At 36.0% G+C, this 107,191-nt stretch overlaps 10 protein-coding genes across 21 annotated transcripts; 3 read left to right on the top strand and 7 right to left on the bottom strand.

Moving 5' to 3' along the window:
* The first annotated feature begins 284 nt into the window (after positions 1–284).
* On the top strand, positions 285–14,680 carry LOC127795621 (protein STRUBBELIG-RECEPTOR FAMILY 7). Of its 4 annotated transcripts, none has more exons than XM_052327413.1 (18): positions 289–404; positions 476–570; positions 662–940; positions 1,592–1,724; positions 1,826–1,897; positions 1,972–2,037; positions 2,129–2,200; positions 2,303–2,374; positions 2,817–2,888; positions 2,970–3,035; positions 3,172–3,234; positions 3,334–3,647; positions 10,919–11,193; positions 11,411–11,682; positions 12,726–12,858; positions 13,853–13,989; positions 14,093–14,249; positions 14,343–14,680. In XM_052327413.1, exons 3-18 carry the CDS (start codon positions 844–846, stop codon positions 14,499–14,501), a joined length of 2,160 nt encoding a protein of 719 aa, XP_052183373.1. In that variant the 5' UTR covers positions 289–404; positions 476–570; positions 662–843; the 3' UTR covers positions 14,502–14,680. The 4 variants fall into 4 exon arrangements, with proteins under 4 accessions (XP_052183370.1, XP_052183372.1, XP_052183373.1 ...); XM_052327409.1 differs by having other exon boundaries at positions 659–940; XM_052327410.1 differs by having other exon boundaries at positions 285–511.
* Positions 14,681–15,041: 361 nt separating this feature from the next.
* On the bottom strand, positions 15,042–24,948 carry LOC127795622 (26S proteasome regulatory subunit 7). Its single transcript, XM_052327414.1, has 10 exons — positions 24,782–24,948; positions 24,161–24,242; positions 23,816–23,907; positions 23,655–23,732; positions 22,380–22,441; positions 17,692–17,836; positions 17,289–17,507; positions 17,026–17,207; positions 16,404–16,579; positions 15,042–15,564 (listed from the first exon to the last, which is right to left on the bottom strand). The coding sequence occupies exons 1-10, from the start codon at positions 24,866–24,868 to the stop codon at positions 15,407–15,409; spliced, it is 1,281 nt and encodes a 426-aa protein (XP_052183374.1). The 5' UTR covers positions 24,869–24,948; the 3' UTR covers positions 15,042–15,406.
* Positions 24,949–26,605: 1,657 nt separating this feature from the next.
* Positions 26,606–36,654, bottom strand: LOC127795620 (uncharacterized). Of its 2 annotated transcripts, none has more exons than XM_052327408.1 (9): positions 36,525–36,654; positions 36,078–36,376; positions 35,930–35,994; positions 35,728–35,826; positions 33,969–34,016; positions 31,487–31,556; positions 31,133–31,204; positions 27,387–27,521; positions 26,606–27,255 (listed from the first exon to the last, which is right to left on the bottom strand). In XM_052327408.1, the coding sequence occupies exons 2-9, from the start codon at positions 36,285–36,287 to the stop codon at positions 27,112–27,114; spliced, it is 843 nt and encodes a 280-aa protein (XP_052183368.1). In that variant the 5' UTR covers positions 36,288–36,376; positions 36,525–36,654; the 3' UTR covers positions 26,606–27,111. The 2 variants fall into 2 exon arrangements, with proteins under 2 accessions (XP_052183368.1, XP_052183367.1); XM_052327407.1 differs by having other exon boundaries at positions 36,078–36,314; positions 36,421–36,651.
* A 3,899-nt stretch (positions 36,655–40,553) lies between these two features.
* Positions 40,554–48,817, bottom strand: LOC127795109 (O-fucosyltransferase 36-like). 2 transcript variants are annotated; one of them, XR_008021745.1, is made up of 4 exons: positions 47,182–48,817; positions 43,108–43,357; positions 40,931–41,193; positions 40,554–40,840 (listed from the first exon to the last, which is right to left on the bottom strand). XR_008021745.1 is itself a non-coding variant. In XM_052326564.1 (3 exons), the coding sequence occupies exons 1-3, from the start codon at positions 48,459–48,461 to the stop codon at positions 41,017–41,019; spliced, it is 1,707 nt and encodes a 568-aa protein (XP_052182524.1). In that variant the 5' UTR covers positions 48,462–48,816; the 3' UTR covers positions 40,554–41,016. The 2 variants fall into 2 exon arrangements, 1 of the variants encoding a protein (XP_052182524.1); XM_052326564.1 differs by having other exon boundaries at positions 40,554–41,193; positions 47,182–48,816.
* Positions 48,818–49,652: 835 nt separating this feature from the next.
* On the bottom strand, positions 49,653–64,991 carry LOC127795227 (uncharacterized). Its single transcript, XM_052326769.1, has 7 exons — positions 64,654–64,991; positions 63,933–64,364; positions 63,759–63,811; positions 62,824–62,861; positions 51,848–52,166; positions 50,971–51,287; positions 49,653–50,745 (listed from the first exon to the last, which is right to left on the bottom strand). Exons 1-7 carry the CDS (start codon positions 64,664–64,666, stop codon positions 50,031–50,033), a joined length of 1,887 nt encoding a protein of 628 aa, XP_052182729.1. The 5' UTR covers positions 64,667–64,991; the 3' UTR covers positions 49,653–50,030.
* Positions 64,992–71,600: 6,609 nt separating this feature from the next.
* LOC127795838 (RING-H2 finger protein ATL3-like) lies at positions 71,601–73,117 on the top strand. Its single transcript, XM_052327759.1, has one exon. It carries the CDS (start codon positions 72,024–72,026, stop codon positions 72,843–72,845), a length of 822 nt encoding a protein of 273 aa, XP_052183719.1. The 5' UTR covers positions 71,601–72,023; the 3' UTR covers positions 72,846–73,117.
* Positions 73,118–73,483: 366 nt separating this feature from the next.
* On the bottom strand, positions 73,484–76,303 carry LOC127795839 (uncharacterized). Of its 3 annotated transcripts, none has more exons than XM_052327760.1 (5): positions 76,175–76,303; positions 74,912–75,000; positions 74,655–74,783; positions 74,457–74,537; positions 73,484–74,031 (listed from the first exon to the last, which is right to left on the bottom strand). In XM_052327760.1, the coding sequence occupies exons 1-5, from the start codon at positions 76,224–76,226 to the stop codon at positions 73,636–73,638; spliced, it is 747 nt and encodes a 248-aa protein (XP_052183720.1). In that variant the 5' UTR covers positions 76,227–76,303; the 3' UTR covers positions 73,484–73,635. The 3 variants fall into 3 exon arrangements, with proteins under 3 accessions (XP_052183720.1, XP_052183721.1, XP_052183722.1); XM_052327761.1 differs by having other exon boundaries at positions 74,655–74,754; XM_052327762.1 differs by lacking the exon at positions 74,655–74,783.
* Positions 76,304–76,438: 135 nt separating this feature from the next.
* Positions 76,439–83,978, bottom strand: LOC127795840 (ubiquitin-conjugating enzyme E2 34-like). 4 transcript variants are annotated; one of them, XM_052327764.1, is made up of 11 exons: positions 83,824–83,978; positions 83,504–83,695; positions 82,601–82,731; positions 80,685–80,739; positions 79,720–79,758; positions 79,534–79,597; positions 79,341–79,402; positions 79,220–79,259; positions 79,104–79,131; positions 78,064–78,155; positions 76,439–77,037 (listed from the first exon to the last, which is right to left on the bottom strand). In XM_052327764.1, exons 3-11 carry the CDS (start codon positions 82,655–82,657, stop codon positions 76,791–76,793), a joined length of 684 nt encoding a protein of 227 aa, XP_052183724.1. In that variant the 5' UTR covers positions 82,658–82,731; positions 83,504–83,695; positions 83,824–83,978; the 3' UTR covers positions 76,439–76,790. The 4 variants fall into 4 exon arrangements, with proteins under 4 accessions (XP_052183724.1, XP_052183725.1, XP_052183726.1 ...); XM_052327765.1 differs by having other exon boundaries at positions 83,549–83,695; XM_052327766.1 differs by having other exon boundaries at positions 83,563–83,695.
* Positions 83,979–85,701: 1,723 nt separating this feature from the next.
* Positions 85,702–103,071, bottom strand: LOC127795837 (pumilio homolog 23). 2 transcript variants are annotated; one of them, XM_052327758.1, is made up of 11 exons: positions 102,975–103,071; positions 101,246–101,525; positions 100,461–100,824; positions 99,867–100,166; positions 98,238–98,405; positions 95,592–95,735; positions 91,372–91,491; positions 90,968–91,153; positions 90,090–90,238; positions 88,608–88,790; positions 85,702–87,048 (listed from the first exon to the last, which is right to left on the bottom strand). In XM_052327758.1, exons 2-11 carry the CDS (start codon positions 101,500–101,502, stop codon positions 86,523–86,525), a joined length of 2,397 nt encoding a protein of 798 aa, XP_052183718.1. In that variant the 5' UTR covers positions 101,503–101,525; positions 102,975–103,071; the 3' UTR covers positions 85,702–86,522. The 2 variants fall into 2 exon arrangements, with proteins under 2 accessions (XP_052183718.1, XP_052183716.1); XM_052327756.1 differs by having other exon boundaries at positions 101,246–101,554; positions 102,975–103,066.
* Positions 85,704–86,328, top strand: LOC127795842 (uncharacterized). The gene is made up of 2 exons (XM_052327767.1): positions 85,704–85,939; positions 86,017–86,328. The coding sequence occupies exons 1-2, from the start codon at positions 85,704–85,706 to the stop codon at positions 86,084–86,086; spliced, it is 306 nt and encodes a 101-aa protein (XP_052183727.1). The 3' UTR covers positions 86,087–86,328.
* Positions 103,072–107,191: the final 4,120 nt, after the last annotated feature.

The following is a 107,191-nucleotide window of genomic DNA, read 5'->3' as shown; positions in this document are numbered from 1 at the left end:
GCCACATCACCGGCCATCCTTGTCAATTCCCATCTCCCTTTTGTCGGTAGCCATTGCCCATTTTGCCGATCTTGCTAAAGCCCACGTTCAAATTAATCCAAATTTCTTACTTTAATGATTCCATTTGAGAAGCTCAATTGATGGCAGTAAAAGATAAAAACACAGGAATTTGGTACATTAACCTTCTCACACCTCCCTTTAATCCCATGTAATTAACATTATTATTATTATTTGTAAATAATGTATGAAAGTTGAGACCATGGCTTACTGACTCCCGTGAGTCCTCAGTTCTCGCTTCATCTTTCCTCTCTCTCTCTCTCTCTCTCCCTCTCTGTTGGCACACTACCTTTTTTATTTATAATTTACTTACAAGATAATATTTTTGGCATTGAATCCATTGATGGGTGAGTCTAGAATTATTATCTGATAATTACAGCAACCATTCACATTCTGATCCTGCGGATTGAACGCACAGGTCCATTCTTGCTCCGCCGCTAGTTACTCCGCACAGGTATAGAGAGAGAGAGAGAGAGAGATGGCGATGGATGCAGAGAGTCGTAGACATTATTAGTATGTAAAGAAGAATAGATTGTTTAATTAATATTATTAGTATTATTTATGGGTTTTTGATTTTTTCTGTGGCTTTGGATTCTTCTAGCAGATCGTGCCTGCCAGCTTTACTCGGTAATGGGTAGACAAAAGTGTAAACTCAGTTCACGAAAAGAGTAGAATATACATTTTTATGCTTATATTCATATAGAATTTGGAAGCTGTACAAGGAGGAAGAAAGGAAGGGGCTTGATTTCATAGAGGAGCTACTTGTCTGGGATTTTTGGGAGAGAGATGTGGTGGAAGATGAGGGACTTGACGGTGGCGGCCGTGGTGGCGCTGCTGGCCGCCGGCATTCTGGTGGTCAATGGCGACACAGATCCGAATGATGGTCGGCGCTTTCTGCCCCTTATTTCTTTGATATTTAAGTCTTTGGATGAATTCTCATCTCTTTTCATGTATGATGTTGCATTTGCTTAATTTCAGTAGAGTGTTTAAGTCTTCACTGAAAGTTGTGCCCTTTGAGAGATGGATTTCTGTCTGCCACTTCTTCTTTCAATTTGTTTTCTTAAAGAAAAGGGTATTTTGGGGCTCCGAGGATGATGTTTGGTTGAACATTCTCTTAATGCTTTGAAACTGTTCTTCCCTAATCTGGGAAGGGGTTAATGACTAGTCAAGCTTTACTTTTCTGTGTTTTGTGCGTGTTTGTGGCTGTTCATGATATTAAGAAATTCCTTCCACTGCTTTACAATCTAATGATTACAACTTCAGAGAACAAATTTTAGTATTTGTACTATAACGTTGTCTCATCTTTCTTCACACCGAATGCTGAATATCTAAGTAACAACAAATTAAGCTGATAATGTCCATCTAAACATGCTGATACATGTTCTTGCTGGAGATTGTGATGTTCTCTTCTTCCTTGAAAGACAGTTGCACGGTTTATTTTCGCGACTAGTATGTAGAATTACTATGAACTTCTTTCCGAAAAGATGAATCAAATTTTATACTGATTATACCCATTTGAACATTTGATTTCCAGCTGCTGCTCTCAGGGTCATGTTTCAGAGTTTAAATTCTCCGGGGCAGCTAAGCAAATGGACCGCAAATGGTGGCGATCCATGTGGGGAGTCTTGGAAAGGCATTACCTGCTCGGGCTCAAGAGTCACTGAAATGTAGTTGCCTCTGTTCAATTTTGCATCTGTGCTTGATTTCATTGTATGACTATTTGTATTTCTGACATCTGATACATATTCTGCTGTTTATTTCCCATTAGAAAAATTTCTGGTCTTCAACTTACTGGGTCATTGGGATATCAGCTCACAAGTTTGACGGCTGTAACCATCTTGTAAGACAATACGCCAACATTTTCTTCATTCAATTTAGTAAACTTGATGTGGTCGATTGATGCAATTTCTGCAGTGACATAAGCAATAACAATCTCGGAAACCAGATACCTTACCAGCTTCCTCCAAATGTGCAACAGCTGTACGCTTCCTAATTTGCTCCTTTTTCCAGCTTTTCTATTTGCGCCCTTTAATTCTCTTGTGGTGGTTCTATCAATTCTTTCTTGATGCAGGAACCTTGCTGGAAATGGCTTCAGTGGTGGCATCCCGTATTCCATTTCTCAGATGGCTTCCCTAAAATACCTGTCAGTCAAACACTACAATTTTGTTCTATTTTTTTCCTGTATAAAAACTTGTTTAAAGGTTCTTATCTAACTGTGAGTTGTTACTTTTTACTTGGAATGCAGAAATCTAGGTCACAATCAACTTCAGGGACAACTGGGTGACATGTTTGGACAACTTTCATCCCTCTCCACATTGTAAGTTCATATATACATTTGGAATTATCTCAGTTCTGCATGCCTTGACATATTTGAGGCATTCTTTTCATATAACCAACATATTTGAGGCATTGAGATTTGAGAATTGGTTTTTTCTGTCGTTATGATGTACAAGACAAAATGATTGGGTTTCTGCATACTTTGGGCATTCGTAACTTTCCATGCCACATTTGAGATGCTTCCTTCTTATTTTTCCTATTTCTGGCAGCAAATTAATGTTGGTTGTTGTAGCTTTCTTTACTCTGTAGATTAGAAGTTTCTTTTTGAAGCTTATTGTGTCCTCAATAGGTGGGATGGGTAAATTCTTTCTCAAAAGTATCCCACCTCCTCTACTTGGGGTGGATGTGTCTTATATCGATGAAAATGTAATTATGGTGTCTTCTTTCTCGGTGAAATACATTAACTTATCTTAGTACTTCAGGGATCTCTCTTTTAATGCTCTGACTGGTGACCTCCCAGAAAGTTTAAGCTCCCTTTCAAGTATGAACAATATGTAAGTGAATTAAAAACTGGGTGGTTCAGTACTTGAAAATTGTTTTGATCTTTCCTTAACCATCATGTCATCCTTATGCAGGTATCTGCAGAGCAACCAGTTTACAGGAACTATTGATGTCCTTGCTACTCTTCCCCTTGAAAATTTGTAAGTGGTTATATACTTATAATTTACTACTCAGAAAACTTTTTTTGTTTTTGCTTCTTAGTTAGATTAACTTGTTTTTTGGTTTTGCTTGTTGAGATATACTATTTCGCCTTTAAAGTGATTCATGCCTTTTCAGGAACATTGCAAGTAATCACTTTAGTGGTTGGATTCCTGACCAGTTGAAGAATATTAATCTCCAGTAAGTATTTCATATTTGCATAATTGCGTAACTGTTTTCATAATTTTCAAGAAAGAAATTCTTTTCATGTAACTATGAGATCCATGATGCTAATGACAGGAAGGATGGTAACTCATTCAACTCGGGCCCTGCCCCTCCACCTCCACCTGGTACACCTCCATCCAGCAAGGCTAACCGAAACCACAAATCTGGTGGCAGTGGTAACCAATCTGACAAGGGTGATAGTGGTGGTGGCAGCAAAAAATCAGGTATAGGGGCTGGAGGTGTAGCTGGAATAGTAATATCCATTTTAGTTGTCGGGGCAGTGGTTACATTCTTTATTGTGAAGAAAAGGTCTAGAAGGTCATCCACAGATATAGAGAAGCTTGATGATAATCAACCTTTTGCTCCTCTTGCTTCTCACGAGGTTCAAGGTACGTTTTCATCTGTCAAATGCTATTGAAAATTATTTCATGTCTCTTTGTTTCTTTCAGCTCTGACATGGGAAATAAATTGCTTCTGGGGATATGGGAACTAGATTGGTTTGTGAAACCTCCATAGAAAAAGAGGGGAGGAAGGTTTTTTCCATGTGCCGCTAAGAACTGTTAAGTTTAGATGGACCCAACTAGCAAGTGCAATAAGGTGATTCCTTACCGGAATATGAGTCTTGCCTGTGGCCTTTACTTACTCCAACTAGATCTTCCTCCATGCTTGCTTTCATGCATCTATAAATAATTTATCTACTGTTACTTGATCATTAAGAAATTGTAGTTTTGTTGTTAGCTGAATCTCTTCGAATTCTGTTCCATGGTATTCAACCCTTTCACTTTAGATGGATCACTTTTGCTCAGATGTCATGTTTAGTTGCAAGGAACTTGATTGAACTTTGAAGACACAAGAAATTCTTAGCTGCTTTAAGAGGAGTTGTTTAGATAAAGAAAGATTAATTTCATCCTCTTCAATAGACAATTGTGTCCATTAATTTTGTTTATTGCAGTTGTTTCTATGCAGACAAGAATCCTGTTACTTATTTATTAATGATAAGAGTGTAATATTAATGAAAAGCTGCCATCAAGGGGGCGAACCTTTCACAAAGAGTTGTGAGGCTAAGAACCTATAATTCCAGTTCCAAACTCATCTAAGAATAAGTTAAATGAGGACAAATAAAAGAAGAATCCTCTTTCAGCCACAATAGAAGGGAAATGAGTGCTACCCCTAAAGGGAATGTAAAAGCTAGGTATTCTTTCTCTAAATAGTGATGCTGCCAGTACATTTAACAAGTCTTCTGGGGCTATCATATAACCAAGAAAGGAGGTATATCATTGTCGCTTGGCATGGCCCAAGTGACTCTGAACAACTAAGAAACAAGGCTCCACTACTGCAAGCCAAGGATTAATGCAAGAGAGTGTAGATCCATTGATTCCCCATCTTTCTTGCACAAGAAACTCCAGTCGAATAAAAATTGTTTTCTCCTCAAGTTATTGGTAGTATGGAGCCAAGTCACCCAGTCAAATCAAAGAAGGCTACCTTGTCAGGCACTCCTGATGTTCACACCCTTGACAAGGAAAGCCTACCTCACACCATGCAATGTACCATAGAAATACTGAAAGGTAAAATCTCTCCCTTTGATGTGCCATGTCAAACTGCCCTCACCCTTCCCAGTAATGTGGTGATCTTGCTGAAGCAACCCAAAACAAAATATTTCCTAGTTTTACACCTAAACCATTGTTGAATGATCAGTGCTTGTGCCAGATATGGCCAAAACTTTACCTCGCTCCCTCCTGACTTTTGTATGAGATGTTACAGTACAGATCAACCAAACTTCCATATTGTCTTTCTGAACTCCAGACCTTTAGGTGTAGTATAGTAACATGCCTAGTAGATCACCCCCATCCCCAAATTACAATCATATTTCTCAGCTACAGCTCTTCTCCACTCCTATTGGGTTCACCCATAAATCTCGAAAGCTAATTACCTAGTAAGGCTCTATTGAACAAGCTACACTTTCTAAAACCAAGGCCTCACATTGTCAAAGGCTTTCATGTCTTTCTCCAATTAACCAAAAATCTCTGTAGCTTCTCTAACCCAATAGCATCACTGATATTAGGGCCCTAAATAGAGACATGCTATGCGTTGAAGTACTGTATAGAGTGCTTTTGATAAGGGTGTGTGTTCACTGTTTGAGACGTATAGTCTCTTCCACGAAGTTAGCTGGTTCTTGAATCTCTTGATAATGCCTTCCCCCACCACTTTAGGTTAAAATATAGATCCCATGGGAGCCTAAGCTTAAGTGGAGGCAAGAGTCCCAAGTCTGCACTCCAGATTGATGTGCAATCCTGAGACTGTCTCAGAACAAAGTACAGCACATCTCATCAATCAAAGCTCTCATATTTTAGCTCCAAAAATAATAATGGCATCATCTGCAAAGAGTAAATGAGAAAATAAAATGATGGTGTTTTCTGTTGTTTATTTATTCAATTATTGTATAACGAAAATTGAGCTCTTTCTGAAGACATTCTTCAAAAATTACAAACAAAATGGTAGAAGATAAGGAAATATACAAGCTTTGCATCAATAACATCTGAAAGTTTGTCCAGCAAGAATGGCACTTAAAATTCATGACTTTCCCTCTACAGTTTAGAACTCCCTACTGTGTTGTACTTGGCCCTAGTTGGTTGAGACTTTCTGTTGGAAAGTAAACTTAACTAAGAATGAGAGGAAAAGGAAGATTAAGATTTTATTGATTAATGATCTGCTTAAATACAAAAGTTTGCAACAGGAAAAATAGAAATAAAAGCAACAAACTTCCTAAACTTTAGCCACTAGCAGTAACAGCTAGTAAATATCAGAAAATCAAAATAAAAACTCCTAAAAACTTGGTCAAAAACTAATCTGCAAATTTTTAGGAATTCAACAGCTGCTGATGCATACATTCAACACTCCTCCTTGCATCAGTGGGTGCAAACTCCAAGTTTCTCTCTTAGAAATTCAAACCTAGTTCTTGGAAGAGCCTTAGTAAAGATATCTGCAAGCTGATTTTCAGTCTTGCAATACTTCAAACATACTGCACCATCCTTTAGAACATCTCTGATATAGAACAATTTTATACTGAAATGCTTAGTTTTTCCATGAAAAACTGGATTGTTGGAGATGGCTATAGCTGCCTGGTTGTCTACCATCACCTCTATACTCTTTTGATCTGTGTGCAAATCAATTAGAACTTTTCTTACCCACAAGGCATGATTAACAGCTGCTGTTGCTGCTATAAATTCTGCTTCAGCCGTTGATTGTGCAACAATTTCCTTTTTTTTTTATAACACCAAGTGAATGTTCCTGATCCAAAGCTGAAACAATAGCCTGAGGTGCTTTTCATGTCATCAAAAGACCCTGCCCAATCACTGTCAGAATAACCTTGCGACTGGAAACTTTGTGATGAACAGAACTTAATACCATAGCTTAAGGTCCCCTTAACATACTGTCGGACTCTTTTTGCTGCTTTAAAATGAGATTCTTTTGCACAATTCATGAATCTTGAAAGTACACTTACAGCATACAAGATATCTGGTCTTGTTGCTGTGAGATACATTAAGCAGCCAATTAAACTTCTGTAGAGTGTTTCATCTGCTTGTTCTGTTCCATCATCCTTGCATAGCTTCTCCTTTTGACACATAGGAGTGCTTATGCTTTTGCAGTTCTCCATGTTGAATTTCTTTAGGATCTCCTTTGCATACTTCCTCTGACAGATGAAAATGTCATCCTTTTTCTGCTTATTTTTCCATACCAAGGAAATAAGACATTTCTCCCAGGTCTGTCATCTCAAAGACTTGCATCATATCTTCCTTGAACTGCTGAATAAGTTCAACGTTGCTGCCAGTGACCAAGAGATCATCAACATATAAGGAGATCACAATAAAGTTAGCTTGATCACCTTTGATATATAAAGTGGATTCACTATGACTTTTAACAAAGCCTAGTTTTGATAAGTACTCATCAATCCTGCTGTACCAATCTCTTGGGCCTGTTTTAAACCATACAAGGCCTTCTTTAGTAGATAGATCTTGTCCTCATGCCCTTTCGCAACAAAGCCTTCAGGTTGCTTGGCATAGATTTCTTCCTCCAGAAATCCATTTAAGAATGCTGACTTGACATCAAGTTGACAGATTTTCCAGCCCTTCTGTGCTGCAATAGCTAGCAGCATCCTGATAGGATCTAGCCTTGCAACAGGAGCAAATGTATCAAAGAAATCTACTACAAAAATTTGAGCATACCCTTTTACTACTAACCTTGCTTTATGCTTGTTGATTGAGCCATCTGGATTCAGCTTTCTTCTAAACACCCACTTGACTCCAATCACTTTTCTATGTTTAGGTCTTTCAACTAGTTCCCAAGTCTGATTTTTTTTAATCATGGAGAGCTCCTCCTGCATTGCAGTCCTCCACTTAGGATCTTTTTCAGCTTCCCAATACCCTGCTGGTTCAAGAACAGCAACATTGCATTTCTGATAAATATCAGAGAGCAATCTAGTTCATCTTGCAGGAGGATCATCAACTAACTCATCTTGATTTTGCAGAGGATCAGCAATTAGCTTCTTTTCTGCACTATTCACTCTCCATTGCTCATTCTCCATGAAGTACACATCCCTGCTTATCAGAATTTTCCTTGTGTGAGGTTGGAAAACTCTATATGCCTTAGATATAGAGCTATTTCCCACAAAGAAACCAGGTTCAGCTTTCTTGTCTAGCTTGTCTCTTTTAATCTGTGGCACATAAGTAAAACACAAGCATCCAAATACTTTAAAATTTTTCAACAAGGGCTTATAACCATACCAGGCCTCAAAAGGAGTCTTCCCGTCTACTTCTTTGGTGGGAAGTCTATTTAGCAAAAATACTTCAGTGTTTGCAGCCTCAGCCCAATATTCCTTGGGTAACCCTTTCTCATAAAGCATACATCTGACCATTTCCATTATCGTCCTATTCTTTCTTTCACCGACTCCATTTTGTTGAGGAGTGTATGCAGCTGTAAGTTGATGCTCAATGCCTGCCTTCTCGCAAAACTTAGTGAATTGTTCTGAGGTATACTCCTTGCCATTATCAGACCTCAGAACTTGAATCCTGCAGCCACTTTACTTCTCAATCCACTGCTTAAATCTCCAAAACATACCTGCAACCTCTGACTTGGACCTGAGAAAATAAATCCAGCACATTCTGGTGAAATCACCTATAAAGATAATGTAATATTTACTCTCTTTGAGTGAAGGAGTGCTTTGATGTCCAGCCAAATCTGTGTGAATCAATTGCAGCTTCTCAGTTGCTCTCCAGGCTGCTTGTTTGAAGGGTAGTCTTGCTTGCTTGCCATATTGACATGCCTTACAGTTTCGTAATTCAGACTCCAAGTGAGGTAAGCCTTGAACCAGCTCCTTTCTTTGCACATTCAGCACTGCCGCATGATGAAAATGGCCTAACCTCTTGTGCCAGATCTCTGTATTGTTTACAGTAACTGGATAAGCGGCTTGCTCCTCCTCCATTGGATCACATGAGAAACTTTTTTCTCTCATTTTGATTCTTCCTTGTCATTGGCATCCTTGATCAAACATTGCTTTTTTTCAAAGATGACTTTAAATCCCTTCTCAACTAATTGTCCCACACTTAGCAAGTTTTGATCGATATCAGGTACATACAAAACATCAGAAATTAATTTTGTACCTGTGCAACTTTCAATGGCTACATTCCCTTCCTTTGACAGTAATAAGTTCACCATTGCCGATTCTGACTTTTGATACCTGTGATCTGTTCAGCTCTCTGAAAAGCTCTTGATCATAGGTCATGTGACTGGTACAACCACTATCCACTAGCCAACATTCACTTGAGCTACTGCTTGTAAAACAGGTTGCTACAAACAGCTGCTCTTCCTCCTGCTGATCTGCAACTTGAGCCTCATTCTTTTGCTGAAAGTTACTCCTGCAGATTCTCTCATGATGTCCCAGCTTGTTGCACTTATCACACTTGACATCAGGTCTTTTCCAACATTTGAAAGGTGGATGACCCTTTTTGCCGCAATGCTTGCAAGGAGGAAATTCTTTGTTTTTTTCTCCATTACTGTTGCTGGTGTTAGCGGCTGCTTGTGTGCTGAAATTCTTCTTCTTGTTTTTCTTTTTCTTGATTTTTTCTCCTTGGTTGATTTGCAATTTAGCTTGCAATGCTCCTTCCACAGAATCTTCAGCCCTCATTATTCTTCTTTGTTCTTGGGCCTGCAAAGCATTTAAAAGTTCTGCCAAGGTAATTTTTGACAGATCCTTAGTATTCTCCAAGGAAGTAATAATCTTTCAGGGACTGTCACACACGTATTTTCTGAACTATTCTAGAATCAGAAAATTCAGAACCAAGCAATCTTACTTTGTTAACAATGCTAAGAAGTTTATTAGCATACTCTTTGATTGTTTCTGACTCCTCCATCTTCTGCATCTCAAATTCTCTAACCAGATTCAACACTTGCATTCCCTTGATCCTTTCGTATATTCATGGTTGAGGAAATTCCAGATTTCAAACGCTGATTTCATGGTCATGATTCTGGTGAAAATTCCTGGTGAGACAGCAGCGAACAAAGAAGCTCTTGCCTTTGACTTTCTTGCTTTCTTTTCCTTATGATTTTTTATCTGAGCCAATGTTGGATTCTTTGGCAAAGGAGGAACTTCGTAGTCCTCCTCAACAGCTTCCCAGAGATCATTTGCCTCCAGGTGTGCCTCCATTCTGACTGCCCAGACATGATAATTGTCACCATCAAAAACCAGGTGGTGCCAGTGCTGTGAAGGATATTTCAGTATCCATCTACTTTTTGAATTGAAGCAAGGTGTTTAGGCTTTTATGGTGGGTTTCACTTGGTTCACTCACTAGTCCCTTTAAGAAGAGAGCTCTGATACCAATCTGTTGGAAAGTAAACTTAACTAAGAATGAGAGGAAAAGGAAGATTAAGATTTTATTGATTAAAGATCTGCTTAAATACAAAAGTTTGCAACAGAAAAAATAGAAATAAAAGCAACAAACTTCCTAAACTTTAGCCACTAGCAGTAATAGCTAGTAAATATCAGAAAATTCAAAATAAAAACTCCTAAAACTTGGTCAAAAACTAATCTGCGAATTTTTAGGAATTCAACAGCTGCTGATACGTACATTCAACACTTTCAGCTGTTCAATTGCTTCTTGCAATCTGCCACTTTGAGGTCCATTCCTTCTATTCTAACCATGACATGGGGCATATATAAATAACATCTTTTAGTGATGGCTCTTGATATCCATGTTTGCCTTATCTGAAGATCATCACAGTCTTGTTGCGGCTTCTTGGTTCTTACAAGTTCAGTTTTTATTTCCTGTAAAACAGAGTTCAAACAGCTGACCTGGAAACACATATAAGGCTTTACATAGTATAGCTAGATTGTGTATCTTTTTCTGCTACATTGTGGATTATGAAAATAACTTTTAGTCAAAATATACACTACACTGGGGAACCAAGTCTTCCAAATAAAGTATTCAAATTACGCCTGTGATGTGTAGAGTGAAGAATGGGACTATTCAAAATACTTATAAATTGATATTCACCCTTCTGTAAATGTGGTACACTAAAAGGCTAATGCACTAGTCTTGTTAATATAGAACAGTATCTGTATGTTATCTATATGAAACTATGTAACACTTGCAGCATGTAATTGCAGAAATGAAGTCCACCCAACCTTCGTCCACAGTCAACACAATCATGCATGAACCACCTGCATCAATAAACCTAAGACCTCCACCCCAGAAATCATTTGATGAAGATGATTTCTCAAGGAAACCCATTGTTACCAAGAAAGTTCCTAAAGCTCCGATAAATGCTATATCATATTCAATAGCAGACCTGCAGATGGCTACAGATAGCTTTAGCATTGAAACTCTAATTGGGGAGGGCTCAATTGGACGTGTTTTCCGGGCTCAGTTTGATGACGGAAAGGTACTCTGGAATTAAGTGTCTATATTTTTCTTGACTATTGGTAAACAATATTTCTGTTATATGAGAGATGCTATGCCCCTGCAACATGACACATTTGAACAAGGAAAGTGGTGTGCTGTGTACAACTGGGTTTATTTGAGCTCTCCCCACTTGCCTTCCTCTTGTCAGATTAATGTTTTAATGAGTTTACTTTTTCTTCTTTTGGTGTACTGTGTAGGTTCTTGCTGTGAAGAAAATAAATTCCTCATCTCTTTCTAGCCACTTGTCTGAAGATTTTATGGATATTGTCTCCGACATATCCCAGTTGCGTCACCCTAATGTAACAGAGCTGGTTGGTTATTGTTCAGAGCATGGACAGAACCTCCTGGTTTATGAGTTCCATAAAAATGGCTCTCTGCATGACCTCCTGCATCTATCAGATGAATATAGTAAGCCGTTAACATGGAACACCCGTGTCAAGATTGCTTTGGGGACTGCACGTGCATTAGAGTAAGTTAATTTTCACCATGCCATGGATTGCCATTTCGAAAGTGCTTTTCTTTTTTGTTTGTTACTGACATCCTATTGAACCAAGTTATTACCTGTGATGAGAGAGAACTTAGATGTCAGCTATCCACAATAGTAACCACCCGCTCTTGTAACAAACCTACTGCCTCATGGAGTTGACGGCCTTGAAACCGATCATTTATAATTGGATGCACAATTTTGGCATTTGGTGTAGAAGTCTACTTTGAAGTTATTAACATGCATTTGCTTTGATTATACTTCCTGCTTAGTCTAGATGACCAAGAAATAGTTGGAAGTGAGTAAGAATATGTTCCTAGGTTCTGACTTATCAATGTATGTAGAGATAGAAGTAGAGAATACTGTCAATCACTGAGGACCCGTTTAGATAAGCTTTCAATTTCAGTTTCCGTATTACTAGTTTGAGAACTTCTCTAAATCTTGAAAATGAGAGGGTGTTTCTGCGATTTCCATTTTGCTTTCATTTTCTTCCCCCTCCTTTGTACCTCACCACCGGTGACCCTATGCTGCAGAGGATCACCAGCAACCCTAATGTCAGCAACTCCCAAAAGGCCACACGGCAACTCCTAGAGGATATGGGAGTTGCTGCCAGCCAATGATTCACCAGAGGAGACGCTGGTGACCTCCGGTGGCAAATAAGTGGTGAAAAATTATATATAAAGAAAAACAAACACAACATTGAAAGCAACACAAAATTATCAAATAATATGTTGAGTTTTCATTTTTTAAAATGAAAAAAAAAAAAAACAGAACATAAAAAATTGAAAATGAATATTTAAAATTGAAAGCTTTGTCAATTGGTCGTTTAAGTTATTCTCCTATGCAGACTGGACTAAAAAGTAAAGGCTGAAGAAAATGAAATCAATATTGTGACAGTATTTGTTGAAATGATAATGTACATAATGCCAATTAGCTTTATAGGTTTATATATGCAGGTATATATCTGATACATATAGATTTTCCCCTTTTGTGGAAAAATCAGTTGCCTAACTCTAGACCTTTTCCAGGTATTTGCATGAAGTTTGCTCACCATCTGTTGTTCATAAAAATTTCAAATCAGCCAACATACTATTAGATACAGAACTGAATCCTCATCTTTCAGATTGTGGGTTAGCAAGCTTTGTCTCGGATGCAGATCAGGTATATCTTGACTCTCCTGATAGGTTCTAATGTGAAGCAGTAGTGACCGTCTTCTAGACTGTGGGTTAGCAAGCTTTGTCTCAGAGTTTCCGCAACTAAACAGTCCTAGAGTTTCTGCAACTAAACAGTCTAGTGTCAGCAAGCTGTCTCAGAGTTTATTAGTGTGAAGCAATAGTGAATACACCCTCACATCATTCGTTGTGCATCAATTCTTAACAATCTTTGACACACAATGGTCAAGTGTCTGTTTGCTTAGTCCATGTTTTTGTCACTTCCTTATGGTTTGCAGTGACACTAGTACTTGTGATTTTCATGGACTCTTTAGCTGTGGAAAACAGCCCCAGTTTTCCAAAAAATTACTCCACTGAAAATGGAAAATTAGAAAATTTGTTCAGACACAATTTTCTAAACAAAAAACAGATTTAGAAAATACGATGCTAAAAAATTGAACTGAATTTGGAGAACTCCTAAAAATGAGTTTTCCTAAATTTCCTTACTAATTGGGGCGTTTTCACTCTCTTCCTCCCTCCATATCTCTCAAGTTATGGCTAGAGGGCGGGTTTATGCGTCTGGCCTTCCTAAGGTGTGTCACTATTATGCCTTCCTAGATTATCACTATCATTATCATTATCAACACAAGCCTTGATCTAAATCAGCTACATGAATTCTGAATTCTGGGTCTCCAATCATCGCTATCTATGACCACCACATCTACTGTAAGGTCATTATATTCCATGTTACGGATAAAAGTTTTCTACTAAATTTTCTCTCACCTTTATTTTTCACTACAAACTTCTTTCTTTCCATCCGCTTGCTTCACAGGTGCATCTTTTGGCCTTCATCTCACATGTTTAGCCATTCTAATTATATCTCGCATATCTTATATGAATTTTACAGTGTTCTTGGTGGTACATATGTTCATGAAGTTCAGAAGCTGACACTTTTCTTGCCCTGAACTTGTATCATTTTGCTCTGTGTCTCGTGACTTCTGTAGGCATTGAACCATAATGCTGGGTCTGGATATAGTGCTCCCGAGGTTGCCATGTCTGGTCAGTACACCATTAAGAGTGACGTCTACAGCTTTGGAGTGGTCATGTTGGAACTTCTTTCAGGACGAACGCCATTTGACAGGTAAAAGTCAGTGGCTATTTTCTTTTCACCGGCCCCATTTTTGTTTCTTTCTGGATCAAAAGTTGGTTGCTCCTCTGATCGCGCCAAGTGATTGGTGACACAGTTCAAGACCCAGAACTGAGCAGTCTTTGGTTCGATGGGCAACACCTCAGCTCCATGACATTGACGCACTGTCTAAGATGGTTGATCCGGCACTGAAGGGGCTCTACCCAGTAAAATCTCTTTCGCGCTTCGCCGATGTCATTGCTTTGTGCGTCCAGGTAATTAATTAGTTATCCTCAAACAGTGTGATACCCAGATACCCATCTAGTCTGCAATATTCTCAATGCCCGTCTTTTGAATTTTTGGGGCAGCCGGAGCCGGAGTTCCGACCACCGATGTCGGAGGTGGTCCAAGCATTGGTTAGGCTTGTACAGAGGGCGAACATGAGCAAGAGAACATTTGGGAACGAGCAAGGTGCAGCATCTAAGCAGACCGACAACCCCGAGATGACAGACGACCACCTGGCTTAAATGGCTGGCCCCATGGATTTCTTCTCGGCTACGATCAGAACCCATTATATAATGTTTCTGTTTTCCTGTCTTCTTACATTCACCTCCTCCTCCCACTGAGATATATACTTATTTCTGTTGTTTGATGTGATACTGAGATTTGAAGACTTCGAGATCAGTAGAAATTTGTTTATAATTAAGCAATAAGCTCTCGTTCTTTCATTGCTAAAGTGGATGCCTACATCAACCGTGTGAAGTGGAAGTATTATTGATAATTTAAGCCAATCACAATAATATATAATCATGTTTGGTTTGAAGCACAGCTACGCTTGCACTGCAGCCCGTACTGTGATTGTTAGTTTATTCTTGTTTTGGGGCTCAGGCAACAAAACAGAGGACCCAAACACTGCCAAATTATTTCCAACTCTGATGGGTTCAGTTCATCCATCCGAGAAGAGGTACACCTTATGATGGTTGCCAAGGCCATACTTGTACAATAAGGTCTTGAGCCCTTGTCTTGCAAAGAGACAGGCCTCCTTAATCTTTGAGCTTAAACGGGAATCAAACTTAAACCACCAATCTGTCTGAGATTGGGGGTAACTGGCCAATTCCAGAACCAAGTAAAACAAATTCAGTCAGCGTGATGAACATAAGGATTGCCACAAAAACAATAAATAGACAGCCAAAAAACCACAGCTTGCAGATATCTAGCTGGTTATCATAATGTATATAAAAGAAGCAACACAACAAAACAGTTTCAGCTGGCAACTTGATGACGAGTTTGGGGTTTTCCCATCATTTATGACCCTTGAAAAGGTCAAAACCATTCATTTCAATCTGCAGATCATCTGCATAGTCCCTGTGTTGCATCGGCAATCCCAACCAGGTTTCTCTTTCAGGAATAAAAGATCAGCAGAAGAGCTCAATCAATTGTAGACCATGTACTTGGGCGTGGCACTGAACTTTTGGTATCCCTTGATGACTTTATTCACAGCATCAAGGAAGTCCTTCTCTGTCACTGTCTTTCTGCGTGCTCGAATGGCATACATTCCAGCCTCCGTACACACACTCCTTATGTCAGCTCCTGAACGGAGAAGATCAAACAGTAAGCACAACAGGCTAAAATTCCACTTCTAGAGTTCAACATAGTATACCTCAACAGTGGGAAAAGAAAGGAAGGACGGGTTCAACAATATGCTTAATTGCAATAAACTAGTGAGGGATGCAAAACAGGTAAGATAATTAACAATGCAAAAAGTTTGGAACCAATCGCAAGTCAAGTACGCCATGCCAGCTTCCATGTCTGGTTTTGTATATTTGGGGGCACAGCAGTGTCCTTCCCTGCTTGTGTTACGTTAAGTATTTGGCGTTGGAGGAACAGGAGAGCGTTTGATAGTATGGAGAGTTTTGTTCTTGTTTTTTTTTTATTTTTATTTTTTTGGTTCTAAAGGGTCATGAAGACTCCACATTATTTATTTATTTTCTGGCTCAGAGAGAGCATGCCATTTTGTTTATCCTCGTGTACAAATTTCGGATAATTTATCTCGTACCTAAATAGTGGGAAACTCATATTGCCCATGGTTTGCCCTTCAAAGGGTTCCCTTCTATATTAGTTTAGTTACAAACAGACTCACTTGAAATGGTCTGCCTCTTGGCAAAAGTGTGATATGGCCACAGATGACATTCAAATTATTCATTATCTGAATAATACAAACAAATTACATAACAATGAGAATACGAGTAACCAACAAAGACTCCAAATTATCTACATTGGAGACCACAATAGCAGCTATTGTAAATAGAACACACTGGCAGTATTTATTTTTTTAACCATAATGAATGAATTTTTTTTAATAGCATTAATAGCAAACAGTGATAAGCAAGTAAAACAAAGATCAAGTGGCTTTGAATGAAATGCCATACCAGTAGAATTTGGGCAGAGGCGAGCCAAAAGTTCAAATCGAATATCCCTTTCACAGTTCATTGTTCGTGTATGGATCTTAAATATCTGTGTCCTACTCTCCAAGTCTGGTAGGCCAAACTCAACTTTGCGATCTAACCTTCCGGGACGTAAAAGTGCTGGGTCCAGTGTGTCAGGCCTGAAAAATGGTATGGCATAGGCCACATCATTAGCAGGTAAATCAATTTTCACTGTATTAACTCTTCTTCAAAAGAAACATAGAAAAATTAAAGAAGCAGAAAGAAAGTAATAGAAAACTTAAAAGACACAGCCACAAAGGTTTCAAATATATGCTCTCTGTAAAACAACAACCAGCAAAGGGGCAGATAAGTATCAGCTTGAAACACTTGATCGGCAAATTCACATTGCTTCCAGCTATTCCAGAGTCAGAAATTTCCGGCCTCATGGAGGAAGAAAGGACAAATTGTAAAAGAAGGAAAGTAGATGCTATATTTTCAAGGTAATACATGAAAACACTATTATACCATAAAGCAAGTATATTCACAAACTTCCACTGCACAGATAATGCAGCAGCAGAAAAATGGTACTACAGAAAAGCAGTTACATGTGAAGTAGCCAACTAACCTATTTGTTGCCATCAGAACTTTGATGTTTCCTCGTGCATCAAATCCATCAAGCTGATTCACAATTTCAAGCATCGTGCGCTGAACCTCATTGTCTCCACCCACGCCATCGTCAAAACGTGCACCTCCTATGGCATCTACTTCATCAAAAAATACGATACAAGCCTTTTTGGAGCGTGCCATCTGATACAATAAAATGAGAATCATTTATTAAGATGGCAGCAAGACAGGTTTCAACAAACTATCCAAACAGAGAGGTAGTACCTGAAATAGTTCCCGAACCATGCGAGCTCCCTCACCAACATATTTCTGAACAAGCTCACTTCCAATAACACGGATGAAACATGCATCAGTTCTGTTTGCCACAGCTCTTGCTAGAAGTGTCTTACCAGTGCCAGGTGGACCATAGCACAGAACACCCTTAGGAGGGTCAATTCCAAGCTTCACAAACTTCTCAGGGTGAAGCATGGGCAACTCAACAACCTATTGGCAAAATCTAAGATGTAAGTATGACAAGAGAGAGCCTATATTAGGAAAGGCATTCCACCAAATTAGTTCCAACCATAGCTTGAAGATAATATCTTTTATACAAATGTACATATCTCAAGAAACGAAAAGGAAATTAATGTCAGAAATGTAATGCAAAACAAAAGTACCGTGTACAAACCTCTCGCATCTTCTCAATCTGTTCTTTACATCCACCAACATCATTGTATGTAACATCTGGTTTTTCCTCCACAGTCATCATGGTTACACTTGGATCAATCTTTGGAGGCAATGGAATCTGAATCTGGTACTTGTTTCGATCAACTCTGCATTTACAACAAATTAGAAAACTAACAGATAATAACAAAAGAGTAATTTTTTTTTTTTCAATTCATAAACCTGAAAAGAAAAGTATATAACTAAAGAATCAAGGATGATGAGAAAAAATAAAAGATTAATGAAATGGATAAAAGTCAAAATACAAAGTCCAAAACAAGAAAGTTTATTTTTCAAAAACTTGGCAATGAACTCCAGTAACAGCTCCAAGCACTTGACTAGCAATAAAAAAAAATGCAGTAATGGAAATACATATCATTATATCCAATTATTTCCATTAGAGATATTAGAGTCAATAACAACCTTCTATTACTCATCCAAAAAGCTCCAAGAGTTCAGGTCAAATATCTAAGTTTTTTGACATATATTCAAGCAGACATACAGCTTAACATTTGGATAACTTCCTTATTTTTAGTTTATTTTTTCATCTTTTGGCCCAAAGAATGATCGTTGTTGTGTTCATGCCCCTGGTTTTTGGTCGGTCCGGGGTATGCCTTGGCCTTGGTTTGTAGCTGTTTCGGTGCTGGTTTTTGTTCTATGAATCTCTCACTTGCAGGAAAAAAAAACATTTGGATAACTTCAGCCAAAAAGTTGAGCAGCGTTTGAAAATACATCTGAATATAGGTTAGAATCAGAAAATGTGAGTCCATATCAATTAGGAAACTAGGAATGGACCACCTAGGAATCTTATCTCATCCCATCAACACTAGCATCCAAGTAAAGTCTTCCAAGGAAAAATGTAAAAGTACAAGGCAACTTACAAGCCAATTTTGCTTCATAAGAAGTAAGCATTGTGTATAAGGGAAAAAAAATCATGTGTTGTCTTTTTCAACATTAGTAAGGAGAACTAAGCAAGATTTAGAAGTATCATTGCAAGATACGTTTGTTCACCATAGATGACACAATCAATTAGCGCCAGTAAACTTCTGTGAATACCATTACACAGAAACGTGTTCCTTCAACTGAACTACATGGAACTTACAGTTATATTTCCTTTGACCAAGAAAGATCATAAGGCAAAAATAAATTGAAAACACAGGACTAAAAACTGCAAAACAAAATAATAGGTATCCTACATATAGAAATTTGATTCAGAAATTATTCAGACCACACGAGAAGCATCACAGAGTAGAAACTTGCATGGTCACAAGTGGCATCGCAGAGTAGAAACTTGCATTTTCTTTCATGCACACATTTTATATAAATGTTTTATTTTTGGCAGTTCCTCACTTGGAAGGTTCATCTTTAAAATTGGGTTTATCCTATAGAATATTCAAACATTCCAGGTGGGTTTATCCTATAGAAGGTTCATTATTTTTGTGGCATGTCATGTTTTATGGATGCTGTGTGTTCTTATGTGATTCACTAAAAACATGTATAGATTTTATTTTGGTGATATAAAATGTATCAAACATGCCAAATTTGTTGTGCAAACTAAGTGTCATGAACCTAGGGTTCATAACAGGGTTGGAATTGGCAATCGGAAGGATCCGGTTGAATAGAACTAAAACAGAATGATTCAAAAAGGAAATTGGGGGAGAAATTAGAGAGAAATGAGGGAGAGCAGTAGAGAGAAACGAGAAAGAGAGAGGTTTGAGAGAATTGTAGAGAGGGAGAATTAGAGTTTCATTTAATCAATTCAAGCATAATCTCTTCCTACAGCTAAGGCAATATATATATAGCCTCACTTAGCTACCAGATAAAACTCTCTGTTGAGTCTTAGATCTGATTCCTCACACAATTAAACACTCTCTCACACCCAAATACTTACCCGATAGAAATAGAAACAAAAGAAAAGAAGAAACATATCAGAATGAAAACAATAACAGAGAAGAACAAGAAGACTCATCCTGGTTCGGGCAAGAAGTTGCCCTACATCCAGACTGTTAGATGATGATGACAGAATCCACTATCAAAGAAACAAGAATACAACTCTTCCTCTTAGTCTCTTCCTTGCACACGCTCAGGCTAATAATCTATAGCCTCTCTCAAGAAAACAAAGGACCGAGCACAAGCTCTCTCTCAATTCTCCAACTCCTATGTGCGAATACAATAGACAGATTCTATCTCTTTGTAAAACAGAACCTATCCGCCTCTATTTATAAAGGACAGTGTTCGAAAATTCGACCTACACTGGCCGCGACGATTTAGGGCTGGTTGGCACCCCTAGGCATCGGCCTGACTCTCGAGCCACAGCGGCCGCCTGGGTCGCACGCGGCCTGGGTCGCCTAGGTTGTGCGCGTCCCTGGGTCGACCTTATTTCCCCCTTCCCTTTCTCTCTGGTCGTTCATCGGGGGTCCTCTCTCTCTCTCTCGCCTTCGATCTCCTCTTAGTCGTTCGCCGCCGCCATCGATCTCTTCTCTTGGTCCTGCTCTCTCGTCGCCGCCAACCTCACTTGTTGGTCATTCTCTATCGTCGCTGCCAATCTCATCTGTTGGCTGTCATCTCTCGTCGCCAATCTCGTCTTCCTCTGGTTTGTATCCATCTTCCTCCACCACCGGTTATTTAGTTAAAAACATTGAAGAAGCTGCAGCAGCAAGCTTGCGTTGCTGCTTGCTGCAGCAAGTAGCACCAACTTGTTGCTTGCTGCTTGTTGCAGCAGGGAGAATATTAAGAAGAAAATAAAAAATATTAATTTTTTAGGGGCCACCTAGTCCCCGCCTAGGCGGCGCCTGGGCAGCCTAGGCGCTAGTTTGCCGCCCGACTAGCGCCTAGCGCCTTTTGGAACACTGATAAAGGATAGAGGCGGTTACAACTTAAAGGATTGAAATGCAAATATAAGGAAATACATGACTTAATCAGAAATAACCTAAGAGATATTTCCGTTATATTCTAAACACATAAAACATAAGAATATAAAACATTTCCTAACACACAAAACTGCCCTTTACAGAAACTAACAGCTATACTAATACAAATTCTAACACTCTCTAACCACCTAAGCTGCAAGACAAAAAGGGAAAAGATAAAACGAGAAGAATATCCTAACAAATCATTGCAACCCTATTACAATGATGCCCTTCTATTGTTCCATGGGTCATGACACTAAGTTTTCTTTTAAGGCATGTCATTTTATTTTGGTAGAAATGGATGACTTTTACGTTCATATTTTGAGTTGTAATGATTTAGAAATTTATTCTAGGGGTTTCTAAAGATTTCAAATTGGGATGCTTGAAATGTCTCTTTTTCTTTTTCTATTCGATATTTCATAATGAATCAAAATTTTGGACTCCTTAATAAGAGCTATGAATTAAACTAGGTTTAATATGTGAAAATTGGAGCACACACAAAGACCTTGTCTTGATAAACTAAATTGAACATAAATGTTTAGGTGGAAAGGCTGAGGCCACTAGAGGTAAACCTTCTTAAACGTCACTTAGGAGAATAGTCTCTAGTGAATTTAGGGAAAATAAATAATGAAAAAGGGAGGTCAAGCAAATGCACGTTTTGAAAACAAGATGTAAATTGTAAGGGTGGGCGAAGGGCCCTTGCGAGAAATGTTTAAAAAAAAAATCCCCAAAGTTGGACGCAAAAACACATGTTACGACCCTAGGATTTGCCTAGGGTCTAGGAAGGAATTTGGTAAGAATTAGAGGTAGATAGGGCAGAAAGGGAGGGAAGAACAAAACGGATAGAATTGAGGAAAAAGAGAGAAAGATGGGAGAGAGAAATAGGAGAATTGAGAGAGGGAAAATGAGAGAATTCAAATCATTCATTAAGCTCCTTTCTCTAACTACTCAAGCCTATTTATAGGCTTACAATTGAAGGTATTAACAACAATAACAGAAAATACAGCTAATAGGAAAAACATATAACATGTATTACTATTATATCCTTGGGGTTCCTTGGGGTCATGACAACACACTCTAAAGAGAAGGGTGTTTCACATATAATAGACATGTGGAGGGATTAATTGATTGCGGTTGAGCCACAAGCTTAACATAGCCACTAAGAAGCCACCTCACCTTACATGTATATACAGTCTTGTGAGGAAAATTTAGTATGTAGGCTCATCAAATATTTTATATGATTTGATCTTGATAGGATACGATATTGCTTGCAGGTGGACTCTTCTTGCAGTTTCTTCATAATATTTTTTCTTTATGCATATTTGTGTTACTATATACATACACATTTTATTTTATATTTATTAGGGCGATTTCTTATCCCCCAATTTGCATTATTTACAAAATATTTGGGGCATTACATGTGTGCCAAGCACCAGAGCATGAGGCATGGGACTCTTGCACCTGGGCAAGTGCTCTAGATGACACCTCGCCTCCTCACTGCTGGAGCGACTCTATGGGCCCCACACCTCTAAGCACACATTTGATGACTATGATTGCAGCAAGAATTACACATTAATTAATGGAAACATTTAAAATGGAGATAAAATGGATTAGCAATGAGAATAAACCATTCATTTATGTATGGGAAAAGTGAAACATGAGGTATTGGCATAAGATTCTGCAAAAGATGGCACTAAAATGGTCCTTAGGAAACACGTCAAAAGGATGCAAGGACTAAACATACCCGACACGCATTCCTTCTTCAATATCAGTTGGGGAAACTTTGTCACCCAGCCCCACGACAAACTGCAATTGCAGATACAGAATAAAGTTAAACAAAATGTTGTATTTCTGTCTCTAGAAGTTTCTCCTCTGTTTCAGTATAAGAAAAGTTGGAGAAAACAGAATTTTCTGTTTAGAACAATATAGAAGGATACGGGTGTTAAATTACTGTACTTCCTCTGTCACAAAAAATCAATTGCAGATTCGCATAGGTATTCAGACATATGAACTTAATTAGTGCTGAGAGATGGAAGCCTCATTAATGCAATAAGAGAACTCTTCCAACAATTTATCACCAACTAATGTACCTCCTCTGTCACAATGGATCAATTGTTGTAATTCTTTGTTAATACTGCATTGTAAAACATTGCTCATACAATAAGACAATTTTGTCCCTGAACTAATCAGCCAGACTGCCATAATTACTGCATATTTATGACCCCTGTACAATTTGCATTGCTAACCTAATTCCATATATATATTCTTTCTTTTCAGAAATAAATTGGCAATAAGAGAGCCCAAATGAATTTATTAGCTCTGCAAATTGTCACGGAAGGCTCACTTGGACAGTGAATTAGAGTAGCAAAATTTTAATTTTTTCGTTTACTGCTGTAATTCCTTTATTGCTGTAATTTTGTTCTTTTACTGCTATAATTCCTCTATTAGTATTAGTTAGTAAGGCAGTAAGATTCCCCATGTGGAGGGGGTAGAATAGGACAAAAGGTTGGTTATAACCGAATGGGGAAGGGATCTGCTGTGGCAGCACCTACACCTACCGGTTGTATATATATTCTCCTAAGCTATGCTGGGGAATTATCATTGAATTGAATACCAGGAACAACTTCCTCCTTCTCTCGCTCTTCTCATTCTCTCTCTCTCTCACTTTCTTCCTTCTCACTCTCTTTCTCCCTCGCTCTGTTCTGTTCTGTTTTTATCGGAATCATCTCCTAATCCATTCCGGACTAGGAGCATACCAAATTCACGGAAGAGCCGTGACACAAATTTTATACAAAAACAAAAGAAAGAATACAGAATTCAAATGAGATAGTTAATACAAAGACTTAGGATTAGAACCTTCATCGAAATTTTAAGCTCTTCAACATTTAATCAAAATGTACATGAAAAACTCAAGCCCATAAATTGGTTGGTGCAAGAAGTTAGAATGCACTCACATGTTTGTCAACATTTACATATATTTCCATGAATAGATTGACAGCAATTATTGTGAGAAATATACCTTAGCAATCTGCTTCACATTTATAACATATTTTGCATCTTCAGTATTTGGATTGATGATCTTTGTGCACCTTGCCACCTGATTGCAACCATCAATGATTAAAAATGGAATGTTCCAACAACAGAAAAACTCAGTACAAAACTGCTGCTAGACAACCAAACCTGCAGAGGTTGCTCCTCCTGCATCATTTGCTTATCAGATACAAGATCCCATTGGCTAGGTGCAGCTAAGCCAGTGTCAGACTCCTTAATCCCTACAATAAGATAGACCAACCCTTTACTTTGACAGGAAGTAATTCCTTGCATAAAAAGGAAATAAAATAAAGAGTGAAAAAAAAAATAAGAACTGCATATGCCGAGTCTTTAACAAAGAATAACAGCAACAAGCCAAATTTATCTTCTGGTTCAGCATATATAATTGGAATTTATTTGGGAAATAACACAACTCCTCTCTTACAAATAGTTAATCTACATTAGGCAAATTGGCAGTTGCAGAAGTAAACATACCGCATAGATCATTGACCTTCTTAGCCATTTCCTTTATCTCCTTCTCCGCTTTCTTTATACTGGTCGAATAAGGTCCAAGCCCCTACATATATCATTCATGGAGTCAGTTAAAGTACAAATACACACAATAAAGGCAGCTGCTGCATTTCACGGTCAAGCAAAGAATATCCTACAAACAATTACTGCATTCCACAGTCGAGCATACATTTCACACATTTGCTTACTTTATGCTACCTAACCCCGCACCTACAAATAACAACTCCAACAATATCAACACGCTACAAGAAGCAACCAGTTGACGGCATTTGGGTTACAGGAAAACCCCACTATACAGATTCGAAGGCCTATGGTCGAATGACAAACAGGAACTGTACAAATCCAAAAAAAACGTACAGAAAACGAACCAACCTCAATATCTGGTCAGGAATAATTAAAAATTTCACTACTCGAAAAACAAAGCTAAAGAGAACATGATATTAAGAAGTAAATTTTCGTTCTCGCACTTCGGATTTTCCAAATCGAGTCCAAAACGATAAGAAATCCAGAAACAGAGAGCGAATCAATCAACAGCAACAACAACAATTAGGGTTTTAGAAGTAGAAAAGAGACAGAGAAGCGTACGTAAGTTTTGAGAAGAGCTATGTCGTCCTCGTCGAGAGGCCGAGGGTTCTTCTCATCCTTGATCTCTTCCTCGGGCTCCGGCGCCATCTATTACGGTTTATCCCCTCTCGGAGAAGCGATCGTCGAAGTCGGAGGAGCTTGCTTCAGAATTGGGGGAAGAAGAGGTCCAGTTTCAGAATTTATAGGCGCCCCGCGCCCGCATTCCTGCGGATCCGGTTTTCTTCGGGCACAAGCCACTCAGCCTTGCCATCGGCCCATTCTAAACGTGGGCTTGTGTAATTTTTTTTTTTTTTAATTTCATTCTGATTTTGGATATTTTTTATTTTTTATAACACTAATCTAATTTATTTTTAATAATTAGTCCCTGTATTTTTAATTCAAAAAAACCCATTTTATTAAATTAAAATGATTAATAATTTAATTTACTATTTTTTTATTAATAATAATTGTAACTTAATTTAAATAATTGATACCAATAAATTTATATAATGTACGCCATAATTCATTATTTTATGATCGTTAGATAAAACATAAAAATTTATGGGATCTTGGTCTTGAAAATAAATCTTATCTTCTTTTATTACGTCTTAAAATTAAAATATTTTGAAAGAATATTAAACCCTAATTTACCAAATGCAATATATTAATTTTATATAAAAACTATTATTATCAATTTTAACTATTATTATTAAAAACCCACTTATTATTTTTTTATTTTATGACATGTGAACAATTAATTCAATAAAAGAAATATTTTCGTTAATACTTAAAAACTATAAGTAATACATCTCTAAATTATATATTAATTAAATATAAATATATGAATAAAAATACACCTAAAGTCAAACGATGTGAAAAAAAATCACTTATATACAAGTCAATTATTGCGTAAGCCATCCAACAAAACCTATGTAGTAATGAGAGAAGAGAAAATGGTCCCGTTTATTGCAGTTTAATTAAAGAAATTATAACTTATAATTTCTAAAACTTAGAATAAGTTGTGAACCTGTTTGCTGCACCTTCTTAGAAGTTGTGGTTTTGATACCATAAGTTGTAAAATAACTTATTTTTGTATAATTGTCCATAATACCCTTAGTAGTTATAGAATGATAATTTAAAAATTAATTAGTGTATATGTATAAGTTTCAAATATTATAAAAAAATTAATTAAAGTATAAAGAGAGAAGAAGATGACGAGAGAGAGGAAGAGATTTGAAAATGGAAATGGCGGTGGAGAAGAAAAACCCAAGATTGCGTAGACAAGAGGGTAATTCTTTGCTAAAAATAAGGGCAAAATTATCATAAAAATGTAATTATTTAAGCAGAAGTTGTAAAAGCTGGGATACCCCAGTTTTAAAAAAACTAGCTTTTACCCCTTCTAAAAGCTAGTAGAAACTATAAGTTAGAATTCTATAAGCTAAAACAAACACTACATCCCAACTTTTTTGAAACTAGAAGCTAAAAGTTACAGCTTTTAAGCTGCAACAAACAGGGCCAATATCATTAACAATCGCAGAAGGCTAATTATTTTACAAATAAATATCTGACTAATTTAAAATTATAATAACTATTCCAAAGCACTATCTCGACTTGATAATCCCAACTCTCCAGTATTTAGCCCCAAATTCTATAAGCTTCGTATCACAACAAACCCATAAATTTTATAAGTTCATTTTGCATACTCAACTTTTGCAACTTATTTTTTACCCTCTAATCTAACTTAAACATCCAGGAGTCTTTCCAATCCAAAAGCCATCTTCCTTTATTGTTGTTGGTTAACAACTAACCACAAAAAGTGCGAGAATATAACTGCCAATCATCCAACAACAATTATCTTTGGTAATTTCTTGTATCATCAAAGAGTTAGAAGAAACAGCTACGGGCGTATAAATTGGAAAGACATTAAGTCTGACTAATGTGGAAATACAAAATGTTCTGAACTTAGGCAAACGTAAGCTCGTCCTGTAAAGAGGAAAACAGAGAAAAATGCGTGCTGATTGGTGACATGAACAAAGACGGGGACTGAAACTTCCTATGGTGTGGCAACAGACATGCAGCTTGGCAAGAAGACTTAAGAGACTTTCCACCATAAATCAGCTTCAAGGTTCTTGAAAGCCTTCTCAGTAACCATGAAAGGATGGATCATCAGCTCATTGTTCTAAGATGCATAAAAACCAACCATTTCAAACACCTAAAACCTTTTTCACTTCCTGTTTTTCCCCCTCCAAAGTTTCAAGCCCCGTGAACGCTACACTGCTGCTTTGCCAAAGATTTTCTTTTGCTACTATTGGAAAAACCTTCAGATGTCATATTCTGAATGCTAATAGTACTTACATTGAATCTCGGTACTTTAGAACATCAATTGTGATCAGATCAAAAGTCTTGCAGATATCTGATATGATACACTTGCTGAGACCACCTTCTGCATCTCCTTGTCGTATAAGTTGGTCAAGTTCCTCTGATGGCTGCAAGACCTGCTCAACAAAATCAAATAGCATCTTAGGAAGTGATCAAGTATGGACGAATTTTGCATACTTCTTATATGCTAATTAACTTCATCCCCCAGTCATCTATGCGTAACTCAATACAGCATGAAATTCCTTACCCATGAAGGACCAAGTGAATTGTGGATTCCACTTTCAGGGTTAGCATGTGCACTTACACTCCTGCCTGGTGCTGCAACAGAAGAGTTTTCGTTCTTCGAGGAGTCTGACACCAGAAAAAGAAGCCTCTCGCTTCCCTGAAAAATTAATATTAACAGAGAAACAAAATAAAAACTTGAAGTTCCATGAGTGCCAGAGAGGGAACATGCTGAAAGACCAAATGAAGGCTAAAGAGTAAGGCTACTTGAGAGGAATATTTGGAAACTTGGGGCAAGCCATATCAGGAATTTGGCAGCTGAGGTTCCATATAAAGCATGTGGGAATGAACGCAATAGGATGTTTCTAAAAGACGTGGCCAAAAATTTAGCGCCCCCCCCCCCCCCCCCCCCCCCAAAAAAAAAAAAGACATGCCATTAAAGGAATGCACAGAAACATGATACAAGCCAAATAAGGTATTTTGTATACTGATATCCAAGTAAAACTAACTGCAGAAAAGGGAAGTAATTCTATAACATTAAAGGTGGGAGCAAAAGACTAATTAGAGTGATAAACCTCATAGAAAGGAAGCAACATTACAGGATATGCGACTTACAGTAAGATTTCATGTCCTCATCAAGGGACATATCTAAGAAAGTAGGATAGGATTAAAAAAACGGGTGTTCATTAAGAATGCTACAGGCAAAGTACACTTATCCTTAGAAGAGAGAACAATTGGCAGAGAAGTAATCTCTATATAAAATGGTAGAGAAGACGTCCAACCTATTTTAGAAGTTAAAGCTCTAATTCTTCTAGAATTTTGTTGTTATAGTCAAGTTAGGGTTTGAACAATCTCATGTGAATTGAGTAATTTACTCTTAACACTTTTAATGTTGAAGATATTACTCCTTATCATAGCTGATCCCAAGCTTAGATGGACAATGGTTTCATTAGGTAGCCAATAGTCAGTGTACAAACTGTCAAATGTTTTCAATATGAGTTAAGAGTAATACTTGCATGAATAATATAACTATACTAGTTGGAAACCAAATATGAGGAATGCAAATTTAGTAAAAATAAAAGTGGGGTGAAGTTGTGGTGAGACTTGAAAATGAAGTTATTCCAAGAAAAAATTACTTGAAATATCTTGGATCCACTGTTTATAAAGAATGAGAGTATTGAGGAAGTTATTCACAAAATCAAAAGAGAAGAGTTCAAGTGAAGAAATGTTTCTAGCATTTTACGTGATTGTAAATCCTTTAAAGTTAAATGGAAAGTTTTATTGAACAACTATAAGACCAACATTGAGGGCGAGCCATGGTAGAGATGGTAAGGTTGTTCTTTTGTGATTGAAAGGAAGGTCATGGGTTTAAGTCGTGAAAACAATCTCTTGCAAACTAAGGCCAAGTACCAAAACAACCATTCTCAAAGCCTAATTTGGAAGAGCTTTGAACTCTCTCTCTCCCTGCCCCTCCTCTTCTTTCCTCATTTCCTCTTCTGTGCTATTCTTTTCTGTTTCAGCATACCATTTGCTGCAGCTGCTGCTGCTCCCTCCTTCCTTCCCTCTATTCAATTTCTATCTCCATTCACAGGTTTATTCTATGGGTGCAATTTTTCAAGCTGCATTAGTTTGGTATAAAGCAACAAATCCCATATAAAAAAAAATATATTCTCAATGTAGAAATTGATAACATTCAGGATTAACTTTTTCTCAATAAGAGGCAATTGAAACAGTCAAGAAGACCTCCCTCCCTCCTCCACTGGTTTTCTCTATTCTCATGTTCTATCTCCATTCTCAGGTTTATTCTACAGGTACAATTTTGCAAGCCACATTAGTTCGGTATTAGAGCAACAAATCTGAAATAAAAAATCTTCTCAATGTGAAAATTGATAGAATTCAATGTCAAGTTTTTCTCAATAAGAGGAGATTGAAGTAATCAAGAAGATCGGGACAAGATAACTAATAACATAATTAGTTTTATGTTATTGGGAATCTATAATTTTATTTAATACATTTAGTTCCATTAGGACTTTTCGTAGATAATATCATAGCATTTAAGCAGAACTAGGTTATTATATCAGGTATGAAGCCTATAAACGTGGCTTACTCATGTAATACAAATTAGGGTTGTGAGAAGTTAGAGGTAGAACTCTGACCTGAAAAGCTAGCTTAACAGGTGAAGGGATCCTCCTCCTTATATATAGCTCAGGTCTCCCTTGTGGAGGCGATGTGGGATTCTCAACACTCCCCCCCACGCTGAACCTTCTCCAGTAACTGATACATGCCCAGGTGATCGGACAAGGTACTGGTCCATGACCACGACAACCAAGGGTTAGCTCTTATACCATGTGAGAAGTTAGAGGTAGAACTCCAACCTGAGAAACTAGCTTAACAGGTGGAGGGATCCTCCTCCTTATATATAGCCCAGGTCTCCCTTGTGGAGACGATGTGGGATTCTCAACACTCCCCCCCACACCGAAGCTTCTCCAGTAACTGATACATGCCTAGGTGATCAGACAGGATACTGGTCCATGACCACGACAACCAAGGGTTAACTCTGATACCATGTGAAAAGTTAGAGGTAGAACTCTGACCTGAAAAGCTAGCTTAATAGGTGGAGGGATCCTCCTCCTTATATATAGCCTAGGTCTCCCTTGTGGAGACGATGTGGGATTCTCAACAAGGGTGTTTTATTTGTTTTTTGCTAATTTACAAATCAGGGTTTGAGGATGAATAAAAATTCAAACATCTCAAAGAATTTTAAGCTATCTCCCTCTCCTCTTCATTTCTTCTTTTCTTTTCATCATGTTCTGCTGCTTCTGTTTTTCTTCTTTCTTCTTCTCTTTCTTTTAGACTTTCTGCATAAAATTTTATTTCTTGTCTTAATCACTTGCTGTTCTTTCTTGTTTGCCTCCTTTTACCCTTTTCTCATATTCTTTGCTACTGCTGCCACTGCCTCTTCCTCCTACTTCAGATCTACCCTTCTTTCCTTTGGGTCTCTTCTTCTACTTCTCTTAATCTCTTTGCTTTTCTTTGTCATCTGCATCTGTTTGCTGCATCCTTTTAATGCCTCCTACTAATCTGTCTCCCATCTTTCATTCTAAGTTGCGTTCTTTTCAAGCCATGTCAAAAAGGCATCTCTAAGTCCACATGACACCTCAAGTTGACACATGGAACCATAATATGGGCTGACAAGGCAATGAAAAGGCAAGCTATTTGGACAGAGGCAAGACACACATCTACAGAATAGAAGTTGGGATGGATGGATGGCAATGCCGCAACAGTGAGGTCACAAGAATGCAGTAATTTGGAGTACTTAAGAGGTAGCATTGACTGAGGAAAATTTGAGAGAGGTCAGCCTCAGATGTTTGATCCATTGCATGAAAACCAGCAATTCCATAAGTAGTCCAACTCAACTACAGAAGCAAACATAGGTAAAATAATCACAGATTGAAGATGCTTCTCAAATTTTTTTTCTAGTAAAATTTTATTCCACATTTAAGAAGAGCATTAAAATGACAATGTGTGGCAGGACCAATTGGTTGTTAGTCTTGAGACAAGAATTTATTGACTGGATCTTTACCGTGAATGCCTATGTACGCTTACATTTTATTTATTTATTTCATTTAAATGGTAGTGTTTATCCAGCAGGAAGATCATCACAATAATTAGTAGCTCCAGTTTCTCCATACCTAATTACCAACTGCAACTTATGATTATTTTTATAAAAAAAAATAATAGAGCTAGCTATGCCTTAAAAACTTTACTCGCCTTAAGAGCTCTCCAGTGAGAATAAGTGCGGAATAGGACCCAGAAGAACGGGATATTAGGCAAAGGCAGAACCTGTAAAACATTAAAAGAAACAAAAAATAAAGTTATTTGTAGAACCCTGGCAGTTGAACTCAGCGTTTTATATTGTTCCCTCTTTGGCAGTTTCTTTGTTGTCTTATGCCTCAAAACAATTAAGAAAGAAAGTTATTAATGGAGTACTTGCACAAAATAATGTGCATAATAAGGACATGGAAGAAAATTATGTAAAGAGATGGTGAGAATAACTTCATGAATCAACTAAAATAACAAAGTGAAATTGGAGTATATATTTAGATAATGAATACATATACATACAGTGAAAGCACTTGTAAGGGGAAGCAAAGAAACTGATCCATAGAAGTATCTCTTGTGAATGACTGTTCCCCTGATAATAGATGCAACACTTGCATTAGTATACGAGCTATCTCTTGAAACCATGACAGCCATAAGGAGATGATATAGCAGATAGAATACAAGATATTCAGATGCTAGCAAAGGCAAAAGTACACAGTAACTGCAGACTGTTGTGCTTGAAAGGAGTAACAGGATTAAAAATCCTTGTAAAGAATACAAGTGGCCAATCATATGTATTAGTGTTATCAACTCCATACCATACTAGAAGCCTTCTGATACATAAAAAAGTATTTCCCGTTTCATCTATTGTACTGCATGGTACAGGAGGCACCTGCCAGTACACAACAATACCAGTATTTCATCCAGTGCCGCACTTTCTCAATCTCTCAGTTTCTCACCCAAACTCTCTGACTTCTCTTGCTCTCTCTCACTTCTCCCAGTCTCTCAGTGACTCCCCAGGCAGTCCCTCTCTCCCGCTCTTGCACTTGAACGCCCTTTTAGCTGACCCCACCTAATGAGATTAAGGCTTGAGATTGTTGTGCGGATAAAAAATTAAAAAAAAAAAGGCTTGAGTTTGTTGTTACAAAAAAACATCTAGATGGTTCCATGAAACCCAATAGTTCTCCAGATAACCAGCTGGTTTTCTATAACAGAGAACCAGTTTTTTTCTCTGTTGTTGTTTTTGCTTTTGTTTCTTTGTTGAGACATCTTAATAGTGAGTCATGATTAACATGGTTTGGTCATGTAACAAAAAGACCAACAAGATCTCATGTGAAGAGAGTGAATCTAATGAAACAAAGCCTTTAGCAAAAGAGGTAAAGAAAGACCAAGAAAAACTTAGTGGGAGACTCTTAGGTATGATATGAGTTAAAAGGGCCTCAGAGAAGATAAGGCCATAGATAGAAATAAATTATTAGTTTTTTTTTTATTTTTTTGTTACTTCTTCATTCTTTATTTTTATTTTTTTGTTTGTTCATTCATTTTTTAATTCATGTAGCCAACTCTGCCTAGGGAGATTTGGTTTTTTTTGTTACTTCTTCATTCTTTATAATTCATGCAGCCAACTACACCTAGGGAGATTATGGTTTGTTATGTTGTTACTGATTCTGGCTCTTTTGTTCAGGCCTCATCAATGAGAAGCCTCACCGGCGAGGCCTCTGCACACAAAATCTTAATTTTTTTTAACCCTGCATGTGGATTGAGTAACTCCCTGAACACTTGTAGTGTTGAAGGTGTTCCTTTTATTTACAGTTCATCCTATCCTTGGATAAAGGAGAAGGATTGCATGAGGTAGTCAACAGTGTAAAACTTGACAAATCAAAACATCATGAATGGCATGTTACCTAACCAAAAAAAAAAATCGTGAATAGCTATGATCATCAATAAAGATGGTTGGAGATCTAGAATTCATGTAGCCAATCCCACCTAATGAGATTAAAGCTAGTAAGTTGTAACTGATGTTGTCGTTGTAGATAAATTCAATTTTTTGACAGAAATCTTCTTTAAATAATGTACATAACTGTGTTCTTTACATATATAAACACCTTTTTGTTATTAAAATTTGTAACTACTTTAATATTTTGCATATAATTTAATGACATTATTCTGTGTGATTTCACTATTTGCATGTTAAATTCCTTTTTAGGAAACGATCTTTATGTCATTTTGTATAGAACATTTTATTATATTTGTACATATTGTTTATTAATTTGTATTTACTGATATTTTCCAAACTGGTACCTAGTCCCAACCAGTTCTAGTATCGTACTATACAATGACAAATCTAATACCTTGTCCAGTACAGTGTCGACAACTTTGATGTGAAAATTCAATTATGTTATCTAAATTGGTCCTATTTCTAGTAAAAAAATGAGCCGATGAATAATGAGATTCTTAACATCCACCAAGTAGGCAATAGCAGTTGCATGTAAATGCCGAGAGTAGAGAGATGTAAGTTCATAACTTAAGAGCTGAAATTAGCTTCGCACAGCCTGCAAACAACTGGACATATTGAATAAAACATGTTGTTCATAATGTAATCATCTTTATTGACTCTCTTATATAGCATCAAGTTTACTAATCTCAAGCATTCAATGGGTCTTCTACCTAGTTCCTCTCCATCTAACACTCAAAATAGCAAAAGAGAATTTTCGTTCTATTTTAACTTCTAAATTTTTTATCTTATCTTATATTTTGTGGTTTTGTCCAACATTTAGAAGTGAGTCTAAATCAACCCAAGCTCAAAGTTATCCTCTTGATATTTATGGTTTAGTTTAAACGGTAAATGTAGTTACATTAATGTAGAAAAATAAATATATTGGCGAGCCCAACTTATTTCTCAATGAAATTCAACTACACCATGACTACATGGTGCAGCACAACACTTGATGAAGAATAATGATCAGCTCTTAACTTCAAGATTTTGAATGCATGAAAATGTTACCTTAGCGCAATATGCCTTAACCTTCGGCGTACAAGTCGTTCATTTAAACTGCAACATGGCAAGAAATTCTTAAAATAGTCAACCACAAGTCACGAGACCAAGAAAATATTACGCACAATAAAATGTAACATATGATCCCAAATTTCCCTTTACATGCCTACCCATAAAGCAGAAAGTGTCCCATTGCAACTTAGGAGAATATAAGATTGTGGTTTAACATAATAGAAGGCCATTCAAGCAAATGAATAGCAATTTGAACAAACGTGGGTCATTGAACAATTAGGGGCATAAAAGAAATTCTTATGCTTAACCATCATGAAGATTCAAAACTTGGCCAACTTGCAACAGTAACATTCCTAAATGTTATACCTGAAACACCAAGCAGAGTAAAGCATGTGCCACACAAGTGCAAAATGACTTAGGCAATTACTTTTAGCCATCTGCATGAATCCATTATGCAATTCTACTTTATTTATAGCAGTATTTACTGTTAAATCAGATGTTATTATGATTTATAACAACATCACAAGCCTGAATCCCTCTAGATGGGGCTGGCTACATGAATTCTACATCATCTCTACTAGTGCAAAATTGGTTCTTAGAAGAATGTCACCAGTTCTATATTTCCAAATATTAAAGAGAAGAAAGAAAAGAAGAAAAAAGTAACTACTGCACATCTTTACAATCTCTTTGCTATATAGGTAATATAATCTTCTTAAGAAATAAAAGAATAAAGTAAAAACATTTAGTCCAATAAACTTTGAGAATACAACAGAACCAAAAATGCTATTCTTATCTTTTGGAAAATAAATAGATAAATAAATATTTACTAAAAAAAAGGTTTTGAGAAGGAAAAACTATTATTTTTAGATCCTAGAGCCTCATGCACTAAGTATGTCCGTTTGAGAGCTAACCTTGGTAGAAATGGTAAGTTTGTTTCTTTGTGACTGGAAGGTCGACAGTTCAAATTGTGGAAACAATCTCTTTCCAAAAAAGGAAGGCATAGGCTGTATACAAAAATGATTCTCTCCAGAACCTTGCAAAAAAGGGAGCTTCATGCGCTAAGGATGCCCTTTTAAAAGAGGGTGAACATTGATAATAACGGTAAGGTTACTCCTTTATGACTTGAAGGTCACGGGTTCAAGTTGTAAAAACAATTTATTTGATAGACCCGACTGCATACAAAAATGACTCTCCCCCAACCCTCATAAAGTGAGAAGTCTCATGCACTAGAAAACACCCTTTTTTGCCTCTCATTTTCTGTATCATTAAACTCCATATAATTACTGTCATTTCCCATATCAAGGGTATCTAGTAGTGTATATTTTAGATGCCCAAATCATCTCAAGTAATCTTCTCTCTTTTTATGTTCACAAATGCTAACCATATTATTTTACACGTTGTTATTGTTCCCACCTTGTCATCCTTGTGTGTTTTTTAATTATCCTTGCACGGCCAGTTCCAAAAAAAAAAAAAAGGAGAAAAATTAAATAGGTGGCATCCGGCATAAAACTTATTTTATGTGACAATTGAATTCTGTGGAAGAAACGTGCAATCACAAATTTCATTGCAAGACTGATGTACGGAAGAAAATCCTAAAGATGTGAAGGTGACAGAACTAAAAAGAAAAATACATACTGAAAAAAGGTAAACCATATTCAGTGTATAAATGAACGGGGAGGGGCAGAAAATATTTCTAGAATAACATCTAACCCATAAAGCATGAAAAAGGTTTTTGTGATAATGCAAGGAAACAAACCTGGAGGGGAACGTAACTTCAACTTTTGTAACATCCTTGGAAATGGACTTCAAGAAGATCTCGGAAGGCTTAACACGGGCCAATAGGCGCATCCCCAAACTGAAATTGAAATTAGATTCACTAATGTAAGGTACTGTACAAACGAAAGACTCATTTCCGAGTGCAAAATTCCTTCAAACAAATGGTACACAGAAAAGCTTACCCATAAAGCTTATTTTTGAAACTTCCAGGAGGCGCCCTTTCAAGCCCCGTCCAAGCACGATTCATCTACAGATATCGGAATCAAATTTAAGCATCGCCATTTTCAACCCAGTTCTTACATTGTCACACAATCGCGCATATGGACTGACCTTATTAGAGGCGAAATCAACAAGGAGCTCAGCCTTGGAGCCTGTGGGCTTGGCATTGGATGGGGACGGGGAGGGAAAGATCTTCTTCCAAAGTTCTTTGAAGTTTGAAGGAGTTTGGGCGGACTGAGAGTCGAACGTCGAATGATCAGTCGATTTGCTAAAGCACCAGTTCCTTCCTCTGATCGGAAACACTACCAGTCTCGCTTTCATGATTCGTTTTCCGTAGTTGTCCTGTCACTACAAGTCTCATACACGTTTTGGATTGAGATTGTGATCAGTGCCCGAAACAAGTCTGGATTCTGTCAATGGAAACAGAGTGGAACGGGATGAGAAGGATCCGTACATTGGAAGCCGTTGCAGAAACTGAACAAAGTCCGTGAATATTTATATGAAGAAGACGAAGCCAATGAATTGAGATTTGAATTGAGGAAAAGAGCGAACACCCACGTGAGCTCTCTCTCTGCCTCTCTGGAGAGATGAAAACCGACTGCAACAGCAAGTGCGGGGTAAAGCGGCGCACTTCCGCAGTAATGCAGAGAGGGGGAGCGAGAAAGGTTATTGGTTCCTTTTATTGTTTTCTTCTTTCAAAATGATGGAGTCTTAGGTTATTGAAATCAAACCTTAAAAGAGTAAAAGCTTCCCTTTTTTATGCGAAACAAAATGCAATAAAACACTTTAATTTATTTAAGAGAAAGGTCAAAAAAATAAATAAGGTCAATTATAAAAAAATAATTTTTAATTTTTAAAGTCATATTAAACTTTGAACATTTTATCTCTATTTGTTGATCTTGTTAAGTGATTATACGCATATTGATGTAATATATAAGATTGTTAGATAAATTTACAAAATGTATTTTGTGTGAAGAAATAAATAATTGAAATTGTGTATACGTTTGGTTATAATAGAAAGAGAAATAAAAATCGAACGTGAGAAATTACATTAATATAAAATAAGAAAAGTAAATAAAATTAAGAAAAAAATATATAAAACTCAGTCCAACCCGAATATTTTAGGTGGGTTATTTTTCTTTTCAAGAGAAAAAATTAGAGTGGGCAGAGGTGTGAAGCGAGGAGTGAGGAATTACTTTGAAGAAGATAAAAAATGAAAGAAAACAAAAATTACCATCCACTAAACACCCACGAATCATGCTAGATGTATACTTATTTTATATATCTTGGGCTACATAAGGGGGTATTATGACCAAAATATCCTGCGCCTCACGCATCTCTATGCGCCTCATGAGAGATTTTTTTGTCATAATACCCTCTTATGCAGTCCAAGATGTATAAAATAGATGTACCAATAACATTTTCCAGCTCTTCCTCATTTATATGTTATCGGTGAGTGCTCTTACTGCTTAGTACAACCTTTGTGCTCTTATCCTTTCTCTTTCCTTGTTTTACTTTTATTAGTTGATAAATTTCTTTTATAACTTTTAACCACCTCGTATTATATAAACATGTCACACGTCAAATACAATTTTATATATATTTAGACAAATTATTTTTAATAAATGAAATAGACATGTGTGATAGTAACACAAAAAAATTGAAACATTTTATCAAAAGTTTAAAGTAACTAAGAGAAAAATCAGGAGTCAATCTAAAATTAAAAATTTATTAAAATTGATTTTTTAAAAATTTATCCAAACAAAAAAAAAAACTACAAAATAAAGTAAGTTTCAAATAGTCCTAACCTTTGTTGGAGAAAGTTTGTAATGGAATGAAAGTGAAAAGAGAGTATTACTAATGGCGTGGAAATTAAAATGATATATATATATATATGTATGTATAAGATGATGGAATATATATTCTAACTTGCATATTTTTTTTTTTTTCATTTAAGACGGTTAAACTTTTTATTATTTTTAATATACCTTAAAGTATATAATTTTAAATCAATTGTCCGTCCTGACTTAAAATGATATATATATATATATGTATAAGATGATGGAATATATATTCTAACTTGCATGTTTTTTTTTTTTTCATTTAAGACGGTTAAACTTTTTATTGTTTCTAGTATATTTTAAAGTATATAATTTTAAATTAATTGCACATCTCGACTTGATGTAAAAGTTAGAGAAAATAATATATATAAATTAGCTAAAATAAGATATCTAAATCAAGTAAAATGCACAAAAGATGAAAACCAAAATGTATTAATAAATGAGGGAACAATTAAGAAGAGATGGAAGAAGTATTTTACAAAATTATTCAATGATGATGGGGACACAAGAGTTAGGTTGGGACATTTTAATAATTTCGAAGGGAATGTGAGTTATACATTTTATCAACGCATAAGTTTAAGAGAAATAAGATAAGTATTAAAAAATATGAAAAATCATAAGGCGATGGAACTGGATAATATACTAATAGAAGCATGGAAATGCATGGAAGGAAAGGGCATCTCCTAGTTAATGAAATTATTTAATGCGATCTTTAAATCAAAAAAGATGTTAGACGAGTGGAGAAAGAGTACTTTGGTTCCTATATACAAGAACAAATGAGATATTCAAAACTGTAAAAATTATACAGGAATTAAGTTAATGAATCATACCATGAAACTCTGGGATAGAGTAATAGAACAGAGGTTCAAAAAAAATAAAAAATTAGATGTCTCGAAAAATCAATTTGGTTTCATGCCTGATAGGTCAACAATGAAAACTATATACCTATTGAGGCGCATAATAGAAAGATATCGGGATTATCAAAATAATCTGCATATGGTGTTTATAGATCTATAAAATGCCTAGATAGAGTCCTTAGAGAACTATTATGAAGGATTTTAAAGAAGAAATAAGTCGGAATAACCTATATACAAGCCCTTAAGAATATGTATCACGATGTAGAGATAAGGGTCAAAACATGCGAAGGAGATACTGAACCATTTAAAATTACAATGAGACTGCATCAAGGTTCTGCACTAAATTCATATTTATTTGCTTTAATAATTGATGAATTCACTAAACACATTCAAACAGAGGTGCTATGGTGTATGTTGTTTGTAGATGACATAGTGTTGGTGGATGAAACAAAAAAGGGAATTAACACTAAGATTAAGTTGTGAAGAAACAATTTAGAATCTAAGGCTGCGTTCTCTTTACTTTTCAATTTTCAGTTTTGAGTTTTGAATTCATTTTTAATTTTCTATTTTGGTAATCTATTTTTAGAAAATTGAAAACGTGCTCTCTTTGTCATTTTGAAAAACTATTTCTCAAAACAGAAAATTAGAAAACGTGTTCTCATTGAAATTTTGAAAATAAGTTTTTAATTAAATTCTATTCAATAAATTTGATTATTCAATCAATTAAAATATTTAATGTTAATATATTATTAAAAAATATATATATATTTTAAAGTTAATAAATTTTATAATATTTATTTACATTACAATAATAAAATATGAATAAATAAATAAATAAATGTATTTTGAGTTTTAAGTTTGTTTTGCTTGAAAACACTCAAAATAATTTTTTATTATTTTGAGTTTTCTCTACAATTTTTTTTTTTGTTTTCAAAAATGTATTTTTAAAAACAGTAAAGAGAACGCGTTTTCATTATTTTAGAAAACTGAAAACTAAAAATGACTTGAAAACAGTAAAAAAAACGCAGCATAAGGGATTTAAATTAAGTAGAAGAAAAATATAATATATGAAATATAAATTTATTAAGAATGCAAGAATGAGAGATGTTATAATAAAATTGGAGGACTAAATCATACAAAATAAAAAAGATCATTTTCGATATTTAGGATCAGTAATTTAAAAAGATGAAAAAATTCACGAGGATGTCACACATAAAATTAAGTCAAGTTGACTAAAATGAAGAAATGCATTGGGGTGTTATATGATGGTAAAATTCTATTAAAATTGAAATAAAAATTCTATAAGACAGCTATAAGACCAATTTTGTTGTATAACTCAGAATGTTGGGTAGTCAAATACCAACATAAGCAAAAGACGAGCATAGCGAAGATAAAGATGCTAAGATGGATGTGTGGCCATATAAGAAAAGATAAAATTAGAAATGAGGTTATTCATAATAAGGTAAGAGTAATGCCAATCGAGAAGAAGATGAGAGAGACTAGACTAAGATATTTTGGTCAGGTGAGAAAAAGACCAAGAAATGCTCATGTAAGAAGAGTTGATGAAATAGAACAATTAGTAAAAAAAAGAGATATAAACAGACTCAATAAAATTTTGAAATAGATATTAAAGTTTGATATGAAGTATATGATCCTAAATAAATATATGACAAAAGACAAAAATACATGAAAGTCTAGGATTCATGTGCCCGACCCTATATAGTTGGATAAAAGCTGGATATGTTGTTATTGTTATTTTAGTTTAGGGATATAATTGAAATAATAAAAAAATTATAAATATAATTAATTCAAAATTACATAATTAATTAAAATAATAAAAAATTAAATATCTAAATAAAAAAAATTATAAATATAAGTGCTAAAATATATATTTTGCCAAGTAAGATTCATCAATTCATCTAAATGGGCAATTGACTCCACAGCTGACAGATTAGAATCCTCCAGATGGTCATGGATATCCACTGTCAAAACTCAAACATACCAACGTGGACCAACTTTGTTGATTTCATGCCACCGATGAATAATGTACAACTCATCGATTTATCTTCCCTTTGCAAAAGAATGTTCCATGGAAACAAGCTTTCGTTGAACCATCATTTGTCTTAAGAAAGGACATTTATGCTATTTTCAGGGTGAAGCTAAGCTGAGCAAACACCTAATGAATCAAACGAATAACACTCAAAACTAGCGCTTCAAAAATTGAAAAACAAAGTTAAAACCACAGATATAAAGGCTACTATCTTACATAGTACTACTACACTGGGCTGCACAATCCACACGCAAAATTCATTCATATGAGCACCGGAAGGCCTTGCTGCATGTGCTGGGCTGCTACTCATTGTCGGCGATAAAATTTGGTACTTCACCCTGGCAGAGGTATTCATCGCAAAGTGATGCAGATCCCCAGTCCTTACGGAGCCGGAGAATGTCCTCCGTGAAAGTGGATCCGGAGGACCCAATGAACACAGTGGACATGCCACATATTGTTTTATCCAGCATAGCTACCACCTTCAAGATGAAATTTGAAATTCAAATCAGAACATCTGGCTGACTCTCTATCAAAATATACCTTTACCTGGTGGAGCCTAGAAAAACAAAAGAATAATCGTTTATGTGAATAAAAAGATAAAGTACGTTTGAACCAGATGTGCAGCTTGCCAGTACACTTCTGAAAGATACTGTTTAACTGTCTCAGACTGTAAGGGGGCTTAGGGGGAACAACAGATTCACTGAGGTAGTTAGCAGCCAGGAGAAGCATCTAGATCTACCCTCATCTCAATGCAAGCCTATGTTGATTAACTTCTTCAATGAGCTTCTAAGAATTACACGGAGTCAGATCTCTATGGATACCACAAGATATTTCTCAGCTTATGACTTATGAGTTGGACATCTTCTCTCAGATTAAAAACCTCTTTCACTCCTTAGGGGCTTCACATTGGTCCCAGTGAAAAAGGTTGCAGTTACCACTATGGTGGTAGTCTAGCAGTTTAGGAGTTCACCTGTATTCTTTAAGTCTGTCGTTCGAACATTAAACTCATCCTACTTGCAGGATGACTTGGACCCATGACACCACAAACAATGATGGATACAGGGCTTGACATTGCCCACTGTGGTGGGGCTAGGTGATGGGCTCACCTTCCTGGCAATAGTTATGGCTCATACCGGATATTTCGTAGCAAGGAAGGGCCCACAAATAACTAGAGATTCTATTAATAGTAACTCGCCAAGTTATTCCAATGTCTGCAACAGCACCACACCTAGCTTTATTACCATTTGGTGTAGTTGGCTACTAGGCTAGCCTAAGGTCAATGACAGCAATCATAGGTCTTAATCTTTACTAGGTAGGGGTCAAAAACATTAATTTTAGATCTCCAATCATCTCTATCCATGGTCATATCAAATATAAGGCTATTATATTTCATGTAATTTTCAAATGTTTTCTACCAAGTTTTCTTTGATCTCACTCTTACCTATTTTGCTACAAGCTTCCTTTATTTCATCCACTCACCTCATAGGCGGAGGATGACATGTATTGTTGGGGGGCCAAAGAGTTAATATGAACAAAAAGGAATCGAGAGAATGTATGAATCATTTAATATATTCCTATAAAAATGCATTTAATATCCAATTACGTTTGCAGTTAACATTTTTAACTCATGCACAAAATACAAACATTTTAGAGCACATTGAAATTTAATTATGCGAAATACAAAATTTTTATAATTTTGGGGGTATATAGTAAGATTTTAAGGGTATGAAGGAAAATTATAAAAGTTTAGCCCCCCCCCCTTCTACCCTCCACCCCAAACTCACCTCACAAGTATGTCTATTAGTCTTCTTTCCATATATCTAAACTATTTTAATTGTGTCTCACACATCTTATTAGTAATGGATGTCACTCCAACTTTATTGGGTATAATCTTATTTCTAGTTTGTTTTTTCTTGTATGGCTGCACATCATAAGATTATGCTAAGGTCATTTTTGCCTTTGGTGTTGAAAAAAAAGAATAAGAAATGCTATCAAAGTTTTTGAAAGTTTGAAACTATAATATTTTATGTCTACAGCCTATTTGTCTATCATGTACAAAGAAATTCTTACTACAAAATTGAGGAAAGTCCAACTCAATCAGAGAATAACTTTTCTGCCTATGAAGAATCTACATGCAATAAATCCAAGGCATGGCGAAAGTCCTGTTGAGAAGAAGATGCTACTTATAAAAAAAAATAAAAATAAAAAACTAGGTGAAGATGCGTGACTGAATTCCTTCTTATTTCTTTTGTGTTTCCTTTAAAAAAAATTAAAGACTCAATGCAATATATTTTTACCATGCCCTAGCAGTAAATCTTTAGAAGCCAGAATGAACGGAACACAATTTTAGCAACAATCAGCAATATGAGATTATACGGAAATTATGAACTCACCTGAGCATCTTCCTCTAGACCATGTCTGTATAATAAAGCATCCCATTTTTCAGCCGAATCACGAGCTGGGCGCTTGACAAGAGGTACAGTTTTTCCATTCAAAACAACCAGTGATTGCAATAAGCTGGTTTCACTTTCTGCAGCATCTGTGGAAAGATATATAACTGGTGCATTGGCCCTTTCAACCGCCCGACCAATGCAGTTGGCAGCTTGAGGAATGGGAAAAAAGCAACTTGGCTTTTTAGCATTGCTGACAAAATAAGAGAGTAATGTTAGAGGCATACTTTAAAGTCATTGATTAATCCGTCTGAAGATGAACCCAGAGTTCAATCTGTGAGGACAATCAGGCAGGCAAAGATCCCATACACCAAAACTTACCGTGCATAAAGAATTATCGCAAAGAATTTTTGGTTGACCGAATGAAGAAATTATGGCAATGTGTCATGAAAAAAGTCATCATGATTCTATAAGCATGCAGTCAAGCATTTCAGAACATAGTTCTAGTAAGAAAACTCTGGCTGGGGATGTTATCCACTGTTGGTCCCAAGTCCGGATAAATGAGGAGGATTGTGTTAGGTAGCCGACAGCCAACGTAAAACTTAGTCGGATCCAAAACATGAACTCTAGACAAATTATGAAAAACGTTTGGGCGTGGGCGTAACCCTTCATAGCGACACGCTACACTGCTCGCGTGTAGTGTCAAGTGAGCTAGGGCCGCTGCATCGGCGTCCGAATGTAGTGACAAATGAGCAAGGGTTCCCACATTTGCTTGGACGGATGTGGGTAAAGAAGTTAGTCCAACATCAAAATCAAAATCAAAACCAAAAACAAAATCAAAATAAAAACCAAAACCAAAAACAAAATCAAATTCAAAGTCAAAGCCAAAAACAAAATCATAGATTAAGGATTGGGTCATGGAACATAGGAACATTAACAGGCAAACCTATGGAAGTGGTAGATGTGATGATTAGAAGAAAAATTAATATTATGTGCCTTCAAGAGACGAGATGGGTAGGGAAAAAAGCAAAAATTTTGTTAGAAAATAGATATAAAATATGGTACACAGTAAATGATCGATCAAAAAATGGAGTGGGGATCATTATGGATAAAAGCTTAGTAGATGAGGTAGTGGATGTAAAGAGAATAGGGGATAGGATAATTATGGTGAAGGTTATTCTAGGAAGAATGACTATGAATATCTTTAGTACATATGCACCACAAGCGGGGTTAGGTGAGGAGATAAAAGCAAAATTCTGAGAGGACCTAGAGGGACTCATACAAATGATACCAAGAGGAGAGAAAGTGATTATAGGAGGTGACTTAAATGGTCACGTGGGTAGAGATGGAAATGGCTATAGAGAGGTACATGGAGGGTATGGATTCGGGGAAATTAATAATGAGGGTAAGTCTATTTTAGATTTTGCAATGGCATATGGGCTCATCATAACCAATACTAGGTTCAAAAAACGGGACGAACACTTAATCACATATAAAAATGTCACATCAAACACCCAAATAGATTACTTCCTCATGAGACAAGAGGACCGGGTATGTTGTAGGGATTGTAAGGTGATACCGAGAGAGTGTTTGACTACTCAACATAGACTTCTAGTACTTGACGTCCAAATAAAAAATTGGAAGAGAAAAAATCACATAAAACAAAATCCAAGAATCAGGTGGTGGGATTTAAAAGGGGAGAAACAACTAATCTTCAAAGAAAAATTAAGGGGTAGAAGAGAATAGAATGGAGAAGGACAGACAAACCAAATGTGGAGAAAAATGGCTAATGCCCTGAGAAACACAGCAAAGGTAGTGCTTGGAGAGACAAATGGTAGAGCCCTTAACCTTAAGGAGTCTTGGTGGTGGAACGAAGAAGTGCAATTGAAAATTAAAAATAAAAAAAAATGCTATATAAGGCTGTATATCAGTGCAACAATGAAGAAAATCAAAAAAATTATAAAGAATAAAAAAAGGCAGCAAAAAAAGCTGTTAGTGAAGCAAGGTCAAAAGCATACGAGAATCTATATAAATGACTTGATACAAAAGATGGAGAAAGAGATATATATAAATTAGCTAAAGCAAGAGAGAAAAACAAGGGATTTAAATTAAGTGAAATACATAAAAGATGAAAATCAAAATGTATTAGTGAATGAGGGAGCGATTAAGGAGAGATGGAAGGAGTATTTCACAAAATTATTCAATGATGATGGCGACACAAGAGTTAGGTTGGGACATCTTAGTAACTCCGAAGGGAACGTGAGCTATACATTTTATCGACGCATAAGTCCAAATGAAATAAGACAAGCATTAAAAAAGATAAAAAATCATAAGGCGGTGGGACCGGATAATATACCAATAGAAGCATGGAAATGCATGGGAGAAGAGGGTATCTCTTGGCTAACGAAATTATTTAACGCGATTCTTAAATCAAAAAAGATGCCAGATGAGTGGAGGAAGAATACTTTGGTCCCTATATATAAGAACAAATGAGATGTTCAAAACTGTGAAAATTACAGAGGAATTAAGTTAATGAGCCATACCATGAAACTCTGGGAGAGAGTAATAGAGCAGAGGCTCAGAAAAGAAACAGAGGTCTCAGAAAATCAGTTTGGTTTCATACCCGGTAGGTCAACAATGGAAGCTATATATCTACTGAGGTGCCTAATGGAAAGGTATCGGGATCATCAGAAGAACCTACATATGGTGTTTATAGATCTAGAAAAAGGCCTATGATAGGGTCCATAGAGAAGTATTATGGAGGGTTTTAGAGAAGAAAGGAGTCCGAATAGCCTATATACAAGCCCTTAAGGACATGTATCATGGTGCAGAGACAAGGGTCAGAACATGCGGAGGGGATACTGAACCGTTTAAAATTACAATAGGATTGCATCAAGGTTCTACACTAAGTCCATACTTATTTGCTTTAGTAATGGATGAACTCACTAAAGATATTCAGACAGAGGTGCCATGGTGTATGCTATTTGCAGACGACATAGTATTGGTGAATGAAACAAAAGAAGGAGTGAACACTAAGCTTGAGTTATGTAGAAACAATTTAAAATCTAAGGGATTTAAATTAAGCAGAAAGAAAACAGAATATATGGAATGTAAATTTAGTAAGAATGCAAGAGTGGAGGATGTTATAATAAAATTGGAAGACCAAATCTTACAAATAAAAGACCATTTTCGATATTTGGGATCAGTGATTCAAAAAGATGGAGAAATTCACGAGAATGTCACACATAGAATTAAGGCATGTTGGCTAAAATGGAGAAATGCATCGGGGGTGTTATGTGATGATAAAATCCCATTAAAATTGAAAGGAAAATTCTATAGGACAGCTATAAGACCATTTTTGTTGTACGACTCAGAATGTTGGGCAGTCAAATACCAACATGAGCAAAAGACGAGTGTAGCGGAGATGAGGATGTTAAGATGGATGTGCGGCCATACAAGAAAAGATAAAATTAGAAATGAAGTTATTCGTAATAAGATAGGAGTAGTGCCAATAGAGAATATGGGAGAGACTAGACTAAGATGGTTTGGTCATGTGAGAATGAGACCAAGAGACGCTCCTGTGAGAAGAGTTGATGAAATGGAACAATTAATCAAAAAAAGAGGTAGAGGCAGACCTAAGAAGAATTTGAGGGAGACATTAAAGTTTGATATGAAGTGTATGGATCACAATGAAGATATGACAAAAGATAGAAATACATGAAAGTTTAGAATTCATGTAACCGACCCCACATAATGGGATAAATGCTGGATATGTTGTTGTTTTAGTTCTAACAAGAAACTTACTGTGCACACAAGTGCGGAAAGAAGCACAAGATGCACAAACATACAAGATGGAGATGTGTATAACCAATTGCAGGTTCCTAATGCTAATTTATCAGGATTTGCCAATCAAACTGTCTTAATTAAGCATTTTGCATACAATCAACTAAATTAACATAACTTTGATCCAATGAAGACTGAGAAGCACAGGTTTAGCACTGTATGTTTCTGAAAAATTAACTAAGGTGCCACGGCGTTCATTAAGACACTGAGGTTGGAAATGAGGGAAAGGTATACCAAAACTTCAAGAAGCCATGACGTCGGAAGTGAAGAGCAATAAATCTTTCTCCCAAGAATGTTTGGATAAAACGCTGTGCGGTGAGCATGATAAGACGGCTTGGCTCAATGAGCGCCTTGCATTTGTGAGCAATAGGACCACCTGGCTGCATCACCAAATCTTGCTCCACATTAGCAAAGAAGACATCTCCAATTGCAATAACATCATCATCAGAAGAAAACTTTGCCATAACATCTTGCATTGTCCTTTTTGTTGGCTTCTTGACATCCTCGACCCATGCGGGTTCGAGCTTAGTCATTGAAATGCCCAGTGACTTCAACTTCTTAACCTTATCATCATCCATAAAACAAGGCTGTGGCAATGAGAAATAACATATGAACTTGTCTATGTGCAAGTGGCTCTTCTTAGCTTCTGCAAACTCATCAAACGTGATGGCAGCTTTTCTACCCAAGCATTCATTTATGTGATCAATATCCAGTACGTGATCGAACTGATAGTCAACTTTCGAGCTGGGAATAACTAAAACCCGATTAAGTAGAGCTGCAAAAAACATATGCTTCTCTAAGCAAATCAAATGATTGGACATTTGGCCCGATACACATATGGCCAGCAAATACTTATTTGATCTTGGCTTCCACTCAATGGTTTTCCTATCGGACAAGTTCTTCTCCACCTTTGGACACCTATCAAGACTCGCAAAACCGCTGAGGCTGGGATCCGTCACATTATCCTCCAAATCCAAAGAGTTCCCAGATCCATGAGTCGACAAAAGAACTTGCTGGATTTGCTTGTTTAACGAAATTTGACTAAGCATTTCCGACTTAAAATACGAAGTAGAGCTAACCGCGGTGGAATTGTAATCAGAACTCGAATTAGATTCACTGACAGATGTACGATTCCACAACTTGAAAAGCCCTAACTGTTGCTGTCTCAGCAAGTACAACGCTCGCAACTCGGACTCGCGCATGCCATTATCGGAGGAGGAAAACCCGACGTCGGAAACGGCGGAGTGGAAGAGGTTCTCGAAGTCGGTGGTAAAATAAAGGATCACAATGAAAAGCGGGAGGAAGACGGCGAAGAGGTACCTCTTGTTGAAGGCGAAATTCGGAGAGCAGATACGGCGTGGATTAAAGATCGGGTGCTTGAACTCACCATCACCATCGTCGATGTGCAAGGCCGAGCGTTTGGGAGACTTGCTCGCCGGCCTCTCGTTCTGGTCGATTAGAATTCGTCGGTCGTCTTCTTCGTCCGAAGACGACGACGACGACTCTCTGTCCATTGATGTACCAGCGGCACGGATCACGAGTCAGGCGATGCGCATTGGTCGAGTGTGGATGCAAAGGATGTGGCGGCGCCTGTATATTGACAATGTGATCACTGATTTCGTTCTCTGCCTCTCAGGATAAGAACTGCGGAGCATAAAGCATCAATAAGGAGACCTGGAGAAGAAGAAGAGAGGCGATTGGGTTGCGTAGGCAGAGCGTGAAAAAGAAGAAAGGTGGATTAGGTGCAGAGAGAGAGAGAGAGGGAGACCCTGTCGGTGCGAGAAAACGACGCCCTACGGACCAGACATGATTGAAGCTCGTTAATTACATACCTGATTTTTACAGAACACCCTCACTTTACCAATTTTACCCATGATGGGATCCAGGCACGTGATGCCATTTCCTAGCACAAACTGGGGTTCTCTACTCTTAACGAGTCTAAGTCGAGTTCAATATAAGTTCAGTGAAATACCAGCTAACAACTGCTCATTTGCGACTCTTAACACAAACGAAATGAGATGAAATTTTGTCATGCAGCAAACACGTGACAGCCCACTAATGGGTCTTTGATCCTTCATAAGTTATTTTTTTTATTATTTTTATATTAATATACTAAGTGACATGACAGGTTGTTATGTATTAGTTTCATCTATAATTATGTTTAGTTTTAGTCTACTTATTTTATGGGTTAATTATATATTTAAATGATATATTTAAAACTAATCATTGAAATTTGTCTCGATGAGAATATTTATAAAAAATAGTGGATTTGAATTTTCTAATTTAATCTCTAATTCTCAAGTTTTTTTTTTTTTCTTTTTACGAGAATCTTACTCTTTATATAAGTTAAGATAGACAAGATATTTGATGTTATGTTATATATAAGATTTTTAGGTCTAATAATTACAAGTTAATGGGTGATTCATCTGGTCAAATTAAGATAAAGAACAAATCTTGTCAATCCATTTTGAATCCTTTGGGATTAAAATTTGATAGTTGAATTCAGTAACTTATTTTTTGGAACATGTATTACTGCATTATGGCTTAAGAATAAAGATATGTGACAAGCTGAGATTCCACTTTTCCAAGTGTCCCCGGTTCACTCTTTGCAAGTGCTTAAGCGAATGCAAATCCCACTCAAACAAAGTTCGATCTACGTGAAGAGATCCATGCTGCACAAGCTAAATAGGATTATAGAAACCATATCAAGAACCATAAATTATTCATGCATCTTCCCGAGGGCTGAAGAAAACAACAGACAATAGTCCTCTCCGCTATTATATGTGAAAAGAAGGTTCCCAATCCAATTCTAAGTTCATAGTAACAACAACTACACTAACACCAATACATCATGCTTCTAAGTTCATGGTAACAACTACACTAATATAGCAATATATCATGCTTCTGAATGGGTTTTGGTAACTCTCAGAATCGCGATTATGGTACATAATAGGCGAGGACCGATAGGATAGGATAGGAGGGGGCAGCTGCAGCAGGCTCCACACAGTGCAGAGTCAAAAACAAACAGAATCTCTAGGGCCAAAATGGGGGCTTTATGATGTTCTTTATAGTCATAGACTAACCTAATCTTCTTCTGCCACTTCTACCAGCCTCCCACAAACCCATTTCCTAGTGATGGTAATGGATTTAGGAGATGCTTCCTCCTCTTTCCCGGACTGAAATTCGGCACCATTCAGCAGAAGCAGCTTCTTCTTCTGGGGATTGTTGCTTCCATTGGGTCCAAGCTGACTCAGCTGCTCTCTGAAGTTCGATTGGTTGAGGATGCTGTCCAGTTCTGATGGAGGCAAACCGTTGTCGCTGCTGCCAGATTGAGGAAGTTGCTCTTTGCCATTCAGTAAACCATAGCCTCTGGAGTTTACGGGATCAACTTCATTATCATCATCATCATCATCATCACCACCATTAAGTAAATCCTGCAAGTCGAATTTATGGAAACCAAAGTCCTTAATATCACCCGAACCTGACTCCACTGCTCGAGTACCATTAATCTCCCCTCGAGCTATTTGATTCAGTCCTTCAATACCATTCTCAGGGTTCATCGGTCCAGCTAAGGCAGTCAGAGGGCTACCATTCTCAGGATTCGTCAGTTCAGCTACGGCACTCGGAGGGCTACCATTCTCATGAGAATCAGCCTGTCCAATCTCAATGGGTTGAATTGATTGAATTGCTTCTGCGATGAGTTTCCTAGCTTCAACAAGGGAAGCTTGAGCAAGAGGGCTCCTCATTGCAGCTGCCTCAAGGGCCTTCGCAGCCTTTTCTGCTTCAGCAATCAGTATCCTGCAGATTGTCATAGGAATGTCAAATGAACAAATGCTAGCCAGGACATTAAGATCGTGTGAGTGACCTTGAATCTTCTTCAAGATTCGTGGCTTACTCGAAACAACCCAGCCAGATTAGTAATGACTTGATGTTGTTGATCAACAGTGGATTACTTCCATATTTATTATTTCAAGTTTGACATACAGACTAATCCAATATAACTAAATAAGAATCAAAACTTACTTTGCTTGTTCAAAGGCTTCAGTCTTCTTGGTCTCCACAGCTGCTCTCTGGGCTCTGATATTCTTTATCATCTCAAGCTTGGAGTTTGCCAAAGGATCCTTATATTGGGGCACATTACTTCTCCTTGATCTAGTGCACGGGTTTTGGCTTTTTGTAACATTCCCGCCAGAATTACCTGTATCCTTACTTTTCTTCTTCGTGGGACTCCTTGTTCTGGGTTGTCTCTCAACACTGGGCTTTCTCCTCGGTTTCCTTTCAACTCCAACTGCTGTGCCATGATATTTAGAAAGAGCAGAGTAAACCCTCTCACGATATGCCTAGTAGGGAAAAGAAAACCTTTTAACAAACCATCAGTATAACTAGTTGGAATAGATAATGCAACCAGCAGTTTAATAGTTCTCTGTTCACAACTATTTAGTAGAGGTTAAGTGGGAATGTTGACAAAAATAAGGTTGTAGTTGAGTCTGGATTAGGAAAAGGGGGTACATAAAACAGTTTTCTGGATCGAACCTTACTAGAATGAGGGCAATCCCACACCCCCCCCCCCACCCCCCCCCCCCCCAAAAAAAAATGGAAGGCCTAGCTATTGGGCTGCGGATGAAGGGAAAAATACAAAAAGAAATAAATAAAAACCAGACTACAGGTTCCCACAAGTCAATGGAGAAAGCAGCCCAGACATTGAAGATTAAATCAGAAGCTGGCATAATTTAGGCACCAATCCAGGAACCGGAACAGAGCCAAATGCAAAAACATTTGAACAAAGTAAATGAATGTTGATTTGATGGAAAACAAACAATATGCACTATAATCCAAATAAGCACTATAGTTATCATTTTAGAAAATGTAGAACATGAAAAAGTTTTTGGTAAGCCCTTACAGGATCAGTCCATTTGGCCGAAATAGCCTCTGAAATTTTCCTCCTCTGCTCAAGAGACTTGGGTGCTCTTTTGCTACCTTTTAGTCTTGGAGTGCTCCTCCTTTGTTCAACACTTTCCAACCACTCCTGCTCAAGCTGTTTATCTAATATAGTGTAGGAGTCCCACTGCAACTCCTCTTCACCAACAAAGCCCCTTCTAGAAGCCCCTGCTATCAAATTCTGCCACTCAAAGTAGCAAGTCTCCTGTAGCATCAGCTTCTGACGGCGCCTTTCCCACCCCATTCGCACTCCAACTGCAATTTTTTCCCTTGTTTCTTTGCTGCAAAAGAAAAATTAACATAATAAGTAAATAAACAAATAAAACAACTCGTTAAATTAAAGTGATTAAGATAGTACGAGGAAAATAAAAAATTTAATGCCAAAAGCTCAAATCTATGCTAGAAAACAAAAAAGGACCTAGTACAAGCCTGCAAGAGAAAACCCATAATCTCACAACTAAAGGAGCAATAAGTTATTACAGTTCTCCAATTAGTCACAAAGATACCTTTTTCTCAAATTATCAAGTATCAAGTATCAGAATGGATACAAGAGAGGTGATCTAAACTGTTTGTGGAAGATAAGGAAGATAAAGCTAGAAGGCTTGAGCTAAGGAAGGAACCGAGAGACACCAGATAATCCCGTGCATCTCCTTCTTATCTCTTGTTGATAATTATCTGTTTAAGTTTGTTTATTTAATTTGCTCGTGTTGTAATCTAGAGCTGCAAATTAGGAGATATCTAAGAGCTGTAAATTAGGAGATATTTTAGGAGTTAGAGTTGAAATAGAATTAGTAATAAGCTAGGGAACTTGTGTACTTATATTCAAGGAATAAACTAAGAAGAGGAGAGGTAGAATTCATTCAATCTACCTAATTTCATCATGGCAAAGCTGAAGAGAATGATGGTCTATATCGAATATCAAGGCTTGATCACCAAGAAGAATTTAGGTCCCCAGTTCATTCCTCTCTGACTACTGTTTCTAGGAATAACTTAATGCTATGGCATCAAAGATTAAGACACCCTAGCTTAGATTATCTTCGAGTTTTGTACCCTTCAGTTTCTATCAATAAAATTCAAAGTTTCTCTTGTGAACATTGTATTCTTGCAAAACAAACTACAAGTACTCACTGTAAACATACTTATAAACCTTCACAACCATTCCACTTGGTGCATAGTGATATTTGGGGTCCAGTTAGAATTCCTAACCTAACCATTCCACGAGTATGTTGAGTATTCTTATTGAAGGAAAAATCTGAAACTTACTTGGTATTCAAGAAGTTTCATCAAATGGTCAAGAATGTCTTCCAATCTTCTATTCATATCTTAAGAACCGACAATGGCCGAGAATACTTCTCAAACCACTTTGATGATTATCTAAATGAGCATGGTATTGTCCACCAAAACTCTTATCCATATAACCCCTAACAAAATGGTATAGCGAAGAACCGACACCTAATTGAGACAGCTCGAGCACTTATGTTCACTCAATCAATTCCAAATTCATATTGGGGAAAGGTTGTACTTACAACAACTTATCTAATCAATCGCCTTCCCTCAAAGCCCCTTCAATTCAAAACACGCTTGAGTGTATTTCTCGAGTCTTTTCCTCATTATACCAGAGCAGTAAACCCACTTCCTCTTAAAGTATTTGGGTGTACTTCTTTCGTACATCACAACTAGTTAAACCAGTCCAAACTTGATCCAAAGGCACTTAAGTGTTTATTTGTTAGCTATTCCCCACATAATGGGATAAAGGTTGGATATGTTATTATTTATGCGATGTTTCATTCCTGGAAAATAAGTCCTTTTTCGCTGACACCAACACAACCAGTGAACCAGCAGATTCTTGGACTTTAGTCATATTTGCTCCTCTCAACCCATCCATCTCCAGTTCAGTTCTTAACCCTCATCCAAGTTCAGTTCCAACCACTGAAACATATCAGCCTAACCATAATCACTGTTCAAGTTTAGAATCCATCTCACAATTCCTAAATCAGCAAGAGGGGGAGAAAGAGGAAACCGAGATTCAACAAGGTGATCAAAGCTCACACAAACCTCCTATTCAAGAGGACCTCCAGCACTTCAGCCAACCAATCCTTCCTACCAGGAGGTAAGTCCAAATCAGCAACTTATGGACAGCATGACTAAACAGTAGTGTGAAGATGATCTAGGCATTCCCATTGCCTTAAGAAAAGGGAGAAGGACATGTAACAAGCATTCTATCACAAATTTCCTTGGGTATTCTAAACTATCTCCTATTTATAAGGCATTTACTCTCAGTGTTGATAATGTTGTTATCCCAAGGAATATTTATCAAGCACTACAGGATAGTAGATGGAGAGAAGCAGTTATGGAAGAAATGGAAGCCTTGGAGAAAACAGGTACATGGAGAATTGTGGATCTTCCTAAAGGAAAGAAGGTTGTTGGGAGCAAGTAGGTGTTCACATTGAAGTTTAAATCAAATGGAAGCCTTGAGAGATACAAGACAAGGCTTGTAGCTCAAGGGTTCACTCAAACCCAAGGCTTGGATTATGAAGAAACTTTTGCCCCTGTGGCAAAACTTAATTCAATTCGAGTGTTGTTGTCCTTAACAGTAAATTTGGACTGAAAATTGCATCAATTGGACATTAAAAATGCCTTCTTGAATGGAGAATTGGAGGAGGAAATTTATATGCGTATACCACCCGGGTTTGAGACCGATCACACAAAAAACAAGGTATGCAAGCTAGAGAAATCCTTATACGGGCTAAAGCAGTCACCTCGAGCTTCGTTCAAGAGATTTAACAACACACTATTCAAGCTGGGATATAATCAAGGGCAAGCAGACTGCACTTTATTTACTAAGATTGGGAGAGATGGGAAGAGAACAATTCTAATTGTCTATATAGATGATATCATCATCACCAAAGACAACCATCAAGAAATTCAACAACTGAAACAACAGCTAAAATAAACCTTTGAAGTAAAAGAGCTAGGGGAACTACGGTACTTTCTTGAATTAGAAGTAGCAAGAAGCAAGGAGGGCATTTTTGTATCTCAAAGGTAATATACTCTAGACTTGCTAAAGGAAACAGGCAAGTTAGGATGTTAACTAGCAAGTACACCACTTGAGCCTAATTGGAAGAATAGAGAAGGGGAAGAAGACTATCAAGTGGACAAAGGCATGTATCAACGGCTTGTTGGCAAACTCATTTACTTATCGCACACAAGACTCGACATTACATACGCTGTAAGTATTGTTAGCAAATTCATGCATCTGCCAACTAAAAGACACTTGGAAGCAGTCTATCACGTTCTTAGATACCTAAAGGGAACACCAGGTAAAGGGCTATTGTTCAAGAAAAGCCCAGACAGAGGAATAGTCGGGTATGCAGATTCAAATTGGGCAAGTGCAGTGGAAGATAGTAAATCAACATCTGGATATTGTACAAGACTATGGGGTAATTTGGTGACTTGAAAAAGCAAGAAACAACAAGTAGTAGCTCGCAGCAGTGTTGAAGCTAAGTATCGAGCTATTGCTCAGGCAATCTATGAAACGATATGGGTAGAAAGGCTGATGGGAGATCTTTCTATGCAAATATCATCTCCTAAGCTACTCTATAGTGATAGCAAGTCAACTATCAATATAGTCAATAACCCTGTTCAACATGATAGAATGAAGAACGTCTGAATTGATCGACACTTTGTGAAACAGGAAATGGAAGAAGGAGAAATCAAGTTAACCCATATCCCCACTGCAGATCAACATGTAGATATTCTGACCAAAGCAATGCAGAAGCAGAGTTTTGAATCAATTCGAAGCAAGCTAGGAATATTTGATATATATTCCTCAGCTTGAAAAGCGGTGTTGGTGGAAGATAAGGAAGATAAAGCTAGTAGGCTCGCGCTAAGGAAGGAACCGAGAGATACTAGATAATCCCATGCATCTTCTTCTTATCTCTTGTTGATAATTATCTGTTTCAGTTTATTATCAATTTATTATCTGTTTAAGTTTGTTTATTTAATTTGCTTGTGTTGTAATCTAGAGCTACAAATTAGGAGTTATCTAAGAGCTGTAAATTAGGAGATATTTTAGGAGTTAAGAGTTGAAGTAGAATTAGTAATAAGCTAGGGAACTTGTGTACTTATATTCAAGGAATAAACTGAGAAGAGGAGGTAGAATTCATTCAATCTACCTAATTTCATCATAAACAAAAAAAGGGAAGGGGCCATCTTAGGAGGATCTTTCAACTTCTACAAAAATTTCCAAGGAAATTCATTGGATCCTTATCACAAAGTTATAAGAAGAATTGAAGCAAGAAAGTTCCATGATTTGACAGGTTTCAAACCTATTTGGCATTTGTCCTCCCTTACCTAGCATAGGGGGTGAATGTAGAGAAAATGAAACAACATGCCAGTTGAATCATACTCCCAATCAAGAAGTGTTGGAAATATCACAACTGCTGAAATCTAGCAATCAAAGAGGGCTGACAAGACAACTGTTATAGCTGTAAACATTGACTGTAAATGGAAAATTCTATGGAGGCAATCAAGGATGACTTTTGTGTTAATTAGGATGACTTTTTTGTATAATGAGTTGTAATTAGGATGACTTTTGTATTCTTTCTTTTTGTTTAAGATTTCTAAGTTGTAATCTAGGAGGTTATAAATAGAGAATAAACCAAAGGGGCAAGGGGTCTTTGCTTGCTACTTTTCTTACATGGTATTAGATCATTAGGGAACTCTACGTGGGCAATCCTTTTCCAGGGAACTCTACGTGGGCAATCCTTTTCCAGCCTTCACAGCCAATTATTTCCCTAACCTCCAACCTTCATTGTTGTTCAGTTTTTCTGGCCTAACCTCCAGCCTTAATTGTTGTTTAGTTTTCCGGCCTTACAGGCCTTCTCCCTAATTCTTCCATCGCCATCCTTAAGGTTTTTTGGTGTTTGTAGCCTTCATTACTGTTCAAATCACTACCTTCAATCCGTTTTTTTTTTTTCGATTTTTCAGTCTTCATCACTGCATCTATTTAGAAGATATCGCCACTACCATATCTACAATTTCTGATGCAATCACTCCAAATCCTTCTGATCTTCCAGTAGAGGATCAACCCACTAATTTCTCGGGTAATTCTCAGTCTATTGAAAATACACTTGGCTCTCATAGTGATCTCCATCCTATCAATTCAGCTTATCGACTCTATGGATTATCTACAATGGTCTCAAGTTGTCTCTACCTATCAAAAGGAGCGTGAAAAACTGTCTCACCTAACCGGCAAGGGCCCTAGCTCTATCGATCCAAGATTTGGGGCATGGGATAAAGAAGATGCTATGATTATGTCATGGCTTTGGAACTCCATGCTACCAGAAATACGTAGAAACTACATGTTCCTATCTTTTGCTCATGATATTTGGGAAACTCTACGCAAAAGTTATTCAATGAAGCAAGATGAAGCAGTTATCTATGAGTTGCGGACCAAGGCTATTGCTACGAAGTAAGGAGGGATGACAGTGACCGATTATTATGACACTCTTACTAGTATTTGGTCTGAGATCGATCATTACCAAAATAAGACAATGATCTGCTCGGAAGATACTTAAACTCACTCTGCATTTGTGGAGAGAGATCGAATCTTTGATTTTCTTATTGATCTTAACATAGAGTATGACCAAGTAAAAGTGCAAATTTTAGAAAAAGGATCCTATGCCTTCTATTTCAGAAGTATTCTCTATTGTTTGAGGAGAAGAGACACGATGCTCTGCCATGCTTGATCCACCAACATCTGCTGGATCTGCTATGGTACTAAAAAAATCCACACTAGCTGCAGCTAAAGCAAGATCTAAGTTCAACAAGGATGATTTATGGTGTAGCTATTGTAAGAAACCAAAACAAACAAAAGAAAATTGTTTCAAACTTCATGGAAAAGAACAAGTACTTAGCAGATTGGGAGGTTTTAAAGGAATTCCCAATGGCCAGGTCAATCTCACTAATCAAGACAACTCTCAGCCAAGGCAAACTTCCTCATCGAGTATTGATATCAAAGAAGAGATTGAACGACTAAAAAATCTCCTTGATACACTCTCCAAGTCCTTTAGTTCTTGTTCATTTGCCCGGAATGGTAAGTGTCTTATTTCTTATTCTTTTAATGCTTCTAGAACATCTCCACCTAACTGTTGTATACTTGATTATGGTGCTACTGACCATATGACCCATGATTCTACTTCATTTGTTTCCTATACACCAAGTTCAGGGCATCGCAAAATCACTGTTGCCAATGGATCTTCTCTTACTGTTGCTGGAGAAGGCCACATTACCTCAACACCTTCTCTTCATTTAACTAATGTCCTTCATGTCCCAAAACTCAATACTAATCTCATCTCTATTTCTAAACTAACCAAAGACTTAGATTGCATTATTAACTTTTCTAACAACCATTGTGTATTTCCATTGTGTATTTCAGAATCGGGTATCGAGGAGGAAGATTAGAGTTGCTAAAGTCCATAATGGGCTATATCTTCTTGATAATGTGCAGGCTCTTGTTGCTTCTAAGAAACAGCCTGCTAGAACACAACTCAAATCACCTAAACAGTCTGATATTTGGCTATACCATAAGCATTTAGGTCATCTCAGTTTTGGTTCTCTTAAAGCCATGTTTTCTTCCTTATTCATGCATGTCTCTAGTACTAATTTTCATTGTGAAGTGTATGAACTTGCTAAACACCATCGTGTATCTTTTCCACCTTTATCAATAAAAACTTCAGCTCTTTTTGATTTAATTCATTCTGATGTATGGGGTCCTTCCAAAATCTCTAATCTAAATGGGGCTAAGTGGTTCATTATTTTTATTGATGACTATACTCGGGTCACTTGGCTATTTTTGCTTAAAGAAAAATTTGAAGTCCCAAAAATCCTTCAACATTTCTTTCAACTCATCTATACTCAATTTGGGGTTCACATAAAGCGTATCCAAATAGACAATGGGAAAGAATATTTTAAACATACCATATATCATTTTTTTCAATCCCATGGGGTCATTCATGAGTCCTCTTGTGTTAACACTCCTCAGCAAAATGGAGTTGTTGAGTGGAAAAATTATCACCTTCTAAATGTGATTCAAGCCCTTCTCTTTGACACCCATGTTCCATCTTATTTTTTGGGGAAAGCAATCTTAACTGCTACACAACTTATTAACCGAACCCCATCTCGAATCCTTGACCAGCAAAGTCCCCTTCAAAAACTCTCTATTTCCTACCCTCACTTACCATATTTGACTGATTTACCTCTCAAGGTCTTTGGTTGCACCGCTTTTGTCCATATCTAGAAAATCAACCGCACTAAACTTGACCCTTGAGCACTTAAATGCCTATTTCTTGGTTATTCTAACACTCAAAAGGGATACAAGTGTTATCACCCCTCTTCTCGAAAGTTCTTTATATCTCTTGATGTCTACTTTCATGAAGATTAACTATTTTTCCCTTCTCCCAACCTTCATCTTCAGGGGGAGCACTATTCCAATTCAAAAGATAAAGCTTTTCTCCTTCCTTTGTCTGCAACAACTGACCATGATCAACTTTTGCAGCCTTCACCAACTAACCCAGACCAGCCTTTGCCTACATCCACTGACCAAGACTAGCCTTTGCCTACAGCTACTGACCAAGACCAGCCTTTGCCTTTGCCTTTATCTATAGTAGGTGATCATGACAATGACCTTTCTATGACCAGCAATCAGTCCTCCCTTATGCCAGCCTCACTGTTGAAATCTCTAATTCAACAAGAGACAAGGAAGCATAAGGAACCTACACTTGTATACTCAAGAAGACCACAACCTAATTTGGACCAAGAGCTACTCGCTAATTCCAACCAGACATCAGGTAATGATTCTTTGGAACCTGGTCATTTTGACTTTCAGAACTCTATTGATCTTGAGTGGCCTATTGCATTGAGGAAGGGTACCCGTAAGTGTACTCAACACCCTATTTCTCAATTTGTTTCCTCTCATCGGTCATCTTTACAGCATTCAACCTTTCTTTCAAATCTTGACTCCATAACTATCCCAAGGATTGTTCATGAAGCGTTAAAAGATAAGAATTGGACTCTTGCTATGAGGGATGAAATGAATGCCCTAAAAAAAAAACAAGACTTGGTAGGTGATTGATCAACCAAAAGGAAAAATGGTAGTAGGCTATAAATGGGTTTATACGCTCAAATATAAAGCTAATGGGTCATTGGAAAGGTATAAATATTGTTTAGTTGCAAAAAACTATACTCAAACCTATAGAATCGACTACCAAGAAACTTTTGCCCCTGTGGCTAAAATGAATACTGTTAGAATTTTATTATCTCTTGTAGCTTGCTTTGACTGGAATTTGTAACAGTTTGATCTTAAAAACGCCTTCCTACATGGAGATTTAAAAGAATAAGTCTTCATAGAATTACCGCTATGTTTTGACGATAAATTTGGGCTAAACAAAGTCTGCAAGTTGAGGAAAGCTCTCTATGGACTAAAACAATCCCCTAGAGCATGGTTTGGGAGATTTACTGAAGCTATGCTAAGAATGGGATATCGACAAAGTCAAGGAGATCATACCCTCTTCATCAAACACTCAAAGGAAGGTAAACTCACTATCCTTCTAGTATATGTTAATGATATAATTGTAACTGGGGATGGTGATATTGAAAAAGAAAAATTGAAGATTCAGATGGCTAAAGAGCTTGAAATTAAAGATTTGGGAAAGTTGAGATATTGCCTAGAGATTGAAGTTGCCTACTCTAAACAAGGCATATTTATTTCCCAAAGGAAATATGTTCTTGATTTGCCCAAAGAAACAGGGAAACTAGGATGTCGAGCTTTCAGTACTCCAATTGAACAAAATCACAAACTAGGAGGACAAGAAGACGAAGATGTTGTTGATAGAGGTCAATATCAAAGACTGGTAGTAAGGCTATTTACCTATCCCATACACGACCTGATGTTGCCTACTTGGTAAGAGTTGTTAGCAGATTTATGCATGATCCTAGAGAAAAACATATGCAAGTTGTCCACAAAATCTTACGGTATTTGAAAGCCACACCAAGGAGAGGAATTTTGTTTAAAGAAGAGGAAAATTGACTATGGAAGCTTATACAGATGCTGACTATGCTGGATTCTTGACATATAGAAGATCTACTATAGGTTATTTTATATTTCTTGGAGGAAATATTATTTCACAAAGGAGTAAAACACAGCCAGTGGTATCCAGATCTAGTGTTGAGGCAGAACTACAAGCAATGGATCATGGAATTTGTGATTTGTTATGGCTGAGAATTCTTCTCAATGATTTGGGATTAAAAGGAGCAAAACCTCTGAGGCTATATTATAACAAGAAGTCAGCAATAGGCATAGCACATAACCCAAACATGATCAAATTAAACATATAGAGATTGACCGACATTTTATCAAAGAGAAACTAGACAATGGCCTCATCGCCAAACCATGTCTCTTCACATAATCAATGGGCACGTGTCTTCACAAAAGATCTTTCTACGATTAGATTTGAAGAAATTACATGCAGGCTGAGAATGGAGAATATCCACTCACCAACTTGAAGGGGAGTGTTACAAAGATCACAATTGTTGAAATCTAGCAATCAAAGAGGGCTGACAAGACAGCTGTTACAGCTGTAAACATTGACTGTAAATGGAAAATTCTATGGAGGCAATCAAGGATGACTTTTGTGTTAATTAGGATGATTTTTTTGTATAATGAGTTGTAATTAGGATGACTTTTGTATTCTTTCTTTTTGTTTAAGATTTCTAAGCTGTAATCTAGGAGGTTATAAATAAACCAAAGGGGCGAGAGGTCTTTGCTTGCTACTATTCTTACAAGAAGATTTTGCCTTCCAAAAGAGTGAGGGCCAAATAACATTGAGCTCTCTGTTAGTGGTTCATTGAGTTGTCAGTGTATGCAAAAATTTCTTTATTTCTTGCATTTTGTCTTCCATATGGCCAGGGATTTGACCATATTCATTATATCAACATTGTTTCTTGCTGCCCACATTTCAAACATAAAATACAATCATTTCATTTTTTGCTACTGTAATTGAATAACAAACCTTTCCTTGACATTTGATGATTCATAAAGTTCCAAAAATTGAATTGGATTATATCAATCTGTTAATTTGATACGAAGTTTCTGCTCCAATTTCTTCCCTCCATGAATAAAGATCTTTAGAACACAATTATAAAAGCTCCTTTAATGGATACAGATCTAAAAACACCGAAAGAAAAGCTATTTTCCTCCAACCATATGGAGTTTTTCATTCCACAAAACATACTACACAAGTTTTCCCTCACCCTAGCATCACCAATAAATCTTTTTCACTTTCTTCTTTTATTTTATATATGGACATGCTACCATTTTCCATCTCGTTAATATTGAGTTTGTATATTCCAGGTCCATAAAATGTGTCAACCAAATAGGTAGAAAATTTCACCAAATTAGGTCAATATGACCAACCATCAAGGAAAATGGTCATCAACAATGAGATGAAAGTGGGGACGTAATCATAGATAAAAAAAGGTATTCTTAAATATGCAAAGAGGATCTAGCAAAAAAAAGCAAGGACCTGTTTTGTTTATGGCTTCAAAGTTCTTTTTCTTCCCTTCTTTTTTAAGTCTGCAACATAAATTGCTTTTGTAAAACATAACTCTAGAAAGAAAAAAGTATTGACCTTAACAAAACCATCTAAACTTAAATCTTTTGTCCAGAAAATCTAGCAACACCATAAACAGAATAACAGAAATCCCTAACCCTACTAAGTGGGTTGGTTATATAAATTTAGCTTGCTAGTCATATCTAACCATAAACAAACAGAATGTCTAGAAAATAAGGTAAAGTCAGCGATAGCAAAGAAAAATAGTGAAGAATGAAGATGATCTCATAACTCTTAAGAAACAATTAATATGGAACAAAACCTTTACCTCTGAGCATGTCCCAGGTTGACTAACTTCATTTTGACCTGCATAGCAAGATATAATTAATATAACAAACAACAATTCAAACAAATCTACAATTCAAGTGTTTTCTGTATAACAAACAACTAGAAAGACTGCTGGCTTCATTACCAGAACCATAGGCCATTTTATATATTTGAGCTACCTGTGAATACTTCACTGATGGATTTGGACAACAGTGGTGGATTGATGAGTAATTACAAGATTCAGAAGACAGTTGAACTACATGTGCACAAAATGGATCAAAGTTGGCTTGTCAAGTAGAAAATGCCAACTCAAAAAAAGCTGAAGTGAAGTAGGTCATTTGAACAATTTCTTTTCCACGTCTTCTCTTGCAATTTGCCTGTTATCTATATGTAAGCATTTTTATTACAACACCACCAGCATCAGCTCATGGAATTCTAAGAAGTGGTTTTGCAATGCAACACAGGAAGTGCTGGACCTGGCCAGTGCTAGGTAAGAGTGTAACTCAAATCATCTAATTAGTAATTAGTAAACTTCTATTGATCAACCATAAATTTTGACTCAAAATCCTAGATGTTTGATTCAGAATTACAGAATCATTAGATGGATAGCAAGGCGGGAATAAAAAATGGCAGGTTGCAAGATACGCAACATCAGCATTACCATCGAAAATTAATTGCAAGTTCACAGATGGAGGAGGTGATTTTCCAACTTGTTTAGAACCATTATGGATTCACTGTAATTTATAAACTTAACTAACACGGGGTTAATTGAGGAGTCCATGCTCCTTCATCCAAACATTTTACCATTAGGTTGAGACCTTACTGAAAAGCCTAGTCTAGACATGGAGAATTGTCCTAGCAAACAAGTTTCGATTCATTCTAGACCTTTCTAAGTTACTCCAAGCTTCATGTAAAATTATTCTTACATGACATCACCTTAGGATCCTGCATTGCAAGCCTGGTTCTCTCTTTAATCCGCTGTAGCGTTTCTGGACATAATTGAGAAAGAACAGTAAGAATCTAGAAGCCAATGGTACTAAAATTATACAGTAGTGAAGAAAATGGTTGAAGCAATTCAGAAGCTAGGTTAAAAATTACACGTTTGATTACCAGCACTGTGCTTCCTGCCTTTATTCCAGGGCGTGTTCCCCTTATTTGCTTTGGAAATCCTCATGCGTCTCAACTTCTCTCTCTCATCCAATTCCTCCGAGTCTCTATTTGAAGCTGAAGATTGATGCTGAATTACTGAGTTGCTACTAGAATCAACAGCCGGCTGTAAATTATCACGACCCTCATGTTCACCATGGGTTTGAACCGAACAACAAGATTCTAGGGTAGCAACTGCGCTAATCACGAGCCCATTTCGCAGCATCTCAACACGCCCTAGGTAAATTTTTTTCTCTTTTCTTGATGCTTGGAAAGGCTTCCATCCGGATGCCAATCTCTTCTCATTGCCAAACACAATTCTATTGTGGGAAAGGGTTTGAGCCCTAAGTGTAAATATGTGGTTTGGGATTGAAGGCTGTGCAGTAGTAGCTATATCTGCCCAACAGGAATAAAATGTAAATGACACCCCTATTAAAGAATACACAATCCAAGCAAGGGTTATGCAAATCTACTGATCTATATGAGCATACATTTTTAAACAAAACTATCAGAATTGGCATGCTCCTTGAAATACTGTCAGTGAAGAAAGAAGAACCAGAACAGAAAATTGCTCATAATTGCAAAATAAAACCCATATTGCTAACAAGTAACAGCTAGAACTTACAAGCTAAGGAAAACCCATTAAAATTTGGAGGAAAAGATGGGAGTTTTCTTGTTTGGGTACCTAACAAAGGCATGGGGAGATGGAGCTCATTCAGCCCAAGTCCAAGCCACGCTGCTCAGCCAAGGGAAAAACTTGCTTCTTTTTGGAAACCCATTTTGCTTCCTCTTGTTTCTCTTCTGCCTTTCGGATCCCAAAAAACACAGGCAGATTCAGCAAGATGGGGGAGATGGATTACGGATACGCCCAAGAGAATGGCGCAAGATTTGGAGAAGCAGCACCAGCAGCCACACACCCACAAGCACGCGATTTGTCCAAACACTGATGAAGCCGCTGGATAATGATACACACAAACACAGCCGGTTTTACTATTGTGGTTGGTTGCTTCCTAGCACACATGTTGTTTCTGATATTCCGGGAATTTGTACTCCTCTGAGCTAAGATTTTTTTTCCCCAAAAATATTATTTCTAAAATTAATTTTTGCACTTGCCAATTCATGTCTTATATATTTATATTAATATAATATAAAATTTAATATATTAACATATAAATATCATTAAAAACATCATAAACAACTAAATAACAATTTCAAACCTTTTGTTTCAAAATGTATAACAACAATAAAGTAATAAAAATAAAGTGACAATTACACCTTTTGTTTCGAAATGAATTACATGATTAAAAATATGTTTTTTTTCCCTTACCTCTCATCCAAACAAACCACAATAAGATCTTAACAAACATTTCAATTTGGGCATCGGCCCATTTGCTTCATAACTTTTTGAAGGCCCAACTGAGTTGGCCTGTGATAAAATTTATAAGCCTGGTTTATTGTTCAATTTTCAACCAAAGTTCTTAGCAAAGGGTACTTGGGGTATGATTTATGAATTTGAATTACGCTCACATTTAGTGAAAGAAAAAAAAAATTGTAGTGATAGTCCTTCGGCATCTGGGGGTCATGGACCAACCATAGAATCATGCTTGATAAGTGAAAGGCATTAGTTGTATGTTCTTAAATTGGGTAATAAGGATAAAAAAAAGACAATCACTGATTCTTAAAACCAACATTCTTAGGAATAAAAAATCAGACAGAAAAATAGGGAAAGCTTTCCGTTCTTGGTTCTTTTGTAGCTACATCCTCTACAACTATAAGAATCCTTAATTCAAATGATATTCTAACTCAGTACTTATTGAGTGAAATTTTGATAAATTAAATTGTTAATTTTTAAACTTTACACTTCGTAACAATTGGTTACTATATTTTGATTTTTGTTACCATAATTACTAAAGTCTTATTTTTCTTACACTTGTCATTCTTTTGATTTTTCATCAAATTCCCTTAATGAAAACTAATATGGTATGCATTAATATATAAATCTCAAAATCAATTTGACTGTGCCTATGTTAATTTTAATATTAAATTATTTTTAAATTTATATTAATGTATATCGCATCAATTTTTGTTAATAAAACTTGATAACAAATCAAAAAAGAGATCGAATCAAACAAAAATTAAATTTTAATAATTGAAATAACAAAAAATAAAATATGATAACTAATTTATTACAAATCCGAAGTTACTAATAACAATTTAAATTACATGTTAGCAATAATAACAACAATGATAATAATATGAATATATGGCACTTCTAAAAGTTATTAATTATAATAACAACATTGATAATTTGTAATTTATTCTTATTTTATCTATTTTTTAGGTGATCCATATCTCACGACTCACTATCATTAGAGATATGTAGTTGGTCTGGATCAAATTAAAATTGAAAAATTTTTAATTAGAAGATTGAAGTCCAGGCAAGTTAAAGATCCAAAGTCGATCAAATTGACATAGTTTGGTCTAACAAATTAATTTTGATATGTTTATTGTAAATTAATTAAATAAATATATGTATATATATACATATTAATATAAGCAAATTTAACATTAATTTAATATTTAATTTTTGATTTAACAAAACAATTCAATTTCAAATATATATACACACACCTAATTTTTAGTACAAATTAATCAAGCTAAAATGGTTCGATTTTGAATTGAATCAATGTTGCACATAGGGGTGATCGAATTGCCCAAATTGAATCAATCAAATATTTTTTAAAAATTAAACTGAACTTATTAGATAATTGATCAAATTGAAAAAACTAAAAAAAAAACCCAAAAAAACTAAAAAATTAAAAATAACAAAGTGTAAGAATATAAAAATAATTAGAGATGAGCAAAAATTCGGTTAAAACAAAATAATTGAATCGAATTGGCTAATTTTGATAACAAAATAACATTACTTTTAATATTTTAATCAGTTTTATTATTTTAAATTTTTTAATAAAAAAATTGAACCAAATTAAAATAATTAAAAAAATTCAAATTTAAAAATTAAATCAAACCAATCTACAAATTAAATCAAACTCAACCGTTAATTTGGACGAAGGCAGCTGTCGTCACAGTCAACAAACATGGACTTAGTAACCAAATTGATCTTTGTATATTTGAGAGTACTTTGTCTCTCTTTATTTTACACGGCACCTTCTTAAAGGCCAAAACAAGATGTCTGCTTGACACTTGGCAGTGTACGACTAGCAGATTTGACAAGACATCTGAGTGAACTGATGGATCCAAAGAAACCCAGATCCCAAGGAAACCGCCCACAAACGTTAAAAATCGAAAGTAGATTTTGATACTTTTAATTAATAATATATATGACACTCAGAAAGATTAAATCTTTGGAGCAACAGCAACGATGTCGAGAGCATGCAGAGAAGAAGAGATGATGGAAGAAGACGAAGAAGAGATCCTCTTCAATGGAGGAGTTGAATCAGTCGACTGTGCTGTGTGGCTGAGCCGAGTCTCCCCCCCATTGATGAGAACTACGAGCTCCTCTGCTGCAACCATGGCCACTGCATCAGTGCATGCCTGCAGGTTGCAGCCCAATATCATTCAACCTGCATGCCCTCTTTGCAGAAGCATGCAGCACAATGCCCATTAATTGTAAGTCCGTGCGTCGTTATCCTCATCTCCAACAAAACCGGCATCATGCATGGGAGTTGGTGGTCCTCAGAATTGAGACTTATAATGCAGCCCCATTCGAGATGGTTCCAGCGTGATTTTGTATGGCCTTAATTAGTTAGTCTAGCGCATATTTCTTCAACAAAAGCAATAGCATGATATATAGTCGGTGTTCTCCGGAATTGAGACTTGTATAATTTAGTGGGATGACCTTAGTGTAATTTTTATTGACCCATCTCTTGTGAAAAGACTCAAGAATATGGCCTTAGTTAATGTAGCTAGCCCATATTCATTCATTAGCTCTAGAGCTCATGCCTTTGTTAGTTAAAGAAAATGATATAACGACACGTGGTAATTTAAGAAAAAAAACAAAAATGTAAGTCACTTGAAAGATTAATTATACGCTTCTTCGTCGTCTTTCTTTTTGAGTGGCTGAAGACCCCTCACCACCTCTCAATTTGCATCTGTTCATCTTTTGATGAAAACCCTAATTACCTTTCATCATGGAATTAATTAATTATCATTAATTATTGATGAGTTTGGCTGATCACCACCACTAGCTAGTGTGCATGCAAATCTCCATGCATGCATGAATGTATAGATTTGACAACAATAATGATATAGTTTAGTAGTCAACTCTAGGTTAGGTTAGGTTAGGTTTTTGAATTCAATATACATATAATAACGTACCATATATTCCAAAAAATCAGTCAAGAAAAGAGACTAAAAGGAAGAAAGAAGGGAAGAACTGTCAATAATAATAAATAGGTTAGATGATAAGAAGTTGAATTTTGAATTGGGTCTAGTGAAAAAGTAGCTCAACTACATGCAACCACACCCACCAACTTGATGCTCTCCATGATCTCATGCCAATAATATTTTTTAGTTGAAATTTTGAGTGTCACATCTATCACAATGTGTGAAAAAGTTTGTGCAAATTTATGTTGTTGCGTGATTGATGTTATATTATACCCATCACGTTATGTAAGGGGGTTTATGCATGCACAACATGCTACTTGTGGCCGTTGTGGGATTCTATCTGCAATGTAATAGTACTTTTGTTTGGCTCATGTGGATGGGAACAGTATGAGTGTTCATTCGATTTAGACCAAACTTGACCGACTCTAGACCAGATTGAATTTTGCAAAAATTCTAGATTGAAAATCGTGTCAGTTCGTATTTTTTTATTTTAATTATTATTATGTATTATTTTAATTATTATTAATATTTAATAACCACAATTGATTTTCAATCATAGACTAGTATCAAACTGAAAATCAATTATGGCTAATACTAAGACTAAGATTAGACCAATTATTTGGTTCGGATCGAAATTTGAACAATTTTACAAGATAACTTGCATGAGATCAAAAAAATTAATTAGAAAAATGAGACAAGGTAGGTGAAAAGAAAGATTCATTTGAGATTTAATATTGAATGGATCAAAATAATACACGAATTAGATATAAATGATAATCATTCTCAATATATCTTAGTGCTATAAGTAATTGTAATGGTATAATCTAAAGATAATACGTAATTGGTAAAAGTCTCTTTGTTTATGAATGTTAGCTTTTATATAAGCAAAGTACATTGAGATATTTAGAGTTATTTCCGAGATTGTTGGACTCGATTACCTTGAGTTAGAGATGAATTCATCAAACCAAATAAAGATAGTGTTAGGTAAAATTCTCCGAATGTAAAGTGAGTTGAGATACTTGAAATTATTTCCAATACTCCCATGCTTAGTTATCTTGGACAGATTTGTTGTTGGAATTTAGTTTTTTAATTTTTTAGACAATATTATTTGTTATTGTTACCAAGGCTAGTATTAATGCTATTGCTATTGTATATTGACATAGGTTTAGCGTATGGCTAGTATCTACAATATATTAAAATAAAATATGTTACTCTACAAATATTAAATTAATGGGCGTTACATTAACTAATATGTCATTTAGTGTAGCATTAAGATAGGCTAATAGTCCAACATACTAGATCCTACCCACTTCAATTGACTACCACTATATATTGAAAAACAAATTAAAAAAAATAAAGGAGAAAACATATTGTTAATGATATTGCAAGGATCACCAAGTATTCCAAGTACACAAATTCTTGTATGAGTAAGACTTTTGTCTCGTCATATAGTTTTTAACAATTAAGTTAATATTTAAGAAATAGCTAAAATAAATATTATAGAATTTGTGAAGATAGATGTTACAGAATTTTAGCTATTGAGATCTCATTCTTTATATGGATCAAGCTCTTGACAATTGAGTGAGATTTTTTACGATATCATCTATGAGATTTTCGAACTTTAGAGCATGTATTGCGTTTCGTTTCTTGGCAGTAGAAGAGTGAGTATGTTACGTGTTACATTTTGACAGATAAGATACATCACATGCTATGATTGGTGAAACATGTGACTTTTAATAATTTGTTTTTTTACTTAAAAAGAGTATTAAGAGTGAATTTATAAATAAGTATAGCTTTGAGTTCTCATCTTTGATCATATTTTGCTCGTGACTAATTAAATTCTCGTTGATAAAATAGTTATTTCGCCAAAAATTTATAAATCTTATATCGCGTTAAAATCATTCAAATACTAGCAAAATTAAGAATCAAATTCACAAGCTCAAAGTTTAACTTTGTGAATGGCTAGTTTAATTCAAAAACATTAATTATTTGGATATTTAAAGATGATATATTTACGATAATGCTTCACATTGATATTTTATATTGTATATTATTCTATTAATATAAATAAATACATAAAAACCTTAATGCCAAATATGGATTAAAGTATCAAACTTAATTATTATTTAAATTAACAGCCATAATCGCATCAAGAGGCGGAAAATTATGATTTCAAAAGCATGATGTTGTCCAAAAAAAAGTCAGCAATTTGGGAATCATTAGCCTTTTGAATTGCTGCTTAATAATCTCTCTGCCTCCCTACCCCTGACCCTGACCCTAACCCTAACCCTACCTAATTACCCCCCAAAAGCTGCCTCTTTCGGTGCCCAAACCCAATTTTGGGAACAAATTTTCTTAAAAAATTACCCAAATAAATAATAAAATATTTTTTTATTTTCCTTTCTTAGAAATACCACGAGTGATCGCTTTTTTCACTTTATATGCTGAGAATGAAGAGAGAGAAAAAAGGGGAGAGACATTAGCTGAAATTTGGAGCTGAAAAAGGGTAATAACAGAACAGTTGCATGAAATGAGGAAACAAAAATGGGCTTTGGTTTGCTGATTGGTAGCTGCTGGGCCCCACTTTGAATTGCTTACTGCAATTCATAGTCACATTCACAACAGATCCAAACTTTGGACCACCACCATATCCTTCCTTTAAAAAATTTTGTACGTATAAGGGGTTAGAAAAATTACATATACCATGGACTATGTAAAATTGTGCACCCTTAAGATATAAGAGAAGAATTGTCATCGGATTCTTTAATATTTAAATTAACGTACATTACAACTTCCTTAAAATGAAGAAAAAATGAACGAGTATAGAATTTTGAATATCAAGAGATAATTTTATTTTGATGGAGAAGATTTTAGTGATGTATTCTTAATTTTGAAAAGTTACTTACTAGCGGCAAATATTTAAGGTTGTAAGAAATTTATAAAGTCTTAAAGTAAGTTTTTGAGATTGAATTAGATTTCTGAACATTTTTTTTTTATATTTTTCTCGTATTTCAAGTTATAGTATACAATTAGATAATTATAACTTTTTGTTACTTAACAAATGAATATGATGGTAAAATCTCTTTACATTTGTGTTGTAGTGATAAGAGAGCATATGGAGGGAGGGAGGGAGGGAGGGAGGGTGTATTGATGATATTTGTTATAAAGAGTGAGGTATACAAATTTTTGGATAATTAGTTGGGGAGAAGAATATTATTCATATATTTCCAAAAAGTCCAAAAGAATAGTAAAATTAATTTGAGATTTGAGACTTGAAAAATGGACGGATGTTGGGGAACGCCACAACGGCAGTCAAAGTGGAAGTTGAAGCAGAGACCTCACCTTCACCTTCTTCTTCTTCTTCTTCCCCGCCGCCGTACTGTGACTGACACACAACTCTCTCTCTCTCTCTCTCTCTCTGAGTAGTAAGGTGGAGCTTCATGTCGCTTTCTCTCTCTGGACCCTGATGACGCCGTATTGGTCGTCGTCGTCGTCTTCTTCTTGCTTGAGCTGAATTTTCCTTCCCTTCAAAACCATCTCTGCACGTCTCCCAAGGTCCTGCAAGTTTAAAACGGGCCAGTCAAACCTCATCTTTCTCTCTCTCGATCCCCGCCCGCCCCAAATCAAGCTGCAGGTTCCAACTTCCAAAATTTCTGCGAAATCAGATTGGGGATTTTCTGCCGGGAAAGCTTCAGATTTTCCCGGAAAATGGGGGACTCGTCGGAGTGGAGCCGGGCGCTGAGCGACTCGCGAGGCAAGATCATGGCAGCCGGCCTCGTCGTCCTCTTCGTCGTAATGGTCTTCGTCCTCTTCCTCCACCTCTACGCCAAGTGGTTCTGGTATCGCCGCGAAGAAGAAGAAGAATCATCTTCCTCTGCCGGCACACGGCGGCGGCGGCGTCTAGACTTCACTCCCGGCTACCAAGACCCTGCGGTTGCCGGTGGCACCCGCCGGGGCCTGGATCCTTCGGTTCTCAAAACCCTACCCGTTTTGATCTTCAACCCGAAGGACTTCAGCGACGGACTTGAATGCGCCGTTTGCCTGACGGAGCTCGCCGGCGGCGACAAGGCTCGGCTACTGCCCAAGTGCAATCATGGGTTTCACGTGGATTGCATCGATATGTGGTTCCAATCTCATGCCACCTGTCCGATTTGCCGGAACCCCGTTTCCGCCCAATCCCCGTCAGAGTTCCCCAGATCGGAGACTCACCAGACGGAGTCGCCGAGTTTCCCGACGAATGTCCTGTTTTGGGGGAACCAAACTCAGGTGAGTACTCTGGGATCGGCTCTGGAAGAAGATCGTCAAGCTTCGTCTTCTTCTTCTTCCTCTTCTTCTTCTTCTCCTCCTCCTTCTCAGGCAGATGGGATTCTGGTGATTGACATTTCAAGGCAGATTCAGATTGCTGACGAAGAAGAGCCGAAATCGCCGGTGACGACCCGATTGAGGTCGCTGAAACGGCTTCTGAGCCGAGACAGACGAGTGAATCCTTGTGGCCCAAGTGTTGATGCAGAACCAGCAAGCAGAGCTTGAGACGAGGAATTGGAAAAAGCAATCAGTTTTGGGTTGATTTGGAGGTTTGATCTGAGCAAGAAATTAGATTTAGATCTCCACAGTGAATGTTGTTTGTTTGCTGTTTCTGCATTTGTTTGAAGATCTCCCAATTGATTGGAAGAGCTGTGTTGTATACTGTACAAATTTAGAGTCCATATAGTTGTTGGCTAAGCTTGGCTTCTCTGTTTGAGAAGTTGGAACAATCAATCCATCTTTCTCCTTCAGAAGATGTGTATCTTCTTCTTTCTCTATGTTGGGTTTTTCCATGGCAAGCCTATAATTTGTGTTCACAATCCATATGAATTTAATTCTTCAAATTAGTGAAAGAACTTGTTGGTGTTGTTGCCTTCGCTTCATCAGGTCCATCCAAAGTAAATTTTCTAGGGAAAATTCATATGAATGATGTGGGATTTTCTTGGAATCTCACACCGTTTGTGGGTTTTTAGATGGACCCTTGATCCATCAACCGAACCTCTCCTTTCCTCTCTCTCCTTTCTCTTCAATTTGGTAAGAACATTACTGAGCACCATGGCTCAAAATATCTTGAAAAGAGAAACCCAATCTAATCAACTTCAATCAGCATATAAATTATAATCTTCAAACCAGGGACCCTTGAATGATCCAATGACCAAACCCATCTTATTGTTTCTTTTCAATTTGGTACAAACATAACAGAGCACCACCATAGGTGGCATCAAATATTACAGATCCATAGATTTGTCACCAACTTCATCTCGAAGATTTCACAGAATTTACCATTTGCAAGCAACTATGTAACCAAGTAAACCGGGCCATAGGAATGAACATCATAAGGGTCGGTAGTCAGCTTGTCCAGGCACAGATAGGGCATCTCATTCTCCACTCTCTTTGTTGGGTGGAACTGGAAGAGACCCGTGAGGGGCCCCGATGTTGGCCGCCGGGGCTTCCCGGTGGCTCCAGCACCTCCGCTCTCGCGAATCGGGCTGGGGGCAGAAACATTGCCGTATCTCGACTTGGATGAGTGAGATCTGGCTGGGGCTTCCCTGCTGGAATTGCTCTTCTGCTCAGATTTCCACCATGGGAACAAAGACCTCTTCCATGACTTCCTCTTCTTCTTGCCTTCTTCTGGCTGTGCCGCACCCTCAGGTTTCTCTTCGCTCGCGTGCTTTCTTGCCTCTTCCAGGAACTGATCAGAAAGAAATACAGATTCCATGAAATCGGAGTGAAAAACCCATCACAGAGGTGCTTTGTTTCTCAACAAATGGCTTCTGAAGACAAAATTCAAGTTCTTAGAATCCCATTGCTTATGTAGATGATAGAAAGATTGGTGATTTCATGCTAAGTTAACTGACTTTGAATTCTGAGGCAATCTAAACAACAATCACAATTAAAATTGTGTGGAAAATTGGAGATTGTTTGATCCTCCTATATATGATGCAAAGTTATCAAGGCATCTTCTCACAACCAAGAATCGAATACTTTCTTCAGCAAAGGACCAGACACTGAGCCAGAATAGCAGCATTGCCATAAAACTAGATGGTAGAAAATGAAACCTAGTTAGGCTCGGTGCCACGACATTCGACTTCTAAAATAAGGGTTGGGTTTCTCTACCTGTGAAAAATCGAGCTTCGGATCGAAACCATAGTTCCCAGCCTCATACCTCAGGTGGACAGGAGATTTCTTCATCCTTGCCTGCATAATCATAGAAATATGATAAAAGATTGACAAGGAAGCAAAACCCATTTCTTTACATTAAATTTGCTTCTTGGCTGGACAATAGACTGATGAAGAAGAAGAAATGGAACTCACAGTTTCTCCACCACCACCACATAAACATACAGAAAACATATGGTTGGCAAAGGAATTGCCGCCATTGAAAAGGACAATATCTTGGATGATAAGGCAGAAACTGTGTATACAGAACCCAACAACTAGACACTTTATACCAAAAGACAAGACAGGTTAACAGAATCAAAACCAAAATCAGGATTAAGGGTTGAGAGTTGAGAGAAGAACAATATGTGTGAGGTGCAGTAAGTAGAATCTTTTTTACTTGTAAACGTTACCTTGGTCCAGGAGAAATGAGAAGAGAAGCCTTTTGCTGCTCGCTCAAGCTTTGCTGTTCTTTCTTTGTGCAGGGACAGGAAGGAAGAAACTGAGAAGGATTGGACGATAATAATAATAATAATAATAATAATACAATAAAAGTGAAATGGGTGGCAATAAATGAAGGATTTTATTTCATTAATATGTATGGTACGTGCACTCAACTCAAATCAGTTCATAAACAAAGCCAGAAAAGGCCAAAAGAATGATTTTTCAAAGGGATAAATATTTTTTATTTTAATAATTAGCATTAAAATAATTTGTATTTATTACAATAAAAAAATATTTGAATGTAAAAAAAAGACACTAAATTACTACAAAAAAAAAGTTTATAAAATAAATTTATTGTTTAATAATTTTGAAAGAATACAGTAGTTCTTTTTCTTTTATAAATAAATATAACAATATTAAAAAAAAAAACCCAAATAGAGCGTGGGAGTGGGTGTGCCGTATGCGTAATATCCGCCGCATGTTTCGGAGCTTCCGAGGAACTGCTTTTTGTTGTTTCGGAGGGAAATACGTCCACCCTGCCGCCACCCAATCCCAATCCCAATCCCAATCTTAATCTTTTATACATCTCTTAATTTAATTATTATCATAATAGTTTTTAACAATATTTGTACATTAACTTAACATAAAAGATAACGTATAAATACATAGACATCACTAAAAAACATTAAATAGCAATTTCATGTTTATTAGAGTTAGAATATAAATAACTTAATTAACTAAATTAATAATCTCACAAAGGGAAATTTTTATGTGATGGTTGTATTATTATACTTTTTTGTTAGTTTTTTTTCACTTTTTGTTTTAAACAAAAAAAGTATATTTTTATGTGAAGGTTTAAGGATATATTTGAGGGGGGGATTTGAAATTTGGTCAAAATGAACGGAAAACAGATGGCATGGCAGACAGAACTCAACCCTACTCTACTCCATCACATCAGTCGTAAAGGTCACATTCTTCATTATTATGTCCCATAATTTTTTTTTATCATCCCCCCCCCCCCCCCCCCCGGGGCAATCCCTTCCAAAAAAAAAAAAAAAAAAAAAGGAACAGTCCCTCAATTGTAAATAAATAAATAAGCCTAAATTATTAAACTAAGTCGTATGAACTCAAAATACTAAAAAAATAAAACCATAAAGATCATCAGGGGTTTCTGAAAAATTAGCCAATAAATAAATAAATAAAATGAAGAAGAAGAGAGGCATTTGGTTGACCTGTGTTGGCTGTAAATCGAATCGAATAGATTTCATTCATGGCTTTTGACATTTAGATCCGCTTTGACAGCTGAAACCTGTCAGACACTACCCATCACACAAATATTTAATTCCAAAGATTCTATCTTATCATTTTGGATAAACTCATATGTCTCTTTCATTTTTTTTTCCTAACAAATAGAAGCATTTTTACAGATTTTTTTTTTTTTTTTATAGACAGCTGAACAAAAATGCTACTTCCACACCTAAATTTAACATTCGGAATAACACTTTACAATAATATTTTATATTATTATGTGTCATAATCAATATAAATATACAAAATATCACTCCAATATGCAAGCTGGTATAAGTGTCAAACTTTGGTAAATCTCAGCACAAGCAATTCCTACTTTGCTAAAAATCCCACCTGAAGAGAAATTCTGCAGTTAACCAAAGAAGCGAAACCAATGTAAAGCATCCTATGTATGAAAACTCAGAAACTCAAGAGGATTGATAAGAGATGATATTATTATCAACCAAGAGATCCAATTGATCCTCTCCTCCTCCATTTGGCCTTAGTAACGCGTTGCATAAGCCTGTATGGATGTTACTAATGCTACACTAACCTTGCCTATCAAAGTTGAAGCAATGGTAGCGCCATTACAATACCAACTACAGACACCAGCAGCAGCATCATCCAGATTGGCGCTTCTACTTTGTTCTTCTTGTCTTGGATAGGATTGTCAATTTTCTCTGACAGAGGTCTGGACCTTTCTTGCGCAGTCAGAACCCGTGATGGATGTTCTATAACGGACTGATCTGAAACCTGCTGCTCTTCATACTTCTCCACATACTCGGGAAAGATTTTCCTAAACGTCGGGCTGCTTAAGAAGAATGTCAGAATCATCCATCTATTGTAATGCAACCGTAGCAGAAATCACTGAGATCATAAGTAAATTCCAAAGCATCATCATATTATGTGCATGGTCCATTCCACAAATAGAAGAAATCAAAAACTTAAATTGACGCTCTACCGAGCTAATAAACCACATGGATGGGGGTGAATAGCAGCCAATATGAATATTCACAGTTGGATATGATACGAGAACATCTGAAAAAAGAAATAAATGAATACTTCATGAATATATATATATATATATATATCAATATGAATTTATTCTTATCACGTTTTTCTTGTCTGTAATTTTGTTTTTTGAACATCATACACAACAGCAAAGATCACAAATATTCCAATTATCATACCAGATACATTTACAATACAATAGTGTGGATAGGAACATGAACTAAATCTGACTTACTTTAATCTCTTCTTTCAAAACTTATATAAGGCATATGCAAGTATTACAATCTATTCTTGTATTCATCTAACTGTGCTCTAATCATATAGGAAGGATACATCATAACCTGGTTTCAAGATAGCTTGGATGAAGTGCCTAATTTTGTGGAAAAAAAATACCAGAAGCTTCTTCAGAACTAGAGAAACTCAGACTTCAAACAACAAATATCCATTGGAAGCATTGTATACATCATATATGAGAATCTAAATACAATTATCCTCCATGGATAAATAGATATATGATTATAAGTATCACAGTTCAGAATATATATGCATAAATATATGAAGATACTCCGTGAACACCAAACCAAGTGTCAACCTGACCACAAGTTAGGGCACAGAGCGTGTACATCTAAGACAACAAAGACAATATACATACATCCTATGAAGAAACAGTAAGGAAGACGGATACTGGGCTCAGGATGGGAATACTTGATTACTAAGGACAGAGTAACGATGCAATAGTCTATATGCAAATGAACAAAGATGTGATTCTATATAATCCACCAGAAACTCAGAAAAACAGGCTCAATGGTTGTAAGAGACTTACTTCTTACAATTAAAAGCAAGACTAGATTTTGCAAGCCTTTGCTTCTCGGCAATGCTAGTGGTTACACTGCCAGTTGTGGGACTCTTGTCCATCTGCAAGGAAAAAAATATGCAAACTAAAGCTTTGAAGCATAATAAAACGGTTCAAAGTTATTGAGTATGAGATTGCCCCTATCTCAATAGATGCATGATCTATTGAAAAGGACCAAATAATATCTGGGAATATTCTGGTAAGTTCACAGTACAAACAGTTCAATAAAACATCATCAGGCCCATGAACGTTTAATAAAACAGAACAATCAAATAAAATGGAAGCAAATGATGGTATGATGCTCAAAAGAGCTAGGCAGAGCATTAAAGCCTCCAGCCACCCAAGGTCCCAAACAAGTGCATCAAACACAGTTAGGCTATTGCATCTCAAAGTACTTGTTTCAATTTAACTATTTTGGTTGGCAAAATAAAATGTCAGGACCTTGAAGAATATCCTTCTGATAAGGTCATCAGCAAGAAGCCAAAGATGAGTCAAGTCTTTTGGAAAAGAAATTGGTCTGGCAGAGACCTTGCACAGCAGCAAGTTGCTTCATTGCTCCCCGAGTATCAAAAGTTCAAAAAACAGAAGCAGCCTTTCTATACACGAGCTTAAAGCTACATATTTTTACTGTCCCCAATGCCTGTAGTGGTGGAAATCTTGTACATTTAGGTACTCTTAGATGTATCTGTAAAATATTATTAGTGAAAAATAGCCTAAAATGGTGCAATATTTTCCATTTATGTTGATTTAGGGTGGTTTCAGACACACTCATCAAACATACTAAAAATTGTGAAATACCTTATAGAAGTTAACAGACACGCAGTTAACTAAATGGCAAGGAAGCAGACATGATAGCATAGGATCCAAAGGAAGTTATAACCCATTATGATGTGAAGTTGTAAACCACTGGTCATGCAGCCCAATAAAAAATAAATAACCAAATAACAAAAAGAAAATCAGAACAGGGCCCTTTTAAATGTGTCGTTGATAATAGAGATTGACAAACTCACCATGAATGAAAGAAGGCCAGTAAGTATGCTGCAGTTAAGATACAAGAAAACAAGTGAGTACCATAGGTTAAATAAAACCTGCAGACAATGGCATCCGTTTCCTCATAGTTTATTACCTTGATACAGACCACATTGGGTTCCAACTTTCTGGATGAACTGCAATGTTAAGGAGGTGAAAATAATTAATTATCAGAGATATCGGATGGTTCCACACCAGTGAAAATCAGTAGCACTTACAATCGCTCATAGATAGACAGATTTTCTTTTGTGTCATGAACCGTCCATTTGGAGTAGTCATACTACAGGGAACAAAAAAGTAATCTCAGTAAGGGCAACCTTGTTCACCATCAAAAAGAACAAAAACAAACAAGACAGCAGAGCATGCAAATTTATTTGTAGACAAAGTTCAGCAGGCAAGAACCAATGGTACCTGATTCCTGGAGGTTTAAATGGATACTCAGGCGGAAACTTGATTTTCCCATAGTAATATCCACCTTACAATAATCATCAGGTCAAAATAAATTCATGTGTACAAGAAAACGAAGTCCAGCAGTGAAACAATCTTCTTGTGTACTCAATACTACCAAAAACCAAAAATAATAATATACATCTGTACCTGCAAACGGAGTTCCTTCACTTCCCTCTAGTACATAATCTGTAACATATGAATATGGAACATCATGCTATTTCAATTTATAAGCAATTAGTGGTAAGAAAAGCAAATATATAAAGCTTGCGTGGCAGCAGATGTGTTATAAGGATAAATGCCAATGAAAAGGCTCAAATCTCAATTTCAAAAGAAGAATGAAATTTCAAGGTCCTTAATAAATTATACATTTGGAAGGGATAAAACCCACTTGTCTAATAATGTTTTTCCATTAAAGTTAGAAAAAGTTACAAATAAAGAAATAATATTTGTTCTCCTATAAATTTGGTTTAGATCAGTGCACTTAGCCATTCATTTCTAATAGTACATGCAGCTTTAAAACAATGTCCAGAAGTTCAATTAATAGAAATTAAATTAACTATGGCCTAACTAACTCAAAAGGCAATTGATAGTGGGAAATTAAAGATTATGAAAAGGTTCCTGAAATATGATTTGTAAAGAACAGAACATTTTATCACTGTGTCATGCGCATCACTAAAAAAGCCTATGCTTAGCCACTTCATAATGCTGATCATCAACCAGATGCCTAGCCAATTGATCAATTCCACTCTCTGCTCAGTTGTTCAAGGAGTGAAAATATAAATTCTAGATGGAGAGTACTTTGCTGCACAAGTTAACATTAATAAAGAATATCAAAGCACAATCACAGAAAAACAATATATGGGAAGGGTGGAGAAGAAATTGCATTTATGGAAATTAGCAAGTGTATCTTAACCGTGGGTCAACAATTAATGATTTTATATTTTATAACCATATTGACGTCAACTAATCATAAGATAACACAAAAGGAAAAATAATCTACACATGAATGAAAGTGAGAGAAAGGATCTCAATCCAGATTTTTGGATTCTCATCCGGATGAACTATGTAATGAAAACAACATAAGAAAGATGAAAGAAAAAAAAAAAACTCACGCCACTCAAGAATATCATTGGGGGAAGGCCGGGCTGTCACATTGGAAACAGGTTCCTGCAAATTTAGATAAAATAACATCACCATAGAACTAAATGCGGTCATTAAAAGTTTATTTCAACATAGCAAGCACACATTAACCATCTTTTGAGTTTAAGAAACATATTTAAGATATAATCAAAATAGTATAACAGGAGATGAACCTTTATCATTTAAGAAGGAAAGCTAAGAAAATCATAAAAGACTCACAATATGCTCCTAACCATAAAACAATACAAGTGGTAAAGAAATAATACCAAAAAAAGTAGGAAATTCAACTATCTAATTAAGCCTTCATGGCATATTTATTTATGATAAAAGGGGAAAGTGAATTAAGAACAAAAACATGGGTAGGAAAAGGACATACTCAGGCATCTACAAGCAGGGGGGAAGTTTATAGTTTGTCACTGCATCTCTAATATACTAAAACCAGTAGTTTAGCTTCTGTACATGAGAGAATCATAGAAGACAAGTACTACATATGAAATCCTCTTTGTTTTAACATAGAAACAACAACAAAAACAAGCCTTAATCCCTCTAGGTGGGTCTAATGTCTTAACATGCTTTTCAAAAATAATGGAGCACGGCTTTACAACAATCACACTACTATATCATAATCATAATCAAGTTGGAGGCATCATGAAACTGAACCCCCTCGTCAAAGCCCAAAGAACAAAATTCTGTTAAGAAGCACATACGCAAACACAGACAAAACACATGCTTGGACACAGTAATTTTAAAAACATAACCCAGGGGGCCGGGGGGGTTAATGTATACAAGTATAGAATAGCTATTTCGTTTTTTTTTTTTTTTTGTTACACGACAATCTAATTAAAATATGAAAAAGTACTAGTCACATTCTTTATATTAGGAAAGAAATGTGAATAAAAATGTATAATATCTATTTTAAAGCTCTATTAATATATAAATTCAAAATTTTGGACTTTTAAGTACTTGAATATTAAAAAGTCAGAAAGAAGAAAGGCTACAACAAGAATCGCAAGCCTAAATCCCACTAGGTGGTCAGCTATATGAATCCTTACATTGTTTTTTATTTTACAAATTGATTTCTAACTTAATTCTTTTGAACCCTTAGTGCAAGTCTTATTTGTTAAAAGTGACAAGCATATTCTTTATGCATTTTTTGTAACATATACTCAAATGCAAAATTCCCTTAAACTATGTTAATGAAAAATATTAAATGCAACTTGCATGGTAGTGAATACATGCTTTTTAAAAGATTAAATACACTTTGCTCACATTGCAGTTGTAGTAAAGTGCACACTTTTTTTTAGGATTAAATACATTTTGCTTCCCCCTGCTTTCACTGAATCCCACTTTACCTCATAACTTAGTTGAAAAATTACACCCATGTAACCTAAACTTTGACATTTTTCCCTCAAGTGTTTAAGGGAGTCAAAATGTGGACCAAAGTGGTGAAAAATGCAATTCGAAGAGTTTGACTAAATTAGGGATGCAAAATAGAGCAAAGCATATTTAACTCTAAAAATTCTATTTCAATTCCATCGAAATGGCTGAAACATTTTAGTTCAACATGAAATAATAGTACGGCACCATAATTCCACTGTTTTTATAAAACATCAGAGACCATTTAAAAAAAAACTAAAATAATGAGTTCTTTTGAGATCAACTTGGAATTTCTTGTAAGAGCTAATTTTGGAAATAGTTTGATCTTTGTTTGCTAGTAGCATAGTCAATTAAAATTATTTTTGATAGTTTTATAATAATTACTTAGTTGGAGGTTATGTGCATTCCAATGGTGCATGCCTGAAAATGGTTAGGTGTGTGTTTGATGTTATGTAATTATGTAAGTTCATATAGTTCATGATCATGTAAACAGAATTGTATCAGAGCATACTTTGCAAAGAGCTCTATATTCCCTCTGAAGGCGCTTTATACATGCTTTCTCAGCCATCTAACAACTTTGAATGGTACAGAGCAAATAACAGGTAGAATCCCAAGACTGAATTTGCTTTCTGTCCCGACACCCTGCTCACAGGAAAATATAACACGCATTCATAAAGATAATTAAGAAATAATTATTTTTTCTTTTTGTTAGATGAAAAAAATAGAATTTTTCCTTTTTCAGGGAAAAGATAGTTACTAGGAAAACAATGTTAGGTAATGACTATAAGATTGCGAAGAAAACAGATAAAATTACACCAGCTCCCAAGCATGAATGATAAGTCATATGGAAGCCTCATCAACAGAATTAGTTACTATATGTTACCAGGATGAATTATCCCAACAGGCCCCAGCATGAATGCATTGACATGTTTGTCATAACAACTAATGCTAGATGTGTCCGTCACCTGTCTCAAAAATGTTAGGTAATCGAGTAACAGACTTTACAAAAGAAACTGATGAGGGGCCAAGTCTAACAGAAACCAAAAGGAAGAAAGCACCAACAGTGCAATCAGACAATTGACTAAGCCCTTATTATATATATAAACACACAAAGCCTCTACTAACAAGTCACAAACCCTAATGCTATATTGGTAATTTGAATTTATTTCGGGAAAAGAAAAAGAAATGGAAATGAAATAACTGGAGATATATGTTTATTTATTTTTTTTGGTTTGGTAAGAAAACCAACAGATGTATGCCAGAAAATATATTCCTTCATCTGATTAACCATTAAACTTATATCTATACAAGCAATTCAGTTTTCTCTTTCATTTTCCTTAGGGAAGTCTCAGTTCCAGTAAGCTTTACATATCCTACATGAAGCCCCACCCTGCAGAAAAGGAAATTGCAATACCTATAGGACAAATTAAGGAAGCGTTACGCTCGTCTGTGGACTAACAATTTGATGTAAACCTGATGAGGCTTCTCCGCCGCAAGTAGCAAACAACGTTCTTCGTGACGGCAATCAACTTCCGTTGCAAAATTACCGCAACTCCAAGTGAATATAATTAACCGCTCCTCCCCCAATTTACACCTCAATTCCTGTCTGCACACGAGAATTCCCATCTTCACACCCAACATCGAAACCATATTTACCAATTGAAGAACAAAATCACACGTACAGGCAAAGAATCGTGAAATCAATACAATTATCAACTGAGAGAGACGTGTTACCTGAGTATGGAGCAATAAGTGGGTTGAGGCGAGTTAGGGATTCGATTTCTTCTGGATCCTGAGCTTGAGAGGTTGAGATATTGGCCCTCTCTCAGACCGACCTCGCTCGTTCCCCGTCGTGGACGGTGTCTTATTGATTGATATGTTTTTGTGATTTGTCGCTTTCTTAGGCTTTAATAGCCATCAAGGGCCTGAAATTTCTTCTTTTCCCACTTTTACCCGAAATTTTCAATATCAAGTCAATTTTTTTTTTTTTTCAAATCACGTATTATCACTTCAACCATATTTAATTACAAAGGCTTACCTAAAATTTAAATTTTTATTGAAAAAAATCTAAAAAATAGTCAACACGTTATAGGAAGAAAAATGTTTACAAAATTGTAAGTTAAAAAATAAAAAATAAAAAATCTTTGATAAGAATGAACAATATTTTAGTTAAATTAAAATAATTAATAAAATTGATCAAAATTATCAATTCGATTTTGTTTAAATTATAAATCATTTTGGTTCAATTTACAAATTTAATAATTTCAATTATTTCACCTTAATCTCCATATTAAAAAAATCAAAATAAAAAATAATGTCATTTTTACACTTTATTATTTTAATTTTGTTGTTTCTCAATTTTTATATTTTTTTAGTCAATTCGACTTTCTTTTATTTTTTTTTAATTTTTCAATTTGTTTAGTTTGAAACTCTATTTGATCGGATTTAATTTTTTGACATAAATTCAATCTATTTAATTTAAACAATTAAATTAATTCAATAATAACCAAATACTTACCCATAATCTTTGGGTACTTTTGTTTTTAAAAAATTTGACATAGTAGTGAAATTTCAGTACATTCGCCTTGCAAATTTGAGAAATCATTCCTCCTATCCATCCCAACATTGCACTTTTTAAAAATACATTAAAAAATACTACTTAAATATTTAGTTATAATATTTTGTGATATTCATGTAATGATATATTATATGATAAACAAAAATATTACTTAAGACACTTAATTATGATAACTGAGTACCAACGAACTCTCCCACCTAATCCGATATGACATCATCATCCCCAACTTGAATTTCAAGTGAGAACAAAACTTATTGGGTTGCCAAATTCAATAGTTGGAAAAAGCAATCCCCCATTTTCACATAAAAAGTGTGCAAAAATCATTTTTCTTTAATAAAAAGTATGTGCAGAGCTTCTTAAATGGCTCAGACTCGCAAAAGTATTAATTATATGGACAAAATACCCATCATTTATAATAAAATGACATATTAATTGAAGGAAATGGTTAGTTAATAGAACAAAAACATAAAACCAAACACACCATTTTGAAAATCGCACCACTAAACTAAAAACGACAGCAAAATAATCAATTGAGGCAAACCAAGCCGAGTAACAGGAGGGTCACCTAAGCAGAAGAAAGCCAAGCCAGCAATTGGTTTGGATCCAACATGCTTTTCAGGTGGCAGCGCATAGGAGCAGAGCAGGGGAAGAACAGTGCACATTCCAAATACCAAGTATTGTTGATTATAATAAAAGCCTCGATCCATGACTTTTATCATTTCACCACTACATTACAAAATTTCTTGCTTCACTCCCCAAGAAGATTTTAATATGATCACGCGCCTGGTCACATGATCCCTCTGCAACCGAAGGAACTAATCCACAAACATAAACTAAGGAACAGTCGAAGGAAATATCACATGATCCCACCATCTGCATCCATCTGATACCCCCCACCCAATATAAAACAAACGCTGGCGTTTTAGATGGATGTATATCCAAACTTCAAACCCACCAAATCCCATCACAAGTACTCAAAGCTAAATTAAGCTCAGTTTTAGCATTAGGAGGAGTGAAACAACTTACAGTCACAATCATGAAGTCCTGCTCCAGATCAGTTGCCGCTTTTGCTCTTGCGCTTGTGCTGATTCTGCTTTCCTGGCCTAATGGTGCCGAGACAGCCCGTCTCCTACTCAAGAAAGCACAGACATCGGCTATGGTTTCCTCCCAGGCTCTGAAAGATTTGCAGGAAGGCAGGAGAGATCCCTTCAGGAAGGTGGAATCCAGCTTTCGGAGGATACCCCCAAGCAGATCGAATCCAAAGCAGAACAAGTAACGCTTATCTACAAAACAATACCAGGGTTTCCACCATTTGCTGCATTGACTCAGATATCCTGTTCTTGTGACAGGTCCAAACCTCAGGACAAGCAGTTTCTAACTCCTAATCAGTTCAAGACTTTTCGCCATTTGCTGCGTTGACTCAATGTCATGTGTTCTTGAGCCAGGTTTAAGCCCCTCCAGAAGATGGCTGAAGCAACTATTAAGCAACAAGCAACAATGCCTCCATATCTGTTACAGTTCTTTCTTCATTGCACGTTATTTGTTGCTGCAGAATAGTCTCGTACAGTTTACTGCTGGAGCTACGTACTAGTATTTTGGAATCGTTTACAATTTTGTTTTTTTTGTCAGGAATGACAATTTTGAAGTGAACTGTTTTTGCAGTTTTTCAGATGTATATACAGAAGTTTCTATGTCTGTCTGTGGAAAGACCATAATTTCTGTTACAAAGCAATCACGGAGTAGATAAATCTAAAATAACCACATGGAAGCACCATAAATACGTAGTCTGTGGACAAAATTCAGATACTGAAGTAAGAGATTAAAACGAGGGAGATACCCATTCAGGATGGAAGTATCATGCTTTAAACTTCTTTCGAGATATCTTGGACGAGTCATCCTTCCTGTGCCGTTTCTTCTCTTTCATATCAGCAGAATGGGATGTTTTCTGATGGTGGCTGACGGTATCAGTTGCCTTATTAGCCATGGCAACATTTTCAATTCCATGCTTCTTACTTTTCTGCCTTTTGTTTTTTCCTTTTGAAGCATCATCATCCATAAGATGTTTCATAGAAGTCTCACCGTTCTGTTTGGCCCTTTCTGCATGATGCTTATGGCCTGATATTTTCATTTTGGATGTTGAGTTCACATTGGCTATAAATTGCATACTGGATGATGGTCCAGCTGCAGAAGCAAGGGAAGCGTCAATCTCTTTCCTCATCTCCTTTATTGTTTCTGGCCGTGATATACGAGGAGCTTCTGCAAGAAAGCTGTCAACCTTGCTTGGCTTGGTTTCTTTTGAGCCAAATATAGCATAGAACTCCTTATAAGCTGATTGTCTTGATGACTGTTTTGCCTTCCATTGATCAGGTCGCTTAGCATATCTATTGCAAGTGAACAACCAAGAAAACCAATGAATTTCAGAGCGAGCTCCCATATTAAGTAACCAGAGTAAATTCTTATTCTGGAAAATATCAAAGTATTTTAAGTTATGAGTGTGCATGTGTAATAGTAATAAATCCATCATGTGATGATGATAGGCATGAACATGTTGAGCAGTAAGTTCAACCTGTCACGGCACTATTATCAAGCTTCTGCCACAAGAAATTGTTAGTTAGTTCCCCACAATTTGCCAAATACAACAGCAGAATTGTCAGTAAAGAGCTTAACCCTCTGATACATGCACTTTGACACGCAAATAACTACTTGTTGAGGTGTTTGATTGAACTTCTGAAGATAAATTTAAGTATGTACAGTGCTTATACACTTAAAAAAAAATCTATAACAAGGTCCTTAAAGAAGTCACATGCAGGGATTTAGAGAAGAAATGAGTCATCCATAATCAAAGTTATTTTTTTTCATTAAGATAATATCACTAGAAAATAATGTACATCAAGACACTTCTCCTTGAATGTGCTTTGAATGGGGGGTATTTCCTACTCTAATAATTTAAAATCTATTTAAAATTTTAAGCTCAAGATACGGAGAAACAATTTAAAATCAAGAGGTTTTAAGTAGAGTAGATTGAAAACCGAAGATGTGGAATATAAGTTTAGTAAAAATGCATGTGGGTGATGTTTCAGCAAAAACTTGAAGATCAAATAAATCTAAGAAAAGATTAGTTCAGATATTTTGGATCAATCATCCAAAAAAGATGGAGAGACTAACAAGGGAGGATGTCACCCATGGACTTATGACAAGATGGTTAAAATGCATAAGTGCATTCAATGTAATAGTAAAATTCTGTTAAAGATAAAAGAAAATTTTAAATGATAGTTTTAAGGCTAGCTTTGTTGTATGGTGCAAAATGTTGGGCAAAAAAGCACCAAATGTGCAAAATACAAACATAACAAAGATAGGATATCATGATGGATGTGTAGCCATACAAGACATGATAAAATTAGCAAAGAGATTATTCATAATAAGTTCGAACTGGCTCCTATTTAAGATAAGATGCGTGCGACATGACTAAGATGCGTTGGTCATGTAAAAAGAAGCCCAACTGCCACAATAGAGGCTCCTATGAGAAGAGTAGATGAAATTCAGCAAGTCTTTAATAAAAGAGGCAGAGGCAGACCAAAAAATCCTTGATGGAAAACTCTTATGTATGATATAATTAGTAAGGGCCTTACAAAAGATAAACCCATAGATAGAAATGATTGGAAAGCTAGAATTCATGTAGTTGACACTACATAGTTGGATTAAGACTTGATATTTTGTTGTTGATAAATATATAACCAGTCAAAATACACAATAGCACAAGTCTGGCTTCAACTATATTTAACATTGAAACTTCACTGGAAGTTAGGTCTTTGACTATAACATTGAAAATAGTGAGATTTGAGATTAAGGGCAAGGTTGCATAGCGCAAGTTACCCTAATATAAATATCATGAAGAATGAAAGAGGGGACCAAAAACGATATTAAATAGCAAACAACGTACCCATCAACATCAAACTTCCTCAATAGCAGAGGGCCCTGCTTAGTCTTGAAGAGTTCTGATTCTACAGTTACCAATTCTGATACAATTGCCTCTCTTAGTGATATGTTACTGGCATCGAAGCACTTTTCAACAGTAAATGAGCCTGATGGATGCAATGCAAGCTCTCCAAAATGTCCCTTAAGCCTTCAAAGTAATTAGAAGAAGACAAAATCAATTTAAATTTAAAGGATTCACACATGGAGAGGGAGAGAGAGAAGATTTAATAAATGCAGTCCCGAGAGATGCCACAACAACCAAGTTATCATTATCTGTTAATGCATTTCTGAATTCTCAGGCAGGAGTTAAAAATATGCCATCATAATCTTATTTAGTAATTAAAGTAGGAGACAGATTGTTTATCTTGAGAAGATTTTGAGCACTCACAAGGTTGCATTTCAGAAGGTTTTTTTTTTTTTTTTTTTTTTTTTGGGGGGGGGGGGGGGAGTTTGGAGGCAACCAAGGCTCTAATATGAACTAGAAGTTTTATGTTTTTTAATATAGATTATCTCCAATTTGGTAAATGTGCATTGCAGTATCATGAAATAAACCACACAGAACTAGAAGGAAAACAAACATGTACAAGCAGTGTGGACACTTCCAACATCTAAATTCTTAGGTTGAAGGAAGTACTGTGGATTTCAACTGCCACATAGCAACTCCTAGTTCTTGTATAACCTGAAAGACAACACATCCAGAAGATTTCACAACAATGTGATCTGGTGATGTTCCCAGGAATGTGAATGGTTACAACGCCACTGCCTACACAACATGGTTATTTCCTTAACACATATAATATACATAACACATCTAATATACACACTAAAATTTATGCCTTTAGTAATGCCTGTCCAAACAGATGGTATTCAAGGCTAAGAGGAAGTTGAAAAACGTCCAAAATATTTTAGCCATTGAAGACTCCCCCATATACCATGCGGTTTTGCTGGCCAACGTCCCAGTTTATTAATATTTTCATACTGTCCATAATATTTAAAAATTCTTGTGACATAACAAGTGCTTTCATTTTCTAAATTTGCAATTGCTTGAATTATACATGAATACCTTTTCTAACTTCCTTCAAAAGATTCTCTCAACAAATCTTTTTTTTTCATAACATTTTCCCTTTTCAATGCTATCAATTGTTGGTTTCAAAACTTCCCATGTTCAAGGCAAGGTATTGAAATTTTGATATTTAGATCAAGATTGTCACCAACAGTATTCCTCAGTTAAAGTGCATACTATAACAATAAGACAGGGTAACAAAGTAACCAAAATCTGAAATGTGCCAATACAACCATAAGTCATACAAGACATGACAAATTTAAGTAATACCCAAATACTAGAGCACAAGGAAAGCAGATATACTAGAGCAGCAATATAAGTCGCAAATCTGGCATATCAGAAATTCAAAAGACTATCGAAAAGGATGCATGCTGCATAACATACTTCATAACCAATCTGCGTTTTTGTTTGCTAGAAGAATTTGAACTAAGAAAACCTTCAATAACCCTTTGCCCCCTAGAATCCTTGGATGCTTCAAGAACATGGTCAGCTTCCATGGATGTGATACTTGATACATAAGGCTGAATGAATTCCTGTAGGGCAAGGAAGGACCATGTCATTATAATCCAAATTTAAAGGAAAATGCAGTACATGAACTGTGGAAACTGTTAAAAATGAGAATATAAATAACAACAGTCCCTTTTTCTTGTGTGCCAATGCTTTTGTTCTCAGGTTTAACTTTTGTTTCCTTGGTTTTTGCAATGGAACTTCAAAAAAACACAAAAATTTTCATATTGTTTATTTTGCATGAAAATATGGATTCTCAAAAAAAAAATTCTCAATTCATGAAACTGCAACCGTTTCAGAAGATTTTCCTCAAAAAAATGCTGAAACCACTTAAAGAGTCTAGCAGAAATCCACAATGGCCAACAATTTCTAATGATATACATTCAGGTACAACAAAAAAAAAGAACCAATTACTGTTACCTGGGCGCATGTAAACTAAGAAAAAAGAGTAAGCATCTTCATCCATGTAAACTCTATCAGAAAATCTATTTTCTCAGAGTGGGGGAGAAATATAATAAAAACAAATACTGTTTATCATGAATGACACAACTAAGAACCAGTTACAACACAAGATGCTGAACTGGATATATATTTATTTTGTTATTATTTTTTTTTGTTTGCCAAGCCAATATTTTGGGCCATGTCTAGATGTGTGCTAGGCATAGATGGGAGACTTTTTAAAGATTGTGATATGGATACAATGAAAAGGGTACACAGGATATAAAAGTAACATATAAGGAAGTAAAGATACATACACTTGGAAATTGAAAAACCAACTGTAGGATCAAAGAACCCATGACGTGCATCTTCACCCCACGTGGCCAGGTCCAGTTGGATTTATCATTGCAGCTAAAGTAGCTTTCAAGAAATAATATCCGAGGTACAATGCCTCCTGGTGACTCATTCACTGAACAAACAGCTGCAGCAAGGGCCTGACAACTCTGCAAACAGGCGATGGGTATAAAAGACATGATTGGGGTGAAGATTTGAGTCAAAGGTGTCCGAAATAATTTTCATATTTGTAATGCTTGTCTACAGTTTGATCCAAGGGCAGAGAAAGAGAAGAGGAGTATACAACATCTATTTTCTTACATATTGCATAACTATTTCAACTTTTGACACACAAAGCATATACTGAGGGATTGGCATTAGCATGAACCTTATGTTCATAGACATGAAGCCTTTGACTTGCAGCAATAAGAGATGCAACGACACCTGGTTTCCCCATCCCAAGAAGATCTTCAAACTTTGGACCAAGTTCCTCCCATATAAGCTCCATCTGAAAGGCAACACATCAGTGAGAGACTTTATATTCGTGGATAAAAATTGCATCACAACATATTATCTAAAAAGGAACAATCCCAAGCCTTAATTCCACTAATTATGGTCAGGTAAAAAAGAATATTCCCATTAAAGGGAAGGGAAAAGTGTATATTAGAGAGAAAACAATCCAGAATCCTCAAACGCATATAAAATATAGTAAATTGCCCTCAGATACCCCTGTTGTTGGGGCCATTTACATTGAGTCCTGAACAAAACAAAATGAACAAGCTTAGAGGTTTTTAGGAATAAACACTCTAAGTAACAAGGGGTGAACAGAGCAGAATGTTTCACACCTCTACCTATGTTACATGCTGCCTTTTAAATACAAAAAACTCTCTCTAAAATCTAGGAATTTAAATTACAAATACAATATCAGATAAGAAGAGAATTTTTCTCCTAAGTTTTCTCCTAATTCTTAGGAACAACTGTAGTTTTATCGTCTCCTAATTCTTAGGAACAACTGTAGCTTCATCTTCTTTTATTCAATATGATCTTCTTCCTCTTATTTCAGATTTATTTTCTTCCCACCGTGATTTCTTCCTCAACACTCCCCTGGTGAATAAATATCTTTCATTCCCACCTTGTCTCTAATCAACTAAAAACCTTGTTTGTTCATTGCCTTGGTGAGGATATCAACTTCTTGTAGACCTATAGAAATATACACTAGATTGATACCACCATCCTCAATCTCTTGCTTGATGAAATGTCTATCAATTTTCACATGCTTCATCCGGTCATGTTGGACCAGATTGTTTACTATACTGATGGCGGACTTACTGTCACAATATAGCCTTGTAGGTTTAGTGTTTGGTACCTTCAAGTCTTCCATAAACTTCCCTAGACATATTACTTCACATATGCCTTGAGCTATAGCTCGGTATTCTGCTTCAGCACTGCTTCTAGCTACAATACTTTGTTTCTTGCTCCTCCATGTCACAAGGTTACCCCATAATTTAGTGCAATACCCGAAGGTTGGTTTACTGTCTTCTAAGGAATCTACCCAATCAACATCTACAAATCCTTGAATTTCTTGGTCTTCATTCTTCTTGAATAAAACACCCTTACCAGGGGTCTCTTTAAGGTATCTTAAAATGTGGTAAGTAGCATTAAGATGCTTGCTAGTGGGTGAATGCATACATTGACTCACTACACTCACTGGATATATAATATCAGGTCATGTAAGAGATAAATACACCATCCTTCCCACTAACCTTTTGTTATCTACCTTTATCCACTGCTTTTTCTATCCCATGTATTTTCCAGCATGTTTGTCTGGTATGGTAGGGCTTGTGGCAATGATCACACCATTGTTTTTCTTTCTGAGATTCTCCACGAGTTGATGTTGTTCTTGGTTTAGAAACAGCAAGAGCTAAACCACTCTGGTTATTAATCTCAGGTAATGCATGAAGCATGACCTTCTTCCGATCCCTCCTAACTTCAACAAAAGCTTCTCTGATAGAGGGAAAAGGTTTTGTTCCTAACAGCCTTCCTCTGACTTCATCTAAATCAGAATTCAGCCTATGTAGGAAGTCAAAAACTCTTTCTCTCTCTATCATTTTAGAATACTTCACCCCATCCTTTGTACACCCCCAACTAATGTCATAAAACAAATCCATCTCTTGCCATAATTTGGATAGCATGTTATAATGATCAGTTACCGAATGATTAACTTGGCGAGTAGTCCTTATGGTCAATCGAACTTCAAAATATTGTGTTCTATTTTCCATGTCTGAGCAAAAACTTTGGACTGCTTCCCATACCTCTTTTGTTGTCTTATAGAACATATAGGTCCTCCCTATCTTTGGCTCCATTAAATTGATGAGCCAAGCCATTATTATGGAGTTTTCAGCATCCCATGCTTCCTAGGTTGCAGCTTCAGGATCTGGTTTTGGAATCCCCCCAGACCACTGTCGAAAATTGGTCCCATAGAGCTTATGTTGGGTGATTTGAAGGGTGAAGTGATCTAGAGACATAGGGGCAGCAGTTGGAAGTAGAAATCAAGAGGTTGTAGGGCAAGTAGTTGAGGCTTCACTATGTTATGATCCATTGCAAGGTATGAGAATTGTCCCACATCGAAAGTTTAGGGTTTTGGTGTGGGGTTTATAATCTCTTGGGCACCCTCCCCTTGACAGCTAATTTTTTAGGGTGAGTTCTACTCAAGGGGTGTAACACACTGGTTGGGGCGGAACTAGCCATCTTGAAGCAGTTTGTGTGGAAGAAAAATATGTATGCAATCACCGAACTGGGCTTTGATACCATGAACAAAACAAAATGAACAAGCTTAGAGGTTTTTAGGAATAAACACTCTTAAGCAACAAGGGGTGAACAAAGAAGAATGTTTCACACCTCTACCTATGTTACATGCTACCTTTTAAATACAGAAAACTATCTCTAAAATCTAGAAATTTAGATTACAAATACAACATCAGATAAGAGAACACCTCCTCAATTAACTTGTAGCTTTATCTTCTCCTAATTCTTAGGAACAGCTGTAACTTTATCTTATTTTATTCAATCTGATCTTCTTCCTCTTATTTCGGATTTATCTTCTTCCCACTATGATTTCTTCCTCAACAAGTCCCCTTATGGTTTATTTTGTTCCTGGAGGTCCCTATGGTTACTTTTTTAGCTCAAACACCTCCTCAATTAACTTTTCACACAAATAGTATTAGTTTAACCTAAGTTGGGTTAGATTTAACCAGATCAAGAGGGGGGGAGTGAGACAGAACAAAAGTCCAGTGATATACAACAAAGATACAAAGAGGACGTGCTTTGGCTATAGTTCTTAGTGGCGGGCATTCTCCACATGAACCTGCCCATTTTCAATTGGCCGCAATGGTGAAGCCTCATTCGTGACCGAGGTAGGGACTCCAATGGCGATAAGCTATTGTAGCCTCTGTTCGCCAACCAATTATTAGCCATTCCTCTCTCTATCTCTCCCCCTCTTCTATCGATCCATATTATGAGCAACATAGACCTTCTATCGGGGAATTTGATTCAAAGCTTGATGCCATATGAACCATTTCATAGTGTGCCTCTCTTTCCTCTACAAATTTGTTTCAGCAATTTGAATCATAAATTAAATACCAAATCCCTAGATCTTAATCATAAATTAAACACCAATTGAAAGAGTAGTCTATTGTCACTGAATCCAAGATCAATTGAGAGAGAGAGAGGAATCCTAATCACCAAATCCCCAATTAAGAATTGATTGTCACTCAATACACCTCTCCCTCCGCCAAATGAGAGTAAGAAATTGAGCATTGATTGTAACTAAACCCCCAATGGGACTTGAGTCTATGGCAATCATGTGTTGGAGCAAACGAAATGTGAAGCAGAGAGCCAGAGCGTTGTTTAGATGACAAGAAAACACCCAATGGAGAGAAATAATGTAGAATAGCACATGGGAAATAAGATCCCATCATTACCAACTTAAATATACGGATTGTATTTGTATATATAAATTGTTGAAGAAGAAAAATGTAAGATGATAACTTTGCAGCTATTTAAGAGGTTATAGAGTTCCCTATACACACACACAAGGAAACGGAGATCAGAGATTCCAAAAAAGAAAGAGATTTCCAGCTCAGCAACACAAAGTTTCTATATCTGTAACGTGTCAATTTAGAGAGAGAGGAGAAGAAAAGAGTGAGAAAGCGATGAGGTGAAGCCACTGGAGGAAGAAGACCCTCGCATGGATGGACAATGATGGGATGATGACTATATTACAGCTCCTTCCTTCCGTCCTCTTCCTCTCATCTGGTTAAATCTAACACAACCTGTATTCAACTAACATTGTCTGCATGAAAAAATAATAGAGGAGAGTCCAAGCTGAAAAGGTAAACATAAGGATCTCTAGGAATATTTTAAAAAAAAAACATAAGGGGTCTCCATGCAAAAGGCCAAACCATAGGGAGTCTTATGGCAATTTACCGTATAAAATACAATATACTTCAAGTGCATTTCACCCTATTCACTTAGGGATATCAATCACAGATTTTATGATGCAAAGCAATAAGCAGGATTCTTGATAAAATAAAGCAATGCAACACATACATGAGTTCCACATCTGGCATGAGAAACTAATGCCTGGACAACAAAGTTCCCACAGTGATGTGATGACATCTTGAACAATGAACTTTGGAAGACTTTTGTTAACAGTTCATCATATAAGGTTGCAGGAGCCACTTCCAGGATGACCTGAGAAATCCGCACAAAATTCAAGCCAATCATAAGTTTGTCAATGTCAAAGTTACAAACAAATATTAGGAGTTTAATTTTTAAAATTAGACATATGACTAAAGATTTTAGTTTGGATACTTCAGAATGCAAATGAATTACAGGAGTTCAACTATTTGAAAATTAACATATCAATAAATACTCTATCGTATTATCTTTTGAGAGAAAAGCATGTGAACATACAACAATGAACTGTCCAGTCAAATGGAGAACACGTGAGAAGGTATGTGTCAACAAGAATACCAACAATACTTTCTTTCTTCAAAATAGCATGTCCACATCAAAGGAATCGACATTTTCATTGAAAACTGAACTCACCAGCTTATGTATATTTACACTCAAGTTTCCATGATGATATTTTGAACTAAATTTGTACTAATAAATTGCAGAACAAGTTAGTCTACGATTTAATAATTTTCATAAAGAGTTAAAGAAAGACCAACAAGTCAACTTTTCAGGAAAGATGTTCAACTCTACTTCAACAACTAATTTGTCATCAGACGAAACTTAAACGTCATTTCTCGTCTAAGTCATATCTTTGGTTCTTGATAAAACCTATACAAATAAAGGCCATGGCATTTAATATATTCAAAGTACAAGACAGCAATAGATGCTCAAGGATCGAAGTGCTCCAGAGGTTATTTGGAATCAAATCTATCAGCAGCATCAAGATAGATTCGGCCCAATATTTTGTTGCCGCATATGACAAATAAACCAGCATCATATGAAGGGGCTGTTATCGAAGGACACAAAGTTCTTAAACTGAAAATATGATTAGGGAATGTGGCAATGTAAAGTGCAGCTAACATCCTTAGTACCTTAGGGGCCATTTGATCTGTTGTTTTCAGTTTCTTGTGTTCAGATGGTTTGGTCATGCGAAAGAAAATAGAAGCTCCAGTGAGAAAAGCAGATGAAATGCAACAAGTATTTAGCCAAAAATAGTTGAGGAAGCCCAAGAAAAACTTGATTCATGATATTAGTTATAAAGGCCTTAAAATAGAAATGACTAGAGAGTTAGAATCATGTAGTTGATCCCACATAGTGGGATAAAGGCTTGGTATGTTGTTATCTTCAATTTTTGGCATTCGTTTTCAAATTTTGAAAAAAAAAAAAAAGAAAAATGTCATTTGCTTGGGTATTTTTATTTCCACAAACAATAAGCTCATTAAATAAAAAAAAAATTATATACACAAAATGAAATTATATAACATGGACTTGCAAAAGTTCAATTACTCTATGAAGAAAAAAATTAATGGAAATAAATTTATCAAGTGACATTTTAAATTATTGACAATGACAGCAAAAGTCCAACGATAGATTCCATTTTCGTTTCTCCAACTAAAAAATAAAAATTGAACACAAAAATTTGAAAGCTTAAACTGAAAATGAACACATGATAATTGACAACAGAATAAAATGGACCGTTAGCTTGTTATGTTACAACACTAAACCGTTCACATTCATAGTGATAAACAAATGTTTGCTGTTGTGTCATTTGTATTAGATGAGATTAAATGTAAACATGTATTTCTGTATTGCTACATAATTCTTTTCTGTTTTATCGCTAGAATAAATTTCTCTTCTAGAAGGTTTGTTTCTAGAAGGGGGCAGCTATCTTTTGGGTTAGTTAAATCAGTTAGGCAGTTGGTCAGTTAGTTAGTTTTGTTTCTTGCTTGTTCTCCACACCCCTATTGCCTATAAATAGGGGCCGTGGGATAGGAGTTTAGCGAGAGGGTTTAGTGCACCTATATTTGTGAAGTATAGCTTCAGGTCTTCTGTCTTGTATTCGGGATTGAGTGCGAGAGGTAGGGAGTGGCTGGTTTGTAGCTTGTATTCTCTAGTATCCCTATAGCTTTCAGTGTATATGGGCGGGAGGGGATTCTGATCTTGCTGTAATCATCCCAGAGTATTTTCAAGATAGTGGATTATTGTGGCGCCTAGCAGTCTGTATGTAGGTCTTGGATTTCAAGACCGAACCAGGATAACTCTTGTGTGTTCTTGATGTGTGTATGTTGTGCTGTTGTTTTCTCTCCTATATGTGTTACCATTATTGTTGTGTTCTTGAGAGATAGAAAACTGGTTGAGTTGAGAGAATAGAATAGAGAGTAGTGCAATTTCTCTAACATTTGCAATAAAATATTAAAAAGACATCCCTGGTGGATGAGGCTCCCCCACTTTACACATTGCAAGGGTCATCAATGTAAAGGGCCTTCCACTTGCTCTACAAAAAGCTTGTTTCCAAAACTCAAACCCAAAACATTCTAGTAAAAAAAGAGCAACTTACCTTGTGACAAGGCTTGTCCTCTTTCAGATTAAGAAGTTAAGTTGATAAAACAACGTGCCAAAATGCAGTAAAAAATAAGTGCAGTGAGAAGACAAGTGCCCTTCAAGAAGAAGATTTATAAATCCATGCAGGAGAAGATAAATAGAAAAATTACAGTATTGCCCATTAAGAGACCTCACCTCCATTAAATGGCTATATGCAGTTTCCTTCATCAAACTTAGGAGGCTTTGCACTGAAGTTGTTTCAATAAAATGCCCTTCAACAGCATTATCCACATTGCAGCCAAGAAGAATGGGAATTATTTGGATCAACACTTCCTCATTTCCGACTAATAACTTTAGAGCAGTCTGCCACATGATAACAGAATCGTCAAACATGACAGATCTCAGCCTGAGCAATGAAAACTTTAACTGTATAATAAACAGATAGGCAAGAGAAACACCTTTTAGTGTGAGTGATACAGGTCAGGTTAGTAAAAAGGCAGACTGGAACAAAAATGTGAACTTTCCACAGAGTGATGTTTAAATGAATAACATTGAGTTGCTGTGATTCTTTAGTATAGCTTTCTGATGCAGGACTGTGTTGAGGAGATTTGGACAGGTTTATTATAGGCATAGAAGTAGATTTTAGATGTGTTTATACTTGTGATTATGTTGGGAATTTGTTTCTTTAATTTCTTGTATTTGTGAGTAGTTTTTATTTTAAGTTGGACATATAATATATTTCTGTATTTTGGATTGTGAGGTAGTTATCTTGATACAGTTTCTCAGATTTTCTCTTCTCTCTCACAATTTCTCTCTCCTTCTTCTTCTTCTTCTCTGTTTCTTCTTCTTCTTTCACTCTTCTTTCTCTCCTCTTCTCCATTCTCTTCTGTCTTACATCACTTTCTAGAGTGATGTTAAATGAATAACATTCAGTTTCCAAGTGAAACACGATTTAGTATGACTTCATATAGGTCAGGTGGTAAAAACAGACTTGGATGCAAATGTGGCTAATTTTCCGGAGTAGTTGTTAACTGATAATGTTGAAATATTGTCTCGAGTATATGGTATAAGAAGAAGAAAAGTGAAAGCAGTGAGTGATGGCAGTGCGCTAGAGGGCCATTGAAGAATTAGATAGAAGTTTATATCTCAAACTGTAATTAATGGAAAGTTGGGGGGGTTAAACTGTAAATATCTAATGTCTTCTCTAGAGATAACCGCCAACTCTATAAATAGAGTGCTAGGGGGTGTGGGCGGCCATTCTATTCTCTTCTATTGTAACGAGTGCATTGTATTCTCTGAGAGAAAGGCTAGAGTTCTGTTTTTAGCTTTGTAATCTTGGGAGAGAAATTGTTGTTTTTGTACTCGGGAATAGGGGGGAGATCTTGCTGCTGTACTGGTCTTTCTTCTCCTTAATAAGACTGCTAGGAGGGCTCTTTGAAAGCTGGATGTAGGTTTCCTCAAAGGAAACCGAACCGGGATAAATCTTTGAGTTGTGTGGTTTGCTTTCTGTTTCTTGTTCTTATGTTTTCTGTTTTCAATTTCCTATTATCGCTGGGTGGATTTGAGAGTGTTGAGAGAGGCATATACCATTTAAGGGTCATTCCGCATAGTCCTAGGATAACAGATAAGCAAGTAAAAGACTTGGTTGAGGGTTAAAAAATATAACATTCAGTTCCATGAATAGCAAAGGATATGAGACAGAAATGAACAGAAGAAACAATTTTTGTGGAGACAGTGTAAATGACTAGTGGGGATAAGGGAGAAAAAAGCCAAAGACATCATTTGAAACATGGCTGCAAATCAAGCAGAGAGAGAGAGAAATGCCTGCAAAACTAAACTGCCGTACTGATCTTGAAGTGTTGAAATGTCTTTTACAGCATGGTTTAACATCCCTAACACAACAAATCTTAATAGATCTGGAAAGGCCTTCTGAAAATATTGTGAACCATGTTCATCAGGTTGAGATTGTCTGAAATTCAACCGCTCCGCAAGAACAATTGATGACTTCGTGGCATGAAACTGGGTAGAGTCTAATGGCACTCCTTTACAAAAACAAAGAAGACTCCTCAAAACATGAGAGCTATAACAGTTGCACATCATATGAACCGAATCCTCAACAATCACCTGGCAAGAAAAGAAATGATAAAACAAAAACTAATTTAGATAATTTTAAATCACCAGCAACTAGTTTATGGAGTTTCTACAATTTGTTTTTTCCTGTTGATAATATTAGAAAATCAGCAGCTACTTATGTCCCATATAATTAGGAATTTATTGGCTTATCAACACTCTTAAATAAAGACAAAAATCCCCATTCAGAGTGAGCATATCAACTGTTTCGTATCATAGCATTCGTATCATAGCATTCATACAGATTACAAAGCTACACTTTTTTCAACATGCAGAAAGTGCTTGTACCCGGCATATAATAGCTATTGTCTCTTCAATGAGAGAATGAGTCTCAACATCTTGAAGATGCACAACTAAAGACTTGAGAGCTGTCTCGGCAACATGAGAACCAGATCTATCCATTGCAATACGAGGGAAGTCCTTTGCACAGCTTTGAAGAAAGTTACATAAGTGGTTCACGTCACAACCTTCGAGGAGGGTTTGCATAGTGTGGCTGAGGACATAATCAGTGGCAAGTTTGACTTCTTTTCCTCTACTTTCTTCCAATGCATTACCACAAATTATTGACCTTTCCTCTAAGTCAACTTCAGCACCTTCAATAACATTAGCAATCTCTGAGTAGTATGTGGCTGTCTCAGGATCAACCTGTTTCCTACAAGGAAATGATTCTAAGCCATTAATATACTTTTATTAACTATCTATGCCAGCTGTCACAGCCTAGGCAACCACCTTCAAAAGGTTGTTGCCTAGCCCACACTATACCCAGAATCTCCCCCCTGGCGGACCGATGTGGGATTCGGCACATTACAGTAACACACACCCCATCCCCCTCCCGGGATGTGCAGTGTCCCCACTGCATGGCCCCCACCACCACCGGACCAGTGGGCCAGCTTTGACATTGTGTTACTGTAGCGTGCTGAATCCCACGTCAGTCCGCTAGGGGGGAGATCCTGGGCATATTAGTCTGGGCTAGGCAGCAACCTTTTCAAGGTGGTTGCCTAGGCTGTGACACCAGCAATATGCTGCTATGGGAAAGACAGAAAAAATCAAGCATGAAGAGCAACTGCCGAAACCTGAGAAATGATGCTTCTGGCATCACAGCATTCTGATGCTTTGATATTTTTGGAGTTTTCACAGCTTTATCGGGCACGCCACCAGACAAATTTTCAGTATAATGATCACCAGCAAGACCAGTTTTCTTAATAGATTTTCGGTGCATGCTTCTTTTCTTGCTATAAGGGTTGTCTTTCCCAGCCAAAAACCCATCCTCTCTTAAATTACTAGTCTTATGTTTTCCCATTGGTAAAGCTTTGGAACCAATAGAAACCATACGCAGATCAATGGAAATGGTTCCTTGTGTAGAAACAATCAACAACAAACCACTATCAATACAAAATGTAGAAAGTTAGAGATAGAAATTGCTCAGATAACATCCAATAGCAACAGTGCAATGTTCCTGTAATTAGTTTCGGAACACAGCAGAATCAAATATGCATATTTAAACTGCTAGGCATTAAGGACTTTTGAACAGATGAAACCAAGAGTAAAAGGACTGAAATGATAACAACATCCATAGGAAAGCTAAAAAGTTCAAATTGACACCCCCTGCAAGAACTGGTAGAATAGACAGTGTATTTGTGAACTGGAGCAAATAAATGCATGCGCCTTGCAGCTCATTAACCAAAAGGCAAAACGGAAATTCAGTCATGGTTGAACACTTTTGTTTGAGCATTGAGGTGAACACAAGTTCAGTAATGGTTCAATGCAAGTTACCTCTGTGTTGGTTATGATTCTCTTTCTCTCGTGAGCACTGAGCAGATTAAATTTAGGGATGTTGCGCAGTTAGTGTTTCTTAAAACCTAACTGTTGGAATGTTAAAGGGCTATCTATTTATACCCCCATTTAATTTTGTAAATATGATATATGCAGAGTATTCTTGTAAAATTAACAGAAAATTTTGGTTAATATCGTTAAAATCAAATTATAATCTTGAAAACTGAACAGGAAAACCAAAACCAAATTTTCCGTTCAACTAAGAAATTCATTTTTTACCAAATAATGCTCATCCTAACGTGCACGCCATGGGCTGAGGACTTTCTTTTGTACATTGCTTTCTCTTTTCTTTTTCTTAAACAATTAATTTTATTTATTCTTAGGTGTTTACATTGCATATAACAACTGTCCAGTATAGACAGATATGATTAACAAGTTACATTCAATATAGATGATCCTACTTAATGGAATTAAGGCTTGGTATTTTTCAAGCAAAATAGTACCAAGTGTATAACTTGCATGTATATCCAATGCAAAATAAAACATCAATTTAATGTTAACCGAATTAATTTTATCATGCACAACTATATATAATTTGAATTGTTCATCAGCTTCCAAGTTGAAGCCAAACACATTTAATGGATATCAAAAATATAGCAACGCCAAAATTAATATTATACAATCATACAATGGTTAAAGGGTATCTCAAGTGCGTACAGTCCTGTACTTCTTCGGTAAGTTGAAGCATCTCTTTGTTCTTAATTATTTCCGTTCATCAAAAAGAGGCAGATAGAAACGGCTCCGTCATGGAACAATAGAAGACAAGAAAGAGCGAAAGAATGTAATGAAGGAACAGTAGTAACAGGAAGTAAATAAATTACACATTACAGACTCAGAATACTCCACCTCCAAGATCACTTGCGTTCATAAGATAACAGAAGATAATCAGAAAAACATATCCACATAAACATACACAACTCAGGGCGCGCAACAGATTGAGAGAGAGAGAGAGAGAGAGAGATCACGAACCTATGCTGCTTCAGCTTCCGTTTCAGTGACGAGAGAGAGATAGAGAGGCGGTGACGGAGCACTGGGAGCGCTGAGTTGCAAAAAATACGGATTCGAATGGGTAAACCCTTTGGAAGAGAAGGGTTTGGGCTTCATTTGATTTGGGCTTTCACTGGGCTTCATTTGATTTGGGCTTGAAATGGAATCAATTTGGTTCATCACTTTTTAAGATCATTAACTATTTTCTTTTTGTATATGTTATTACATAATCCTTTTTATCGTTAATTATAAAAAATATAAAAATATCACTTTTGGATCATTATCTTTACCTTCATACTCATTACACATCATTTAAAAATTTATCAAAACAAGTATGTAAAAAATAATGAATAATCAGCCTAAATCAAATCAAGATCAAAAAGTTATCCATATAAAGATTATAGATCGGACTGGACTACTATTAGACTCGATCAAACTAGATTGGCTCTTATCCGATTTGATAGTAGATCAACAATTTCTTTTATCTATTTAATATGAAATTTAAAAAATATATATATAGACACTAATATATACATTGATCCAAATAAAAACAATAATAATTTAACATTCACGCAAATCGTTGTTTGTTAAGAGTCGATTTTTTTTCCAGATAGAAAATTGGAAAAAACCAACTTTTGAACCAAAAATCAGACTGAGAAGGCTCAGCCTTAGATTAGACCACTGTTTTAGTCTGGACTAATTCAATTTTACAATATTGGCCAAATTTTGCTCACTTTTACGTATAACTAGAGTTAATTGAGATCTCGTTTATATATGTAAAATACCAATAAAAATAATTCTATCAATATTGTTGAATTTAGTATCATTAAACTCGTGAATCTTACTATCGACAATAATACAAAGTTTTAAATAATTAAAAATACAAATGTAAAACTTGAGATTTACGTTTAGGCCCAAAGAACATAACGATAGAAATTCAAACAACAAATAGATCTAAATTGATTTTACTAATCTAATATAATGGATCGAAGTTTTCTATCGATCGAACAAACCAAATCGACCAAATCAATTTTTAAAGAAAATGCATATTTTTGTTTTTTAACTTGATCGAACTAATTTAAAATCATGATATTCAATCAATAGAAATTCAAAATATTAATCCTAAGCCAAAAAGAAAATATCAAACCAAATTATATTATAATATTTAAGAAAAATAAATAACTTAAAAGTTCCAACGTTGAACAAACAAACGACAATGTTGATTCTCTTCTTATTTATCATGTAGTTTTCAAACGCTCATCATTCAAGTGCATAAATTTAGATTCACTGCAAAATAATAAAGTTAATGTTATATATAATTACTTTGGTAGGTTCGATTCGTTCAATTATTTTATTATAATTAATTAAACTAAACCAAATTAATCTAAAATTTCAAAGAAAATCATCAAAATGACTAATTGAATTGAAATAACAATTTTGGTCAATTTAATTCAATTAATTTGGGTAACCAAAAATTATACACTCCTTAATAATCACGATTAGTTAAAAAAAATAATATATTTTAAAATTTATAAAAGGTAATGCTGATTATTGTCTTACGTATTTTATAAAATATATTTATTACATCTTATTTTTATTATCTAATTAATTATATTAGTTAATAATAAATACAAAGTGTTTTAAGCTATTTAATTAACTAATATAATTATTTAAATATTAAAAACAAGATATAATAAATGCACATTATGAGAAAAAAATGCATTTATTGTTATTTAAGACCATAATTAACATTACAAAAAAATATAAAATAATGCTAAGAGTCATGAGTAATGATAATGTCATCAATTATATGACGCATGTTCATTAAAGGAGGATAAAGAGATCATGTGCTATTGTCTCCTATGTCTTATCATCTTTTTCAATAAAAATGCAATATATGACTGATGACCCTCCTAACATTACTCTAAAATATATTAAGATATAATTTAGCATATATAAGGGTGGGTGGGTATTATAGTTGAACCAAGTACTAAAGTTGAATATACTCAAATTGTTCTAAAAATTTAAACCAATTGAATTTACTAAATAGATGTTCAAACTAAAAAAAAATCAAAAAATGGAATCAATAAAAAAAATGAGAAAAAAAAGAATTGAAAAACAATATCATTTTTGACATTGGTTGATTCAATTATTTTGATTTTTTTAATACAAAAATCGAAGCAAACTAAAATAATCGAAACACTCAAATTTAGAAATCGAATTGAGCCAATCAATAACTTAAACTAAATTATATCAATAATTTCAAGTAATTTAATTCGATTATTTCGATTTAATTAAAATGTGAGCTCACGCCTAAGCATATACACTATTTTAACATATTAATAGTACTTTTTATATTATATTTTGTAAATTATCGATTTTTAGGTTATTTTTAACTTTTTATTTATCAACATTTGAAAAATAGAAATAATGTGTGTTAGGCACTGTCTTAGTAAAATAATAAAAAAAAATCAATAGAATATATTATTAAACAAGACATTTTCTATTTTTTTTCAAACAAATTGGCCAACGTGGGTCCATTTTGCACCTCTAGCTGGGACAAAGTTTGGGGGCCCACAGAGGATATACGCGTGACAGCAATAAAACTTATCACCAAGGTGGTTGTGTTATGGTGTTAGTCTTGGCAGCCAATTAAAGTGCATAATTAATACTGCCTATATAAACACTAATAAGTTGGCTAAATCCATAATTTAATTCATGTATTTATTTTTTATATTATAATTTAAATTTTTTATTATTTTGATTATATTTTTAAATTATACATTTTTTAGTCAATTATACAACTTACCAGAATTAAGTTAGAGATTTCAATACACGTGCTCTGAAATATCCATATTATCCCTACATTCTCCACAACCCATCTCCAATAAACTCTAGTTGTCAACCACTATCTCCGCCACAGCTTTTTCTTTCCATGGCTAGCGACTGCGACGATTGGAACGTAGAGAATGAAGAAGAAAATGAGTTAGGATAAAAGGAGTTTACAAGGGATGGGAGATTGACAAAGATGGTGGCTAGCAACGAGGCTAAGTGAGTGATATGATAGGACAAAAAGTGACTAACAATGACGCAGGACAAGACGTAGCTAGCAACAAGGCAGATGATATGGCCAACGACAAGTACAGAGAATGAAGAATAATGTGTGACTGAGATAGTGATTAACGACGAGATGTACAATTGACTCAATAAATACAGAAGATGGAGGAGAAAAAGTGGGAGAAATGATAGCTAGCGACAGGTACATAAAATGAAGAAGGATGTTTAACAAAAAGATTCTTATAATACGTGTCAAACAATCTTTATCTTTATAATTATAGGTCATTATCAACTAAGAACAATTCTCAAACACAAACTATTCGATTGTCATTTCAAATTGCATATAATTTATCACAAATAATTTTATACACAATCGCATGGAAAAAAAAAAAAAAAGTTGTATAGTCAACAATAAACCTAAAAATCATTGAATCTTATATATATTAGAAATTCTTATAAATAAAAGAATAAAATTTTGAGATAGGAAGACGGCATGATTGGAGGGACTCTTTTTCACTTGTGAGTGGTCGCAAGCTGTTTCCCGTTATATCATATATTAATATAAATATACAATATATTAATAATAAAGCGAATACTATTAAAAGTATGATGAGGGAGAGTTAAAATATTACTTTTGTAGTAATTGTAAATTAATAAAGGGTGTGACAACTACTACTAATAAAGAACGACAGCACAACTAACAAGGGCACAGAATAGTCTCCTCCAGGCTGTTCAAGGCTTCTCCAATCTTCCAACTACCATCCCAATTACATCTGATTCTTAATTGAAGATTGTTTGTCACTCTTTCATTTTAATTTTAAATATTCACTAGTGTCACCTAAAGTTTCAGAATTATTAATTAATATCAACAACTATAATGTTGCTATTTTGTGATTAAAGATTACGGATTTAATCTCTTTACAAAGAAAAGGTAACTTTTTGTTGATGGTGGATTGTGCCCCTCAAAAAAAAAAAAAACTTGGCCTAAACTTGACATTCTCATTTCAGCCCACGTCAGTTAGTATGGATTTAAATGGCTTAGATTTTAGTCGGTATGGATTTATTTTGTCATTGTTTTTTAGTATAAAACAAGATCATTACTTTGATCGTTCGTCCGTCTTTGCCTGACTCTTTGTGCTGAT

This window comes from Diospyros lotus, chromosome 2, assembly GCF_014633365.1.
Source record: "Diospyros lotus cultivar Yz01 chromosome 2, ASM1463336v1, whole genome shotgun sequence".
In the NCBI taxonomy this organism is placed as follows: domain Eukaryota; kingdom Viridiplantae; phylum Streptophyta; class Magnoliopsida; order Ericales; family Ebenaceae; genus Diospyros; species Diospyros lotus.
The sequence above is the reverse complement of the archived record's forward strand: the minus strand, read 5'-3'. Positions and strand labels throughout refer to the sequence as shown.

What these genes read in the sequence shown, in the direction of transcription:
- LOC127795620 (XM_052327408.1), bottom strand. Translation starts at nt 36,287, where the DNA reads ATGAAAGCGAGACTGGTAGTGTTTCCGATCAGAGGAAGGAACTGGTGC. An exon ending in TTCAAAAATAAGCTTTATGG is followed by an intron (nt 35,827 to 35,929) that starts GTAAGCTTTTCT and finishes TTTCAATTTCAG; the next exon opens with TTTGGGGATGCGCCTATTGG. An exon ending in GAAGTTACGTTCCCCTCCAG is followed by an intron (nt 34,017 to 35,727) that starts GTTTGTTTCCTT and finishes GCCATGTTGCAG; the next exon opens with TTTAAATGAACGACTTGTAC.
- LOC127795622 (XM_052327414.1), bottom strand. Translation starts at nt 24,868, where the DNA reads ATGGCGCCGGAGCCCGAGGAAGAGATCAAGGATGAGAAGAACCCTCGG. An exon ending in GAAGGTCAATGATCTATGCG is followed by an intron (nt 23,908 to 24,160) that starts GTATGTTTACTT and finishes ATCTTATTGTAG; the next exon opens with GGATTAAGGAGTCTGACACT. An exon ending in AGGAGGAGCAACCTCTGCAG is followed by an intron (nt 23,733 to 23,815) that starts GTTTGGTTGTCT and finishes GGTTGCAATCAG; the next exon opens with GTGGCAAGGTGCACAAAGAT.
- LOC127795840 (XM_052327763.1), bottom strand. Translation starts at nt 82,657, where the DNA reads ATGGCTGAGAAAGCATGTATAAAGCGCCTTCAGAGGGAATATAGAGCT. An exon ending in CTGTCTATCTATGAGCGATT is followed by an intron (nt 79,260 to 79,340) that starts GTAAGTGCTACT and finishes TTAACATTGCAG; the next exon opens with TTCATCCAGAAAGTTGGAAC. An exon ending in CCAATGTGGTCTGTATCAAG is followed by an intron (nt 79,132 to 79,219) that starts GTAATAAACTAT and finishes TCTTAACTGCAG; the next exon opens with CATACTTACTGGCCTTCTTT.
- LOC127795109 (XM_052326564.1), bottom strand. Translation starts at nt 48,461, where the DNA reads ATGGACAGAGAGTCGTCGTCGTCGTCTTCGGACGAAGAAGACGACCGA. An exon ending in CATGGCTTCTTGAAGTTTTG is followed by an intron (nt 43,358 to 47,181) that starts GTATACCTTTCC and finishes TTATTTTGTCAG; the next exon opens with CAATGCTAAAAAGCCAAGTT. An exon ending in GTCTAGAGGAAGATGCTCAG is followed by an intron (nt 41,194 to 43,107) that starts GTGAGTTCATAA and finishes TTCATCTTGAAG; the next exon opens with GTGGTAGCTATGCTGGATAA.
- LOC127795839 (XM_052327760.1), bottom strand. Translation starts at nt 76,226, where the DNA reads ATGTCAAAAGCCATGAATGAAATCTATTCGATTCGATTTACAGCCAAC. An exon ending in CTCATTTCTCCTGGACCAAG is followed by an intron (nt 74,784 to 74,911) that starts GTAACGTTTACA and finishes TTTGGTATAAAG; the next exon opens with TGTCTAGTTGTTGGGTTCTG. An exon ending in CGAAGCTCGATTTTTCACAG is followed by an intron (nt 74,032 to 74,456) that starts GTAGAGAAACCC and finishes CTTTCTGATCAG; the next exon opens with TTCCTGGAAGAGGCAAGAAA.
- LOC127795842 (XM_052327767.1), top strand. Translation starts at nt 85,704, where the DNA reads ATGAAGTCCTGCTCCAGATCAGTTGCCGCTTTTGCTCTTGCGCTTGTG. An exon ending in TCGAATCCAAAGCAGAACAA is followed by an intron (nt 85,940 to 86,016) that starts GTAACGCTTATC and finishes TTCTTGTGACAG; the next exon opens with GTCCAAACCTCAGGACAAGC.
- LOC127795621 (XM_052327410.1), top strand. Translation starts at nt 844, where the DNA reads ATGTGGTGGAAGATGAGGGACTTGACGGTGGCGGCCGTGGTGGCGCTG. An exon ending in ATGGCTTCCCTAAAATACCT is followed by an intron (nt 2,201 to 2,302) that starts GTCAGTCAAACA and finishes CTTGGAATGCAG; the next exon opens with AAATCTAGGTCACAATCAAC. An exon ending in GGACGAACGCCATTTGACAG is followed by an intron (nt 13,990 to 14,092) that starts GTAAAAGTCAGT and finishes TTGGTGACACAG; the next exon opens with TTCAAGACCCAGAACTGAGC.
- LOC127795837 (XM_052327758.1), bottom strand. Translation starts at nt 101,502, where the DNA reads ATGGTTTCTATTGGTTCCAAAGCTTTACCAATGGGAAAACATAAGACT. An exon ending in CAATAGCTATTATATGCCGG is followed by an intron (nt 100,167 to 100,460) that starts GTACAAGCACTT and finishes TTTTCTTGCCAG; the next exon opens with GTGATTGTTGAGGATTCGGT. An exon ending in AAACGCAGATTGGTTATGAA is followed by an intron (nt 88,791 to 90,089) that starts GTATGTTATGCA and finishes ATTACTTTGAAG; the next exon opens with GCTTAAGGGACATTTTGGAG.
- LOC127795838 (XM_052327759.1), top strand. Translation starts at nt 72,024, where the DNA reads ATGGGGGACTCGTCGGAGTGGAGCCGGGCGCTGAGCGACTCGCGAGGC.
- LOC127795227 (XM_052326769.1), bottom strand. An exon ending in AGGCAGGAAGCACAGTGCTG is followed by an intron (nt 63,812 to 63,932) that starts GTAATCAAACGT and finishes AATTATGTCCAG; the next exon opens with AAACGCTACAGCGGATTAAA. An exon ending in AACCTGGGACATGCTCAGAG is followed by an intron (nt 52,167 to 62,823) that starts GTAAAGGTTTTG and finishes TTTCTTTTGCAG; the next exon opens with CAAAGAAACAAGGGAAAAAA.